At 50.2% G+C, this 128,208-nt stretch overlaps 13 protein-coding genes across 21 annotated transcripts in view; 1 reads left to right on the top strand and 12 right to left on the bottom strand.

Annotated features, from left to right (window-relative positions):
• Nucleotides 1–5,600, bottom strand: part of fer1l4 (fer-1 like family member 4) — a 32,574-nt gene extending 26,974 nt beyond the window's left edge. Inside the window, exons 1-10 of the mRNA XM_060060662.1 lie at nt 5,318–5,600; nt 3,887–3,942; nt 2,886–2,974; nt 2,507–2,606; nt 2,218–2,309; nt 1,991–2,035; nt 1,413–1,562; nt 814–874; nt 411–542; nt 35–97 (exon numbers count right to left, since the gene is read on the bottom strand). Of these exons, the coding sequence (XP_059916645.1) occupies nt 35–97; nt 411–542; nt 814–874; nt 1,413–1,562; nt 1,991–2,035; nt 2,218–2,309; nt 2,507–2,606; nt 2,886–2,974; nt 3,887–3,942; nt 5,318–5,396 (867 nt within the window). The 5' untranslated portion in view covers nt 5,397–5,600. The remainder of the gene's footprint in view (nt 1–34; nt 98–410; nt 543–813; nt 875–1,412; nt 1,563–1,990; nt 2,036–2,217; nt 2,310–2,506; nt 2,607–2,885; nt 2,975–3,886; nt 3,943–5,317) is intronic.
• Nucleotides 5,601–7,924: 2,324 nt separating this feature from the next.
• On the bottom strand, nt 7,925–14,618 carry si:ch211-59o9.10 (uncharacterized protein LOC561841 homolog). 3 transcript variants are annotated; one of them, XM_060060673.1, is made up of 10 exons: nt 14,494–14,618; nt 12,673–12,886; nt 11,761–12,434; nt 10,549–10,643; nt 9,559–9,603; nt 9,098–9,170; nt 8,833–8,936; nt 8,608–8,729; nt 8,362–8,461; nt 7,925–8,070 (listed from the first exon to the last, which is right to left on the bottom strand). In XM_060060673.1, exons 2-10 carry the CDS (start codon nt 12,879–12,881, stop codon nt 8,023–8,025), a joined length of 1,470 nt encoding a protein of 489 aa, XP_059916656.1. In that variant the 5' UTR covers nt 12,882–12,886; nt 14,494–14,618; the 3' UTR covers nt 7,925–8,022. The 3 variants fall into 3 exon arrangements, with proteins under 3 accessions (XP_059916656.1, XP_059916654.1, XP_059916655.1); XM_060060671.1 differs by having other exon boundaries at nt 9,098–9,173; XM_060060672.1 differs by having other exon boundaries at nt 9,098–9,173; nt 14,397–14,542.
• A 4,366-nt stretch (nt 14,619–18,984) lies between these two features.
• sycp3 (synaptonemal complex protein 3) lies at nt 18,985–23,991 on the bottom strand. 2 transcript variants are annotated; one of them, XM_060060676.1, is made up of 9 exons: nt 23,703–23,991; nt 22,248–22,383; nt 22,090–22,168; nt 21,606–21,640; nt 21,353–21,470; nt 21,000–21,099; nt 20,467–20,565; nt 20,159–20,263; nt 18,985–19,291 (listed from the first exon to the last, which is right to left on the bottom strand). In XM_060060676.1, exons 2-9 carry the CDS (start codon nt 22,363–22,365, stop codon nt 19,238–19,240), a joined length of 708 nt encoding a protein of 235 aa, XP_059916659.1. In that variant the 5' UTR covers nt 22,366–22,383; nt 23,703–23,991; the 3' UTR covers nt 18,985–19,237. The 2 variants fall into 2 exon arrangements, with proteins under 2 accessions (XP_059916659.1, XP_059916660.1); XM_060060677.1 differs by lacking the exon at nt 20,467–20,565.
• Nucleotides 23,992–24,123: 132 nt separating this feature from the next.
• On the bottom strand, nt 24,124–30,788 carry actr6 (actin related protein 6). The gene is made up of 11 exons (XM_060060674.1): nt 30,611–30,788; nt 29,792–29,909; nt 29,640–29,708; nt 29,244–29,367; nt 28,006–28,141; nt 27,871–27,927; nt 27,132–27,230; nt 26,956–27,034; nt 25,466–25,637; nt 25,058–25,196; nt 24,124–24,688 (listed from the first exon to the last, which is right to left on the bottom strand). Exons 1-11 carry the CDS (start codon nt 30,676–30,678, stop codon nt 24,559–24,561), a joined length of 1,191 nt encoding a protein of 396 aa, XP_059916657.1. The 5' UTR covers nt 30,679–30,788; the 3' UTR covers nt 24,124–24,558.
• A 458-nt stretch (nt 30,789–31,246) lies between these two features.
• LOC132464346 (protein FAM3C-like) lies at nt 31,247–36,332 on the bottom strand. Its single transcript, XM_060060675.1, has 10 exons — nt 35,973–36,332; nt 35,498–35,533; nt 35,084–35,173; nt 34,488–34,538; nt 33,711–33,816; nt 33,574–33,636; nt 33,064–33,110; nt 32,891–32,975; nt 31,828–31,954; nt 31,247–31,639 (listed from the first exon to the last, which is right to left on the bottom strand). Exons 1-10 carry the CDS (start codon nt 35,989–35,991, stop codon nt 31,550–31,552), a joined length of 714 nt encoding a protein of 237 aa, XP_059916658.1. The 5' UTR covers nt 35,992–36,332; the 3' UTR covers nt 31,247–31,549.
• Nucleotides 36,333–40,510: 4,178 nt separating this feature from the next.
• LOC132464352 (uncharacterized) lies at nt 40,511–53,017 on the bottom strand. 2 transcript variants are annotated; one of them, XM_060060683.1, is made up of 14 exons: nt 52,791–53,017; nt 52,469–52,627; nt 51,982–52,075; nt 51,809–51,896; nt 51,241–51,610; nt 49,133–49,226; nt 48,314–48,401; nt 45,647–45,965; nt 45,021–45,114; nt 44,178–44,265; nt 43,631–43,997; nt 43,161–43,254; nt 42,991–43,078; nt 40,511–42,627 (listed from the first exon to the last, which is right to left on the bottom strand). In XM_060060683.1, exons 2-14 carry the CDS (start codon nt 52,518–52,520, stop codon nt 42,079–42,081), a joined length of 2,385 nt encoding a protein of 794 aa, XP_059916666.1. In that variant the 5' UTR covers nt 52,521–52,627; nt 52,791–53,017; the 3' UTR covers nt 40,511–42,078. The 2 variants fall into 2 exon arrangements, with proteins under 2 accessions (XP_059916666.1, XP_059916667.1); XM_060060684.1 differs by having other exon boundaries at nt 51,241–51,571; nt 52,469–53,017.
• A 144-nt stretch (nt 53,018–53,161) lies between these two features.
• LOC132464355 (uncharacterized) lies at nt 53,162–55,699 on the bottom strand. The gene is made up of 4 exons (XM_060060687.1): nt 55,616–55,699; nt 55,010–55,103; nt 54,764–54,851; nt 53,162–54,223 (listed from the first exon to the last, which is right to left on the bottom strand). Exons 1-4 carry the CDS (start codon nt 55,662–55,664, stop codon nt 53,528–53,530), a joined length of 927 nt encoding a protein of 308 aa, XP_059916670.1. The 5' UTR covers nt 55,665–55,699; the 3' UTR covers nt 53,162–53,527.
• Nucleotides 55,700–56,344: 645 nt separating this feature from the next.
• kcnj11l (potassium inwardly rectifying channel subfamily J member 11, like) lies at nt 56,345–61,351 on the top strand. Its single transcript, XM_060060685.1, has 6 exons — nt 56,345–56,814; nt 57,331–57,490; nt 58,738–58,977; nt 59,481–59,750; nt 59,944–60,151; nt 60,636–61,351. The coding sequence occupies exons 2-6, from the start codon at nt 57,332–57,334 to the stop codon at nt 61,085–61,087; spliced, it is 1,329 nt and encodes a 442-aa protein (XP_059916668.1). The 5' UTR covers nt 56,345–56,814; nt 57,331; the 3' UTR covers nt 61,088–61,351.
• LOC132464357 (CD59 glycoprotein-like) lies at nt 61,349–63,965 on the bottom strand. Its single transcript, XM_060060688.1, has 3 exons — nt 63,560–63,965; nt 62,777–62,878; nt 61,349–61,688 (listed from the first exon to the last, which is right to left on the bottom strand). Exons 1-3 carry the CDS (start codon nt 63,609–63,611, stop codon nt 61,489–61,491), a joined length of 354 nt encoding a protein of 117 aa, XP_059916671.1. The 5' UTR covers nt 63,612–63,965; the 3' UTR covers nt 61,349–61,488.
• A 1,961-nt stretch (nt 63,966–65,926) lies between these two features.
• On the bottom strand, nt 65,927–72,597 carry prdm11 (PR domain containing 11). Of its 2 annotated transcripts, none has more exons than XM_060060681.1 (7): nt 72,425–72,597; nt 71,725–71,828; nt 71,009–71,265; nt 70,363–70,430; nt 70,026–70,213; nt 69,339–69,722; nt 65,927–68,387 (listed from the first exon to the last, which is right to left on the bottom strand). In XM_060060681.1, the coding sequence occupies exons 2-7, from the start codon at nt 71,744–71,746 to the stop codon at nt 66,250–66,252; spliced, it is 3,057 nt and encodes a 1,018-aa protein (XP_059916664.1). In that variant the 5' UTR covers nt 71,747–71,828; nt 72,425–72,597; the 3' UTR covers nt 65,927–66,249. The 2 variants fall into 2 exon arrangements, with proteins under 2 accessions (XP_059916664.1, XP_059916665.1); XM_060060682.1 differs by lacking the exon at nt 72,425–72,597 and adding an exon at nt 72,057–72,378.
• A 118-nt stretch (nt 72,598–72,715) lies between these two features.
• On the bottom strand, nt 72,716–97,771 carry phf21ab (PHD finger protein 21Ab). Its single transcript, XM_060060680.1, is given in 20 exon segments — nt 72,716–77,654; nt 77,844–77,947; nt 78,260–78,335; nt 78,565–78,720; nt 79,587–79,732; nt 79,735–79,836; nt 81,633–81,693; nt 82,413–82,492; nt 82,573–82,624; nt 83,697–83,792; nt 83,914–84,222; nt 85,119–85,214; nt 86,927–87,142; nt 88,257–88,451; nt 88,700–88,765; nt 89,128–89,160; nt 94,787–94,885; nt 95,661–95,674; nt 95,865–95,904; nt 97,682–97,771. Coding segments are annotated over 17 exon segments (3,144 nt in total). The 5' UTR covers nt 94,844–94,885; nt 95,661–95,674; nt 95,865–95,904; nt 97,682–97,771; the 3' UTR covers nt 72,716–76,355.
• Nucleotides 97,772–100,874: 3,103 nt separating this feature from the next.
• On the bottom strand, nt 100,875–105,538 carry LOC132464354 (muscarinic acetylcholine receptor M4-like). The gene is made up of 3 exons (XM_060060686.1): nt 105,470–105,538; nt 101,557–104,393; nt 100,875–101,100 (listed from the first exon to the last, which is right to left on the bottom strand). Exon 2 carries the CDS (start codon nt 104,386–104,388, stop codon nt 103,216–103,218), a length of 1,173 nt encoding a protein of 390 aa, XP_059916669.1. The 5' UTR covers nt 104,389–104,393; nt 105,470–105,538; the 3' UTR covers nt 100,875–101,100; nt 101,557–103,215.
• A 406-nt stretch (nt 105,539–105,944) lies between these two features.
• ambra1b (autophagy/beclin-1 regulator 1b) lies at nt 105,945–125,720 on the bottom strand. Of its 4 annotated transcripts, XR_009527240.1 has the most exons (20): nt 125,168–125,718; nt 123,827–124,018; nt 123,176–123,234; nt 120,645–120,828; nt 120,122–120,294; nt 119,882–119,948; nt 118,060–119,729; nt 117,354–117,440; nt 117,023–117,208; nt 115,397–115,477; nt 114,343–114,443; nt 113,966–114,076; nt 113,463–113,651; nt 113,094–113,248; nt 112,440–112,579; nt 112,030–112,134; nt 111,274–111,479; nt 109,364–109,414; nt 107,762–109,129; nt 105,945–106,203 (listed from the first exon to the last, which is right to left on the bottom strand). XR_009527240.1 is itself a non-coding variant. In XM_060060679.1 (19 exons), exons 2-19 carry the CDS (start codon nt 123,956–123,958, stop codon nt 107,988–107,990), a joined length of 4,839 nt encoding a protein of 1,612 aa, XP_059916662.1. In that variant the 5' UTR covers nt 123,959–124,013; nt 125,168–125,719; the 3' UTR covers nt 106,242–107,987. The 4 variants fall into 4 exon arrangements, 2 of the variants coding, with proteins under 2 accessions (XP_059916662.1, XP_059916661.1); XM_060060679.1 differs by lacking the exon at nt 105,945–106,203 and having other exon boundaries at nt 106,242–109,129; nt 123,827–124,013; nt 125,168–125,719; XM_060060678.1 differs by lacking the exon at nt 105,945–106,203 and having other exon boundaries at nt 106,242–109,129.
• Nucleotides 125,721–128,208: the final 2,488 nt, after the last annotated feature.

Raw genomic sequence — 128,208 nt, forward strand, 5'->3', positions numbered from 1 at the left:
TTGCTTAACTAACTGGGAAAGTGAACAAACAAACCTTCATCTCAATGACTTGATCAAACAAGATGTCTGCCGTCTCCTGGAATTCAAACATGAAGTTCTGGAAGAGAGCAGGAGAGAGGGTAGTTTAGGTTAGGTTAGGTTAGGTTAGGTTAGGTTAGGTTAGGTTAGGTTAGGTTAGGTTAGGTTAGGTTAGGTTAGGTTAGGTTAGGTTAGGTTAGGCTAGTGTTCAGTGTGTTGGTCTCGGACCGGGAGGATGTGCTTCACTAGACTCTACTGTGTCTTCTGCACACAGGTCTGCTCTACTCTTAGTAGAGCAGACCTGTGGGTTTGCCTTGGTGGTTAGTCTATAGTATGTTAGTCTGAGTGGTTAGTGTACATTGGGTTAGTATAGGGTAGGTTAGTCACTCCACCTCGTTGTAGAAGGGGCAGTTGGTGGACTTCTGGGTGGACGTGTGTTTCTTCTGGTTCCCCACCCTGATGAAGACCGCCGGGTTGATATTCACTCCGACCAACTTCTGGGCCTCCAAGATATTAATATTCACCTGAAACCACGCAGAAGAAGACAAACCTGAACTAACCTTTACTAATCCATACTAGCTCGTCCTAACTAACTATCCCTTACACTAACTAATCCTAACTGACCAACCTAAAGTAGTACCTCTAAGTAGTTAATACTCCGTGTCCTGATGCTGTGACCACACCCTGAGGCTGTGACCTCACCTCTGACCTCACCCTGAGGCTGTGACCTCACCTCTGACCTCACCCTGAGGCTGTGACATCACCTCTGACCTCACCCTGAGGCTGTGACCTCACCTGGAAGCTCTGCACCCGGGGGATGGTGGCAAGCACGTGTCGGGACAGCGGTCTGGAACGACTGCACAAACACAGGAGTTGCTGTCATTAGACACTTTAGTCTTTATGATCCATGAGCAACACAACATAATGCACTGGATTATCAAGCCTTCATTAGTGAGACAGACAGAGGGCAGACAGACAGGTACCCCATTAGTGAGACAGACAGAGGACAGACAGACAGGTACCCTGTTAGTGAGACAGACAGAGGGCAGACAGACAGGTACCCCATTAGTGAGACAGACAGAGGGCAGACAGACAGGTACCCCATTAGTGAGACAGACAGAGGGCAGACAGACAGGTACCCTATTAGTGAGACAGACAGAGGGCAGACAGACAGGTACCCCATTAGTGAGACAGACAGAGGGCAGACAGACAGGTACCCCATTAGTGAGACAGACAGAGGGCAGACGGACAGGTACCCTGTTAGTGAGACAGACAGAGGACAGACAGACAGGTACCCTATTAGTGAGATAGACAGACAGTTACCCCATTAGTAAGTGGGCAGACAGACAGGTACCCTTTTGAGTGAGACAAACACAGGGCAGACAGACAGGTACCTTAACAGGGGAGTCAGTGTGATATTGGAGGCTTCAATGTCTGTGATTTCATCGTCTTCATCCTGCTCGTCATCCTCAGTGTCTCCGGTCCGGACCAGCGCTCGACCAATCCTGCGAGTCTCTCTCTCCAACGCCTCCGCATCGGACTGACTGACACAGAACCATGACACCACATCCTGTTACACCACCTGTTACACCACCCACACATCCTGTTACACCACCCGCACATTCTGTTACACCACCTGTTATACCAACAGTAAATCCTGTTACACCACCTGTTACACCAACAAGTACATCCTGATACACCACCTGTTGCACCACCAGTACATCCTGTTACAACACCTGTTTACTATCTGTTACAAAAACAAGTACATCCTGTTACATCACCTGTTACACCACCTGTACATCCTGTTACAACACCTGTTACACCACCCGCACATCCTATTACACCCCGCACATCCTGTTACAACCCCTGTTGCATCACCAGTTATACCATCAATTACACCACCTGTTACACCACCAACACATCCTGTTACACCACCTGTTACACCACCCTTCACACCAGCAGCATCATCTACCTCTCAGGATCATCGTAGCCGAGGTTTCTGATGACCAGACTTGATCTGGAAGAGAGGAGACGGAGAACATAGAAGAGCATCATGACCTCATCACTAACGAGCTCGTTAGTCCCCAGTGACCCCAAGTGACCACCCAGGGCACTGGACTGGGACCCCCCAGGACCCCAGCCCCAAGGGCCCTGGACTGAGACCCCCGGACCCCAAGGGACACCAGGTGTTGAACTTACTGGCTGTCTTGTCTCTTTAAGAAGTCCTGTCCGTCCCACCCCCCAGCTGCGCCCTGCAGAGGGTTATACACCAGCTCCAGCTCCACGTAGATCTATAGAACATAAATCAAATAGATCTAGAGCACATAGATCACAAAGGTCTACAATACATAGATCACAACGATACATACATATATTAAGCTGCTCTTGTGTGTGTGTGTGTGTGTGTGTGTGTGTGTGTGTGTGTGTGTGTGTGTGTGTGTGTGTGTGTGTGCGTGCGTGTGTGTGTGTGTGTGTGTGTGTGTCTTACTTCTGTTAAACTGTAGTTGACGTCTGTGAGTGGTTCCCGTAGTAACAACCGCCCGGTCAGCACAGCGTGTTGAAGACTGACGACCAGTTTACCCAGCAGCCTATCACAATCACACAACGGGTTGTTTCATAAGAACTCAATGATACCTATGCGTGCGTGCGTGCGTGCGTGCGTGCGTGCGTGCGTGCGTGCGTGCGTGCGTGCGTGCGTGCGTGCGTGCGTGCGTGCGTGCGTGCGTGCGTGCGTGCGTGCGTGCGTGCGTGCGTGTGTGTGTGTATGTGTGTGTGTGTGGATGTGGATGTGTGCGTGCGTGTGTGTGTCTGTTTGTGAGTGTGTGTGTGCATGTCCGTGTGTGTGTGTGTGTGTGCGCGTGTGCTACCTGTGGGAGAATACTTTGCTCATGTTGTAAACACTGACGCAGAGGACCTCGTCCTTCATGATGTTCCCGTAGTGTGGCCAGCGGAAGTGCTGCAACACAGGGGAACCATCACGTTAATAACAATATATGAGACCGTTATGGTACCAACCATCACATTAATAGCATAGGGGACAGTTATGATACAAATCATTACATTAATAACAACATAGGAGACAGTTATGATAGAAACCATCACATTAATAACAACATAGGAGACAGTTATGATACAAATCATCACATTAATAACAACATAGGACACAGCTTATGATAGTAACCATCACATTAATAACAAGATAATTATGATTTAAACCATCACCTTAATAACAATATAGAAGACAGTGATGATATAAACCATCACCTTAATAAAAATATATAAGACAGTTATGATCTAAACCATCACATTAATAATTCACATATCATCTTTACTTAAAAATACTAAACATGACACACTACACACACACACACACACACACACACACGTGTCCAGGTAGTTTGCAGTGATTTCAACACACCTTGGTGTATCAGTGTGACCACATGATTGTTGTGTCAATACTGACAGTAGAGCACACACTCTAATGTTGTGACCACGGTTACCAACATCAGAAAGAGTAGAATTTGAATGTTGTAATTGAGCTCTCAAAATAAAGACCTGGTGAGATCCGACTAACCCTCAACCTGGAGAAGCCATGGGTTCAAGTCCCTTTGTGTTGGTCTCTGGAGACTCATATTCATATGGACATCTGAGTCACACACTCTTACACACACACACACACACTGATAATGCAACATGAAACTGTTGCGTTTGTCTAGATTGGAAGGGTTTTAATGAGAGATTATAGATAAGGAGCGATACGCAGCACACCTTCAACACACAGACACGCCCGTTCTGCTCCACTTAGCCAGCCGGACTCACATCATGAGCTAAACCAGCGGCCGCAGCTCAGTGAACTAACGTCTCTCACCTGGTTGAACACGGCCACATTCTCACACTGCAGGACGCGCGTCTTATGGCTGAACCCTGGAGGCACACATTACACATTATACTTTATATACAACACATTATATAGTAATATACAACTATATATATAGTTAGATATATACATATTTATATATAACTATACATATAGTTATAAATAAACATATATATATATTTATAGTTAGACATATCTAACGATATAGTTTTATATATACGTATATACTGGACACACACTGGAGTCCAGTGTATTCCAGTGGAATATACAGGACAGACATTGGACAACACCAATTAATTCACTTGACAACACAAAGGGATACACTAGACAGATCACTGGACAACACAAAGGGATACACTAGACAGATCACTGGACAACACAAAGGGATACACTAGACAGATCACTGGACAACACAAAGGGATACACTAGACAGATCACTGGACAACACAAAGGGATACACTAGACAGATCACTGGACAACACAAAGGGATACACTAGACAGATCACTGGACAACACAAAGGGATACACTAGACAGATCACTGGACAACACAAAGGGATACACTAGACAGATCACTGGACAACACAAAGGGATACACTAGACAGATCACTGGACAACACAAAGGGATACACTAGACAGATCACTGGACAACACAAAGGGATACACTAGACAGATCACTGGACCACACAAAGGGATACACTAGACAGATCACTGGACCACACAAAGGGATACACTAGACAGATCACTGGACAACACAAAGGGATACACTAGACAGATCACTGGACAACACAAAGTGATACACTTGACAGAGGTGGTCAGAAGGTCTGATAATTCCTTTGCTCTCTGACCGCCCTAGCCATTTGTCACCAGAGCGCACTAGTCTCTGTGTGCCTCAAAGCATCTCCGAGCAAACTTCCACAATTCTGTCTAAGCTATTCTTGTCCTTCGCAGAACTTAAACCAACAGATAAATCAAACGTGAGAAGGCTTTCAGAGAGTGACAGATAGAAATGATAGAGATAGTCACAGAGACAGAGGGACAGAGACAGAGACACAGAGCTAGTCACATAGACAGAGTAGCAGAGATATAGAGACAGAGAGAGTCACAGAGACAGAGTCACAGAAACAGTCAGAGACAGCGATAGAGTCACAGAGACACAGCGATAGAGGCACAGAGACAGAGACAATCTCACAGAGAAAGAGTCACAGAGACAGCGATAGTCACAGAGACAGAGACAGCGATAGAGTCACAGAGACCAGGACTGAGGCGCCGGGTTAAGGGAAGTCTCGCTTCGCGACCAGGTTTATCAAATGTGTGTTAAGCCAAACAGAGCTAATACATACGCACGCCTAAGTATATAATAATACCTTTATATGTATAAATATATACATATATATATATATATCTCAATTCCGTTGGATTACCTCTGAAGGTGAGCTCCACCTTGCGGTCCGATCGTCCAGGGAGGTTAGAAATCCTCTTCAGGTTCACTGTGATGGACATGACTCCGACCTGACCTACGACCCTTACTACGACCTGACCCTAACTACGCCCCTTAACCTAGGACCTGACCCTAACTACGACCTGACCCTAGCCTCCTCTCTGTCCGGACATCATGCTCAGAAGGTGAGCTTGTTTCTGCTGTTGCTGTTCTTCTGTCTGCTGAGCAAACGGCCGCAGGCAGGGCGGCTGTGTGCTGACGACAGTGTGTGTGGAAGGACCCGCCTCGCCAGCCATGTACACAGTGTGTGTGTGTGTGTGTGTGTGTGTGTGTGTGTGTACACACACAGTGCATGTTAATGTAGGTGAAGGAAGAGACACACAAACTTCTGCTATCCAAAAGTACTGAAAGCCACAAGGAGACTCTCACTAACACGTTAATATTCCCACAGAGGTCTCCAGCCTGGTGTTCACAGCGGAGGTGGGCTCACCTTCTACACTTACAATACTTAAGGAGTACATCGCAAGCAGGAAGACGGTCAGAGGCCTGTACAGTGGAGAGCACCAAGGCAGTCCTGTAGACATCTACAGACTAGTCGTCTAGAGAGAAGAGTCTGAGTAGAGTCCTCTAGACCAGAGTCCTCTAGAGTAGAGTTCTCTAGAGACAGAGTAGTCTGAATAGCCCTCTTGAGCAGATCTACCCAACAGGGGTCCTGAACCATAGGTGTCCAAACCTAGATTAATTCAGGACCTAACATTCTCTAACCTAATAACTAAACTAACCATCTCTAACCTAATACATGAACCTACTATCCCATCCCAGAAGAAATAAACCCGCCTTCTAAGGTTTTACTGGTTACTATAAAAACAGCTTGCAGACCCCCACAGAGCCCCAGGTACCACCAGGGGGCAGTAAGGACCGGGTCTTGGAGGGGACCACCAGGGGGCACTAGTGGCGCATTTCCACTGCAGGGTGCGGAACGGATCGGATCGCAAAGGTGCGGGTCGGATCGCGTTTCCACCGCCAAAAGTGGGCGTGACCCGGACTTTGCCGTACCCGTTCCGACCCCATTCTAGGGACTCCTCCGTTGCGGTACCCAAAACGAGACCAGACGCCTGAAAGGGTACCCTGGAATTCTAGCTACACCCCCCCTCCGTTGATTGGTCGACAGAATCGTCACTTCCGGGTGACGCGGGGATAAAAACAAACAAACAGTAGCCTCGAGGTATTATTCTTTACAATTAACATGTCGCGTAATGCCGCTTTTCCACTGCATGGTACCAGCTCGACACGACTCGACACGACTCGACTCAGCTCGCATTTTTTGCGTTTCCACCGCGGTACCATGGTATCTGGTACCTGAAGTGGCTGCTTTTTCTAGTACCTACTCGCTCTAGGTTCCAAGCGAGCTGAGCCGATGCTAAAAGGTGACGTCGGCAGACGGCCGGCGACTGATTGGCCAGAGAGTGTCGCTCTCGTGACGAAGTCACGAGAGCGACATGGCAACCATGCTGGTAACATCCATAGCAGCGCCGCAGCCAACATGTTCCACTTCTCCAACTTCTTCAACATGCCAGCTAATAATAGTAATGCGATCGATGTCCTCCATTGTTGTTATGTGGGTTCTGTCCATGTGTGGGTTGCGTATGTGTTGTTTGCGTCGCGTACACAAATACGTCACGGCCCTTTCGCGCAGCCGACCCCGCCCACGTCCAGGAGGTACTATTTGCGGTGGAAAAGCACCCGTGCTGCTACCGTGTCGAGTCGTGTCGTGTCGAGTCGTGTCGAGTCGAGCTACATGTGCGGTGGAAAAGCGGCATAAAAAGCTTGCTTGGGCGAACAAGGAGGTGGAGACGTTCGTCTGCATTCTTGCGGAGGAAGACGTTGTTTACGATGTTTACGTAGCTGCCGCGGCGATTGACATCCGGCCTACCACCAAGGGTACTGTCGGCAGTGGAAACGCGACCTCGGAACTGAGCTGGGCTATACTGCCCCCTCCCTACCGCCCCTTTGCGATCCGATCCGTTCCGCACCCTGCAGTGGAGGGGACCACCAGGGGGCAGTAAGGACCCGATCCGGGAGGAGGTCCGCACTGAGTCCCATGGACCACTAGGGGGCAGTAAGGACCCGGTCCGGGAGGGGACCTGAACCCGAGGGGGCACTAGGGGGCAGTAAGGACCCTGTCCGGGAGGGGACCTGAACCCGAGGGGCCACTAGGGGGCAGTTAGGGCCAATCCTTTAGAATGATTCTCGTCTACCAGGACGGAGCAGGTATGATTCAGCTCAAACCGATACTTTCATATTTACGTTTAATATTTGTTAGCATATTTTCATGAAACCAAAGAACTTGTAACAGTTGGATCTGAACATATTTAGTTTCGTCAGTGAACCGTATTGCCTCATATAGCGTTCAGACCCAGCAGGCCACCCTAGAGAAGGTCTTCATCGGGGTGGGGTCAGGGTCAGGGTGTCAGTGTTATTATCAATTTCGTCAGTTTCACGAGGGAAGAACATGGCTTCCCCCTTTGTAAAATAAAAATCACAGGTCGTGACACGGGTCTTATTGCTGTTTGAGGAGAACAAACAAAAGTTCAAAGGTGTAATATTTATTGATTAAAAAAAGCTGAACTTGTGCACAGGAAATCAAGTGAAGGTTGAGGGGGCGGTGCAGTGCTCTTCTTGGTCCTCTCAGCTCTCCGTCATGTTGGCCCGACAGATGGGACACGTGGCGTTGTCCTGGAAACAGAATCATCATCAAACCCCAGCAGGACAACCTTTAACCTCATCATCAAAACCCAGCAGGTCGACCTTTAACCTAACATCAAAACCCAGCAGGTCGACCTTTAACCCAACATCAAACCCCAGCAGGTCGACCTTTAACCCAACATCAAACTCCAGCAGGTCGACCTTTAAACTTATATTCAAACTCCAGCAGGTCGACCTTGAACCATACATCAAACCCCAGCAGGTCGACCTTTAACCCAACATCACACCCAAGGTAGATGTAGTATAGAATGTGTTTCCTACCTTCAGCCAGCGGTCGATGCATGCTACATGGTAGTCATGGAAACACGACAGTATCCGCAGCTGTTCCCCGTCGGCATAGTCAGAGAAACAGATGTGACACCTGTCAATCAAAGCAAACAGGAAGCAGTCAGATCGGAGAGGAAGCAGCGCTTGTGTGTGTCTGTGTCTGCCTCTTGTGTGCGTCTGTTGTGCTTGGATCTGTCTGTGTCTGTCTGTGTGTCTCTTGTGTATGTCTGTGTGTCTCACTGTGCGGCGGCGGTGTTGGGGGCGGGGCTGAAGCTCTTGGTGGGGAAGCGGTCGATCTGCTGCCGGCTCATCAGCATCCTGTTGACCACAGCCCCCTGCTGCTCCTCGAACTGGAGCAGGGCCTGACACGCGCACACGCACACACACACACACACACACACACATTCAGTTCTTGGTCTGGGATTTACAGGAGACACAACACACGCATACACAACACACACATACCTCATAGTTGTTCCCCTCTAGGTCTGCAGACAGATCTGGCGTCATCCGATTTCGTCGGCCAGCTGCTCGACTCCGCCCCCTTCCCCTGGGCCGACCAATGAGCTCTGTCAGAACATCCCCGGTAGATTTAGAGAAAGAAGAGCCGAGAGTGACTGGGAGCACTGGGAGCCTGCCCCCCAGAGTGAAGGACACCAAATCATCGTCTGTCTCACTGCTCAGACCGGGTCTGACCCCCTGCTGAGACTGGGTGCTTAGAGAGGCCTACCGTCCTGGAAGGCGGCCATGATACCCTGTAGGGAGGAGCTGGCAGGCGTCCATCTTGGCTCCATGTAGGGGTTCTGCTGGACATCAGGACAGACAGAGTTCAGACATTAATGTTGTTACACCATGTTATCGGATTCTACCAATGCTATTGGCTAGAGGTGGCCAATGATTGAGAGGCCAGAGTGCTCGCAGGTAGACGGGTCGGTGGATAGACAGGTAGGCCATTCAATCATTTCATTCAGGCTGAATTGCTGATTGGCTCATTACAGGCTGTTTGCTAATTGGCTCGTAACAGGCTGCGTCGCACACAGATTATTCCCTTTATTTTGTCAGGGCATTTGATGCCAATCATTTAGATTCAACTTGTGACATCCAGAGAAATGGGCAATGAATGGTGATTGGTAGTCATGAAGATAATGAATTTAAAGTGTCTCTGCATGGTTGTGACTGAGGAACACTCACCCCCTGGACTGTGTGGGGTCTCACATCCTCTCGGTCAAACTGATCCTGGAACACACACACACACACACACACAGTTACCACAACAGACTAACTAAAACCAGGGAAGTAGAGCCTAGATTTACTAGAACAAAGACTACCTAGAACCAGACTCCCTGGACCCTAGGGAGTCTGGTTCCATGTGATAGTGGAATCCTATCCAACAGACAATAGTGTTCTACAGCAGCTAGGACACTATCACACTGTGTCCTATGGAGGTGTTTACAGCAGCTAGGACACTACACTGTGTCCTACTGAGGTGTTTACAGCAGCTAGGACACTACACTGTGTCCTACTGAGGTGTTTACAGCAGCTAGGACACTACACTGTGTCCTATGGAGGTGTTTACAGCAGCTAGGACACTACACTGTGTCCTACTGAGGTGTTTACAGCAGCTAGGACACTACACTGTGTCCTACAGAGGTGTTTACAGCAGCTAGGACACTACACTGTGTCCTACGGAGGTGTTTACAGTAGCTAGGACACTACACTGTGTCCTACGGAGGTGTTTACAGTAGCTAGGACACTACACTGTGTCCTACGGAGGTGTTTACAGCAGCTAGGACACTACACTGTGTCCTACGGAGGTGTTTACAGCAGCTAGGACACTACACTGTGTCCTACGGAGGTGTTTACAGTAGCTAGGACACTACACTGTGTCCTACGGAGGTGTTTACAGCAGCTAGGACACTACACTGTGTCCTACGGAGGTGTTTACAGCAGCTAGGACACTACACTGTGTCCTACGGTGGTGTTTACAGCAGCTAGGACTAGGGTTGGGTATCGTTTGGGTTTTATCGGATACCGGTGCCTACCGGTGCCTCCGACGTAACCGTTTACGTCGGAACCGGTTCCCTACTGGAACCGAGTTTCGGTGCTCAACCCTAGCTAGGACACTACACTGTGTCCTACGGAGGTGTTTACAGCAGCTAGGACACTACCGTGGAGTCCTACCTGAAGGCTGCGAGCCGTGGCCTCGTCTTCCTCTAGCTGAAGTGTGCGGACCACAGCCTCCTCTTCATCACTGCCACAGACGTCCACCAGCGGTCCTGTAAAAGACGAGCACCAGTCAAACCATGAGGGACTGGTAGGTCTCCATGGCAACCGGGCAGTATCCGTCCATGCTGGTTTCCATACCAGCCAGGGTTATTAGGAGTATAAAAACAGAATGAAGTTGATGGATGTTTTGCTGGGAGACACTAGGAGGAGACACTAGGAGACACCAGGAGGAGGAGACACTAGGAGGAGGAGACACCAGGAGGAGGAGACACTAGGAGGAGGAGACACTAGGAGACACCAGGAGGAGGAGACACTAGGAGGAGGAGACACTAGGAGACACCAGGAGGAGGAGACACTAGGAGACACCAGGAGGAGGAGACACTAGGAGGAGACACTAGTAGGAGACACCAGGAGTAGGAGACACTAGGAGACACCAGGAGTAGGAGACACTAGGAGACACCAGGAGTAGGAGACACTAGGAGACACCAGGAGTAGGAGACACCAGGAGTAGGAGACACTAGGAGACACCAGGAGGAGGAGACACCAGGAGTAGGAGACACTAGGAGACACTAGGAGACACCAGGAGGAGGAGACACTAGGAGACACCAGGAGGAGGAGACACTAGGAGGAGGAGACACCAGGAGTAGGAGACACTAGGAGTAGGAGACACTAGGAGTAGGAGACACTAGGAGGAGATACTAGGAGACACCAGGAGTAGGAGACACTAGGAGTAGGAGACACCAGGAGGAGGAGACACTAGGAGACACCAGGAGGAGGAGACACTAGGAGGAGACACTAGGAGACACCAGGAGGAGGAGACACTAGGAGACACCAGGAGGAGGAGACACTAGGAGACACCAGGAGGAGGAGACACTAGGAGGAGACACTAGGAGACACCAGGAGGAGGAGACACTAGGAGACACCAGGAGGAGGAGACACCAGGAGTAGGAGACACTAGGAGTAGGAGACACTAGGAGGAGATACTAGGAGACACCAGGAGGAGGAGACACTAGGAGACACCAGGAGGAGGAGACACTAGGAGACACCAGGAGGAGGAGACACTAGGAGGAGACACTAGGAGACACCAGGAGGAGGAGACACTAGGAGGAGACACTAGGAGACACCAGGAGGAGGAGACACCAGGAGGAGGTGATGTGATGTTCTTACCGGCCGCTTCTCCCAGCTGCTCCCCGTTCATCCAGCGCCGCTCCTCCGCCGTGAGGAAGGACAGCGAAGCCTCCCCGGGAGTTGGGGGGGCGGGGGGAGGCTCCCCGGGGGTCGGGGGGGCCGCCCTGGGGGGCCGTGTCCTCCCCCTCTTCCTGCTCTGAGGTGGAGCGGGCCGGCCCGCTGACTCCGGACCCTGGAGCCCCTCCAGTTGACCGGCCTGCCCCCCCCAACCATCAGGAAGGGCCTCAGACAGAGACCCAGAGTCCCGAGGGCCCCCCAGCGTACGGTCCGCCTTGGGGAGCCCGAGCCCCACCCGGCTCTGAGCACGGGTGCAGCGGGCCTCAAACTCAGACACAAGACGAGCCTGGAGGAGGGGCTGCTCCCTCACGGGAAGGGGGCCACTGGAGGACGAGGTAGACGGGGAGGAGGAGGTAGACGAGGAGGAGGAGGTAGACGAGGAGGAGGAGGTAGACGAGGAGGAGGAGCTGGGAAGCGTGCAGGGGGATGGGTGAAGGTTTGGATGGTTGGATGAACTCATCTGCCAGGGCCAGGGAGACGCATCCACCTCCTCCACCAACCGGCGCCGCTTGGACCGGCAGCCCCCCCCCCTGCTAGGCTGACAGCCCACCCCCCTAGTGGGAGGACAGCTCGCCACGCCCGAGGCCCGACACGGACTGGGGAGCACGAAGAAACAACGTTGGTATCATCGGACTGTAAGTATACAGGAGACCCGTTTAATGGGTCAGGCCTGCTTAATGGGTCACCATGAACCTCATGTTGACCCATTAGCCCTTATGTCACAAGGCCTAATGGGTCAACATAATGGATATTTAAAGGGTCAAATAAGGGCCGTTTAATGGGTCAACATAAGGGCCGTTTAATGGGTCAACATAAGAGATTGGTTGAACATACCTGGGCGTTTCTGGAATGACGCTTTCATTAAACTCATCGAAGAGGTAGCGGGCTTCGTTCATCACATCGTAGCTGTCGGGGCCCGAGAGGTACGAGAGGAACGACCTGTCGACCACCTCCTCCTCTTCAGGGTGGTTTCCCCTCTGACCTAACCCCGACAGATACCGGTCGACCAGCTCCTCCTCCGTACCATCTCGACGATCAACCATTCCACCTAACACAGAGAGGTACCCATAGGAACACGGTCAACAAACATCCGAAGATTGAAATTAAATGAAACCACTTTGACCATTGAAACAATTATTGTAACGTCAATCAAAGGGTTGTTTGGTTTAAGAAGCGCCATAAGCCGAACGGCCCTGACTGACCAGAAGGAGCCGAACCACAGGCAGGACTACTGGGAATCATCAGGGACTACTTTACCAGAGTTCGATCACGACACGTAGAGTACTATACTGCACGTAGATCACTACACGTAGAGCACTACAATACACACTACACGTAGATCACTACACGTAGAGCACTACAATACACACTGCACGTAGAACAATACACGTAGAGTACTACAATACACACTGCACGTAGATCACTGCACGTAGAGTCCCTCCAGAAAAACGTGATTATGCAATCACATAATTCAACGCATAATCAGCCAAAGTCTGCATATTCATGCGGGGGCCGCATTTTTTCCAATATGCCGCACTATCAAGGCATAAATTGCAGATTTCCGCGCAAAATATGCGGGGCTTGGATGATTTCATGATCCTCGCATTTTCGTTGCAAAAAAGTCACATATATTTTAGCAGAAAGTTGAAAAATGTTGCATATACTTCAGACAAGAGCAGCCATTTCCCCCTGATGCCATGTGAACGTTATGAAGTGACATCGAAAAGCTGAATCTTTCGCAAGTTCCCGCATTTTCATAGCATAAAATTGCATAAATATGCAGCATATTTCGTCGCATTTTTTAAGAAAACGTGCCGCATAATCAATGATTTTTGGCCGCAACAACCACAAAAACGCCGCATTTTTCTGGAGGGAAATACACACTACACGTAGAGTACTACACTACACACTGAGTAGAACTACACATAGAGTACAATACACACTACAGAGTACTACACTAAACACTACACTTACAGTAGACCACTACACGTAGAGAACTACAATAAACACTAGATGTAGAGTACTACAATACACATTACATGTAACTTCTATAATACACACTAGACGTAGACCACTACAATACACACTACATGTAACTTCTAGAATACACACTACGTAGACTACTACAATACACACTAGACGTAGAATACTACAACACACACTACATGTAACTTCAATAATACACACTACATGCAGACTACTACAATACACACTACATGTAACTTGAATAATAATCACTAGACGTAGACAACTACAATACACACTAGACGTAGACTACTACAATACACACTAGACGTAGACTACTACAATACACACTAGACGTAGACTACTACAATACAGACTAGACGTAGACTACTACAATACACACTAGACGTAGACTACTACAATGCACACTACATGTAACTTCTATAATACACACTAGACGTAGACTACTACAAAACACACTAGACGTAGACTACTACAATACACACTAGACGGAGACTACTACAATACACACTACACGTAGACTACTATAATACACACTAGACGTAGAGTAGAGCACTACACGTAGTTCAAACCTCATGAGACGTCATAACACTGAACCAAACTAGACCGTAGACGTCAATCCTATCAGGATAATGATGTTATTTATCGAATAGTAAATAACTGCTTTACCACCGAGCGACGAGATTCCAACTTCACCGGCTCTGTTCAAGTCAATGGCGCCATGTCGCGCTCCTGTCGACGTCACTTCCGGGAGGTCTTTGAGCGCCTCTTCAAATTAAAGGTTCGTCCCGAGCGCCTCTTCAAAGTAAAAGTTCAGGTTATGTCAAGGGACACCTGGGGCCTCATTTATCAACCGTATTTGTGCGTAAGGAGGGCGTAGGATCATTGCCACCCAAAGTATGGAATTTACCAAAATTTACTTATACGTAGGAATGCGTGTAAATTTAAGCACAGCTCTGGCCATGCTTACGAACAGAATCTAGTGGTAGAATAGCGATATTACAAGCGCAAAGGATTTAAAGGGGTAGTTCGGAATTTTGGACATAGGGCCTGATTCCCAAGTTAGCCTTGGTGTTCTTTATCATTGGAGACAGTTTAACACATTTCATTCAGTCCTTCTCTAGTTGCAGAGTTTGCTCGTGCTAGGCTAGCGCACGGCAACGGGCAATACTAGTAGCCCTTTGCCGTGCGTTAGCCTAGCACGAGCGAACTCTGCAACTAGGACTGAATGGAATGTGTTAAAAACTGTCTCCAATGACAAAGCACACCAAGGCTAACTTGGGAATCAGGCCCTATGTCCAAAATTCCGAACTACCACTTTTAAGAGTGTCAACGTCTTCATTAAGCAATCAACATCCACATAGGCCTATGTCCCGTGTTAACTTTAATAAGAAAACATTCAATTATTCCTTTGTCTAATTTTAATTAGACAAATTAACTAATTGGTGTCAAACCCTATTAAAGACAGCTGTGAGAAATGTTTGAAATCGAGTGCAATGGCTTATCTTGCGTTATTCGAAGACTTACAATTGCAAACCATGCGCTCCGCAGGGAGCGCGTATTCAAAGATTGCGGTGACCTGCTTGGGGAGAGCACAGAGTGGCTTCTTAGTAGGTAGGCCTACTGCTTCCCAAAGAATGTACTGCTGGATTTGTGTCGTGATTTAGGGCCAATGTTGGCTCGAGACACGAGACGCACGAACGCAATCCCTGTGCATATCCAACTCCTTTTCCACCCTGGGATTTTTTAGCTACCGGTGTTACACCGAATTCTGTGACCCACCGAAAAGTGTGACCCAAGGGGGCGCTGTTGCATATTTTTTGCAATATGCACGAGTTTGAAGCGCAGGCATGACTAAAACATAAATAAAACATAAGATCTCCCCCCAACCAATTACCTTTATTATATATTTTTTATTTGATTAGCATTTTACAGACCCATACAATGATAGGGCGTTTAGTACGGTCCTTCACCGTGGATTCTTTACCCTTAAAAAGCTACAGTCAGTGTTAAATTACGCTGATTTACCTGTGTAAAACGCTGTTTAGAATTAATGTTAGTATCAAGAAAAGAAAGACCGACCGGTGGGGGGAGATCTTATGTATTATTTATGTTTTTGTTATAATGCAAACGTGCATGTTGCAGGAAATGTGCAACAGCGGCCCCTGGTGTCACACTTTTCGGTGGGTCGCAGAATTCGGTGCGAATTTTGTTACACCGAATTCTGCGACCCGTCGAAATGTGTGACCCCAGAGGGCGCTGTTGCACATTTTCTGCAACATGCACGAGTTTGAAGCTAGACTCGGAATGGGTACATTCGTTTTGTGACACCGGGCAATGCTTTCCTTCTTGAAAGCGTCTTACTGACTGTAGCGTCTTATGGGGAAAGAAACAACGGTGATTGACCGTAAACACCTTATCCATTCTATGGGTCTGTGAAATGCAAATGAAATCAAATGTAGCCTATTTATTAAGCACATTTTATGTTTTTGTTATAATGCCCACCGTTTTTATTTGTATGCCCACCGTTATTATTATTTTTTACTGCCGTTTATGAAATAAATATGAACTAATGCAACAATTATTCATGTCTGCGATCATCACAGAGTCCACAAGCAACGCAGGTCGCGATCAACAATGCCACAATCAATCTAGCGCACCGTCGAATTCTGCGCCCACACTGTAAATGCAGGAAAAATGAGGCAAACCCCAACCAAATGTTTTCGCAGATTTCAGGTCATTTGTCGTCCTCATATCTGTATGTGTGCACAATTATTCATGCATGCGATCATCACAGAGTCCACAAGCAGCAGGTCGCAATCCACGATGGGTCACTTAACCTACCTGCTTCATCATGTAAACAAGTATGACGTTGGATGTGTCTGATTGGATCCAATTTGAATTCCGTGAATATAAACAGATTGACAACCGTTATCAGAAAGTTAACCACCACAACGTAGACTTTATTAGCAGCAGTTTCAACACTTTATGAGCAGCAGTTTCACACTGAAGGCATAGGTTTGCAGAGAAATATATACAATATGCACACTGAAGGCATGATGCCACCATAGGTTTGCAGAGAACTATATACAATACAACTATATACAATATGCACACTTGAAAGGGGTGGGGTGGTGGTGGGGGTTGTGAGGGCCGCTGAAACCCCAGCATTTACAGTGTGGTCGCAGATTTGACGGTCTGCTGTCATGAATTGTGACCCATCGGGGATTGCGACCTGCTGCTTGTGGACTCTGTGATGATCGCAGACATGAATAATTGTGGGCACATACAGATATGAGGACGACAAATGACCTGAAAACATTTGGTTGGGGTTCGACTCATTTTCCCCGCATTTGTGTGGTCGCAGATTTCGACGGTCTGCTGTCATGAATTGTGACCCATCGGGGATTGCGACCTGCTGCTTGTGGACTCTGTGATGATCGCAGACATGAATAATTGTGGGCACATACAGATATGAGGACGACAAATGACCTGAAAACATTTGGTTGGGGTTTGACTCATTTTCCCCGCATTTGTGTGGTCGCAGATTTCGACGGTCTGCTGTCATGAATTGTGACCCATCGGGGATTGCGACCTGCTGCTTGTGGACTCTGTGATGATCGCAGACATGAATAATTGTGTCCAAATACAGATATGAGGACGACAAATGACCTGAAAACATTTGGTTGGGGTTTGCCTCATTTTTCCTGCATTTACAGTGTGGGCGCAGAATTCGACGGTGCGCTAGATTGATTGTGGCATCGTTGATTGCGAACTGCGTTGCTTGTGGACTCTGTGATGATCGCAGACATGAATAATTGTGGCATTAGTTCATATTTATTAAGTAAACGGCAGTAAAAAATAATAATAACGGTGGGCATACAAATAAAAACGGTGGGCATTACAACAAAAACATAAAATGTGCTTAATAAATAGGCTACATTTGATTTCATTTGCATTTCACAGACCCATAGAATGGATAAGGTGTTTAGTACGGTCAATCACCGTTCTTTCCCCAAGACGCTACAGTCAGTAAGACGCTTTCAAGAAAGAAAGCATTGCCCGGTGTCACAAAACGAATGTACCCATTCCGAGTCTAGCTTCAAACTCGTGCATGTTGCAGAAAATGTGCAACAGCGCCCTCTGGGGTCACACATTTCGACGGGTCGCAGAATTCGGCACCGGTTCCTCCGACTCCTCCAGAACCAGCACCATGGGACTCGCTGTGAAAGAAACAAATTCACATTAATTTAGTTTAGTTTAGTATAGAAATGTTTTTTTACTTCTAAATGTCAACATTTAAATAAACAGAATTCACTGAGGGCAGAATTCCAGTTTGTTTCTTGTACCTTCAATTAGACGGCCCGGCTTGAGCGTCGGTGTCACCGTCCTCCATTAGGCCTATGCCGGACAGAGCTGTGTCGCCGATGATGCTGGCAATTCTGTTGTCCAAAGGGGAAAGTTCCGTGGTGGTCTGTCCTCCTCCAGTTGCTGATGTCTCACGTCTGTGGGCTGTGACACTTTTTTTGGCATCAAGTTTAACGTCAAACCATTTTCTTTACTTCAGATAGTGTTCTCACTTCTGACCCAACTGAATGAACTGCATCAGTCACATTTTCCCATGTGGCAATCTTTCTTTTGTTCGTTATGCCTCGTGCACTAAGTGAGCTAAAGAATATTTTTTGATTTGATGCAACGTAGTTTACAAGGGTTATTTCTGTGTTGGAAGTTTCTTTTCTTTGCCCTCTATGCCATTGTAGCGGTGAGTGGTAAAACACATTCACATGGTTGATAAAGGGATGCGTTGCGACCATATATGGTTAATTGGAGGCGTTTCTGAATGCAAATTGTCAGCGTGAACGAGCATGGTACAGAACAGGTGGGATTTATCAAGATTGACTTACTGATGTGCATAAGATAGGCCTGCGCACGTTTGATAAATACCTATTTTTTTTGTATTTAAGCACATCCTAAATTTCAGTCGTTAGAAAGAATTTAGATCCTTTTCTACGCACGGTTGATAAACGAGGCCACTGGAGCTCAGTGTTTGACTTACAGCCAGATCCTTCAACACAGACCAGAACTCATGAGGCTGCTTTGAAGCAGCCTAAACAAAACACAGAGGGCTTCAATAAGCATTATTAATAATAACACCCAATGCAGCTTTTCAACACTTAATGTTTTATTCTTGTAGAATCACAACGGGAGCAGAAAGGTTACAGAAACCCTGAACATGTAAAGCTCCGTCCTGTAACACTAGCTCCTCTCCTTGTCACACATCATGTCCTCAGACATCCGGTCAGCTATAAACCACAAAGGAAGAACTAAGAGTCATATGTTGAACTAAAACTCAGCAATGCAGGTGAACAAGGTGAACCAGTAGAACAGATGAATGGTCCCAGCACCGCTGGTCCTAGAACAGCATGGAGTGAAGTGACTTGCGGACGGTGGCCATCTCCTGCTGTTGCTGTGGAAACAGAAGCCATGACGGTAAGGCCCCGCCCCCTAAGCTCCTTAGGGAGTCCCACACTGAGGAGCTAGAGAGCGACACGCACTCAGCTGGTCAAACACTAACCCTACTAACCCTATCACTAACCCCAATAACCCTAACTCTGTACATAACCCCTACCCAACACTTACTTCCTATAACTAATCCCCGACCCCACTGAAAAAACTAAAAACCAACACTAACCCTACCAACACTTGACTCAACCCTGATTTTACCGACCCTGATCCCTGACCTTAGTGACACTGACCTTAGTGAGCCTGACCCCTGACCTTAGTGACCCTGACCTTAGTGACCCTGACCTTAGTGAGCCTGACCCCTGACCATAGTGAGCCTGACCCCTGACCTCAGTGACCATGACCTTAGTGACCCTGACCTTAGTGAGCCTGACCCCTGACCATAGTGAGCCTGACCCCTGACCTCAGTGACCCTGACCTTAGTGACCCTGACCTTAGTGAGCCTGACCCCTGACCATAGTGAGCCTGACCCCTGACCTCAGTGACCCTGACCCCTGACTAGGGATGGGCATGGTTAATCGATGATCGATCATTGATTATTAAAGGGGACATATTATACCAGCAGGTGTGAGTGTGATGAGCCATTACAAGCTTTTGAAATGTGCTGCTTCTGACATCACAGGTGGGCTGTCCACCTAGATATGTGCTGGATAGATCAGTCTATCCAGTCTGCCCTCAGTGACCCTAACCCCTGACCTTAGTGACTCTTACTTTAGTTACTCTGGCCCCTGACCTTAGTGACCATGGCCCCTGACCTTAGTGACCATGGCCCCTGACCTTAGTGACAAAGACCTCAGTAACCCTAGCTCACCGTGTCCATCAGGATCTTCTTCTGCAGCGCGGCCATCTCCTTCTTCAGCTCCTGCTGTGCTCCCTGGAGGAACACCTCGTGGCTCTTCTCCATCTCCTCCATGTTCTGGAAACACACACACACACACACACACACACACACACACACACACACACACACACACACACACACACACACACACACACACACACACACACACACACACACACACACACACGTGCTAATGCTGTGCTAGGCTAGGCTACCTTAAGAAGTGCTCATACTGTGGTAGGCTAGCTTGTTAAAGTGCTCATGCTGTGCTAGACTACCTTGATAAAGAGCTCATAAAGCTCCTTGATGTTCTTCAGTTTGCTGCTCTGAGCTACCTTAGCTTGTTGGAAGAGCTTCTGCTGCTGGCGGAACATAACCTGCAGAGAGAAGAACCACACAGAGCACCACCAGGGTCCCGACCTTAGAACCATTCATGGTCCCACTGCTCTAGATTCATTTTCTATAATTATCTTTACTTTATGTTGGAAACCTTCTTCAGAGAGAGACCCTACAGACAAAACAGCCCCATTCAAACCTTCAAAACCTGAGCTGAAACATCAAACCCTGAACCCTTCAAACCCTTGAAGCCCTTCATCCATGAGCTGAAACCTTCAAACCCTAAGCTGAAACATCAATCTCTATCTGAAACCTTCAAACCCTTGAAGCCTTGAGCTGAAACATCAAACCCTTATTTGAAACATCAAACCCTGAGCTGAAACATCAGACCCTTATCTGAGCACTTCAAACTCTGAGCTGAAACATCATACCCTGATACGAAACATCAAACCCTGATACGAAACATCAAACCCACGTTGAGCTTCTCCTCCTGCTCCTCGGCCCTCAGAGCTTCAGCCTCCCACTGCTGGAGGACCGAGGACACCTGCTGGGAGAAGTCCTGGGTCAGCTTCTGCCTGGGAACACAGCGCCACAAGATGGTGAATGTGGCACCATACTGGGAGTACTGGTGACGTTAAGCCTAACTTTGTTTGTACTGGCTGTTGTACTGGTGTAAAGCCTCCCTCTGGTTGTACTGGACGTTGTACTGGTGTCCAGCCTACCTCTGGTTGTACTGGCTGTTGTACTGGGCGTTTGCTACTGGGTGGTCCCTATACCTCCTGTCATACTGGACGTTGTACTGGGTGCTGTAATGGGTGGTACCCCTACCTCTGGTTGTACTGGCTGTTCCACAGCTGCTCCAGCTTGCTGTGGCTTCCCTTCAGCGACGTCTTAGTCAGAACTTCCAGGCGTTTCCTCTTGGCCTGCATCACTTTGCTGATATCAGCTGGAGAAGCGACATTACACCCTCGCTACATTAATATAACCTTATGATACTACACTAATATGAATTTATAGATATTCATATAAAACAGATCAAATAACCATCCCAAAATACTTTGCAGACTATTGAGGTACTCACCACCAAATCGCTCCAACATAGACTGTACTTCATTTCTATAATTGAAAAACGAGAATAAAAATTCTCTATTATGATTCATGAATTTTGTTCTATATTTGTATATTCTTGTGAAAACTAAATTGTATTGGTTATTTCCTGTTGGAAAATTGACATACTATGTTTTATAGATTCATTACATATGAATAGTATATTTTTATATGTAGTGGGATGAATTATTATACTTGAAGGGTGGTAGTATTGGTGTCATGGCTTATGAGTGATCCGATGTTTCATAAAGACCTCCAGAAGGTTGCTCTAGTCTTATGAGTGAGGAGATGTTTCATAAAGACCTCCAGAAGGTTGCTCTAGTCTTATGAGTGAGGAGATGTTTCATAAAGACCTCCAGAATGTTGCTCTAGTCCTAATGAGTGATGAGATGTTTCATAGAGACCTCAAGAAGGATGCTCTAGTCTAGTACTAATGAGGAGTGAGAAGGTCCACCCACCCAACAGCAGCCTCTGGACCTTCAGCAGAGAACTCCAGAGAGCCTCTCTTCTTGCCCGACTTGTCTACCACAGGGGTTTCTGTGAAATAAACAAAATGACAGTTATTTATGTATCACAAATATATGGAGTGAAACATGTATGAGAGTGGCCTTCTCACCATCTCTGGTGTCCTCCTCTGAGCTCAGCTTCTTCTCCTCCAGGTCAAAGTCGAACACCTTGAGGTCCGAGCTTCCCTCTGGGTGCTTGGATTTCTTCTTCAGCTTCCTGGTCGCCATCAGAAACACTCCTGACACCTGGATCAGCAGACCCGTTTACACCTCAGACTCCAACCGGCCCCCAATTCTGGAGTTTAGGCTTGAGTCTTTAGCCTAGTTTAACTGAACAGTAAAGTCTGGTTGAACTGATCTTAAAGTCTGGTCTAACTGAATAGGAAAGTCTGGTCTAAATGAACAGTAAAGTCTGGTCTAACTGAACAGTAAAGCCTGGTTTAACTGAACAATAAAGTCGGGTTTAACTGAACAATAAAGTCGGGTTTAGCTGAACAGTGAAGTCTGGTCTATCTGAACAGAAAAAAGTCTTTAACTGAACAGTAAAGTCTGGTTTAACTGAACGGTAAAACTAAACAGTAAAGTCTGATTTAACTGAACAGGAAGATCTGGCTTAACTGAACGGAAATTCTGGTTTTACTGAACAACAAAGTCTGGTTTAGCTGAACAGTAAAGAATGTTTTGACTGAACAGTAAAGTCTGGTTTAACTGAACAGTAATGTCTGGTTTAACTGAACAGTAATGTCTGGTTTAACCCAACATAAAGTCCGGACTATCTGAACAGAAAAAAGTCTGTTTGACTGAACAGTAAATACTGGTTTGTGATGTAAATTATTTTAGTCTATATGCTATTTCTGATAACATGTTTCGAGCTAACCACAGTTATGAATGGTTTCTTCACCACATAATGGATAACACCATATAAGGTTTTAATGATTTTATAGATAAGGTAAAGACTACAACCATGCCACTTTGCCATTTTCGTTTAAGCCAAGACAGACCAAAGGTTTACTTGGGTAAATTGTAGGCGTGGCCTATTTACCGTTCCGCCCACTCCCAATATAACTTTGTTTACCTGTGTTCGTGAAATGCCTCATGAAACACCTCCAGAACGCGAGATGCTTCATGAACCACGTCCAGAACGCAAGCCCGTTTACCACGTGTTTCTGTTAGAATAAACCACGTTGTTGAACATTTACCACTCTCCGAGTCATACCTAGCACGAGACCACCACACCACAAAGGATCGAATTCGTTTATTCCACATCATTTGACTGAACCGTAAAGTCTGGTTTAACTGAACAGTAAAGAGTTGTTTAACTGAACAGTAAAATCTTGTTTAACTGAACGGGAGACTGGTTTAACTGAACAGTAAAGTCTGGTTTAACTGAAGTGTTCTCACCAGACGTTCAAACTCAGCCATTTACCGCCGAGTTCGAGCGCAGCACGGGACAAGGCGGGAAACGCAATTTGTTTCAAAAGAATATATCTAAATACGATTTCATAAATACAATACATAATCAACGGCAGAACAAGCTGGGTATTAATTTTATATTAAATACTTACTTTCTGTGCTTTCTGTCGTTATGCTGCGCGTAGTTAAAAGATTACCTTCCTTCCTAGAAACCGTCACGTGCTGCCTAACTCCACCGGAAGGCCGTGCGCAAAAACCAAAATATATAATTCCAAACACACGGGAGGGACTAACTTTAAGAGAATAAAATCATAAACAATAAATCACTAAATTTGGATTAATTCAGGTGTTATTTTTTTTTCTGAATCCCATATTCATGGCCGTAGTTTATTCTGGACGACAGAATCGGTTTCCCAGCCAATCAGTTTTTTACTCTTCTCAATACCAATCCGCCCAATCACAGCTCAGGCGACACCCTATTGGCCTGCTCAAAGGCTCACGGTTCGTGATACTTCGTGCCCATGCACGTCAATCAAGTGAGAAAATGCAAATAGAGGTTTGAAAACTGAACACTTTTATAAAAAAAACATTTATTTGGTCACGTTCTGGGTCCTCACACAGTTTTATCCTTCTTCTGGCACATAAAACTGCACCGTTTGGTCAGAAAGTACATGTTGGTTTAACAGTGTTGATCCTAAACCAGAGAAGGCTTACATAAACAACATGCCCAGCAATGAAGACGTTTTACTCAACATGGCTGCAAACACATTTTTATGCCGGTAAATATGAAACATAAAGCTCCCCTAAATCCTCCATACTCTGACCATAACCAAATAAAAACAAACGTAAAACTTTCTACCAAACTTTTTATACAAGCCAATATTCTCGAGTCTTCCAACAAATAAAACAAAAGCCCCCCCCGACAGGCCTTATTCACTAGTTATCACCTAGCATTAAGAACCATGTATTCAGGAGGCATCATGGGAAACAGCCCGTTTAGCCGTTGCATCAAATATCAAACTTTTCTTCACAGATGAAATGGCCGTTCTCTTCGTACTCCTCACGGGTGACCACCATCTCGTCGTAGTCGGGGTCGTCAGCGAGCAGCTTCCCGCCCTCCCAGGCGTAGCCCACCGGACTGAAACACAGACGCCGTCTTTAGAACATCAGAGGAACTCTTACTTTTAAGCCATCCTCTAACACTGCTACATGTTTTAATAGCAACGTCAGAGCTACTCTTACTCTAAAACCATCCTTTAACACTGCTACATGTATTAATAGCAACCTCAGAGGAACTCTTTGAACAACCTTCAACACGGCTTATTGTGTAATAACAACATGAGGAACTCTTACTTTGAAGCCATCCTTTTACAAGGCTCATTTTGTAACAGCAACGTCAGAGGAACTCTTACTTTGAAGTCGGAAACAATCCAATAGTAATAAAACATTGTCTTAAATCCCAGTGCCCCCATTCCCCTCCTGCTTTTACCGCAGTCTCTTAACGTACTTGGGGGGCAGGAGCACCGCCACGGGGAGGTCGGCGGGGGCCAGGGCCCGGACCTCCCGCTGCACCCGCTCCCTGAATCCCGGGAACAGGCAGTTCCCCCCGGTCAGCACCAGGTTCTGGTAGAGGTGGGGCTGCATCTCTGCACACAAACACCTGCCGTCAGGCACTCACTGGTGTGTGTGGGTTTATTGTAGTAGTGTGTATGAGTGTGCATTGGTGTGCGTTACTCTCTGGCATGCTACTGATGTGGGTGTGTATCGGTGTGTGTTAGAGTATATTAGTGTGGGTGCGTTACCCTCTGGCCTGCTGCGGATGGACCTGACCACGGCTTCAGGGATGTGGGTGAGTGTTTGTGTGTTGATGTGTTGTTGTTTGTTGCATGTTGTATGTTGTGTGTTGTTGTGTTACCCGGTGGCATGCTGCTGATGGACCTGACCACCGCCTCGGGGATGCCCATCTCCTGGATGCCGATGTCTGAGGGGTGGAAGAGCGTCTCGGGCACGGCGAAGCGCTCGTTGGTCAGACGCAGGATCTGCTCGCCCGTCTTGTACTTCCCAGAGGAGAGCATGTCCTCCGGGGCCTGAGACCACCAGGAGAGAGGAGAACATCAACAACACCACCACCACCACCAGATCCCCAGGAGGGAGGTGAGAGGAGAACATCAACCACCACTCTGAGAACCAACCAACACGCCCTGAGAACCGACCAACGCGCCCTGAGAACCGACCAACGCGCCCTGAGAACTGACCAACGCGCCCTGAGAACCGACCAACACGCCCTGAGAACCGACCAACGCGCCCTGAGAACCGACCAACGCGCCCTGAGAACCGACCAACGCGCCCTGAGAACCGACCAACGCGCCCTGAGAACCGACCAACACGCCCTGAGAACCGACCAACGCGCCCTGAGAACCGACCAACGCGCCCTGAGAACCGACCAACACGCCCTGAGAACCGACCAACGCGCCCTGAGAACCGACCAACGCGCCCTGAGAACCGACCAACACGCCCTGAGAACCGACCAACACGCCCTGAGAACCGACCAACACGCCCTGAGAACCGACCAACGCGCCCTGAGAACCGACCAACGCGCCCTGAGAACCGACCAACGCGCCCTGAGAACCGACCAACGCGCCCTGAGAACCGACCAACGCGCCCTGAGAACCGACCAACACGCCCTGAGAACCGACCAACGCGCCCTGAGAACCGACCAACGCGCCCTGAGAACCGACCAACGCGCCCTGAGAACCGACCAACACGCCCTGAGAACCGACCAACGCGCCCTGAGAACCGACCAACACGCCCTGAGAACCGACCAACGCGCCCTGAGAACCGACCAACACGCCCTGAGAACCGACCAACGCGCCCTGAGAACCGACCAACGCGCCCTGAGAACCGACCAACGCGCCCTGAGAACCGACCAACACGCCCTGAGAACCGACCAACGCGCCCTGAGAACCGACCAACGCGCCCTGAGAACCGACCAACGCGCCCTGAGAACTGACCAACGCGCCCTGAGAACCGACCAACGCGCCCTGAGAACCGACCAACGCGCCCTGAGAACCGACCAACACGCCCTGAGAACCGACCAACAGGCTGGTTCCGTGCCCTCCCCGACGTCGACCTGAACAGGCTGATAGTCCTTTGAGGGATGGGTTGATATGATGGTGGCATTAATAATACAGACGGCTATCTGAACGGGCCAAAAGCACCACTAGTCTTACAGAAGGCTGCTAGCGCAAACATTTCAGAACGATAATTGACCAGGCTAGTAGCTTTATAAAACACTAATTCAACCTGCTCGTAGCTCTTACCTTACAAAGGTCTATCCGGAGAGGGCTAACTGGATGCTAGCAGCTCTTGCCTTCCAGAAGCTAACTGGATGCTAGCAGCTCTTACCTTACAGAAGCCTTTTCTGATGGAGCTGAAGTCAGGAAGGACGTAGTCCCTCATCACGGTGTTAGCTTCTCCTTTCAGTCTGGAAAAGGAGCAGACATCCCATAATACATCCCATCCTATCCCAGGTTCAGTATGTTCTCAGTATGTTCTCTGTGTCGTGGGGGGGGGGGTCCTACTGCGCGTTCTTCATGTCCTGGTAGAAGTCCTGGGACACGTAGCAGACGTCCTCCTTCACCTGGTTGATCACATGGGTCTCGTCCATCACATGGAGCTGTCTGGGGGTACAAGGAGAAACCAGAGGGCAGGTCAACCAAACAGATATACCAGAGCTACAGCTTCAATATAAAGAGATACCAGAGATACAGCTATAACATGAAGACATACTAGAGCTACAGCTTCAATATAAAGAGATACTAGAGCTACAGCTTCAATATAAAGAGATACCAGAGCTACAGCTATAACATAAAGAGATACCAGAGCTACAGCTATAACATAAAGAGATACAGCTCAACAGAACATAGAGATAAAACTTCAACATCGAGACACCAGAGCTACAGCTTCAACAAAAAGAGATACCAGAGCTACAGCTTCAACAAAGAGATACCAGAGCTACAGCTATAACATAAAAAGATACCAGAGCTAGAGCTTCAATATAAAGAGATATCAGATCTACAGCTTCAACATAGAGAAACCAGAGCTACAGCTATAACATAAAGAGATACCTGAGCTACGGGTATAATATAAAGAGATACCAGAATTACAGCTATAACAAAGAGATACCAGAGCTACAGCTTCAATATAAAGAGATATCAGAGCTATAATATAAAGAGATACCAGAGATACAGCTATACATAAAGAGATACCAGAGATACAGCGCAACCATAAAGAGATACCAGAGCTACAGCTTGCGTTTACCTGTATGATATGATCTCCTTGAGATGGTTAGTGAGCAGCTTCCCCCCGACGTTGAGCCTTCAAAGTAAAATCGACAGGTTGAGAGGGAGGCTGTAGTCAGATGTGGCTGTGGTCAGAGTATGTGCTGCTGCCAACCTGCAGATGCCCTTCTTCATCTTCCTCCCGCGGCAGTAGGGGGTGATGTGGGTGAAGGAGTATCCACTGTCCACTACCAGGCAGCACAGCACCGACGGGTTCGTCTGGATGTAGTGGTGTGCACTCATGGAGCCGGCTGGAGACCAGAGGCACCACAAGACCAGTGTTAAAGAGACACATGTTAACGAGACTGGTGTTAACGAGACACATGTTAACGAGACACATGTTAACAAGACACATTTTACCACAAGACTGGTTTTAACGAGGCACATGTTAACGAGACACATGTTACAACAAGACTGGTGTTAATGAGACACATGTTAACGAGACACATGTTAACAAGACACATTTTACCACAAGACTGGTTTTAACGAGGCACATGTTAACGAGACACATGTTACAACAAGACTGGTGTTAACGAGACACATGTTAACAAGACACATTTTACCACAAGACTGGTTTTAACGAGACACATGTTACCACAAGCCTGTTGTTAACGAGACACATGTTACAACAAGACTGGTGTTAACGAGACACATGTTACAACAAGAGTGGTGTTAACGAGACACATGTTACGAGACACATGTTATCACAAGCCTGTTGTTAACGAGACACATGTTACAACAAGACTGGTGTTAACGAGACACATGTTAACGAGACACATGTTACCAGACACATGTTAACGAGACACATGTTACCACAAGACTGGTGTTAACAAGACACATGTTACCACAAGACTGGTGTTAACAAGAAACATGTTACCACAAGACTGGTGTTAACAAGAAACATGTTCTCCCAAGACTGGTGCTAACGAAATACATGTTATCGAGACACATGTTAACGAGACACATGTTACCACAAGAATGGTGTTAACGAGACACATGTTACCACAAGATTTGTGTTAACAAGACAGATGTTAATGAGACATGTTACCACAAGACTGGTGTTAACAAGACACATGTTACCACAAGACTGGTGTTAACAGACGTTACAAGACAGGCATGACAAAAAGGCAGGCCTTAAAGAGACAGGCCTTAACCAGACAGGCCTTAACCAGACAGGCCTTAACCAGACAGGCCTTAACCAGACAGGCCTTAACCAGACAGGCCTTAACCAGACAGGCCTTAACGAGACAGACAGAATATTACCATTTCCTTATTTGAAGATGCACTGATTGTGTTTTTATGCACCCTGTAAGGGGAGGAGTTTCAAAGTGCATTGTGATCGGGGCGCCTCACCGTTGATCCTGAGCACCGACTGGAACTGGTACTCCTCAAACAGGATCTCGTTCATGGACTCCTGGATGGAGGAGAAGTTGTACAGGGGCTCGCTGACGATCACGCTGGTGTCCGCAAAATCCACCTGGGGGAAGAACCACCGGATCAGCTTCTACAGTCTCCTTCCAAGAGACCTGCAACTAGCCTTGCATTCAGGGTGTTTAGCAGACGCTTTTATCCAAAGCGACTTACAATAAGTCAATTTGTCAGCAAAGTCAAGGTGAACCCGGAACAAGTGAGTCATGAGTCTACCTGCAAGCCCATCGCCCTTCTGCAACCACCCCACCTCTCCCCCTACAGAACCCAGCGACTTGGCAGCCCACAGGGGAGCGGATTGACTGTGATGCAGACGCTCACCTTCATCAGCTCCTTCCCAAACAGGTGGTCCCACACCTTCCGCTGTACATCCCAGTTGACGAGGTAACCCTGGGGACAGAACCAGAGTGTCACACCACACCGCCCTGTACCGTTGACACTGGCAGCCCCCGGACCTTAACCTTTGACCTCACCTTCTGGAAGGGCAGGATGTAGAAGAGCCCCGAAGGGTCTTTGATCTCGTCCAGCTGGTTGGCCGTGAACGTCTTCAGGCGCGACGTCTTGGAACGGAACTGACAGTTCGGGACGACGCTGCGAGGAGCAACTGGCTTCAGGGTTGGCTTATGTGACAGTTTTAAAAGACGGGATAAGTTCTATTTATAAAGACTGTTGGTTAAATATTTTATTCTTTTTTCTCCTGTTCTCATCATAACATAACCTCATCTCACCATCACCTCATCAAAACATAACCTTATCTCAACAACACCTCATCATAACATAACCTCATCTCACCAACCTCATCATAACATAACCTCATCTCAACAACACCTCATCATAACATAACCTCATCTCACCAACCTCATCATAACATAACCTCATCTCACCATCACCTCATCATAACATAACCTCATCTCACCAACACCTCATCATAACATAACCTCATCTCACCATCACCTCATCATAACATAACCTCATCTCACCAACACCTCATCATAACATAACCTCATCTCACCATCACCTCATCATAACATAACCTCATCTCAACATCACCTCATCTCAACATCACCTCATCATAACATAACCTAATCTCACCATCACCTCATCATAACATAACCTCATCTCACCATCACCTCATCATAACATAACCTCATCTCACCATCACCTCATCATAACATAACCTCATCTCACCATCACCTCATCATAACATTTCCTCATCTTCCCATCCCCTCTGACGCCTGAGTAGTTCTTCACAAAGGACCCTGCACGGGGAGGGACCGGAAGAGGTTAGTTACCTGAGGCTCTGGTGGCTGTAGCCGATCTTCGCTGTGTACGCTCCGTTGTCCAACACTAAAGTAGACATAATTAAACAACTAGAAGAGTAAAGTAGAGAACATCAGCTCCATGTCGGCCTGCGGTGCTGCGATTTATGTTTCCGCCATTCGTGTTGGTCACGTGCTGCGATCCGACCAATGAGATGGCAGAGCGATTACTCGGCAAAATGAACCCGTGTGGGAACGAGTCCCGGGACTTCAGTTCCGTCAACTCGGCCAATTCAATTCAATTAATCGGGATTTTTTAACCCGATTCATCAACACTTTCTGGCACTGTCCAGTATTGAGTACCAGTACAAAACCAGGTATTTACCACCATTCTTGGTTTTGAAGGAATGAACAGAAATAATAAGGGGTATTTTTAACATGCAGAAGGCATGTAACCCTACTCTATAAAAAAGCATGATATAGGATCTTTAATGTCATGGCTGGATATGAGGCATAACTCCACTTTGTTGAATGAGGACTCCTCGGATTTAGAGCGAGACAAGAAAATAGCCACGACAAAAAAAAACTTAATTGGAACTTGACTTTTCATTAGCTGAGGGCTGTCAATCAAATTAGACTTTTAATTAACAATGATGCATCAGAGCCAAATATAAACAAATTATTCATATAATCCTTTAGCCTCAAGCACCAATACAAATACATTTTCAATTGAGCCTAGCTCAGTACATATATGAAAAACATTTTACATCCAATAAATACTTGGAATTAAACAAAACATTTTTATCCAATAGGAATTTCCATAAGTAAGCCAACATTGCCCCTTTAATTATCGACTTCAACTATATCCAAAAGCAGACTGATTCACATTCCTCCATACCATAGCTCCCCCCTGACTTAATTTACAGATACTAAACATTGAATAATGTTCTCGTTTCATTGAGAAATGTTCTTCTATTCATGGAACAGAGGAATACAGCCATCCATCTGGAGCATCTCCGGCCAGCCGTCGTACTTATTTGTCTCTTGGTTGTTCTTCATGTGCTGAAAGAGTGGAGCTCTATTAGTACAGGAAGCAGAAAGCTCTATGCCAGACTACAAGTTCTTACAGGAAGTTCTATCCCAGACTACAAGCTCTGACAGGAAGCTCTAACTGAGACTACAAGCTCTAACAGGAAGTTATATTCCAGAACACAAGCTCTAACAGGAAGTGAGGTCATACAAAATCTTACCTTTTCAAATGTACCTTTGGCTACATCTCCTTTTCCTCCAACAAACACCCAGACGTCCCGGAACCCCAGCACCTTGATCGAAGTGCTGCCTAGTCCCTCTATCAAACTCCTGGCCTCGGCTGTTAACCTGCAGAGAGAGGGGAGCGTGTCTATGTTCCCCGGGTCCTATGTTCCCCAGGTCCTATGTTCCCCTCTTTGTATGAAACTGGGGAACATAGGACCCTTTTTAAAAAAAAAGGGTTCTATGTTCCCCAGTCTGTTACTTTTTCCACCATTACTGCCAAATTCCGGCCGAGATAACTACCATAGCCAACTACCATATTATATTATATGCTATTATATAAAGAGCTCCGGGAATCGCAAACGGCAACAATCACTTTATCCTCAATGCTGCAGTTCACCCCGGACTGCACTGCACTGAGTTGGCCGGTTGAACGCTGATTGGCTGTTACGTTACACATGTCAATCAGTGGCCACGCTGTTGAACGCCAATTGGCTGTCATCACGCGAATGTCGCGTCAAAGTTTAAATATTTTTAGAGATTGATAGATTGCAGGGAACATAGGACCCTTTTCCCAGTAAAGGGTCCTATGTTCCCCGCTTTTCCCAAAAAGGATCCTATGCTCCCCGGTATGTATGGCTACAGGGGAACATAGGACCCTTTTTGTGAAAAACGGGGAACATAGGACCTTTTTTTAAAAAAAGGGGAACATAGGGATGACCCCAGAGAGGGACCGACACCTAACTAGTCTGTTGAGGAAGTCACTTCAAATAAGGATCCATGCTGAAAATGAAAGCATAGTTGGCATCAGTACTTGATAACTAGTCATTTACTAGCTTGATAACTAGTCATTTACTAGCTTGATGACTAGTCATACATTAACTTAATAACTACTCCTACACTAGCTTGATTACTAGTGGTTTCCTAGCTTGATAAATAGTGGTTTCCGAGCTTGTTAACTAGTCGTATCCTAGCTTGATAACTAGTCGTTTCCTAGCTTGATAACTAGGCCTTTCTTAGCTTGATATCTAGTCCTTCCCTAGTTTGTTATCTAGACATTACTTGGTGGCTGGTTCGTCGTAGCTGGCCATCAGGACGATGTTCCCCTTCTCGAGCCCCTGGAGGACCTCGATGAGAGGTTGAATGTCTGAGGGAGAGGAGCAGCAGGTCAGGGGGAGGAGGAGGAGGTTCTAGACGGCCTCACCTGCTCTGGAGCAGAGTCTTCATGTACATACCTCCACTATACATGTCATAGTGTCCAAGCTTGACCACCTGCAAAGTCCTCCCTGTTTCAGAAACACAATCATCTTTGAGCTCTTTAACTCGTAGTCACTCCTTCGTGATGCACCACAACATTCACCCATGAAACATAACATGTCCCTCTGACACACAACCATACCAACATTAACCCATGAATCATAACATGTCCCCCTGACACACGACCACACCAACCTTAACACATGAATCATCACATGTCCCCCTGACACGTGACCATACCAACATTAACCCATGAATCATAACATGTCTCCCTGACACACGACCATACCAACATTAACACATGAATCATAAAATTTTTCCCTGACACGCGACCACACCAACATTAACCCATGAATCATCACATGTCTCCCTGACACTCGACCACACCAACGATAACCCATGGTTCATGACATGTTTCCCTTACCCCAACATTAACACATCACTATTAACAAACCCCCGCGGTCCACTGCGGGGTCAGAGCTCATAACCTGCCGTTTAGAACCACCAGGTTGAGCCCCACTCCAGCGTTGTTCTGGACGGAGCCGAGAACCCTGCAGGCAGAGAGCAGAGCGGTCAGGTGTCTGGGCAACCGCAGGATCGACTTCCAGAGTTGGTCTCTGCTCACATTCTGTTCTGGATGCAGATCTTAGGCGCGACGACGTTGGCCGCTCCGCTGGAGATGGAGAAGCTGAAGGTTCCAGCTGGACAGACCTTCAGACCGCAGGACCTCACTGTAGAGAGAGGTCACATGAATAACCTCACTGTAGACACACGTCACATGACTAACCCCACTGCAGACACACGTCACATGACTAACCCCACTGTAGAGAGAGGTCACATGACTAGCCCCACTGTAGAGGTCACATGACTAACCCCACTGTAGACACACGTCACATGACTAACCCCACTGCAGACACACGTCACATGACTAACCCCACTGTAGAGAGAGGTCACATGACTAACCCCACTGTAGAGAGAGGTCACATGACCAACCCCACTGTAGACACACGTCACATGACTAACCCCACTGTAGAGAGTTCACAAGACCAACCCCACTGTAGAGAGTTCATATGACTTACCCCACTGTAGAGACGTCACATGACTAACCCCACTCTAGAGATACACGTCACATGACTAACCCCACTGCAGAGAATTGTCACATGACTAACCCCACTGTAGGCACAGGTCTCATGGCTATAACCCTAATACTGGAGCCCTCAGTCTTATTAATGTTGTTATGATAATGAATCGTCTCAATTAGACAGTATATACTCTCCCGTCTAATCACGACTTTGGTTTAATTTACTTACATTTCTGTACCTTCACTGTGACACCCTGATTTCCCATCTGGGACTGACTAAGTATCCTGTCATCTTAACTGAGTTGATTAGGGTTGACCTACCTTTACTTTGAGATGGTGTAGCCGGAACCTCCTTAGGCTTCAGATAATCACCTATGAACAGGAAAACATGGGGTCAGAGCAGGCCAGCCAATCAGGGACCAGGACAACATGAGGTCAGAGCAGGCCAGCAAAACAGGGACTAGGACAACATGAGGTCAGAGCAGGCCAGCCAATCAGGGGCCAGGACAACATGAGGTCAGAGCAGGCCAGCCAATCAGGGGCCAGGACAACATGAGGTCAGAGCAGACCAGCCAATCAGGGACCAGGACAACATGAGGTCAGAGCAGGCCAGCCAATCAGAGCCCAGGACAACATGAGGTCAGAGCAGGCCAGCCAATCAGAGCCCAGGACAACATGAGGTCCGAGCAGGCCAGCCAATCAGGGACCAGGACAACATGAGGTCAGAGTAGGCCAGCCAATCAGAGCCTAGGACAACATGAGGTCAGAGCAGGCCAGCCAATCAGAGCCCAGGACAACATGAGGTCAGAGCAGGCCAGCTATTCGGGTACCAGGACGACATGGGGTCAGAGCAGGCCAGCCAATCAGGGACCAGGATGCAGGGCGACATGCTGTGGGTCAGAATGTAGGAGTTGTACCGTCTAGCGTGATGCTGTAGGAAGTGTTCTTGAGGATGACGAGGGCAACAAGGAGGAAGACGAGCAGGCCACCGGCATACTGAAGAATCCCTTGAAGCAGAAAGGAGCATCGTTAGCATCGCTAGCGCCGGCTAGCTTCTCATTAGCGCTGGCCCGTGAATAAACACTCGGGTAGCATCACGTCGTACTTTAGGTTTACATGATTTTCAGATGGGTTCTCCAAGGAACGCAGAACGTTAGGACGTAGTGAACAGACTGGTCCATCACAGTGCATCTCTTATCACAAACACACCCACACCCAAACACACACACACACACCCCAGACCCACACACCCACACACACAGACACCCACACACCCACAACCACACATACACCCACACCCAGACACCCCCCCCCCACACCCACACACTTACCTTTCATTGCCTGGCTTGTCTTCAAGTATCGTCCTCCTAAAAGCCAGAGTCAACATTCATTCTTTAATATTGACAGAATGCTACAAGCTGTACCAACCTGTTTCTAGCTCTGCCTACCTGTACTCCACAGGTAGGCAGAGGTAGATGATTAGATGACGGATAGATTGACAAGTAAACACTGTTGTAGGGTACCGTAATCACGCGGTCGATTAGGGTTGAGCAGGCGGGCATGGCAGTGGCATTTTAACATCTTTATTTAAAATGCTTTACCAGATTACCGTCCCACATGAAGATGACCATAGCCAACCGTGTAACAAGCGGGCAGGTGGCTACCCTCTCCTACCATTTCCAATATTGACATAAGCCAGGCTTAGTAACAAACAGAAACCAGCATCCGGGGAGACATCAAATTACAGCCTTCATTCACACATCCTCTTAAACGATAAATGACAAAACAATTAGATAAAGAACTGACCCATTTTAACAGCCGGCATGATGTATCTCTGTGGTAGCGCAGTCGTTAGTCGTTGTAGCCCTCTACGCGTGGAGCTTCCTCAATGCCGGGAAGAGAAAGACTAGCCATCCTTGGCTGCTCCGACTGGTTGAACACGAAGTTCCTGTTATAAAGGACCCGCCTAGAATCAACCTTTGATTGCAGACAAAAATTGGAGCAGCTGGGAAACAAAGCAGTTATTGGAGTTACCGTAGATTAAAAATTAATGATCACACAAGGAAGTGTGGGGTGTGTGTTAAAGCAGCCGTCAGCACACACTCAGAGAGACTGGCAGAACATTACAGCTCCTGCTGTGTGCATTATAAACCCAACCTCATCGTTGAACCCAGAGCCTCTTATGGAGGAGCCACTGGCCGGAGGGGAACAATGGAGTACAGCTCCAGCTTTGTTCTGTGACAGGGAGGTGCTTCAGCAGGGGACTGAGACCAGCATTCATATCACACCACATTCAGCGTTTACAAAGACAGAAACAAAAGACAGAACGTCAGCGAGCATGCCATGCTGAGAAGATCTGCTACCCCACCTCTTCTCACTCTTGTGTATTCAGAGGTGAGAAAGTCAGGGGGCGGTGACGGAACATCATTCACTTAGAGCTGACAGGAGGCTCTAACGTTTCATAACTGACATTATATGCTCTTCAAGAGCTTCTTCTATAACACAGTAGGACTGCTGAATCAGAGGTTCTGCTGTAACACAGTAGGACTGCTGGACCGGAGGACCTGCTGTAACACAGAGTAGGACTGCTGGACCAGAGGTTCTGCTGTAACACAGTAGGACTGCTGGGTCAGAGGTTCTGCTGTAATACAGTAGGTCTGCTGGTCCAGAGGTTACATTAACCATTAGGACTGGTGAATCAGAGGTTCTGCTGTAACACAGTAGGACTGCTGGACAGGAGGTCCTGCTGTAACCAAGTAGGACTGCTGATTCAGAGGTTCTGCTGTAACACAGTAGGACTGCTGGGTCAGAGGTTCTGCTGTAACACAGTAGGACTGCTGGAACAGAGGTTCTGCTGTAACACAGTAGGACTGCTGGAACAGAGGTTCGGCCCAATTTTAACGGTCTGAAACGCAAGTGATAAGCGCCAAACAGAAGTAGCTTTGTGGGCGGGGCTCTGCCGCTATTGCTATTGTACCGGTACACCGAATTCTGCGACCCGTCGAAATGTGTGACCCCAGAGGGCGCTGTTGCACATTTTCTGCAACATGCACGAGTTTGAAGCTAGACTCGGAATGGGTACATTCGTTTTGTCACAAAACGAATGTACCCATTCCGAGTCTAGCTTCAAACTCGTGCATGTTGCAGAAAATGTGCAACAGCGCCCAGGTAGTTCAAAGCCTGTATCGGAGATTCAAATATAAAATAAGGCTTCAAATAGATCAAAAAGTAAAAGTCAATCAAATTAAATTAATAATAATAACACATGAATCACATCAAACAAATGCAAGCAGTTTATGAATGAATGAAGGATTTGGTCTCAACCTCCCAGGCGGTTGTGGATGCAGATCTCTGGCGGGATGAGAGGATCCACTCTGGAGACTGAGAAGCTGAAGGTTCTTGATGGAGACACCTCCACCCTACAGGGCCTCGCTGGCGCAGAGACACCGTCACCTCCACCTAAACACATGACGCTGCACCGTCACCTCCACCTAAACATGACACTACACTGTCACCTCCACCTAAATACATGACCATTAACCGTCACCTAAACACATGACGATACACGTCACTTAAACACATGACGATACACCGTCACTTAAACACATGACGATACACCGTCACCTAAACACATGACGATACACCGTCACCTAAACACATGACGATACACCGTCACCTAAACACATGACGATACACCGTCACTTAAACACATGACGATACACCGTCACCTAAACACATGACGATACACCGTCACCTAAACACATGACGATACACCGTCACCTAAACACATGACGATACACCGTCACCTAAACACATGACGATACACCGTCACTTAAACACATGACGATACACCGTCACCTAAACACATGACGATACACCGTCACCTAAACACATGACGATACACCGTCACCTAAACACATGACGATACACCGTCACCTTAACACATGACGATACACCGTCACCTAAACACATGACGATACACCGTCACCTAAACACATGACGATACACCGTCACTTAAACACATGACGATACACCGTCACCTAAACACATGACGATACACCGTCACCTAAACACATGACGATACACCGTCACCTAAACACATGACGATACACCGTCACCTAAACACATGACGATACACCGTCACCTAAACACATGACGATACACCGTCACCTTAACACATGACGATACACCGTCACCTAAACACATGACATTACACCGTCACCTACACACATGACACTAAACCGTCACCTCCACCTAAACACATGACCTTACCCCGTCACCTCCACCTAAACACATGACGATACAAGTCACCTAAACACATGACACCCTAACACTACTAACCCTACTACCATAACCCTACTAACCCTAACCCTATTAACCCTACCAGCAGAGTGTTTAGAAAGAATACCCCCCATCTTTCCTCTGAGACTAACTAAGTATCTAGTCATCTGAGCTGAGCTGATAAGGGTTAATCCGACCCCTCATCTTATCTTAACTCATTCTGAGCTGATCAGGGTTAAACTCACCTTTTGATTCAGAAGTTGGAGGCGGGATCGTCTACACTTTCTCCCTTAACTACAGGGGGCCAAACTCAACTAGAAATAGGACAACATGGGGTCAGAGCAGGCCAGCCAATCAGGGGCCAGGAAAACATGGGGTCAGAGCAGGCCAGCCAATAAGGGACCAGGATGCACGGCGACATGCTGTGGGTCAGAATGTAGGGGTTGTACCGTCAAGTGGAATGCTGTAGGAAGTGTTCTTGATGATGACGAGGAGGAAGAAGGCCACCGGCGTTCTGAAGAATCCCTGGAAGCAGAGAGGAGCATCGTTAGCGCCTGTTAGCATCTGCTAGCGTCTTGCTAGCAGGCTACAATAAGTTGGATGTTACTATCAGCTAGAGAGGAGCCAGCAGAAGAGGAGCACTTCTGATCACAAACTGAGGATCCAGGGTTTTAAAGCAGAGGGTCTGATGAAGTAACGAGGAAGGTGTTGTGCTGTAAGTCCGGCTGGGATATAAAACCTAAGTCCTGTTGTAGCCCAGCAGTCTGTAGAACCTAAGCCCTATAGCCCAGCAGTAAGAGCCAGCAGTCCACTGAGTCTAACTGCTTTGTCCCTTTAATTAGCATATGAAAAAATAAACATTTAGTGACACTCAGTCGCTTCCACTGTCGTAGAAATGGGATCAATAATGTGCACAATAATTCAGATATAGAAGCAATACTTTGACCTACTTTTGGTTACCTGGCTCCTGCCAGCACATCTCAATCCTAACAGCAGGGGGTGACACTCAGCTGTAAACACTGCTCAATTGGTAGACAGGTCAACAGGTAGAAGGGTAGGTACAGGTAGACAGGTAGGCACAGGTAGACAAGTAGACAGGTAGAAAGGCAGGTACAGGGAGAAACAGGTAGACAGGTGGATACAGGTAGGTAAAGGTACACAGGTAGATAGGTGGATAAAGGTAGACATGTAGACAAGTGGATAATACCAAGGTTGACTGCATGCGTTGACAGGAACACATGAACAGAAACCGGGAGACACAATAGAAACAACCTCCTCAGCCAGGGAACACAAACAAGAAACGACAGTCAGAGACCACAGAACACAGACCAGCGGCCACGAGGCGGAGCGGACTGCCCTACCCGAGTGCAGCGCATTGTGAGCACAAGGGTCTTAGCAGCTCCTCCTGGTCTCCTCCTGGTCTCCTCCAGGTTCTCTTCCAGGTCTCCTCCTGGTCTCCTCCTGGTGTCCTCCTGGTGTCCTCCTGGTGTCCTCCTGGTGTCCTCCTGGTCTCCTCCTGGTGTCCTCCTGGTCTCCTCCTGGTCTCCTCCTGGTGTCCTCCTGGCCGGGGAGCAGGTGAACACAGCCCCTCTGTGGCGGCTGAAACAGAATAACAGGACGGCCCCGCCTCAGGAACCCTCCGGCCCCGGGTCAGAGGAGTCCCGCTGGGCCTGGGGGAGTCATCCTGCTCCTCCGGTTCCTCATAGGTTTGAAAATCCTTATGCTCTGGCTCATATTTGGTCTTCTCATCAATCGGATTTAAGATTAAAATCACAGACTTCTGGATCTGAGATGAGTTAATGATTGATTAAATTTGCCTGATGGGGAATGTGAGGTTGCGTCACGCTGTGCAGCCTCTTGTGAATCAAAACATCAGTCATCACAGTCGCGTTGACTGCCTGGTTTGTATGAAGCTGAATCCACAGGGTACTTTTCTGACGAGGGCGCGAAGCAAGTCGAGTCGATGCTGCGCACCTTTGATCTGATAAACGTTGAATTCTCGTAAAAGGCGTCAGTTTAAGAGTTGTTAAACTAAAATAGTAAAGGCATTCACCAATTAGTAAAAAAAAAAAAGGGTTGACTTTAATTTGCAATCTTTTATCATCTTTTACAAGATGTGGCGCACATTGTGGCTACGTTAATAAATAACCCGTAGTGAACATTTGGTGAAGAGATGGATGGATCGAAGGTTCCGGACCAATAACGCAGTGGCAAGGTGTACTCCTTTGTGCGCCTGCACAACACACCCACTTGTCTTTACAACCGTTGAACACTAGAGGGGGGTAACACCCCCCCCCCCTCCCCATCAATAGCCACCCCTACACGTGTAAAGTAATGAAACTACATTTCAAATGTAGAGCAACGACAACGACAACGACAAGAATCAAAGCGAAGCTATCAGTTGTCCTGATTATCTAGTTTGATTGAGGTGAACCCTGCAGACCCGCTGGTCTGAAGAACACGGAACACTCATAGTCTCCATTTACTGTAGATCTTTTAATCCAGAACCCAACATAAGGCAGACGTCAGCGACTCCATTGATGCTAACAGAAGATATTGGCACTTTTCAACATTACCTTCGGAGAGGGCGGGCCTTACGTCAGGACGTCACGACAAACCCGGCTTTAATTGGTCCGTCAGGATGCTCCTCATCAGGGGGACCAGTGTTCATACGATACGTGTACAAAGTCACATGGGTAGATAATAAACATATATATATATATATCAAAAACTAACGTCAGCGAGCATGCCGAAGCTCCGCCCACAGTTCAGAGGTCAGACGGCCGTTTGCCCAACAGACGCCACGCCCAGGAGAAGCTCTGCCCAGGAGAAGTTCAAAGATCAAAGTTCAAAAGCTTTATTTGTCCCACAGGTTGCCATATTAGAAAATTGTCTTTGAATGAAGGCAGTCTGTTCTCTAATTGTGTGTATGTGGTGCTTGTGTAAGTATGTTGTGTGTGTGTATTGCCTTGGGTATGAAGGATTATGTAGAGATTTTTTGGCTAGAGGCACTCTGTATCTTCTGCCCAATAAGCTCCGCCCAGGAGGAGGAGCCCTGCCATGGAGGAGGAAGCTCCACCCAGGAGGAGAAGCTACGCCCATGAGGAGAAGCTCCACCAAGGAGGAGGAGCCTCCGCCCACAGCCCTTCCTGTTGGTCCTTGAGCTCCGTTGTCATGACGGAAGGCCGTGGTACTGCGCCACTGGTGTCCACGGTAACGCTGGTTGCCGTGGTTACGGACGATACAGAGGAATGTGGATCTTATTGCGTTCATAAAGTTTACAGATTTCTTCTTTTTACAATCGTCCTCCAACATATAAAAGTGGATTCTCCTGTCCCCAGGGTCATGACCCCTGGGGTCAGATAGTCTACCTGCTCAGGGTTAGATAGTCTCAACCTCCGGGGTTAGATACTCTAAACGCCCAGGGTTAGACAGTCTACACGCCCAGGTTTAGACAGTCTACACGCCCAGAGTTAGACAGTCTGCACCTCCAGGGTTAGACTGTCTACACGCCCAGGGATAGACAGTCTCCACCTCCAGGGTTAGACAGTCTCCACCTCCAGGGTTAGATAGTCTGCACCTCTAGGGTTAGACTGTCTACACGCCCAGGGTCAGACAGTCCCAAGGGCCGCTACATGCCCAGGGGGTTGAGGTGTCCCGAGTGGCCCACTGAGCTGAGGATCAGGGCCCTCTGGTTGTCCAGCAGCTCTCTCTCCCGGTCCAGGGCCGCCCTCTCCTGCTCCATCAGGGCCCTCTCCCGCTCCAGCCACTGCCTGTCCGCCTGGACCGCGGCCCGGTCCCTCTCCACCACCCCCCGGTCCTGCTCCAGCCCCGCCCGGTCTCTCTCTAGCCCCGCCCGCTCCGTCTCCACCGCCAGCCTCTCCCGCTCCACCATCTCCCACTCCCTCTCCAGCCCCCCCAGCCGCTCCGCCAGGGCGCGCTCGCAGCCGTCGCCCCCCGGCCCCTCGGGGTACGGGTCGTAGTCGGGGGGGAGGGGCTGGTGGGTGGGCCGCGCCCTGGGGGCGGGGTCGGGGGGCTGGTCGTCATGGGTGATGGGGGTGAGGAGGGGGGCGCTGTCCCCCAGACGGCCCTCCATGGCGTCGTTCATCAGGTGGAACCAGGGCCAGGACGCCGCGCCGTCCGCCGCCGTCTCCATGCCGACGGGGGGGTACTTCAGGTCCTGCAGCAAAAAGCCTGTTAACCCTGACTAGAGAACTAACTAACCAGCTAGCTGGCCACCAGCCTCAAGGTGTGAAGCTACCTAGCTACCAGCCTCAAGGTGTGAAGCTACCTAGCTACCAGCCTCAAGGTGTGAAGCTAACTGGCTTACCAGCCTAAAGTGATGATGATATGAGGAGGTGGAAATGATGTCATGATGATTTCATGATGATGTCATGATGCTATGAGCGGTTGGTCATGATGTCATGATGATATGAGGTGGTGGTGATGATGTCATGATGATTTGAGGTGGTGGTGTCATGATGATGTCATGATGATATGAGGTGGTGATGATGTCACGATGAGGATGTTATGATTCTGCTACCTTGTATCTCCTCTTCAGGTTGTCCCATTTCTTGGACATCTGATAGGTGGAGACCTTCCCCAGCAGGCCCAGCTCCTTCAGGATGGCCCTGCACAAGAACCCAACGTGAGACAAATCATCGAACCCCACGAGGGCTTTTATTGTGAAGGCTGCAGTCGAGGGGGTCTTACTTCCAGGCGGCCTTGGCTGCATTCCTCTTCCCCGTGAAGAGAACCTCGTTAGCGGCTCTCAGCTTAATGAGCCTCCTGGTGTCCTGTTCAGACACTAAAAACCGACACACACACACACACACACACACACACACACACACACACACACACACACACACACACACACACACACACACACACACACACACACACACACACACACAGTTAATATTATAAATATTAAACTAGTTATTGTCTCCACTAGTTGAGATTTTAGTTGAGGTTCTCCACTAGTTCAGGTTCTCAACTAGTTAATGTTCTCCACTATTTAAGGTTCTCCACTAGTTAAGGTTCGCCACTAGTACAGGTTCTCGTTGAGGTTCTCCGCTAGTTGAGGTTCTAGTTGAGGTTCTCCACTAGTTTAGGTTCTAGTTGTGGTTGTAGTTAAAGGTTCTCAACTAGTTGAGCTTCTCCTCCAACGGGTTCCTCACTCTTGTAGGAGAAGTCACTGGGCGTGGAACACTCCTCCCCGCTGGCGTCGATGTACGTGATGCTGCCGTCCGCCTCGGCCGCCGCTTCCATGGCGACCGCGTTGTCCATGGCGACGGCTGCGTCCATGGCGACTGCGTCCATGGCGACGGGGTCCATGGCGTCGGGCCCCTCGTCCAGCTCCGACATGCTGGTGCGGTCCTGAGCGGGCGACGCCCCGAACACGTCCTCGTCGCTGGCCCAGAGCGGCGCCACACGGGGGGCGTGGCCTAGCAGCCGGCCCTCCAGGGCCTCGCTCATCATCTGGTACCAAGGCCAGGAGGAGGGGCTTAGCTGGCCCTCAGCCCCCCGCGGGGGGAACTTCAGGTCCTACACACACACACACACACACACAGACACACAGACACAGACAGACAGACAGACAGACAGACAGACAGACAGACAGACAGACAGACAGACAGACAGACACACACACAGAAAGAAGGAAGCCTTGTGGTTATGGGCGGACAGGAAGTAGGAGGCGCTGGAGAAGCAGGGGGAGGAGCTCACCTTGAACTTGGTCTTCAGGTTGTCCCACTTCTTGGCCACCTGGTCGGGGGTGATCTTCCCTGTGAGCCCCATCTCCTTCACGATGCCCCTGGACACAGACAGGCTGCTGAGGCTAAACCGCTAACACTAACCTACTTTAGCTCCCGGCTAGTGCAGTGGCTAACTCGGATGCTAACCCAGTCCCTTAAACCCAGGCTGGCGGCTAACTCTAAGCTAATGGTGTGTTCCAGATGCCGCGCACACCACCTGCACGAGCTGCAAGTGGGGAAATCTCCCAGATTTCTTGCGGGCTTTCATGGAGTAGCGCCCCCTTATGGTCGGTCCCACTCGGGATTCTGAGAGTCCACAGAGTTCAGTAAGGCTGGCCATATGACTCGACCCTCAAAAATGGCTGCGCCCGTAAAGAGATGCATTTTCTTTGTATTTATACCACGTTAGTTATTTTAATGTCAATTTTAAATGCTCTTACACACTTGGTTACATTGCTACTTTAATTCAGTCACCAATTTATGCATCGCAATTTATGCATAGCACATTGTCTTGCTGTGCGTACAATACAATGTAAAGTTGTTCTGTTTGTTTTCGAGCTGGTTTGCTGAAGAGGCTAATGTAGCTAACAATAACAATGACTAGCCAATGACAAAGAAAAACGGAAACGCTATAAGTGCGACAAGCCAGGACATTACGTCACAAGAACAACTCGTGCGGGTGGTGTACGTTGCATCTGGAACACACCCTAACCCAGTCCTTTACCTCCAGGCTAGCGTAGCGGCTAACCCTGATGCTAACCCAATCCCTTAACTCCAGGCTAGCGTAGCGGCTAACTCTGATGCTAACCCTTACCTCCAGGCTGGCTTGGCTGTGTTCCGTCGGCCGGTGAAGAGCGACTCGTTGGCGGCTCGCAGCTCTATCAGCCTCCTGGTGTCCTCTTCTGTTACTGCAGACACCAGGAAACAGAGCCACATGACTGTCACCCTGATCCTCATCCTGTCTGTCGACCCTCCGTAGTCCACCACACAGCAGGGCCCCGCCCTGGGGCTCTGGCCCAGTGGATCACAGGGAACCAACCACTCTCTATTCATGTCTAGGCTGCCTATAGCATACAGAGTCAGACGCAGTTGATACACAGCAGACGTTCTAAACTCAGCCAGACCTCCTGCTAGCTCCAGGCCTAGCCTCCAGCTAGTTCCAGGGCCTAGCCTCCAGCTAGTTCCAGGCCTAGCCTCCAGCTAGTTCCAGGGCCTAGCCTCCAGCTAGCTCCAGGCCTAGCCTCCAGCTATTTCCAGGCCTAGCCTCCAGCTAGTTCCAGGCCTAGCCTCCAGCTAGCTCCAGGGCCTAGCCTCCAGCTAGCTGCAGTGTGCCTACATTTGTAGGTGAGCTCCATCAGGCGCTCACCTACAAACTAGCTCCAGGCCTCCAGCAAGCTCCAGGCCTAGCCAGTGCCCTGCGCGGCGGCGGCGGCGGCGTACGTTTGTAGGTGAGCTCCGTCAGGCGCTGCAGCTCCCCCAGCGCCGCCGCTCCGCCCTTGTCCTCCGTCTCCACCAGCAGGTCCATCTCCGACTCCGTCAGGAACTCCGACATGCTGCTGCGCCCGGCGCCGCGCCGCGCCCGCTTGCGTGGCAGTGGCGGGGGGGAGGCGGGCTCGCAGTCCTCATCCCCCTCCTCCACCAGCGGCGTGAGCACGGGCGCCGCCGCCGCAAACCGCCCCTCCATGGCGTCACTCATGCGGTAAAACCAGGGCCAGGAGCCGGGGCTGCTCTCCACGCCACGCGCCGGGAACTTCAGCTCCTGGGGGGGAACAGAGGGTGGAGTCAGGAGGGCTGGCCACGCCCCTGGAGCTCAGCAGGGCCTCACCCTGTAGTCTAAGTGGGCGTCGCCCTGTAGTCTAAGTGGGCGTCACCCTGTAGTCTAAGAGGTCGTCGTCCGGTAGTCTAAGTGGGCGTCACCCTGTAGTCTAAGTGGGCATCGCCCTGTAGTCTAAGTGGGCATCGCCCTGTAGTCTAAGTGGGCGTCACCCTGTAGTCTAAGAGGGCGTCACCCTGTAGTTTAAGAGGGTGTCACCCTGTAGTCTAAGAGGGCGTCACCCTGTGGTCTAAGAGGGCGTCGCCCTGTAGTTCAGTCCCTGTATTGAGTTTTCCCCCTAAGATTGCGTTTAGAACCAATATGGCAGCTGGGCGAATCGGGCCGAGAAGTTAAAGTTTAATTAAGAAGTAACGACTGCGGCTGACTCCTGCAGCTACTGATACTCAGCTCTAACCTTGCATCTCCTCAGGTAACTATGTCCTGTTCAACTGATCTCACCTTGTATCTCTTCTGGTAACATCTATCTACTGGTCTCACCTTATACAGGTCCTTCTCAAAAAATTAGCATATTGTGATAAAGTTCATTATTTTCCATAATGTAATGATAAAAATGTAACTTTCAGATATTTTAGATTCATTGCACACCAACTGAAATATTTCAGGTCTTTTATTGTTTTAATTCTGATGATTTTGGCAAACAGCTCATGAAAACCCAAAATTCCTATCTCAAAAAATTAGCATATCATGAAAAGGTTCTCTAAACGAGCTATTAACCTAATCATCTGAATCAACGAATTAACTCTAAACACCTGCAAAAGATTCCTGAGGCTTTTAAAAACTCCCAGCCTGGTTCATTACTCAAAACCGCAATCATGGGTAAGACTGCCAACCTGACTGCTGTCCAGAAGGCCATCATTGACACCCTCAAGCAAGAGGGTAAGACACAGAAAGAAATTTCTGAACGAATAGGCTGTTCCCAGAGTGCCGTATCAAGGCACCTCAGTGGGAAGTCTGTGGGAAGGAAAAAGTGTGGCAGAAAACGCTGCACGACGAGAAGAGGTGACCGGACCCTGAGGAAGATTGTGGAGAAGGGCCGATTCCAGACCTTGGGGGACCTGCGGAAGCAGTGGACTGAGTCTGGAGTAGAAACATCCAGAGCCACCGTGCACAGGCGTGTGCAGGAAATGGGCTACAGGTGCCGCATTCCCCAGGTCAAACCACTTTTGAACCAGAAACAGCGGCAGAAGCGCCTGACCTGGGCTACAGAGAAGCAGCACTGGACTGTTGCTCAGTGGTCCAAAGTACTTTTTTCGGATGAAAGCAAATTTTGCATGTCATTCGGAAATCAAGGTGCCAGAGTCTGGAGGAAGACTGGGGAGAAGGAAATGCCAAAATGCCTGAAGTCCAGTGTCAAATACCCACAGTCAGTGATGGTCTGGGGTGCCATGTCAGCTGCTGGTGTTGGTCCACTGTGTTTTATCAAGGGCAGGGTCAATGCAGCTAGCTACCAGGAGATTTTGGAGCACTTCATGCTTCCATCTGCTGAAAAGCTTTATGGAGATGAAGATTTCATTTTTCAGCACGACCTGGCACCTGCTCACAGTGCCAAAACCACTGGTAAATGGTTTACTGACCATGGTATTACTGTGCTCAATTGGCCTGCCAACTCTCCTGACCTGAACCCCGTAGAGAATCTGTGGGATATTGTGAAGAGAAAGTTGAGAGACGCAAGACCCAACACTCTGGATGAGCTTAAGGCCGCTATCGAAGCATCCTAGGCCTCCATAAGACCTCAGCAGTGCCACAGGCTGATTGCCTCCATGCCACGCCGCATTGTCATTTCTGCAAAAGGATTCCCGACCAAGTATTGAGTGCATAACTGAACATAATTATTTGAAGGTTGACTTTTTTTGTATTAAAAACACTTTTCTTTTATTGGTCGGATGAAATATGCCAATTTTTTGAGACAGGAATTTTGGGTTTTCATGGGCTGTATGCCAAAATCATCAGTATTAAAACAATAAAAGACCTGAAATATTTCAGTTGGTGTGCAATGAATCTAAAATATATGAAAGTTAAATTTTTATCATTACATTATGGAAAAGAATGAACTTTATCACAATATGCTAATTTTTTGAGAAGGACCTGTATCTCCTCTGGTAACATCTAGCTACTGGTCTCACCTTGTATCTCATCTGGTAACATCTAACCACTGGTCTCAGCTTGTATCTCCTCTGGTAACCATACACTGGTCTCACCTTGTATCTCCTCTGCTAACATCTAGCTACTGGTCTCAGCTTATATCTCCTCTGGTAACCATCTACTGGTCTCACCTTGTATCTCCTCTTCAGGTTGTCCCACTTCTTGGCCAGCTGGTCTGTGGTGACCTTCCCCTGTAGGCCCAGCTCAAACAGGATGGCCCTGGAGAACACAGCCAGTGTTTAACACATTGTACCATGCACTATGGTGCATGTTCAACACAATGCCCACTATACAATCAGGACATGTTCAACACTGTATATATCACGTCTGCACTCAACCATAGGAACCACTGTATATCACGTCTTCATGTCATGCAGTACTGCAGGCTGTCAGGACCAATAGTCCCCTGGACCTCCCACCCCCTCACATCCTCCCCCCTCACATCCCCACTCTCCCTCCCTCCTACACCTCCTCTCTGCCTCAAGCCAACCGTACACCGCCGCCCACCTCTCCGTTCCTCCTCCACCTCCTCTCTGCCTCTAGCCAACCATACACCTCCGCCCATCCCTCCTGCCCTCCTCCACCCCCTCTGCTGCGATGGAGCTTGATTTCACTCTGAATCAGTTGGTTCCCTCCTCCTACAGAAGGACCTTTGACCCCGACCCCTCTCGCTTTCATCCAGAGTGACTTCTCACATCAAGCGGCAGGTCATAAAGGAGCAGGTAGGGGTCAGAGGTCCCCGGCTCTAGGAGGCCTTCAGGTAGACTGAGGGCATGGGGGATTGAACCAAGAACCTTTCGGTTAGGGTCAAACACCTAACCACAGGAAGTCCCACATCCCCCTAACCACTACAACTTCCTGTTCCACAGATGATCCCATGCAGGAAGTATGACTCCAACATCCGGTCCCAAGTGATCCAATACAGGAAGTACCCAGCCCGCAGTACGAACCTCCAGGCCGGCTTGGCCGAGTGCTTCCTGCCTGTGAACAGCGACTCGTTGGTGCAGCGCAGCTTGATCATGCTCTCCGTCTCCTGCTCCGACACTGGGACACACACACACACACATGCGTAAAGGAAAACTTCTGAATCTTTCCAATTGGACCTCATTTCCTGATCAGATCTCCCTCTTGTCTTCACCCCCCCCCCCCCCCCCCCCGACTCTCCATTAGGCTGCAGTACGTTACATTGTCTGTTGTCTCAACCATCCCCCCTCTCTTTCGTTCTCCTCCTGCAAAAACCAAACCTGACTCCGGGAGTGAGACAATAACAAACAGACCTGACTGTGTTGAGGCTGTTTCCTCTACTGTCCGGCCCATGTGACGAGGCTGTTCCCTCTACTGTCTGCACAATGTGAGGCTGTTCCCTCTACTGTCTGCACAATGTGAGGCTGTTCCCTCTACTGTCTGCATAATTTGAGGCTGTTCCCTCTACTGTCTGGCCCATGTGATGAGGCTGTTCCCTCTACTGTCTGGCCCATGTGATGAGGCTGTTCCCTCTACTGTCTGGCCCATGTGATGAGGCTGTTCCCTCTACTGTCTGGCCCATGTGATGAGGCTGTTCCCTCTACTGTCTGGCCCATGTGATGAGGCTGTTCCCTCTACTGTCTGGCCCATGTGATGAGGCTGTTCCCTCTACTGTCTGGCCCATGTGATGAGGCTGTTCCCTCTACTGTCTGGCCCATGTGATGAGGCTATTCCCTCTACTGTCTGGCCCATGTGATGAGGCGGTTCCCTCTACTGTCTGGCCCATGTGATGAGGCTGTTCCCTCTACTGTCTGGCCCATGTGATGAAGCTGTTCCCTCTACTGTCTGGCCCATGTGATGAGGCGGTTCCCTCTACTGTCTGGCCCATGTGATGAAGCTGTTCCCTCTACTGTCTGGCCCATGTGATGAGGCGGTTCCCTCTACTGTCTGGCCCATGTGATGAAGCTGTTCCCTCTACTGTCTGGCCCATGTGATGAGGCGGTTCCCTCTACTGTCTGGCCCATGTGATGAAGCTGTTCCCTCTACTGTCTGGCCCATGTGATGAGGCGGTTCCCTCTACTGTCTGGCCCATGTGATGAAGCTGTTCCCTCTACTGTCTGGCCCATGTGATGAGGCGGTTCCCTCTACTGTCTGGCCCATGTGATGAAGCTGTTCCCTCTACTGTCTGGCCCATGTGATGAAGCTGTTCCCTCTACTGTCTGGCCCATGTGATGAGGCGGTTCCCTCTACTGTCTGGCCCATGTGATGAAGCTGTTCCCTCTACTGTCTGGCCCATGTGATGAGGCGGTTCCCTCTACTGTCTGGCCCATGTGATGAAGCTGTTCCCTCTACTGTCTGGCCCATGTGATGAGGCGGTTCCCTCTACTGTCTGGCCCATGTGATGAAGCTGTTCCCTCTACTGTCTGGCCCATGTGATGAGGCGGTTCCCTCTACTGTCTGGCCCATGTGATGAGGCGGTTCCCTCTACTGTCTGGCCCATGTGATGAAGCTGTTCCCTCTACTGTCTGGCCCATGTGATGAAGCTGTTCCCTCTACTGTCTGGCCCATGTGATGAGGCTGTTCCCTCTACTGTCTGGCCCATGTGATGAAGCTGTTCCCTCTACTGTCTGGCCCATGTGATGAGGCGGTTCCCTCTACTGTCTGGCCCATGTGATGAAGCTGTTCCCTCTACTGTCTGGCCCATGTGATGAGGCGGTTCCCTCTACTGTCTGGCCCATGTGATGAAGCTGTTCCCTCTACTGTCTGGCCCATGTGATGAGGCGGTTCCCTCTACTGTCTGGCCCATGTGATGAAGCTGTTCCCTCTACTGTCTGGCCCATGTGATGAGGCGGTTCCCTCTACTGTCTGGCCCATGTGATGAAGCTGTTCCCTCTACTGTCTGGCCCATGTGATGAGGCGGTTCCCTCTACTGTCTGGCCCATGTGATGAAGCTGTTCCCTCTACTGTCTGGCCCATGTGATGAGGCGGTTCCCTCTACTGTCTGGCCCATGTGATGAGGCGGTTCCCTCTACTGTCTGGCCCATGTGCTGCTGCTCGCTCCCCTGTTCTCTTTTGCGTGTGCTCAGGGTCCTACTCTTATAGGTGCACTCCGACAGCCGCCTCCAGCCCATGGGCAAGCCCTCACAGGGCGGGGTCAGCCTGGGGGGGCCGTCACCCGCACCCGAGTCCTCCATCTCTGTCTTGATCAGGAACTCCAGGATGTCGGCGTTATCCGGGTTACGGTTGCCGTGGCGCGAGGCCGATGCCCCCGGGGCCAGTTGGTGCGGGGTGTGGGGCGTGGGGGCGGGGCTAAGGACCAGCGTGCTGTTGTAGAGGCGGCCCTGCATGGCGTCGTCCATGATGTGGAACCAGGGCCACGAGTCCTGGGAGCCGCCCTCCTGGCCCTGATAAGGCTGCTTTAGGTCCTGAGACACAACCAACCAATCAGAACGCTCCTTCAGGTCCTGGAACACAACCAGCCATTCAAAATGCTGCTTCAGGTCCTGAGACACAACCAACCAATCAGAACCAGGTCCTGACCACGGAAAAGTGCTTTTATATATATATTATTTATACATCCTAACCAAATAATCATCCCTCCACACATCATCATATTCGTATACTGATGATTGTTCCAGTAGTGATGGTAGGCCGTCTCTCACCTTGTACTTGGTGCGGAGGTTGTCCCATTTCTTGGCGATCTGGTCAGCACTAAGCTTCCCCTGCAGCCCCAGGCCCTTCAGGATGGTGCTGAGGACAGAAGAGTAGAGCCGTGTGAGGGGGGCCCGGTGAGCCCACTCCTCCCCCACCCCGCCCTTCAGGGTGCATCACTCACTTCCATGCTATCTTCGCCGAGTTCCTCTTCCCGGTGAACAGGGACTCGTTAGATGCCCGGAACTCAATCAGCCGTTTGACGTCCTCCTCGGTCACTGGTCACCATGGAGACATCATCACACACGTCACCATGGGGACAGCATCACACACGTCACAATGGGGACAGCATCACAAACGTCACCATGGAGACAGAATCACACATGTCACAATGGGGACAGCATCACACACGTCACAATGGGGACAGCATCAGAGACGTCACAATGGGGACAGCATCACACACGTCACCATGGGGACAGCATCACACACACGTCACCATGGGGACAGCATCACACACACGTCACCATGGGGACAGCATCACACACGTCACCATGGGGACAGCATCACACACGTCACACGTCACCATGGGGACAGCATTACACAAGTCACCATGAGGACAGCACCACACACGTCACGCACAGCATGACGCAGCACATAGGTCGCCTCCTCACTTTTGTACGAGTTCTCCTGGAGGTGAGACAGCGGGGTCATGTTGGCCTCCATCGGGACCAGAGACCTCCGGGACCGGCAGCGGGGGGCGACCAGGCCCGGGACGGTTCACATGAGTCAGACCGCTCCAGCGGAAGGACTGGAGTGTTCGCAACGAAGTGCTGTCGGTGCCGAGTAAGAGAACCTGCGTTACCCCGTCAGCAGCGCAAGGCACACACGGCTAGCTATCTAGCTAAGCAGGGTAAAAACAACAACAAGCCAGACATGTCACCACTTCCGAGGGCCCCAAAGACTCAAAAGATTCGACCCAGACGAAGCTCAGACCTGCTGTCCAGTAGTGTTTAACGATCAGTAATAAATGGCAGATCGATAAATAGCGGTTCGGTTTCCTCCGCTGCGCTACGAGGGTTCGGGGTGCGATCAGAGCGGCCAGCTACTGCATCCAAGGGTTTGGCCGTACAGTGGGAGGGACTTCTGAGCTACCGACTAATCAGCGAGTGGTTGCAAAGCCAGAAGCATCACCTACTGTACATCTAGCTCAGTGATTGGTTAGTAGAATGGAAAAGGACCACCCACTGTACGTTCGAACCCTGGGATCCTTGCGAATACCTTCGGAGCAGAGGACTCTTCTTCTGTCCCTAAATAACGGGACTAACGTGCCGCTGCTGCCCACGCCGGTTAAAGAAGGAAACGACTTTAAAAACCATCCTTAGACACCACTTTATTGAGATACAAACATGCCTGCTGAAGTTTGTTTTATTGTAGTTACATGTACGTCATATATACATATCCTCAAACATATTTACACAAAACATTAGACACCTGATTAGACAATTGTTATGGTAAAACTGACCCAATCCAACAGCATTGGTCGGCCAACTTTTATTGTAGTTACATGTACGTCATATATACATATCCTCCAAACATATTTACACAAAAGATTAGACACCTGATTAGACAATTGTTGGAGTGAAACGGACCCAATCCAACAACATTGGTCGGCCAACTTGTTTAAACAAAGCTAGCTTGTGGCGCTAGCGGCTAGCGGGGCTTCTTTGCGTCTACATCAGTCTTTCCCAGAGGCAGAGCAGCCTGTCCTTATGCCACGCTCCTCGGCCCCGCCCCTCAGCCAGCTCCTTCCTCTCCCGCTCCAGAATCGCCCGGTCCTGCTCCAGAACCGCCCGCTCCCGCTCCAGAACCGCCCGCTCCCGCTCCAGAACCGCCCGCTCCCGCTCCAGAACCCCGTGCTCGCAGTCTACCCCGGCCGTGTCCTTCTCCAGCACTGCACGCTGCGTCTCCACGGCGACCGCCTCACTGCGCAGCTCCTCCCTCTCTCGGTCCAGCTCCTCCCTCTCTCGGTCCAGCTCCTCCCTCTCCCGGTCCAGCTCCTCCCTCTCCAGCTGTCTGCCTGTCACCCCCCCCTCCCCCCCTCTCTCGGACCACTGTTGGCACTCCGCCATGACCAGGCGGGTGGGGCTTAGGGTAGACCCCTCCCCATTGGCAAGGTGGACGGGGCTTATGACTGACCCCTCTCCTTCCACAAAGGAAACGGAGCTCAAGACAGACCCCTCCCCCTCCACCAGGGGGGCGGGGCTTAGGACAGACTCCTCCCCCTCCACCAGGGGGGCTAGGCCGAGGACAGGCCCCTCCCACTGCCCCAAGCTTCCAGTCATGGCCCGGTCCATCAGGTCGAACCAGCGCCAGTAGCTCTCCTTGGAACAGAGCCCCGTGCCATCAGGGAGGTCAGCCTTCAGCAGCTGGAACCAACAACACCACCTTCTATCACAGTACCATCAACACACCACCTTCTATCACAGTACCATCAACACACCACCTTCTATCACAGTACCATCAACACACCACCTTCTATCACAGTACCATCAACACACCACCTTCTATCACAGTACCATCAACACACCACCTTCTATCACAGTACCATCAACACACCACCTTCTATCACAGTACCATCAACACACTCCCTTCTATCAGTTAACAACATCACCCAGTCACCCATAATGAGGCTCACCTTTATTCAGACCTTGGAGCTAATGTCTGAACACCTTTAACTCCACTCCAATCCAATTAGCATTTTGATGTTTGAGGAAACACAACGCTGTTGTAAGACCTTTAAAAAATTGTGCTGTGATAAGACCTTTAAAACATTGTGCTGTGATAAGACCTTAAAAATCATTGTGCTGTGATAAGACCTTTAAAACATTGTGCTGTGATAAGACCTTTAAAACATATTGCTGTTATGAGACCTTTAAAACATCATGCTGTCGATTTTTAAAACCCACCTTATACTTCATCTTTAAGTTTTCCCACTTCTTGGCAATCTGCTTCGGTGTCGTCTTCCCCTCGAGCCCCAGGTCTCTGATCAGGATCCTACAAACCCAGGGGAGACTAGTTATATCCTACACTAGACTCGTCAGGTCCTAACTAGACTAGTCAGGTCTACACAATGTGTGTTGTATCAAGGTGCTTAAACGTTGTTCATTAAGACATCAAACCCATTCTTCTAACCCCTTCTGACGCGTTCTCACCCCCACAGATGTTTTGCTCTTCCCTTGTGGAGCGTGAAGCGCTTGTCGTTCTGTGAACGAAACACGATGAGCCTCCGCGTCTGCTCCGGAGTCCCTGTCACACGACACATGTTACCGTCATATGAGAGTCCATGACAAATGTAACGGTCATATGTGAGTCCACATCACATCGAACGGTCATGGACGTCCAACATCACATGTAACGGTCATACAAGAGTTCACCTAACAAATAACGGTCAAATGAGAGTCCACATCACATGTAACGGTCATATGAGAGTCGACACATCACATGTAACGGTCATACAAGAGTCCACATCAAATGAAACGGTCATATGAGGGTCCTCATCACATGTAACGGTCATGAGGCCACACAGTGTTGCCAGATTGGGCGGGAAATATCACCGAATCTGGCAACACAGTCCAAACATCACATGTAACGTTACTATAAGTTATGGCCCGGAGTCGGACTCATCCCACGACGAGCTTCCATAGACACCGTGAAAGGTCAACCTTGTCAAAATGCTGTCGTTTTACTGAATTAAACTATGAAAATCCGACCGAGTGAAACATGTTTTATAAACGCGACGCCGGGTCGGAAATGTTTACATTTGGGAAGGTTCCGCGCGTCCATCTTTGAAACGACTCCGAAATGCATCGTGGGGGTGCTGTTTACCTCACGGAGGGCGGGTCCAGGAACAGACTGACGGACCCTTCTGATCGTACGTCTGCGGCGCCGCCATATTGGAGAGGTCAGGACGGGCCTGTGATCCATTCAATGCTCAACCGACTTCAATGAGTAATTTTTATTCAACGTCTTTTTTATATTATATGTAGGGCTTGCTCAAGGTGTTCAAAGAGATGCACTAATTAAATAGTGCTACCTAATTTATTGAATCTAAAATATTCATCATGCTTTTACATTACGCTCATGTAAATCGGTTGAAATGTGAGTAACGGAGTAACCGCAGCTTGCCTCTCCAAGAAGGCGTCGCCGTTGACGTATCGCAGCAGGTGATCGAAGGGGCAATGCAGCGTAAAGCCAGGAAGGGCGGGACGGCAGCGTCCCCTGGTGGGCCGACACGGGACTACTACAGACAGGACGGCCAGGACCACAGCGCACCCTTGAGGGCCGATACGGGACTACTACAGCCAGGACGGGCGGGACGACAGCGCCCCCTAGAGGGCCGACCCGGGACTACTAGTGCAGACATTGTCGAACTGGGAAACCACGTTCCTATAATAAACATCCATGTTCATTGTCTGTCTGTCTGTCTGTCTGTCTGTCTGTCTGTCTGCCTGTCTGTCTGTCTGTCTAGTCTGTCTGTCTGTCTGTCTGTCTGTCTGTCTGTCTGTCTGTCTGTCTGTCTGTCTGTCTGTCTGTCTGTCTGTCTGTCTGTCTGTCTGTCCGTCCGTGTCTGTCTTTATGTGTGTGTGTGTGTGTGTGTGTGTGTGTGTGTGTGTGTGTGTGTGTGTGTGTGTGTGTGTGTGTGTGTGTGTGTGTGTGTGTGTGTGTGTGTGTGTGTGTGCGTGTACGTGTCTGACTGTTTGTCAGCAGTACAACGCATCACGTGACGTCATCCCGTTCTTCCGCCCTCTAGCGGCCGTTGCGGTCCCTGCAGCCCCCGCTGGAGACGGGCTTCAGCGCCGTGTTGTCGGTCGGCGGGCGATCCTCTCGTGGATGCACGACCGCTCACCTCCTCGGCTGGACTGACCACCCCCGACCATCCTTTTTCAGGCTCCATTTGAATCATCAACCCCGACGGGATCGAGCCAAGCTACAGCAGCGCTTGACTATCACCGAAAAGGTGAGGAATGTTATCCTCGGTTAACGGTCAGGGTGTGTGAAGGTCTTTGTTGTTCTCCGTCAGATGTGATGGAGACCGAGAGACGCTGACCTAGAGGCGCTCAGCGGCCTGTTGGCGTTAGATGATCCGTCAAGAACATTACTTTCATCATTCATGGTCATTGATTTATTTATTTTCTCTAGTTGCACATCTAGTTTACATAAGGTATCCACTGAATAATCGGCAAAAAAAACCGGTTATTATCAACGGCTTTCGTCTTATTAACTGTATTATAAATATTCCCAAGCAACACACTAGCAGCGTAGGGGTAAATAATAATAATAATATTGATAATCATCTTCATAATTATTACTTAATTCTTATGTAGATAACTTATATAATTATGAATATTCCCCAGAAACAGTCTGGCTAGCGTAGTGCTACATAATAATAATAATAATAATAATAATAATTCTAATTATAATTGTCTTACTTATAATAAAGATGATTAGAACTATGAGTTCTGAATGTGTGCAGCATGCTGGCCAGGAAGGGCCTGCTCCCGGACGGCTTCCTGTTGACCAGATTGGCCGAGAACTCGGCCAAGCCCTGCCGTGCCCGGCCCCGCCCCCACCGCGCCCGCTTCATCACCAAGAACGGCTCCTGCAACGTGGCCCACAAGAACATCAGAGAGCAGGTAGGCTCCTGACCTCCACCTCCTGACCCTGAACCTAACCCCCCACTGACCCTAACTCTGACCCCTGACCCTGACCCTCCCTGACTCTAACTCTGACCCGTGAACCCCCCAACCCCAGACTCTAGAGACTAGTCTTGAGAGGCTGCAGGGTCCTGGTGGTCCAGACTCTAGAGACTAGTCTTGAGAGGCTGCAGGGTCCCGGTGGTCTGGACTCTAGAGACTAGTCTTGAGAGGCTGCAGGGTCCCGGTGGTCCGGACTCTAGAGACTAGTCTTGAGAGGCTGCAGGGTCCCGGTGGTCCGGACTCTAGAGACTAGTCTTGAGAGGCTGCAGGGTCCCGGGGGTCCGGACTCTAGAGACTAGTCTTGAGAGGCTGCAGGGTCCTGGTGGTCCGGACTCTAGAGACTAGTCTTGAGAGGCTGCAGGGTCCTGGGGGTCTAGGCCGGACTCTAAGGGAGGGACTAATGGACTTATGGACTGATGGACCTTCATCCGCTCAGGCCCGGCAACGGGCCAGTTGCCCCGGTAACGGGCCTCCAGCCTCACATCCTGCTCGGTATTTTATTGAGAAGGCACTTAATGTTCGCACTTATTGTATCTTGTACGTCCTGGTACTTAATGTATGCACTTATTGTGTGTTGTATGGCCTGGCACTTAAAATAGTACTTAGCATTGTGTAGTGTCTTATCCTAGCTATCTCTGTTGTATACAGGGAAAGGGTTAACCTTGATTGTTAGTGCTTGCCACCTGGTTCTATGAACATCCTTACTGTAGCGACAGAGATATATTGTTTCTCTTTCTTCTGACAAATGGACCTATGTGTGTGGCTTTGGATAAAAGCATCTGCTAAACGCCCTGAATGAAACTCACTTAAAGCCTTCTTACAAACAAACTCCTACGCATTATGTTTTATACATCGTGCATTATAGACTATGTATTAAACATTATCACATGGACCGTTTACAATATGGTAAACACAAGACTACCCCCCTATACACACTACTTAGTATCACACAATACATAGGGACAAAAAATATAATAATACAATAAAATACCATCTTATGGTGCGTGGAAAAACAACATGAGCGTCTAGGGTACCTTTACTGTGAAGCCCCCTTCCTGTTCATAAACATGAGCATCAGGGTACCTTTAATGTGAAGCCCTCTTATTGTTTTTGGGTTACCTTTATTGTGAAGCCCTCTTCCTGTTCAAAGGATACCTTTACTGTGAAGCCTTCTCCTCCTCCAGGGCCGCTTCCTGCAGGATGTTTTCACCACCATGGTGGACCTCAAGTGGCAGCACTCGCTGCTGGTCTTCACCTCCTCCTTCCTTTGCTCCTGGATGCTGTTCGCCATGGCCTGGTGGCTCCTGGCCTTTGCCCACGGAGACCTGGAGCCCGTCGGGCCCAACGGGGGGCCCCCCGCCGTGCCCTGTGTCACACAGATCCACTCCTTCACCTCCGCCTTCCTCTTCTCCATCGAGGTCCAGGTCAGAAGACCTACTTCCTGTCAGAGGATGTACTTCCTGTCAGAGGATCTACTTTCTGCTGTCATTAGCTGGCTATAGTACTTTAAGGAGCAGGTAGGGGTTAGACAGTACAGAGACAGGTCATTAAGGCGCAGGTAGGGGTTAGACAGTACAGAGACAGGTCATTAAGGCGCAGGTAGGGGTTAGACAGTACAGAGACAGGTCATTAAGGAGCAGGTAGGGGTTGGACAATGAGATAGTGTCTGGTTGGTCGGTAACCATCAGGTGAGTCTGGGTTACTAGGTAACCACCTTGTCCTGGTTACTAGGTAACCGTTCCATGGGTCTGGTTACTAGGTAACCTTTCCTTGTGTCTGGTTGCTAGGTTACCATTCCGTGTGTCTGGCTGCCATGTGACCTTCGCGTGTGTCCGGTTGCCAGGTTACCGTTGCGTGTGTCTGGTTGCCAGGTGACCGTTGCGTGTGTCTGGTTGCCAGGTGACCGTTGCGTGTGTCTGGTTGCCAGGTAACCATCGGGTTCGGGGGCCGCATGGTGACGGAGGAGTGCCCGCTGGCCATCACGGTGCTCATCGTGCAGAACATCCTGGGGCTGATCATCAACGCCGTGATGCTGGGCTGCGTCTTCATGAAGACGGCGCAGGCCAACCGCCGCGCAGAGACACTCATCTTCTCCCGCAACGCCGTCATCGCCCTGCGCAACGGCCGGCCCACCTTCATGTTCCGCCTGGGCGACCTCAGGAAGAGCATGATCATCTCCGCCACCGTGCAGCTGCAGGTCAACCCCCTGACCCAACACATGACCCTTGACCCCGACCCCTCATCCTTACATCTGACCCTAACCTTAACCCTAACCTTGACTTCTGATCCCAACACCTAAACCTGTCTTCTGACCCCCACACCTGACCCTAACCCCTGACCCCTAACCCCACCCCTCACCCTAACCCCTGACCTCTGACCCCTCCCCTCAGGTGGTCCGTAAGGCGGTGACGTCAGAGGGCGAGGTGATCCCGGTCAGCCAGATGGACATCCAGGTGGAGAACCCGCTGCACAGCAACGGGATCTTCCTTGTGTCGCCGCTGGTCATCAGCCACACCATCCAGCGCGGGAGCCCGCTCTACGAGCTCTCCGCCCAGTCGCTGGCCAGCGAGGACCTGGAGGTCATCGTCATCCTGGAAGGTCGGCCGCCTGATGTACCTCCCCTCATTAGGAATCTACAAATTAACCAATCTGAATCAGATATCTGTTGATCCATTGGTTCAGAATCTTCCCCCACCCACCCCTGCTCCTCTCCTCTCTCCACCCGAGAACGGAGGTGGGGGGCGGTGGGAGCAGGGCCTCAGCTGATTGGCCGCTGTGTGTGATTGACAGGCATGGTGGAGACCACGGCCTCACCTGATTGGCTGCTGTGTGCGATCGACAGGCGTGGTGGAGACCACGGCATCACCTGATTGGCCGCTGTGTATGATTGACAGGCGTGGTGGAGACCACGGCCTCACCTGATTGGCCGCTGTGTATGATTGACAGGTGTGGTGGAGACCACGGCCTCACCTGATTGGCCGCTGTGTGTGATCGACAGACCACTGTGTGTGATTGAGAGGCCACTGTCTGTGATCGACAGTCCACTGTGTGTGATTGACAGGCCGCTGTTTGTGATTGACAGGCGTGGTGGAGACCACAGGGATCACCATGCAGGCCCGCAGCTCGTACACGCCGGACGAGATCCTGTGGGGGCGGCGCTTCGTGTCCATCCTGTCGGAGGAGGACGGCCGCTACTGCGTCGACTACTCCAAGTTCGGCAACACGGTGCCGGTCCGCATGTCGTCGCTGAGCGCCCACGAGCTGGACGCCATGCGGGGGGGCCAGGAGCCTGGGGGCCCGGGGGCCGGGGGACAGACGCAAGGCTGGGGCCTGGTCCGGGCCGGCAGGGGGGGGTTCAGGAGGGGAGCGGGAGGGGGAGGGGAGCGCAGCTGCTACCCTAGCCCCGCCCCTCAGCCCTGGGATGGCCAATCGGAGAAAGGGGAGGAGGAGCCACCGGCGGTGGGGGCGGAGAGGAAAGGACAGAAGAAGACAGTCCAGCTGGAGGTGATTGGCCCTCAGGATGAGGAGCAGTGAGGGGGAGGTGTGGGAGGTGGAGACCAAAGGTTACCTGCTGCTAAGGTGTATTGCGATGTTTTATGATATTTTTAGATATATATCAAATCTATTTTTGTTACTGAGTTGCACCATTCTGGATATCACAGTTAATGGTTTAGATAAATCCTTAATAGTTTGGATATTTAGTGATTCATCATCATTTATAAACTCTTAATGTCATTATTATTGTTATGATTATTAAAAGTATTCCAGACCAATAACACTCACTTCAATCAAATGTCAGTTTGTGGAAACATTTAATGAATTGTGTTTTTCCAGTTATTTGATAAACATCTAAAAATAAACAGACTCAAAGCGCTTCCTGTTGCCTTTAGCGACGATACGAAGAGTCAACGAGTTACGGTCATGAACCGGGCCTTTCACAGCCAGCTCAGCCACACAGCCGTCAGGGAGCCAATCAGAGCCAGCGCTGGCGTTGCCATGGAGACGGGTGTGGCGGCGTTGCACAGGTTGCTGCTGCAGCACCTGTAGGTGAAGCCGGAGAGGGCGGGAAACATCTGGGAGAGGCGCGAGTTGTCACAGTCGGTGTAGCGCAGACAGCGCCGCACCGTCTTACCCCCTGGCAGACAGACAGGGAGACGGGCAGACAGACAGGAAGACAGGGAGACGGGCAGACAGACAGGAAGACAGGGAGACGGGCAGACAGACAGACAGACAGGGAGACGGGCAGACAGACAGGAAGACAGGGAGAGAGCCAGACGGCAGGAAGACAGGGAGACGGGCAGACAGACAGGAAGACAGGGAGAGAGCCAGACAGACAGACAGACAGACAGGGAGACGGGCAGACAGACAGGAAGACAGGGAGAGAGCCAGACGGCAGGCAGGCAGGCAGGCAGGCAGACAGACAGACAGACAGACAGACAGACAGACAGACAGACAGAAAGATTATCACACTACTGTAGAAAACGATTATTGCATTTGTTTGCAAAACAAAATTATGTAATCTGTAGTTCATATTTATTAAACAAGACATGTAATCTATGGTTTAACACGACATTATGTTATCTATGGTTTATATTATATCAACAATTATGTTATCTAAGGTTTAAAATAAATAAAACATTATTAATCTATTTTTTGTATTATATAAAACACAACATGATGATATGTACAATTTATATTACATAAAATAAAACATTCTGTAATCTATGTTTTACATTATATAAAACACCAGATTATGTAATTAGCCAGAAATCAACACAAGTAAGTATATCAACCTGTTTAGTAACAGTATATTACCATGAGTTATTATATTAACGTGATTTAGTAATTTGTATATAAATTCCACTTGTTTTATAGTACATGAACATATATAATGTTTATATAGAGATGTCGGGGGAGGGGTACATTATGTTAATATAGAGTTATAGGGGTCGGGTATATTATGTTAAAATAGAGTTGAAGGGTGCGGGACAATTATGTTAATATAGTTTTAGGGGGCGGCTACATTATAGTTTTATGGGGCTGGTACATTATGTTAAATTAGAGTTGAGGGGGCGGCTACATAATGTTATTATAGTTTTATGGGGCGGGTACATTGTGTTTATTTAGAGTTGTGGGGGGGGGGGCGTACATTATGTTACCATAGAGTTGTAGAGGTCGGGTACATAATGTTAAAATAGAGCTGTAAGGGGCGGGGCTACGGACCTCTCTCACTCAGCGACACGCAGGCGTCCTCGTACGTGCACTCCTGGACGTTCTCACAGCGACCCGTGTAGTCAGAACACTTGTAGCACCGCAGCGCTGCGCCTGCACACACACACACACACACACACACACACACACACACACACACACACACACACACACACACACACACACACACACACACACACACACACGCACGCACGGGCACGCACACACACACACACACACACACACACACACACACAGACAGACAGACAGACAGACAGACAGATAGACACACACACACGATTAATTTATTTGGAGTGACCAATACTACACCATAGCATCCAACATTTTTATAAAGAGCCTATTATGTCTCACACAACACAATCACTGTGCAAGTATTTACAGCCAAGTGAAACAGTAGATACATATAGTTATATAAAGGGTACAGATGAAAGCGCCTTCTTCATATATGCAGACTGCCTATGATTGCTGACACAGAGCAGTATTTGGCTATTTGCTTAAAGTTCTTATTTAGTCCAGCAATTTGCAATTTACACACACACACACACACACGCTTACTGGGTCCAACTAGACTATAAAGGACTAACTAGGCTTAAATGGACTAACAAGACTATAGAGGACTAACTAGACTAAAGTACTAACTAGACTATAGAGGACCAAGTAGACTATAGGGACTAACTAGACTACAGGACTAACTAGGCTAAAGGACTGACTAGACTAAAGGACTAACTAGGCTAAAGGACTAACTAGACCAGCAGACTGAGTAGACTCCCTCACCTCGGTCCGGCAATCCGAAGCCCAGCAGAAGAAGACAGAACCAGCCTTTCATCCTCACACCTGGTCCTCAGACACGACGAGAAGGTAAAGAGGAGGAGGAGGAGAGGAGGAGGAGGTCAACGGAGGAGAAGCTAGAGAGCAGAGCAGCAGACTCCCGGAGACGCGGAGGCAGCAGACAGACTCTCCTCGTCCAGACAGACCAGCTCAGAGTCACAGCAGCTCTTTGTCCACACGTCCACAAAGGCCCTTTCTCCTGCCTCCTCCTCGGTCACACATCTGGAACAATCCCTGGCACCGCTCCTCAGACCGCACCTCCTCCTCTGCAGCGCTCATCTTCATCCTATTGCGCATCCTCATCCTCACAATATACCTCCTCCTCCCCCATCACCTCCTATGGTCACCAGTAACACCAGTAACACCAGTAACACCTCCACCCCCAGCAGCACCTCCTCCTCACCCCTCTCCCCCAGGCTGCTCCTCCCCCCTAAGGACAGTGGTGGCAGTGTGGGCCGCGCCGGGCACCGGCTGGCACCACCGCCTCCAGCCCCCTGGGGATAGAGCCCTCTGTGTGCGCTGGCCACAACACCCTCTATGAAGACATGACCGGCCCCCTACACCCTCTATGAAGACATGACCGGCCCCCTACACCCTCTATGAAGACATGACCGGCCCCCTACACCCTCTATGAAGACATGACCGGCCCCCAACACCCTCTATGAAGACATGACCGGCCCCCAACACCCTCTATGAAGACATGACCGGCCCCCTACACCCTCTATGAAGACATGACCGGCCCCCAACACCCTCTATGAAGACATGACCGGCCCCCTACACCCTCTATGAAGACATGACCGGCCCCCTACACCCTCTATGAAGACATGACCGGCCCCCTACACCCTCTATGAAGACATGACCGGCCCCCTACACCCTCTATGAAGACATGACCGGCCCCCTACACCCTCTATGAAGACATGACCGGCCCCCAACACCCTCTATGAAGACATGACCGGCCCCCTACACCCTCTATGAAGACATGACCGGCCCCCTACACCCTCTATGAAGACATGACCGGCCCCCTACACCCTCTATGAAGACATGACCGGCCCCCTACACCCTCTATGAAGACATGACCGGCCCCCAACACCCTCTATGAAGACATGACCGGCCCCCTACACCCTCTATGAAGACATGACCGGCCCCCAACACCCTCTATGAAGACATGACCGGCCCCCTACACCCTCTATGAAGACATGACCGGCCCCCTACACCCTCTATGAAGACATGACCGGCCCCCAACACCCTCTATGAAGACATGACCGGCCCCCAACACCCTCTATGAAGACATGACCGGCCCCCTACACCCTCTATGAAGACATGACCGGCCCCCTACACCCTCTATGAAGACATGACCGGCCCCCTACACCCTCTATGAAGACATGACCGGCCCCCAACACCCTCTATGAAGACATGACCGGCCCCCAACACCCTCTATGAAGACATGACCGGCCCCCTACACCCTCTATGAAGACATGACCGGCCCCCTACACCCTCTATGAAGACATGACCGGCCCCCAACACCCTCTATGAAGACATGACCGGCCCCCTACACCCTCTATGAAGACATGACCGGCCCCCTACACCCTCTATGAAGACATGACCGGCCCCCAACACCCTCTATGAAGACATGACCGGCCCCCTACACCCTCTATGAAGACATGACCGGCCCCCTACACCCTCTATGAAGACATGACCGGCCCCCTACACCCTCTATGAAGACATGACCGGCCCCCAACACCCTCTATGAAGACATGACCGGCCCCCAACACCCTCTATGAAGACATGACCGGCCCCCAACACCCTCTATGAAGACATGACCGGCCCCCTACACCCTCTATGAAGACATGACCGGCCCCCAACACCCTCTATGAAGACATGACCGGCCCCCAACACCCTCTATGAAGACATGACCGGCCCCCTACACCCTCTATGAAGACATGACCGGCCCCCAACACCCTCTATGAAGACATGACCGGCCCCCTACACCCTCTATGAAGACATGAGATGGACCCCAACACCCTCTATGAAGACATGAGATGGACCAACCATGCCTAGTTTATATAATATGAAGGTATAGTGTTCGCATCACCTAAACACTTGATACTTATTGGAAGGAAACTATTATCCATAATCAACATGCTGCTTAAATTAAATGTGTGGCAATAAGTAACAATTATATTACTTATATTATATTTTCTCTTCAGTAGCTCAGCAAATTGTGAAAGTAAAACGTAAAGATTTAGAGCTTATTGTACCACCAGAATATTTCCTCAGTGTGAAGCCCTTAGTTAAGGAGATACAAACGTTGGACCATCATAGCTTCAGCTCCTTTATTACCTTGTGTACAAACATTCCTTGTGTGCACATTCTCTGATTGTTCCCGTACAACATTCATTATTTCACACGTTTCTTGTACATTCAGATGGAATAAAACGTGTTGAATAGGGGAAAGGTCAGGTATCAGGGTGAAAGGTCAGGTATCTGGGTGAAAGGTCAGGTATCAGGGTCAGAGGTCAGTTTTCAGTGTCAAAGGTCAGGTATCAGGGTAAAAGGTCAGGTATCATGGTGGAAGGTCAGGTATCAGGGTCAAAGGTCAGGATTCAGGGTCAAAGGTCAGGTATCAGGGTCCAAGTTCAGGTATCGGGCAAGATGTCTGTATTAGCGTCGCTGGACTCATGTTGAGATTTCGATATCCTGTTTATGATCTCAGCTGAGAGCAAGGAGGAGCTCCCAGACTTCTCCTCGAACCAGGAGTCCAGAGCTCGCTTCCCGTCAAAGCTGGCGATGGGCGGCCCGTTGATGGCCAGGGTGAGCAGGTCGTTCATCGGGTCCAGACCCAGCCTGGAGCGGCTGTTCTGGTACATCTTCTGCAAGGAGCCTCTGCCTCTCTCACAGCAGACGGTGGACGTGGGCAGCACCTGCACCAGCTGGGCGACCCGACACAAAAGAGGAAAGCGTTGTCTGTGCTTGCAGAGGTGACCTAGAAGCTCTTTGGAGCCGATGCTGCAGAAGTCGGCTTTCAGACTTCTCCACTCCACCAGCAGGTTGCCCTGGGCCTCTGACCTTGCCTGGCCCTCACATGGGACCGATGGAATGGACTCCAGATGGTTGAATATCAAAAGGATCTCCTCATCCCCGTATGAGTGCAGGTCCTCGGTGGTCCGGGGCCAGGAGGAGAAGTCCAGCACCCGGCAGGCTCTGGCCAGAGGACTGCTCAGGGGGTCCAGTCTCTGGGACAAGATGCCCTGGCTCCTCCGGCAGATCTTCTCTCGAATGGCCTGGAACTTGGACTCTGCGACACACAGGTTCTTCAGAGCGACGCCGTTGAAACTTTCACGGAAGTTCTCTTCAAACTCCTGCAGGTACTCCCCAGGACGATCCACAAGCTGCCCGATCTCCACCATCGACTCCTCGATCCGGTCGTTCACCTGCGATACCAGGAGGTAGTCGCCCTGGAAGGTAAACGCCAAACGAGACAGAACAGCGATGACGTCCAGGAGGAAATAGATGAGCTTTACCGACTGGTAGTCCAGCAGGAAGTGGAGGAGTGTGAGGGCGACGGCGGCGGCGGCCGCCGCCTTCTGCGTCTGGCGGCTGACATCCTTCAGATGACCCACCACCTCCAGGTAGTCCTTGATGAGGGCGTTGAGGACGTTCGGCTCCCCGATGATCCAACGAACGGCTCGGATGTCTCCGAGGAACTCCATCTCCTCCGACAGCGTGGGCGCGGTCAGGCGGAGCTCGGCCATCATACGAGGGGAGTAGCGGTAGAAACCCAGGAGCTGCTTCAGGTTGTTCTCCAAGTCCTCCAGGCAGGACAGCTCCTTGCCACTGATGACATCCAACACCTCCAGATGAGGCCGGTGGATCACGACGGGAAGGGAGAGGAGCCAGGGGAGAACCCTCTGCAGGGCGACAAACATACTGCCTCGCATGCCTGTTGACATGGGGGCACCGTCCATCCCCACGCCAACCACCAGCAAGTCCTGGAACCGAAGGCCAAAGACACAGAACGCCCGCTCGATGGCTTGGAGATAGCCATCGGCGCTGGCCTGGCTCAGCTTCTGCAGCGAGAGGAACTCTGTGTTGGGGGAACCGTCGTTCGTAGTGAACTGGACGTAGAAGGCCACCGTGTCTGGAAACAGGTCCTCATTCTGACAGTCCATGAGGACGCTGAGGAACGGAGACAAACGCATCTTCTCTGCGAGGTCTTCCCTCAAGGTGCGGGCGATGTGATGAACGAGGATCTGGCAATCTCCTTCGTTGAGGTACTGCTCCACCACCTTCAGCTCACACCTCCTCAGCAGCTCCGCCAGCGGCCGGAGGTCCGAGAAGGGCCGGCCCTCCACGGCCAGGTGGTAGGCGGCGTTGAAGAGCACCGTCATGCTCCTGCACATCTCCTCCGTCTTCTCGGGGTGCATGCGCAGCTTGTACAGCTGCAGACACTTCTTGTGCAGGTTGCTCTGGCTGTGCAGCTTGATGGTGTGGATCTTGAACTGCTTGGAGCCCATGATGAAGGCCGACGTGCGCGCCGACTGCACCGTGTACTGCCGGCACACGTGGCACCACATCTCGTTGAGCGCCGGCGAGTAGCGCAGGAACCAGAACTTCCTCAGCCACTCCTGCTTGAAGCGGCGGGTGCGGCGGTGCGGCAGTTTGGACGAGTCACCGGCTGAGATGAGCGGGTCGGCGTTGAAGGACTCGTCAGCTGAGTCGAGGTCCTGGTCCTCTTCGTCCAGGACCATCTGGGGGGGGGTCAGCGGGTCCATGTCTAGACGCCATGAGGGGAAAGGTCAGCTAGTTATCCAATGCTACACGCTTATAGTTAGACACACACTAGATAGTTAAAGTTAACTAGTGCCCCTTTTCCAACGACAGTACCAGCTCAACTCGCCTCGACCTGCTTTTTTTCTGCGTTTCGATCTGCAAAATGAGGTACCTGGTACTTTTTAGTCTCACCTCCGTCGAGGTTCCAAGAGAGCTGATCCTATACTTTTGTGTGACGTAAACAGGCTGCTGGCCACTGATTGGCCAGAGAGTGACGTGGTTAAGTACATCACTGCAAATTCGCAGATGCGTGCTATGACGACCCGCCCACGTTGAAGAGGTACTTTATAGATGGAAACACAACGTGCCTGGAAAAAATTGAAGTCGTGGCACGCCAAGTCGTGACAGGTTGAGCTGGTACTGCTGGTGGAACGGGGGCTTAGCTAGTGTTGACCATAGGGTTAGATTAATGGGTTAGGGTAAGATAAATGGGTTAGGGTTAGATGAATGGGTGAGGGTAAGGTTTATATGAATGGGTGAGGGTAAGGTTTAGATGAATGGGTGAGGGTAAGGGTTAGATGAATGGGTGAGGGTAAGGGTTAGATGAATGGCTGAGGGTAATGTTTGGATGAATGGGTGAGGGTAAGGGTTAGATGAATGGGTGAGGTTAAGGGTTAGATGAATGGGTGAGGGTAAGGGTTAGATGAATGGGTGAGGGTAAGGGTTAGATTAATGGGTGAGGGTAAGGGTTAGATGAATGGGTGAGGTTAAGGGTTAGATGAATGGGTGAGGGTAAGGGTTAGATTAATGGGTGAGGGTAAGGGTTAGATGAATGGGTGAGGGTAAGGGTTAGATGAATGGGTAAGGGTAAGGTTTGGATGAATGGGTGAGGGTAAGGGTAAGATGAATGAGGTTCTAGATGGTCTAGAAGATGTTCCAGAAGATCATGACTAACCACGGAGGTCTTCTATTGGTCCTTGCTCCGGGTTCGGGGGCGTAGCTGGGTCCATCTCCTTCCCTCTTAGCAGGTGAAGCTCTGCCTCCAGCTGGAAGATTCTCAGCCTCAGTTTGATGCAGTTGGGACACGAAGAGGTGGAGGACTCCTCCTGCTCCTCCTCCTCCTCCACCTTCACCGGTCGCAGGGCCTCTGCAGACAGACGCCTTCTCTTGCCCAGTCGGCTGGGCGGAGGACCTGAGAGAGGCTTGAGGCCGGGTTGGCTCTCCAGAAAGGCCTGGACTCTTCTGGAGGCGGAGTCAGTCTCCGTCCTGTCAGCAGCAGGAGGAGCCTCCCCGTCGGGGCCCCGCCAACACTGCAGACCCCCCCGTCTCCAGTCAGACCCTGGAACAGAGCAGCAGGTCTGAGGGAAACACCTGGTCCAGCAGGTAGCCTTGGAACAACAACGGTAACCTGGGTAACAACACCCGAAACCTGGGTAACAACACTGGTAACCTCTTTATCAACACCCGTCCCCTTTAATGAGATGCAGGATCAGGTCCTGGTGGTTAAGGAGCAGGTGGGGGATCAGCCTCCTGCTCTAGGAGGTCTACAGGGCGGGATGGAACCCAGAACCTTTCCATCTCTCCCTGCTGTCCTCCCACACACCGACCAACCAGGGGCAGCCGCACACCCCGCAGGGCTCACCTGGGTGGAGGCTGCAGTCGATGCTCTGCTCTGATAGGCTGTGCAGGCGTGTGATGTAGTCGTCTCCGTACCACACCCGCAGCCGGTTGCCAGGCAACAGTGGCCGGCTGGCGCTGAAGTACAGCTGCCCCCCGCGCTGGAACGCTGTCAGGTTCCGCTCCGTGTTCTCCGACGAGATTCGCACGTACCTGTCGGAGGAACAAACGTTCTAAGGTTCCTGAGAGAGGAACGCATGTTATAAACTCCCAGCCCAGGGTCTGCTCTAACCCCTCTGGGAGAGAACTCCTGTCCCCCTGGTTACTGGTTCTCCTGGTTCTCCTTGTTATAAGCTGAATACCTCATCCAGTTGGCTTTGGTTTCGTCGCTCCCATCAATGGAGTGATAAGAGTTGTTGACATCAACGATCTGTAGAGAACAACACAAGGCATGGTGAATCATGTTGTCATTATTACACTCGATATATTAATAGATCATTCTTTAAATATCTACACATTAATCTGATGCTAGAATCCAAAGCAGTTTACAAGATTCAGGACGGGCAGGAATGACTTTACGATCGCTTTGAATCACGTTGGACAAAGAGTCAACTAACGCACCCAACTGAGAGGTCAACTAACCCTACCAACTGAGTAATAATAATAATCCTAAGTATCGACCACATTTACATTTAGGGTGTTTAGCAGATGCTTTTATCCAAAGCGACTTACATAAGTCTATTTATCATAAGAAAGAGAAACAACAATATATCGCTGTCAGTACAGAAAGGATGTTCATAGAAACAAGTGGCAAGCACTAACAATCACTAGGCTAACCCATTCCCCGAATACAACAGAGATAGCTAGGATAAGACACTTCCCAATGCCAAGTACAATTTTTGTGTGCCAGGACGAACAACACACAATAAGTGCGTAGATTAAGCACCAGGACATACGACATACAGTAAGTGTGACAGTAGCAGGCTAACAACGATCCTGGGTACTCACGATCCAGGAGTGTGCGGTGGAGCGGTCCCTGGGGACCAGCTCTCCCTCGTAGGGCCCGAACACGGCCCCCTGGGGGATGCTCTGGGCCCCGCAGCGCACCTCCACCTGACCCCCCTCCGACCCCACCCGCAGGCCAGGGGGGGCGGAGCGCAGTGCCCGGCCGGCGCGGCCCGGGGGGGCGGGGCTGTCCTGGATCAGGAGCGGAGGCCCGTGGGCGGGGCACCGTGATAGGAAGGGCTGCTGGCACTGCGGGCAGACTGGGAGCAGTGGGGGGTCTGACTCAGTCAACGGGGCCGGTATCAGGGGGTCCCGGCAGAACCTCCTCCGGAGATATCAATCTGGTGTTCTGATTGGCAGACGCACTTTGCGTGAATAATCAAAAATCTTCTGCCTAATTGCTTCTGGTTTAGAATTCCAAAAGGAGGTTTTTAACAGGAGCTTGAAGCTGCCTGTTGTTATGTTATGTCCACCTACATGTGTGCTGGATAGATCAGTCTACCAGCCTACCCAGTGGACTGTAGCAAACTTTGCTTATCTATCCGTCACACATCTAGGTGGACACGCCCACCTGTGATGTCATAAGGGGCTGATTTCCAAAACGGCTTGTAAGGCTAATCACACCACACCTGGTGGCATGCCATGGGACCTTTAATACAAGTACTCACATATGAGTCATGACCAAATGAAAATGTTCTGAAAGATAAGTTAAATCTTACCCCAGAAGTCCGGGTCGCTCATAGAGACGCCATCTTGGTCTGAGGGTGCTCGTCTGAGGGAGCGGAGGGGGCTTGGTCTAAGGAGGCTTGGTCCAGAGATAACGCTGCCAGCACAAAATATTCTACTGAATCTCTGCAACATTCATTTTAATATAGAACATTCCTACAACCACGTGACCAAGGGGGAGTGTCCTGATACACCTGGTCATACATGTGACCAAGGGGGCATGTCCTGATACACCTGGTCATACATGTGACCAAGGAGGTGTGTCCTGAAACGGACCCTTTCAGAAATGGTTCTCATATAAATCCAAACTACGACTGCAACGTACCGTCAGCGTTAGACGAACTGATACACGTGATGGTCGCCCGCCCCCCCTGTAATATTGGCCACAGTTAGACTATAAAGGACTGAGGTTATGAACACATGTTTACATGATGTCCGATTTCAAACAGATATCCCATTTAGGTGACGTCGCTGGCCGCAGAGTCGTGAGAATCCGAGGACGTCCCGGCTGATGTGGTTCGAGTCAATATATGGTTTAGGGTCGCGATGTTCCTGTGGTTTGGTTCGGGATACGGTTTAGGGTCGCCTCGATGTGCCTGTGGTTTGGGTCGGGATATGGTTTAGGGTCGCGATGTGCCTGTGGTTTTGGTCTATGCGTATCCACGATGTGCCACATTGGCGGGCGAAACTCACCTATAACAACGCAGCGGGGTCGCGACCCCGCAGCATCCCCGCTCCTCCGGAAGCAACCACCCTTCCTTGGCTTCGACCCGAAGCGGGCAACGGGGATTCCCGGATTAAAACACTGCAATGACTCGGTTGCCTTCCCGATCTTTGACCACCATTTTCCACAGGAAATGACATGGAAAAACGGAAGAAAGAGATCCGTGTGTGTAAAGTGTATGTGTGTGGCCCCAGCCTCTCTGCTCCAGGAGCCTTCAGAAGAACAACATTCTCTCATCAAAGTCCAGACACAGACAACACTTCGCTTTTCACAATTTATTAACAAAATGGTAAAATAAATAAATACAAATTGATCAAATGCTCCTAATATTAAGGTCTTCCCATGTCCCTACAGTATTCCTAAACACTCCCCAGAGGTAATGTCCACCAGACCAGTCACAATGTCAGGCCAACAGAAGACACAAACGAACACATTCCTTTCAAAAGATCATGAAAAAAATACAAACAATTATACAAATATTCATACTGTGTAATTAACAATTTACACATTAGTCAGCACACCACGGTGAACTTCTCTTTATTCGTTTCGCTACAATGCATCTCACCCACCCGAAGATGGAAAAAAAGGATCTGTTTTTGCCCCCCCGACCCCAAGAGGAACCGGAGACGAGAGGAGCCAAGCGACGAGGAGCAGAGAACTGGGGGAGCGGGTTCTAAAGGTTCAGGGGCCGGTTCTAAGGCTGGGGAGGGGACTCAAGTCAGGTGTGAGTCTGTAGTGATGAAGAGTCGAGTTCTAAGGGTTAAGATGGTTCTAAGGCTGAGGAGAGTTCCAAGGATGAGGATTGTTCTAAGGGTTAGGAGGGTCTGAGGGTAAGGAGGAGGGTCTAAGGGTAGGGCAGAGGGTCTAAGGGTAGGGCAGAGGGTCTAAGGGGAAGGAGGAGGGTCTAAGGGGAAGGAGGAGGGTCTAAGGGGAAGGAGGAGGGTCTAAGGGGAAGGAGGAGGGGCTAAGGGTAAAGAGGAGGGGCTAAGGGTAAAGAGGAGGGATATGTCATGTTTAACAATACTAGAAGGCCACAATCATGACTTGGATTATTTCAACTAATAAATGGTGACTTTACAAGATGCTCCAGGAACACGGAATGGGCTCAGGAAGTGGTGTTGAACAATGTCTGTATGCATAAAGATTTGAACTCCCTCTATTCCACGAGCAGTGAGCGCTAGGACCAGGGCTAGCTGCTCTGCGGCGGCTGATATGTAGCGCATACATAGAGGCCTCAACAACCCTGCAGAACTCTTTGGATATATCAGATTCACATCTTGTCTCACTTGTTTCTAGAACTACTTCTGATCTCACTGTGGAATATAGCATTAGCGAAGCCAATGAGTGAAGCTAGGTCCATTCAGACTGGGTGGAATGTAGCGACACTGCTGCGTTAGGGAAGTTAAATTGAGACTGTTGTCACACTACGAAGTCCGACCGTTCATCCTCTTGACAACTTTACAAAACTTTAGAAACAAAGATAAAGCATAATGTATTTTCAACCGCTTCGACAAATGTATAAAAACTTGCATAAGAAGGCATGCGTTCAATCGGACTGAGAATACAGCTGACCTGGTTGGGTTCAAACGCCATCTGCTTATTACAAATGGTTGGCTAACCCAGGGGTACGCTAACCCAGGGGTATGCTAACCCAGGGGTACGCTAACCGCAGTGTTGGGGGGGGCTCTCTGGACTCGTATACAGAGGCAGAATAGAGAAGACATATCTATATATATCTATATATAGATATATACACCTATACATACATACACACATGTATATACACAGAGCCGAATCGGAGACTGTAATACTGGGCAAAGGAAAAGTGCTGCAGTCAGTGAGCGACTCAGAGGACTGGTGACGATAACCAATCAGATGGATGTAAGGCAACAACACTGAGCGGTCGGACTGGTCCAGTGGACTGGTGACGGGGAGGAGCCTAGCCAGGGGGCGTGGTCACAGTGTTTTATCTGCCGTGTGAGGAAGGCACTCCGGGTACCTACTGAGGGAGGAGCAGAGGGGGGAATGTGGTCCAATCTGGCAACCTCCACACCCTGAACATTAGATCCATCTGCCATATTTAGGAATTACTCAGACATCCAAACCCAGGCTGGATAAAAGAAACGTAATGGAATGGATAATGTGCTAACTTCCAGGTAGCATTTCATTGGGGAACGTACTCGTCTTTACAGTGCCAGCAGTGGAGCCCAGAGCAGGAGCAGCAGATATCAAGGCCAGGCTAGTCGAACACTGAGCGCTGCGGTGACATGATATGAAGAACGGGGAGCTGATCAAACAGCCGATAAAAAAAATGGAATTTCTTCTATAGAAAATGAACGGAAATTAAACAAAAATAACCTCATCAAAGTCATGTATGTGGGGGGGGGGGGGGGGAATACCTTGAGGGTGGAAAAAAGTAAATTTGTTTTATGAAACTTAATTTCCCAGAGTGCATTGCATCGCAAGGCACCATCAGTAGAGCGGGAGACTAGTCACAAATCCTACAACCAGTATATACTAGTAATACAACCAGTAGACACCAGTGGTACCAGTAGATGTGATCCGCTCTGCTCACTGATTCTGCCTCCATGATGTCAGTGCTTCTTCGACCACACAGATGATCAAGGGGGGGGGTCTAAATCAACCTAATGATCCTCAGACACGTGTTGGGTGGGGGGGGATTCCCTTCTAGAAAAATATTGGCAATGTGTGTGTGTGGCGGCTGGGGTCACATGACAAAGGGAGGGGCTTACGGCAGCTCCTCAATGTACAAAAGGCTCTCAGCACTGGGTGGAATATGCAGCAAGCTTGTGCTTTAATCTCCAGACGATATGATATACCTATAGACATAGTCATCTCCATATCTATAGACATAGATATATCTATGTATGGGGAGTGATCTCTGGGTTCTCAGACAGTAGACTCCTCTTCCCATAATGCACGAGCTCCTCTCAGTCAGCCCGTCAGCCAATCCCTGCTGGATTTAGATGCATTGGATTTTGGCAGTTGAGAATTTAACAAAAAGGTATGCGAGGACAAAGTTCTCCGCTTGTAAAGAGGATTCCTTCGTATTAACCACGCCGGTCCATCAGGCTCCGGAACAAAAGCACTTATTCTGAAAACTAGGAAGACCTGAATACGTTTTCCTTTAAAAAGAAACACAGCCCAGAAATAGTTTTGTGTTGTCATTGCAATATTGCAATTTCACATTTAGTGCTCACAGTTGACACTTGACTCACAAATGAAACTCAATCACTACACTGGACCAACATCACTGAAAACAACTTGTAGGCTAACACTCACATGGACACACACCGTCCTCAGCCACCCGGCCTCTAGGACCCAGTCCTCAGCAACACAGGCTCTAGGGATCAGGACCTAGGCCTCTAGGACCCGGCCTTGGGGCCCGCCTCGAGGGATCAGGACCCAGCCTCTAGGGATCAGGGCAGAGGCCTCTAGGATACCAGGACCTAGTGGCTGATGTGTTGGGTGGTGGGGAGTCGGTCACATTATTCAGGAGACGGTTGGTTGATGCAGGGTGGTTGGGGCAGAACTAATACTGCTGCTTCAGACCACCGGAGCTCCTCTCTGGCTCCAGGTGTCAGGGTCCAGACCAGATACTACCGACCCTGGTTGGACCCCCATTCCATGGAGCCGTGCCCTGCTGGACCCGGTCTGTCAGAGCAGGCACAGACTGGTGTGGTAAGAGAGTCCATCTCCTCCTCTAATTGGCATGACGACCTCGTCTACCTTCCCAGAGCCCTTTCGTGGGGCTGTATATCTACCATTGACACAGTCTGACAATACGATGCAAACAAACAACATTTATACAGATTGGCAACTTCAGGGCACCCTAAGGTGCAAGCAGAAAGTCTTCTTTTATATATGTCGGGGAACCCGTTACTTCTTAGTGTCCAGAGTACAGAGTGGGTCCAGGAGGGGGGGGCGGCGCGACGCTGAGGTTTTGCTGTTGTTGCCGTCGGTCGCCTCTACCTCTGGCGGCGCCTCTGAGGCCCCGCAGGCCCCCGAGGTGCCCTCCGCCCTGGGGGCCGCGCCGGCCCCGTGAGCGGCGGACTCGGCCGTACCGTTGGTGGTGGCAGCCGCCTCCGAGCCGCCCGGCCCCGCCTTGGTCTCTACAGCGGGCCCCCCGGGCCCCTGGGGGTCGTCCTCCTCAGGGCGCGCCCCGCTGGTCTCTGCGTGTATCTGAGGGATGGGGTCCCGGACCTCTTCCTGCTCCGCTGGTCGGGCCACAGCAGAGGGCCGCGGGGCTGCGACCGCAGCCTCCCCCGACTCCACCGCCACCGCCGGGGGCTCTGCGGGGGGGACACCGGCCTCTGTTTCTACAGGAGGTTGGACCTCCGTGGCGGGGACCTGCGTGGCGGGGACCTCCGCGACGGGGACAAGCCTTGTAGTGACCTCTGCCACAAAGACCTGCGCGGTGGGGACCTGCGCGGTGGGGACCTGCGCGGTGGGGATGGCCTGCTTGACGGGGGCGACCTGCGCGACGGGGACGACCTGCGCGACGGGGACCTGCGAGTTGGGGAACTGCGCTGTTGGGACTAGCACAGTGAGGACCTGCGCGGTAGGGACCTGCGTGGTAGGGACCTGCGCGGTAGGCAGCTGCGTGGTAGGGACCTGCGCGGTAGGCAGCTGCGCGGTAGGCAGCTGCACGCTGGGCAGCTGCGCGCTGGACACCTGCACGGTGGGCAGCGCGCTGGACACCTGCACGGTGGGCAGCACGCTGGACACCTGCACGGTGGGCACCAGCGCGGTGGGCACCAGCGCGGTGGGCACCAGCGCACTGGGCACCAGCACGGTGGGCACCAGCGCACTGGACACCAGCACGGTGGGCACCAGCGCGGTGGGCACCAGCGCGGTGGGGACCTGCGCGGTGGGCACCAGCGCGGTGGGGACCTGCGCGGTGGGCACCAGCGCGGTGGGCACCAGCGCGGTGGGGACCTGCGCGGTGGGGACCTGCGCGGTGGGGACCTGCGCGGTGGGGACCTGCGCGGTGGGGACCTGCATTGCGGGGACCTGCATTGCGGGGACCTGCACCGTGGGGACAATGGGCTCCGTCTCCAGAAGAGCCTTGTTGTAGTTGAAGGCCTGGATGAGACGGACCAGATGTTTGACCTTCTCCAGGGCCTGGCTCATCTCCTTCTGACGGGCCAGCATGTTGTTTTTGTTTTCCATGTATTTCTAATGACAGAAGGAAAGAAACTTTGATTAAATTCAATAAAACAATGACTGTGGTTAACTGTTAGTTACAAGGTGACTACTAGTTTAAGGTACTACGACTAGTGTCTGTAGCATACGACATACAGTAAGTGCTAGCATAATGTAGGTTGCTGCGTTAGTTACAGGGTGACTACTAGTTAAGTTGGTTACTGTTATGGAGTTGTTGAGCTGTTTGACTCGCTGCTCCAGTTGTTCTCGCTCCATCTTTAGCTCAGAACTCCACTTCATCAGCTTCTGTTTCTCTTCCTCTTTAGCTGCAACACATCATCGTAACCATGACAACCACATCATGTGACCATGACAACCACATCATCGTAACCATGACAACTACGTCATTACAACATAGTAACCAGGACAACCACGTCACCTCATTAGTTAGTGACAACATATTACCGGGACTACGACAACGTAATCTTGGGTTGCGATAACTATGACAACCGCTGCAGCGAAACACACATTACGGTAACTATGACAACCAAATCCTCTTGAGCTCCTGTGTAGCACACATTCCTGTAACTATGACAACCACACCATCTGGAGCTGCGGTGCAGCGGGGGATAGGTCACCTTCTTTGTAGGCGATGTAGGAGTGAACGATGGCCAGGGTGCCAGGCCATGGGATGGCCTCTTCTTTCTTTAAGATCTGCAAGGGAAGGTTTTTGTCGTCATGGTGACTGTGAGAGGGAGGTCACCACCCAGAAGAGACAGCAGGAAGGACAGGAAAATGGACTGGATGGATTATGGGATGTCTTATATTTAACAGAATGACATGTGAACATCGAGTGAACCTTACAAAGCAATGAACAGTCCTACAGTGAGCTGCCCTGTTCTCAGCCAGAGGGGCGCTAGGAGCTGCGGCCCGCTGCAGTTACCTGATCTTGACATTTGGGACAGATCCACATGCCTTTAGGAATGGTTTTCAGCGGGGGGTCCAGGCAGTCCAGGTGGTAAACACGCGAACACGTGTCGCACATGAGCAACTGCCCACTGCGCCTGCACACAGTGCAGAAGTCCTCATGGACGTCTCCCTGTGGAACAATCGCACCCATCAGTTCCCCTCGCTACGACAGAGGGGTCGTAACCGCCGGCGCTGTGGGCGAAGTTACCGACGCTGTGGGCGGAGCCGCCGACGCTGTGGGCAGAGCCCCTCACACTGGGCAGGACCAGCAGGTACTCTGGGCGGAGCCACCCGACACCGTGGGCGGTGCCACCCGACACCATGGGCGGGGCAAAGCTACACTGTGGGCGGAGCCACGCTACACTGTGGGCGGAGCCACCCTACACTGGGTTTGGTGATCCAACAATGTGGGAGGAGCCATACCACAGTGAGCGTGCCAGTCCCCGTCTTTGGACACAGCCACACGACATAGTGGGCGAGGAAAATGAGGCTCTATGCTGGCCTAGCTTTCAGGTTAATTTGGTTACACATTGAGACACTAACGGACCTGGGACACATTCTGACTGTTCACTTTGTAAGGTGGAACCAAACTGTAAATCAACTGATGAGAGATGGCTGCTGATGGAGACGACAGATCGAATGGATGTGGTGCGTGGGGAAACTGGGGTGCAGAGGGGTTACCGGCCAATAGGCTCCGTGTGCTAAATGATAGACAGGGTTACCGGCCAATAGGCTCCATGTTCTAAATGATAGACAGGGTTACCGGCCAATAGGTTCCATGTTCTAAATGATAGACAGGGTTACTGGCCAATAGGCTCCGTGTTCTAAATGATAGACAGGGTTACTGGCCAATAGGGCTCTGTGTGCTAAATGATACAGGGTTATTGGCCAATAGGAAGTATGATGGGTTTGAAACCCTCTGATTGGTTAAGATTAGGAGGGGAAAGGGAATCTGTGGCCCGGACTGAGGCCGTCTCCCCCCCAGCGGTTACTTACATCCCCGGAGGCGGGGCTAGGCAGGGGGAGGGTGTGGGCTGGGGGGGCGGGGGAGGGCTGGTCGGGGGCCGTGATGGAGGGGGGAGTCGGGGTGAGGCTGCACAGCTCCGGCACGTTGGTGTGTTTGGGTGGGCGACCTGGGTGAGATGAGACGACACAGACGCAAAAACAAAGAACAAAAGAAAGATGGAGTAGGGGTGAAGCGAGACAGCGTCCGGGGGACGTACCTTGGAAAGGGAGTCTTCGTTGGCTAGCAGGAGAGAGGGGAGCGGTATAGAGCCATGTTAGTCACACACACACACACACACACACACACACACCAGCCCTGGTTAGCCACATGGAACAGCTCTGGGTTAGCTACATGGACCAGCTCTGGGTTAGCTACATGGACCAGCTCTGGGTTAGCTACATGGACCAGCTCTGGGTTAGCTACATGGACCAGCTCTGGGTTAGCTACATGGACCAGCTCTGGGTTAGCTACATGGACCAGCTCTGGGTTAGCTACATGGACCAGCTCTGGGTTAGCTACATGGACCAGCTCTGGGTTAGCTACATGGACCAGCTCTGGGTGAGCTACATGGACCAGTTCTGGGTGAGCTACATGGACCAGCTCTGGGAGAGCTACATGGACCAGCTCTGGGTTAGCTACATGGACCAGCTCTGGGTTAGCTACATGGACCAGCTCTGGGTTAGCTACATGGACCAGCTCTGGGTTAGCTACATGGACCAGCTCTGGGTGAGCTACATGGACCAGCTCTGGGTTAGCTACATGGACCAGCTCTGGGTTTGCTACATAGACTAGATCTGGGTTAGCAATAGCATAGCTCTGGGTCATGAACATGGACCAGCTCTGGGTTAGATACATAGACTAGCTATGGGCTAGCTATATAGACACTAGCTATAGGTCAGCTATGGAGACCAGTTCCACACTAGCATTAGACCTGGACAGTCTGGTGGGCGCTCTGAGACACTGGAGCCTTTTGCCTGTGAAATGAGAATCTGGCTCCTAGCAAGCAGCAAAAGAGCATATAGCTTATTGTAAACCGAGCTGAACACGAACACCACTCCACTAGACACACAACTAAGAGCCCCGGAAACACCAATATGATATTCATTGCCAATTACAGATACTCAAATGCTAATATCAGCCTTTTATCCATATTCCTATGCTAATACAGACCAACACCGATACCTCTATGCAATGATAGACGGATATCGAAATATTACAATATTATAGAAAAATACTGATATTCCTACACTACTATTGACCATTACCGAAATTCCTTCGCTACAATTGACCATTACTGATATTCTTACGTCAGGGCGAGGTTCAGAAACATAACTGGACACCAAATGACCCCAGTAGTGGAAGACTGGTGGACTGTACCACATATTTAGGGCTCCACAGTAGCAGTCAAGCTTGTAAGAATAACCCCTAGAGCTCAGTCCCATAGGAAACAACGTTTGATTTAAAGGACAAAGAATCCCGTTCTCAGGGTCGACCCACAAGCCAAGTTGATATTAACAGTGTTTCTAAACAGACTTCTCACAAACATCGGAAAATACTTCCGTTTTAAGTCGTTAGGATTTCTCACATGAATAGTTAAAAAATAGAACAATCATGCACGGAAAAGGTCTGTTTACAGTCGTCATACTTGCCCAATGATCCATCGGTATGTTGCCAAGACTATCTAGAGAAGTATTTCCTACAAGCTTTTAGAAGTAGTTTTAACTTACAATTTGCAGAACTAGGTTAATCTCTTCCAAAATCGAGCACTGCTTATACTGAACAAGTCTAGCACATGGATACAAGTAGTTATAGTTCTATTAGATCTAGTACTTCTGTACTTTTAGTTTCATTAGATCTAGTACTTCTGTACTTTTAGTTTCATTAGATCTAGTACTTCTGTACTTTTAGTTTCATTAGATCTAGTACTTCTGTACTTTTAGTTTCATTAGATCTAGTACTTCTGTACTTTTAGTTTCATTAGATCTAGTACTTCTGTACTTTTAGTTCTAGTCGGTAGTAAGTAACCCAGTACCGACCTCTTTTCCTGGTCCCTTGATGAAGAGGGCTGTTGAGATAGCTCACTGCACTTCTTTTCCTCTGCATGGGAAAAACCACAACAAGATGAACAAAAGCTCACAGTAGAAAGGAGATCACCGCAAGATGAACGTCAAGAGTAGACCGCCCATAGAACCTCTGCATAGCGGACCGACAGAGAACGCAAATCACAACACTGAGGGGAACAATCCCATTTGATTGACAGAAGGGAGTCGAGGTTCAGACCACCATGTTGTGGTCAACACCCTATGAAGCAGTCCTCTTATACTAGCGCAGTGGTTCTCTAACTGTCTCTACTAGTGTACCCCCTCTAGGATATTCTTTCAGCCGAGTACCCCCTTCACAATAAAATGTATATAAATAATGGATGTGCATTCTATTTGCCAGTGGAAACATGACCATTAAAATCTGTGCAAATACTCACAATTCTGTGAGAAACATGGGCCTCTCTTCTTTTTTGAAAGAAGTACCCCTGCAGTACTCTAAAGTACCCTTAGGGGTAGGCTTACCCATATTTGAGAACCACTGTATGAGAACAGCCCTTAAATGACCCCTAAAGATGTAGTGACACCGCCCCTTTAAGACCCCTAAAGACGAAGTGACACCGCCCCTTTATGACCCCTAAAGACGAAGTGACACCGCCCCTTTATGACCCCTAAAGACGAAGTGACACCACCCCTTTAAGACCCATGAAGACGGAGAGTGACACTGCCCCTGACCCCTACAGACGGAGATCCCCAGCCCAGCGGTCGGTTCTGTACCTCGGGTTCGAACACAGCGCCGCTGTACACCGGGTTGGCTGTGGTTCTGCGTTTCCTCTCCTGCCGCCGGCTCTGTATCTCTGAGAGGAAACATGAGTGAGTAGGGGAGGACCAATGCGAAGGCCCTGGGGACCAAGCAGAAGGCGGAGCGGACACCTACCCTCCAGGTGGTCGTAGGTCACCAGCCCCAGAGACACCATGAAGGCCAGTTTCTGAAGGAAACAAAAGGAGATGTAGATTGTAGACAACGTTGTACAGCTCCAGGAGCAGCCGGTCTACAGGTGATCTGTTAGGGTGAGCCCCTCCAGCCAGCCACCTCATAATGTACACTGTTGGTCCTTACTATTCATCCATCCATCCAACTATCTAACTATCCTATCCTGTGTCTTCCACTGCTGCTGAGCTGTAACACAGGGGATGAATAAGGTTTTATCTATATCGATTCAGCTTTCTGAGACGCTGATTCTGATCCGTCTGCAGAACACCACCAAAAGCTGCAGAAGACCTTTCTGGAAGTGGATGTGATGAACAATCCTCCTCAAATAGTCATTCATAAACTAACTAACCGAAGAATGGAGCAGAAAATAACGAGCTGGCCGTCAGTTACAGACGGCAGCAGTAACAGCGTTAGCATTACACGCTTTACCCTGTGAGAGTTCTGCTCAGTCCAGGTGTGGGGACGAGGAAGCTAACAGTGCTAATGTACCTGTGGAGGCTAGGCGCTAACCGTGCTAATGTACCTGTGAAGGCTAGGCGCCAACAGTGCTAAAGTACCTGTGGAAGCCGGGGGCTCATAGTGCTAATGTACCTGTGGAGGCTGGGGGCTCATAGTGCTAAAGTACCTGTGGAAGCTGGGAGCTCATAGTGCTAATGTACCTGTGGAGGCTAGGCGCTAACAGTGCTAATGTACCTGTGGAGGCTAGGCACTAACAGTGCTAATGTACCTGTGGAGGCTAGGCGCTAACAGTGCTAATGTACCTGTGGAGGCTAGGCGCTAACAGTGCTAATGTACCTGTGGAGGCTAGGCGCTAACAGTGCTAATGTACCTGTGGAGGCTGGGGGCTAACAGTGCTAATGTACCTCTGGAGGCTGGGGGCTAACAGTGCTAATGTACCTGTGGAGGCTGGGGGCTAACAGTGCTAATGTACCTGTGGAGGCTGGGGGCTAACAGTGCTAATGTACCTGTGGAGGCTAGGCGCTAACAGTGCTAATGTACCTGTGGAGGCTGGGGGCTAACAGTGCTAATGTACCTGTGGAGGCTGGGGGCTAACAATGCTAATGTACCTGTGGATTATCCTCCCTCTTTTGTCGGGGAGGCGGGGTTAAAGAGGGGGTGGAGACTACAGTCTTGAGCTCTCGTCCTCCCACCAACTTCACCATCTGAAGAGAGAAGGAGAGCGGGTGGGAGGGAAGGAGGGAGGGAGGGAGGGAGGGAGGGGGTGTAAATACGAGAGCCCAGACCAACAGCATCATGCTTTGTGTCCTCAGTCCTCTTCCCTACCTTGGCCGCGTCCAGGCTGCTGATTGGTTGCGTGGAGCTGGGAGGGGGCGGCGCCGGACTCCCGATTGGCTGTGTGGTGCCGTGGGGGGCGGTGTTTAGCCGGGCGCTGGTGGTGATGACGATGCCCGTCAGGGTGGTGGGTGGGGTCTGGCCATTGAGGATGCGCAGCTGGTGGATGGGGGTGACGGAGGAGGGCCCGATCTTGGCGGCCACCATCACAGGCCTCTGGTGCAGCGCGGGCGCCGCCATCATGGGGGGCGGGGCTGGGGCGATGGCCACGTTGGTGACCGGGACGGACTTGGGGCGGACCTGAACCGGACCACACACAGGGGTCAGAGACTGCACTGGTCCTGCTGGGCTCGGTCTATATACAGGCCACTGGGAACACTGAGATAGGTCTATATACACAGGTCACTGGTAACACTGGGCTGGCTCAATATACAGGTCACTGGGCTGGTCCAACTGGGCTGGGTCAATATACAGGTCCCTGGTAACACTTGGCTAGTCTCACTTGGCTAGGTCTATGTACACAGGTCACTGGTCCCACTGGGCTAGTTTCATCTAGCACTGGCTTCGCCCAGTGGTAACTGGACTGAGATTAGCCTTGCTACTTGGCTGGCAATACCAGTATGGGCGGATATAGCAGTTCATCTCAATGATTAAACATGTCAGACTATCGGTGAATACAAGACGGATTATTATTGAATATGAAAACTTCAAGAGGCTTCAAGCAGCAACATAAAACAACAGTTAAGCTGCAGGCAACACACACACACACACGCACACGCACACGCAGTCAACAATGGGAGTGAGGAGTAGGAGCAGGGGGTGAGGGGTAGGGGAGGAGGAGCAGGGGGTGAGGGGTAGGGGAGGAGGAGCAGGGGGTGAGGGGTAGGGGAGGAGGAGCAGGGGGTGAGGGGTAGGGGAGGAGGAGCAGGGGGTGAGGGGTAGGGGAGGAGGAGCAGGGGGTGAGGGGTAGGGGAGGAGGAGCAGGGGGTGAGGGGTAGGGGTGAGTGGTAGGCAGGGAATAGAAGAATTAAAAACAATAGCAGCAACAAAGGAAGCACACTCAGTGTCTGAGTGCCAGGGTGCAGCCAGCGGTGTTCACTGCCCTCTGCTCGAGAACGCCTGCCTCACAGTGGGGGGCGGGGCACAGAGACTGGTGAGACTGGGTGGGTTTGGGGGCGGGTCTTACAGTGACGCACCTGTGGCTGTAAAGAGGGCCGAGGCGTCAGTCTAGGAGGAGGGACAAACTGAGGAACTTTGATTGGCTGGGCTGAGGAGTTGGCGGTAGCCTGCACCTAAGACAAACCACAGCAGCACATGTGGACGGCTGGCAGCACTGCAGTTACGTCACATGTGTACGGCTGGCAGCACTGCGAGTTACGTCACACATGTGGGCTATGAGACGGCTCCACACAGGATGAGCAGAAATACAGGATGTTAATGGTGATCTCTGGTATGGTCACAGTAACACCCCTACTGTGGGTGTATCGGTACACAAATACCCAAGAACCATACCAGGCCTCTTCTGACTGGGTTCTACAGAACTACGGTATTAGGGTTCGGCTTTAGAGACATTGAAGTGCCCTTGAGTCGTAAACAGTTGGGAACCGTCAACCTAGATGGGATCATGTGTTCGCACCTCGCGACGTTTACCTCGGTAAGATGGTCACCAATCACAGCCAATACACAAGGACTTCATAGTACAGTTGGCCAACCAATCAACTAACTAACCTGCCATAGTAGGGTTAGCTTCCCAATCAACTAACTAACCTACCATAGTAGGGTGAGCTAACCAATCAACTAACTAACCTAACATAGTAGGTTTAGCTAACCAATCAAATAATTAACCTGCCATAGTAGGGTTATCAGGGATACAGTAAAGGCTGATCTTAACAAATTCGCTAACTATATTAAAGTAGGCAGTAGAGGAGGTTCTAAACTAACCAACTAACTATATTAAAGTAGGCAGTAGAGGAGGTTCTGAACTAACCAACTAACTATATTAAAGTAGGCAGTAGAGGAGGTTCTGAACTAGCCAACTAACTATATTAAAGTAGGCAGTAGAGGAGGTTCTGAACTAACCAAATTAAAGTACGCAGTAGAGGTTCTGAACTAACCAACTAACTATATTAAAGTAGGCAGTAGAGGAGGTTCTGAACTAGCCAACTAACTATATTAATGTAGGCAGTAGAGGAGGTTCTGAGCTAACAAAATGACTATATTACAGTTGGCAGTTCTGAACTAATCAACTAACTATATTAAAGTAGGCAGTAGAGGGGGTTCTGAGCTAACCAACCAACTATATTACTGTTGAAAGTAGGGGAGGTTCTGAACTAACCAACCAACTATATTACTGTTGAAATTAGAGGAGGTTCTGAACTAGCCAACCAACTATATTACTGTTGAAAGTAGAGGAGGTTCAGAACTAGCTGACTATAGTAGTTAGTAGCAGGCCCACAGAACCCAGAAGGTATCCGGACCTTCCCTTTCTCTTAAGAGTTGTCCCCCATTAAGTTAACAGAGTTAGGGCTAGGGTAGGCCACGACGAGGCAGTAAGGGTCAAACCCCCGCTGCAGTCTGAAGGTAGAGCGGCGATAGGGGAAAGAACCAAACACACAGGAGGCTGCAGCAGGGCGCAGTAAAACGCTTCACAACAGATCATCATCTGTTTATTTTATTTATTTTTCCACAATGTCTTGTTTTTTAAAAAATGTATGATGACTATATGCTCTGTAAGGTGACCTTGGGTGTCTTGAAAGGCGCCTCTAAATGAATTGTATTATTATTATTATTATTATCTGTAGGTTAGCCGCGGCATAGGCTGTTATATCAAGCCAACTAGCCAGAGAGATAATTAGCTCAATAAGTATCTGGCCACCTAGATAACCAGCTAGCTAACTTACTGACTAACTAGCTAGGTAATTAAAGTAAGGTGCAAACGACAGGACAGGCTGTTCGTAACCTACCAACTAGCCAACCCTAAGAACATTCCTTCAGGAGGACTTACCACGAGGCGCACCGGCTCAGAGATCTGATTGGTCGGTTTGCCGGTGACCTGGAGGTTTATTGGGGCATTCATGGAGTCCGATTTGCTGATGGCTGTGGTTACCATAGCAACGGCAGGGGTACGTTGTGGCAGGACTGCGGCCGGTAGGGTGGGTGTGGCTGCAGCTTTAAGGACCAGAGGTATCGTCTTCGTGAGGACCGGGGTGACGGTCAGAGTCTTTAGAGAAACACACACACAGTTAGTGTTTAACTGAGGACCAGGGGGACGGTCAGAGTCTGTAGAGAAACACACACACTGTTAGAGTCTATCTGAGGACCAGGGTGACGGTCAGAGTCTTTAGAGAAACACACACACAGTTAGTGTCTATCTGAGGACCAGGGTGACAGTCAGAGTCTGTAGAGAAACACACAGTTAGTGGCTTAGTGTGGACCGGGGTGACAAGAGTCTAAAGAAATACACACACAGTTAATGCCTTAGTGAGGACCGGGTTGATGGGTAGTCTGTAGATAACAACACACAGTTAATGTTTTAGTGAGGACCAGGGTGACAGGAGTCTAAAGAAACAAACACACAGTTAATGTCTTAGTGAGGACCAGGGTGACAGGAGTCAAACACAGTTAATGTCTTAGTGAGGACCGGGTTGATTGTCAGAGTTTGCAGAAAAACACACACACAGTTAGTGTCTTAGTGAGGACCGGGGTACCAAGAGTCTGTAAAGAAACACACACAGTTAGTGTCTTAGTGAGGACTGGGGTTACAAGAGTCTGTACAGAAACACACAGTTAGTGTCTTAGTGGGGAACAGGGTGATGGTCAGAGTCTGTAAAGAAACACACAGTTAATGTCTTAGTGAGGACTGGGGTGAGAGTCAAAGTCTGTAAAGAAACACACAGTTAGTGTCTTACTGAGGACCAGGGTGACAGTCAGAGTCTGTTGAAAAACACACACAGTTAGTGTCTTACTGGAGACCGGGGTGATGGCACATTAGGGATGTTACGTTGCGTGTGTGTATATGTGTGAATGTGTACACGAGTGTGGATGAGTGTATGTAAAGAGTGGATGCATATGAGTGGTTGTGTGAACAGAGTGTGTGCATGAGTGTGTAAGGCCAGACTACGGAGTGCGTATGAGTGAAGTGAGTACAGAGTGTGTGTGTGTGTATGAGTGTGTGAAAACAGAGTGTGTGTGTGCGTTTGTGCATGCATGAGTGTGTGTGCGCAGAGTGTGTTGACAGTGTGTGAATACTGAGTGTGTGTGTGTGTGTACTGCGTGTGTGAATGTACAGTGTGTGTGCGGGTGTGTGTGTGTGTGTGTCTCTCTAAGTGGGTGACCTGCTGCAGTTGTCCAGTGGGCAGGCCAGGCTGAACGGGGGGACTCACTAGAAGGCCAGCCTGTTTGTTGTCACCCCCCATTGGCTGGCTTCCCAGCTTGTGGTCGCCCCCTCCTGGTGGGCCGTGGACTGGCAGCTTGCTCTCCGGGTCCTGCTTCACCAGAATCTCCTTCCTCAGCTGCTCCACCACCTTTTTCTGCAGAAGACAACAGAAGCCAGAGTTTGGGTTACTGCATGTCCCCCGTGCTGCGTGGTGCATCCCACCCCACCTAAGAGGTGGCTACTCAGCCATTAGGCGTTGAAAGGGATAAAACCCAGTGGATGATGAGGTTCTGTTGCTGGTCCTGTGCTGGTCTACAGACCAGGGACGCTGGTCATGTGCTGTTCTACAGACCAGGGACGCTGGTCCTCTGCTGGTCTAAAGACCAGGGAGGCTGGTCTCACCTGTTTTTCACTGAGCGCTGTGATTTTGGCTTGGAGTTCATGGAGCTGTTTCTTCAGATCAGCATTCTGAAAGTAAACCACAAGGTGAAAGCAAGGTCAACGCAAGGATATTCCAAGGTCATTTTTCCCACCAAGCTCCCCAAATATAAACATTGCTAGTATGAAAGTAACTAACCAATATAGAGTACTATGAAGCCAAGCAAAAACAAGACAGACGGACAGAAAGGCAGAGCCTCCACAAGAATACAACGGTATTCAACAGGATGTGTGCATTTCAGACAAACACGAATGCCAAGTGGCCCTCATGGTTGCACATTAATTAAAAAACCTTTGGGATGGGTTAGGATTAACTAATAAAGTGAGGTCATATAACAGATGGAGAGCAAGCACAAAGCGAGACGTGAGAAGAGGGGCAGCGGATCACCTACCTCTGTGTCCTGCTTCATCTGAGCCACCAGTTTCTGAGGAGGGAACGGAAATGTTTAGTATGTGGCGCCCCCCAGTGGACAAAGCAGGCAATGCCACAGGCCCACTGGACCTGTAGCAGCATAAACAACCTTGTCTCCTTATATTAATACACTTCCAACGCCGTTCATATGATCAGTGAAGCCTATTGTCTTTTACAGCAACAAGGAAATAAAACAATAATTATTTCAGGAGCACAAATATTACTGATCAATTACATTCAGGGCGTTTAGCAGATGCTTTTATCCAAAGCGACTTACAATAAGTTCATTTGTCAGAAGAAAGAAACAATATACCGCTGTTGGTACAGTAAGGATGTTCATAGAAGCAAGTGCCAAGCACTAACAATCACTAGGTTAACCTTTTCCCCATACACGCAGATATTGCTAGGATACGATGCTACACTACAAGTACTGTTTTTAAGTGCAAGGACGTACGATTTACAATAAGTGCGTAAGAGGGGTGTCGGCGTGTATAATAGTGAAGATGGTGCTGAGGGGGAAGAGAGGACATTTCAGCGTCTGAGTGCTGGGAGCATTGCAGAGAGACAAGTTGCAGCTTGTAGCTGAATTCTTTCAGAAGAGCGCTACACACACTCTGGTGCAGCTCGAGCATGAAAGCATCTCTCAGCCTCTTGTCTAATTAAAAGCTAATGAATAGTTTGTTAAAAGTTACAGTAAAAAGATAAGTGTAGTGCTTTGGAAACATTTCCCAAAGTGATGACACTGAAGACCTCCGTGCCCTGGCTTCCTAACATGGTCAACAGCTCCCCCTGGGGTTCAGAAGATTGGCAAACACGTCAACATGTATTAATCGAGCAGGGACTGGAACCCGTTCTGGAGTTCCCAGATGGTAGTGGTAACACCATATTCACGGATATATGTACTGTTATGGCAACTAGGTTAGTTAGGAGTAGGGTTGGGTATCGTTTGGGTTGTATCCGATACCGGTGCCTACTCTGTACTTTTCAAACGGTTCCGGTGCTAAAACGGTTCTCGAACCGGTACTTAAAAAAACGAAACCGCACACACTTGCATACATGCACGACTTGTTATGGGTTTCACATTAAGCAGAAAGTCAGCGGACACTGAGTTGAATGGCAACGGTGTTTGCTAGCCTACTTGATATGCAAGATTTACGGTTGGCATTAAATTACTCGACTTACCCGAAGAGGCTGCTGAAGTGTTGGGAACGTTACTTTAAAAAAGTAATTAGTTAGTTACTCACTACTTGTTCCAAAAAGTAACTGAGTTAGTAACTGAATTACTCTATAATAAAAGTAATTAGTTACCAGGGAAAGTAACTATTTGCGTTACTTAAAAAAAAAACTTGGCCTGTTAAATGGTTGAACTTAGGGCTGGGCTAAAAACACTGGCTCAGATTGGCTGCCATGAAACATGACTCTGCCTTAACCAATCATAATCGCTTATCTCGTTGTTAATCCTACCGGTCTCCTCACTAGCAGTTTGTGTTAGGAGCCAGGGGTGCGTTCGGATTACGCAGTTTATTCAATCAATTCATAGTAACGCACTGCATTTTTCGTACAGTAACGGTAACGGCGTTGTAACGTCGGAAATAGTAATTAATAAGATAAGCGTTACGTAACGCCGTTCTCTTAAACGGCGTTATTACCAACACTGGCTGTGACTGATAAATATCTTTTTAAAAAATAATTACAAATAATATAAATTACTCGCTGAAAGCAGGCAGGCACGCATCATGGCGCAACATTACTGCCAAAGTCATATTAAGTAATATAACTCAGGTGCGCAAGGCAGCCGCAGGAGACGCCAACATTGTTTTCAACCGCTCGGTACCGCGGTTTTTGATTTGTTTATTTGGTTTTGAAAAGAAAGTTTTGGATAAATGCATCGGCTTTGAGTTTGTTTGTTTGCTACTTTAAAATTACATTCACTCGCCACACACACACACACACACACACACACACACACACACACACACACACACACACACACACACACACACACACACACACACACACACACACACACACGATCTTCAATCAAAACAACATCAAGTAAGCGATGCCACAGCGCGTTGACAAGTCCGTCCTGCGTCTCGAGGCGCCCATAGGCTTTATGGTTTATATATTTAAAACCCGTGACACACTCTTTTACCAGTTGGCCTGAAATACCACGCCTCGCAGTCATGGACCTATCAAGAAAGTCGTAGTCGTACCATGCATGTTTAGCGCAACATTGAAAAGGGTCCCGTCTGAAACAGTGTCACGCATCGCTGCGTTCCGAACGTTGTGTAATCAAATTCACCGGTATGGCGGTATATATAAAAAAATCAGATCCTAACGAAAATACACACCGTTATTCAGTGTGAACCGGTATAGCGCCCAGCACTAACGCAACGCAAGTTGACGCCGCAACACCATGGGGGCGGGGCAGGGGGCGTTAAAAAGCGGCAGGCACCGTATGAGGCACCGAAATGTGCGTTCTTATTCGATCTCATTACAACCGTTTACGTCGGAACCGGTTCCCTACTGGAACCGAGTTTCGGTGCTCAACCCTAGTTAGGAGCTAATCTCAAAGATAGAGTTACTGCTATGTGTGTCTTGTTAGTCAGACTTGGTTACCCAATGCTTTCAGCTTATTGACCGATACATACATCTCTTTAGGGTTAGAGACGTTTTCTACTTTACCCCAGTGCAGTGGCCACTCTACCCTACCCCAGGGCAGTAGCCAGTCTACCCTACCCCAGGGCAGTAGCCAGTCTACCCTACCCCAGGGCTGTAGCCAGTCTACCCTACCCCAGGGCAGTAGCCAGTCTACCCTACCCCAGGGCAGTAGCCAGTCTACCCTACCCCAGGGCTGTAGCCAGTCTACCCTACCCCAGGGCTGTAGCCAGTCTACCCTACCCCAGGGCTGTAGCCAGTCTACCCTACCCCAGGGCAGTAGCCAGTCTACCCTACCCCAGGGCAGTAGCCAGTCTACCCTACCCCAGGGCAGTAGCCAGTCTACCCTACCCCAGGGCAGTAGCCAGTCTACCCTACCCCAGGGCTGTAGCCAGTCTACCCTACCCCAGGGCAGTAGCCAGTCTACCCTACCCCAGGGCTGTAGCCAGTCTACCGTACCCCAGTATGCAAGAAATACCCATAAATAATAAATCGCACATAAAACTGACCTTAGATTGGAACTCATTTAGCACACTGTTTATTATGGTTTCATTCTATGATTATTATTACTTTCCACTAATTCCCCATTTCCAGGGTCAGTTAGAACCAGTATTTTGGACATCTCATATGCGTTAGCCCCACCACCGCTCATAAACTGCAGCGTGTCCCTGCTGTAGAGCTGGAGGGACACACTTCAACAGAAAGTAGAAGGTTCTGTCCATTGAACTGTTGTAATGTTACGTATCCAGTTGAATTGCATTCTAGTTAGGCTATGGTTTAGGGCGGGGTATTTTGTAATGAGCTCATGGTGTGAGATATTGACAGAGCACCGGCTCTGTAGAGAGGAGTGTTTCTGCCTGTCTCCTGGGCAGGTCAACACTGCTAGGTAATGATGAACAATGTACATTCCAATCCAAAACTGAAAAAAAAATAACAAAGTAGTGCATGCTTTATTCAGAATAGGAAAATCCAGGCTGGCACCTCTGAAACAAAAGACGACACTCAGAATGGAGCTTACAGCTGCAGTCGTAGCGGTCAAGAGGTGACACTGAGGAGAACCACACTTTGACAGGATAGATCCATCTTCTGGAGCCAAAAATCAACAGTGCTGAGGTCCATCAACTCCCAAACCACACGCTTCCAACATTTGGAGCAAACCGGACCTCTTTAGTAAAGAGACCACTGATGAATAACAATGGAGATCTGTTAGCCCAAGAAAATACCAAGCAAATGAAGCCGCGAGAAGTCGTAGGGCGGACAGCTTCTAAAGCTGGAGGAGAGGAAATTTTCTGGAAGCCAGACAGAATAGCCAAAACTCCCTTGGAATCTGCAATCTGCTAATGATCCAGAAATCCAACAAGACATCCCATTGAACATCAGTGAAACCCCACACACAAGATCCACCATTCCTCCTCATGGTGGAGGCTGCAGGCTTCAACTACAGACAACACTCTGAGGAAGGACCTTCAGACCTGCGAATGAAAGGTTGAGAAGGCCATTCAAGTCTTTAAAGCCACACTACGCGACCATGTCCTGAACACCTGGTCAAAGTCCTTTCATATTCAAGTTAGACCCATCAGTGCTAGAGCGAGTTGGAGCAGCGACGCCTGAAGAGGCCAAACAGGGACAACTCAACCTTCACGTATCCACACTATTGTTACAATATATCCAGGAACTAAGCTTGTGAAAATAGTTATCATACCCATAAATAACTATTCCAGACCCAATTCCGTTGTCCTTGTGTACCACTGCATCAACCACAAGACACCTCAGGGGACATATTATACCACCAGGTTTGACTGTGATTAGCCATTACAAGCCGTTTTGAAAATGTGCAGCTTCTGACATCACAGGTGGGCGTGTCCACCTAGATGTGTGCTGGATAGATCAGTCTACCAGCCTACCCAGTGGACTGTACCAAACGTTGCTTATCTATCCGTCATACATCTAGGTGGACACACCCACCTGTGATGTCAGAAGCTGCACATTTTCAAAGCGGCTTGTAATGGCTAATCACACTCACACCTGGTAGTATAATAAGTCCCCTTTAACCAATTAACTTGCACATAACACAGCACGTATCTTTTTACTTTCACTAAGTTATATCAAAATAATAGTTATATTTCATAACTTGGCCACCATGTATGCAACCATTAACTGTCAAATTTGACAAAGTTTGGAAACTATTAAAAGCTAAACACATATTTAGCTTTTAATAAATAAATTCAATTGTTTGGGTCGGATCAGTACCTTGCATCGGCACCTGGCATTCTTATGTGGCCGCAGTGAAACCAAAAGAGATTTAAAACTTGGACTAGTGACCAGAGGATTAAGACTTGACTTGGACCAGTGACCAGAGGATTAAGACATGACTTAGACTAGTGACCAGAGGATTAAAACATGACTTCGACTAGTGACCAGAGGATTAAGGCTCGACTTTGACTAATGACCAGAGGATTAAGACATGACCTGGACCAGTGACCAGAGTCTGTAGACCTGGACTAGTGACCAGAGGATTAAGAATTGACTTAGACCAGTGACCAGAGTCTTTAGTCTTGACTTGGACTGTCTGGTTGTCCTCGAGATGCACTTGATGGAGTTCTGAAATTTGCAACTGCATTTGTGGATTTATATCGATGTGATGGCAACATAGTGACAATCAGTGCTCCGACTGCATCCATGGTGGTAAAATACTCCATAGCCCTCAGAGTATGGCTCCCTGATATGGAACTGATTCTTCATCTCAGTGATGTTTACTTGCACTGCGGTATGTTGTTATAGAGTGCGTTTGCCAACACAATGGTGTGCAGTTTCGTCAATAGTTTAGTTTTGGACACCAACTTTCACAGAAGAGTGATGGCCTACTTTTAGTTATCGACCAGGGAAACAACCTCGAAAACTAACGTCTCCACAAACTATTGCTGCATGAGGAGCATGACGGTCAGGATACCAGTGCCCCTCGTGAGATCACAGCCTACCTGATGGACCTGGATCTCCACCTTCAGAGCCTCCTGTAAGATCTGGAGCTCCATCATGGGTCCACTCAGTCTCACAGCTGGGTCAGGGCAAAGTTCAGCCTACACACACACACACACACACACACACACACACACACACACACACACACACACACACACACACACACACACACACACACACACACACACACACACACACACACACACACACACACACACACACACACACACACACACACACACACACGCACGCTTAGGGATGCTTTACTTTTAAAAGTGCAGAATACATTCTAAACAATATTCGAGGGATGACAGCAGGGTACTTCTACGAAGTGGTCATGATTGGGGTTATCCTCCCAGCTTCGCTGTATCTCAGCCTTTGTTCTAATGGATAAAGTCCAGCCCACAAGGGCAGAGTAAGGTATCAGGAGCTGTGGTTCATCTGGGAATTAATCGGGAAAAGGGAGAAGGTCCTCGTCTTCCCTGGTGTTTCTACATGACCCTACTGCTGGGACCTCCTCTTCCTCAGAAGAGGATAGAAGGTTTAGCAGGGAGCCAACCCATACTGGATTCTAGAAGGCCGATATTAGGACATCAGCTGTCATTTGAATGACATATTGTGGTGCCCTGGAGTGGAGCAGCCCCTTGATTGGCCACAGTAGAGGATGTATTTGTATACAATTACGTTTGTAAATCGACACCATTTCTAAATTCTTCATATCGCAAACATATACGTCGATACCGATATATCTGTGATTGGCCGATATCTGCCAATAAAATCAGCCAACCGATATATGGGTCGGGCTCTAATCTACTATAGTTGGAATTATTTTTGTATTTTGCAATCCCATTACACTTTGATTGAAAATCTTACCTTACCACCCGCTCCTGTTGGAAGACCATCCAATTGAAGCATCAAAGAAGCGCTGAGGAGAGGAGACGAGATATTAGGAGAGATGTTAGGAGACGAGAGGATGGAGCTGAACCAGAGGTGGTGTGGCGCTGGACTCACCACGTGTTCAGGGGAAGGGCTCTCCTCTCTCAGAGAGGAACTCCTCTGGCTATTAGCACCACTTACCAGTTTGCTTTCAACTGGGTGCCACTGCAGCACTGCTGGCCTGTTGGAAACAACAGAAACATCCTCTCTTTAGATCACTAGTGGAGACCAGAGGACTGTTTCTTGGTAATTTAAATATAATAATATAATGTTCGGTGCCTTAAACAACAATTTCTCTTGGTATATAATTATTTAAAAACATAAACATTTGATTGTATAAATCAAAACATTGTACTTGGCCTGGTGTATACGGAATACAATTCAGTTAACGTCCTACAGTTCATCTTAGTATAATACATATTTTTTCGTTGTAACATAATCTCATGTATTAGAATTATAATATGGAGCAAGGAGTATAACAGCAACTCAGCCTGCTTGAAAACTCCTAGTTTCCAAGCAACACACACACCAAGGAGTAACACACGAACACCAAGGAGTAACACACACACGAACACCAAGGAGTAACACACACACGAACACCAAGGAGTAACACACGCACACACCAAGGAGTAACACACACGAACACCAAGGAGTAACACACACATACACACCAAGGAGTAACACACACATACACACCAAGGAGTAACACACACATACACACCAAGGAGCAACAAACACACACACAACCACCGAGTAACACACACACAACCACCGAGTAACACACACACACACACACACCAAGGAGCAACACACACACACACACCAAGTAGCAACAAACACACACACCAAGGAGCAACAACATACACACCAAGTAGCACTAGAAACACAACACACGGAGCGAAGAACAGCAGAAGGCAACGGAAACTCGAGGCTCCATCTAACAGGTGATTAAAGTGATGAGTCTCTCACTACCAGCCTCACAACAGAGCCGCGGTGGCTCGCAGGTTCTACAGCGGGACTGTTTACACTAGAAATTAGGACCAGGTCCCTGTGTGTGTCTCCTCGGTCCCATTCCGCCATAAGAGGACCTGTTAATGGACCCCAAGTTATCTCAATAACTTAAAAAAAAGACACAGACGGAGACACGGATCGGAGCAAAATGGAGGTTTTTGGAGAAAACCAGTCCGAAAGTGATACTGATGTGAAGGACCGACCTGGAGATGTTTTATAACCTCCATTACATCTCACTATGGCCCTCAGCTCAACAACTGAACACTTACTGGGGGTTTAACACCGTGAGACCCTGCTGTCAGGATTACTGGACATTTCACACCTCCTTAAAATGCATTTTGGTGTTTTAAACTGCGGGTTTATCCTTCCTCCACAAAGCTGCACCTCCGGATCCTCCCGGAGGAGAACAAGTGCCGCTACGCTAGCAAGTAGCTAGCTAGCCTCGCCGGCTATCAGTAGCGGAGTAGCCAGAGGAGTGGAAGTGAATGGGTATATTAGCCGAAATAGCTACTGCTATGAGCCACAACGATAACCCATCCGTTATCATAACTTATGCTCCGGAACTCAACAACCGTGGACTTGAAAATTAACACAAACATTAAAACAATGTCCCGTCGACGAGTGTTAACGTCTAAACGAGGGGTTTGTGGGGCTGGGGTGACAGTTGGAGTGGCGGCGGTAGAAGTTGAGCGTCGGCCGCTCCGCGCTACGGCGGCGCTCCGCCAATAGGAGGGCGCCTCAACTCTCTCCATGTCCTCACACGCAGCACCGCACACACACACACACACGTTCACACACACACGCACGCACGCACACACGTACACACATTCACTCACACACACACTCACACCGTTCAGACAGAGTGGGGCGAAAAGAGCGAAAATGAAAGTTATGCGATAAAAAGAAAAGCAGCCCAGCGTGCACTACTTCCTCTCCTCTGGACTCACAGAGCAGCGGCGGTCCTCTTCTCCTCCTCTCACAATTAATTAAATAATTATTAAAAACAACCCAATAACCACTCCGCCGCGTCCGCAGCGTGGCCTTAGCGCCGACAGAGGCTCCCCGGGTCTCTGGGGGAGAGAGGAGAGCAGATCCGGACGGGTTTCGAACTAGTTTAAATAGAACGGGTCCAAAAAAGAGGAGAAACTGAGGTACAAAACAAGAACTCTTCTTCAGTCTCATTCACCACGGCCTGAGCACTCACAGCGATCACTGCGCCGGAGAGGAGGGAGAAGAAGAGGGGGGGTGCACAAACTAGTTCAAACGCGGAGCTAGTGAACACTTTCCAGTGCGAAACTGTTTCGATTTGTTGATTTATCTACGGTTAAAGTCATTCAATAGAGCGGATCGAGCGATGCACGTGAAAAGAAAATGTGTTGGAAAAGAGAACTATTTTTTTTATCGATGTGGCGAATTTATTTCACTTTGCCTAAGGAACAGCGGTGATGCGGCTCCATTGCCTAGGGAGAAAGGCCCGGATGTGAACTCGGTGAAACTCACTTTTATACCTTTTTATACTTCATATCGCACTTGTTTTGCCTTTCTCTCTTATTTACATTTGTATTTTTATCTTATATTTAAAGGTGTATGTTTTCCAATTTGACGTCGCTATATTTCCTTTGTCTGATTTTTAAACTGCGTTGGAAATGTACGCCTACTACATGTTTATGTTGTGGGCCAATAAAGCTCTTTCGATTTGAAGAGAGGAAGAGGGGCCCTCACTAAGATCAACACTCATCCACACGGGATGCTTTATTCAGGAGGAAAGATATCGTGTGTCTGCTCTCAAGATAGATAGTAGTAAACAAAAAATAAAAGAACAAAAAAGTAGACGAAATATAATTAGAATAATCGAAATATTAATATAGAGATGCAAATCAAATATCAAAAGATGGGAACGAAGCCATGAAATAACTGCACAACAATGTTGGTTGTGTTGATCAAGTGGAAATGTAGGCTACCATCAGCCATAAGCCCCATTAACCCAATCATCACGATCAGGAGATGGGTAAAGTGGAAATGAAGGTGTAATATTATGCGTTTTTTTTATACTAAAACCTCTTCACTGTAGGCCTACATATCTATATCTAAAATCTATTTACAACTCTTTTTCCTAAAACGTCTTCACTGATTCATAACTATATAATACATCTTTAATAAGACATAACTATATACTAACACATATTGACTCATACACAACTATGGTAAAACATATTGGACATACAAGTATCTCAAATATTGTTGTTAATACAGCCATTTGAAGATGTATTGATAAGCATGCACTGAAAGTTTAGAATATCTAGGTTGAACAATGTATTACTCACCGGTAACACTCAGACTCACCACCAGGGGGCTAACATTCAGACTCACCACCAACGGGCTACCGCTTAGATCACCACCACTCAGACACCAGGTAACACTCACCACCAGGTAACACTCAGACTAACCACCAGATACAACTCAGACTCACCATCAGATAACACTCAGACTCACCAGATAACACTCAGACTCACCATCAGATAACACTCAGACTCACCATCAGATAACACTCAGACTCAACACCAGGTAACACTCAGACTCACCACCAGGTAACACTGAGACTCACCAGCAGATAACACTCAGACTTACCCCCAGGTAACACTCAAGACTCACCACTAGAGGCCTCAACCAGGTAACACTCAGACTCACCACCAGAGGTCAGTTTCGGCGCGCAGGCGACACTTTGGTGGCATAACGACTACTGAATTTATTTTCTGCCTGTTTTTCCGGTCTTTAGTTTCGGTTGTTTTAAAAGACCACCCACATTCATTAAGTATAATAATAAAATATAAAATAATAAATCATTTATTATTATTAATAAAGTTATATTTGACCTTATCATAGATAAACTCTTACATAGCAACAGATACTTGGCCAATCAATTGGTTGAAATTAGTCTTAAAAAAAGACTAATGTCAGAGTCTGAAATAAGAAAATATCCCAAAAACCAGCAATTACAATGAATCCACGGGGAAAATAGTTTCTAAAAGTAGTTAGATAACATTGAGTGAGTGACGAACGTTACTTTTAACGGTCACGAGTGGCTACCGCTAGGCTACAACAGCGGTGGTCAACGTTGGATACTAGTACTTCCAGACCAACCCCCCCTAGATCCACCAGGTACCTCCTGGAACCAACAGGTAGGCTACTAGTACCCGCTGGATCCAACATGTACTAGTAGACTAGACTACCACCTGGATCCAACAGGTAATAGTGCCCCCTAAAGGTTTTCCCCTTCGGAAAGTTAAGAACCGACACATTAAATAATATTTTTGAAAGCAAAAATATGTTAGATATCGGGTGGGACCAACCTGCCGTGTTAAGGTCTCTGATACCGAGCAGATCATTCACTGACTCAACCAACGTAATTGATGAGTTAACTCACGGTGAATCGCATTTTTTAAAAATCTTATTTTAAAGGGGAAATATGCCACTTTGCCCACTTATTCGCAGTTTTCTTGGTTTGCGCTCTTATTGAGCTCACCCTACAGCTTTGGAGGCGCTACAACACTGTCGTAACAACTCGTTGACGACCCTTCCCCATCCACTTCTACGCTTGCCATGTGTGCATTTGTTTTCAAAGAAGCCGGCGAATGCGTGGAGCAATGTCCGAAGTAGATGTTCATAAAGAGTAGACATGGTTATACATTTTGAAAGGGTGTATGTTTTACAATAAACCCATCCTTTTTTTAGTTGACGGGGAGATGTTATATCCTAGATTAGAATTGGTTTATCTTTGGTTGTTGAACAGAACGATCAGTATTGGAGTGTTGGCCAACATAATACATAACGATATCATGACCAATTTGCGCAGCAATCGTACATTTATGTATCTGTTCAAGTACGTCACTTGTGTACGGAATTACAGGGAAATAGTTTCAGAGATGAGACGGCCTGCTGTCGCTCGTCCCCGCAGGAGAGTTCTCAGGCAGATGCTGTGTCTGGAAGAATAGGGACGCATTTATTTTTACGTGTAAATGCTTGCAAATAAACATTGTTAATAAATATTATTGTATATGGTTTTAAAATGTTTCAATTTTTTTGAAATAACAGATGTTTGCACCACCTTTCTTTCATTCATTGGTTCAATAATAAACACTGTTTAGAAAAATATTTATTTTGGACATTGAAAGAAATGCATTAAAGTGACAGTTTGTTTCTTGCCTTACGGCTATTGTGTAACATCTTCTTGAGGGTTCTCTAGATTTCCTTGTCACATTTGTACCCGCACAAGTTCAGATTTGGGTGTTGGCTGTACCGGGGCAGGCAGGCCGAGCCGTCTTGGGTCATCAAGCGTCATAGCAATGCTGTTTGCCAACGCTTGTAACTAAGAAAAAAATACAAAGCAATCTTTTTACAGACATGGTTACAAGCGGGGAGCTACGCAAAAGGTATAACATGGCTAAAGCTATAATGGAGGTTCACGTATCGTAACAGTTCTGTTACCGACGAAGTGCCAACTAGCAGCTCTCGTGCAGGTTACTGCATTATATGGCCAGCCGGACATATCACGATATAGGCTATATAGTACACCCTTAGAAAATCGAAGGCATTCGAATAGCGGTCTAGTGATCTAAATAAACAAGAACCTGGATTCGGGGATTTAGCCTTTATCTGGGGGACGAGACAGACGAACAGCAAAACAACCATGGAAACGAAGGTGTTGGTAGCGAGTACACGAACACCCCAGCAAGCAAGCTAGAAACATACAGGGCAAACACATTTTTACAGACACTATCAACATCAAGAAGCCACAATACAAAGTTCACCCAAGGGTACTTACAATTTCAAGAGCAACACAGCCATGTCAAGTCGGCATCCGATTTGCAGTCTTTTTCTTTCAGAGAGGCCAGAGTGTCTGTCGGTCAGTCTCCCTTTTCTCTTGTGGTTTCTCCGACATTGGGATTTTCTGTCTCTTTTTAGTCGGCTGATCCATGATGAATGTAACAATCCCTTCACTACTACTTACGTTTATATCGATCCGGTTCCGTGTTGGGTCTGTACTAGCAGCGTTAAGCAATTCGGTACTTCGCGAGACCCGAGACTCTCGCGAGAGTGGGCGGCGGGTCGCCGGCAGAAACTTGCATATTCCCTTTTTCCGCCAAGATGCGCTAGGTGGAGTCGAAACAGCGACCAATCGACTCAAAGGGTTATAGAAGCATCACAATGACTCTTAACCTGTGATATTAAAGCAAATTAAACCAAAACAGTTTTATAGTTCTCCTTTAAATCCATTCTGAGTTAAATGAGATTATCAAACGGAATGACACGTAATCATTCATACCAAATGTACATAATAAGCAAAAACTAGACCAAGTGATATTGATGGAGTTTTATTGACTCGTTCAGAGTGGGTTGAATATGAATCTTACGAAACACCACAGATTTGGGAATTGTAAACATTTAAAACAAGATTGGGTTAACGCATTATTATTGCGCTAATTCTAACATAGAATTAGCTAATTCTAATTCTCTCTCTGACTCTCTCGTCAGTGAGCCGTGATACTGGGGTCCTGATAGGAGGGGGGGGGGGGTCCTGCAGAGGGCCAGTATTCTGACACTCGGGTCTGAAGTACGCCTCCTAGTGTCATTTAGCTGAATAAGAATTTAATAATTCAAATAGCAAAGAATTGAAATACTAAAATAACCACTATATTGGTCCTTTATTTGGCCTCACAATGTTGTACGGTCGGCACATAACGGAAACAGAAGGTCTGTCTGGAGGCACACCATCACAGTAAAGTCAGACGAGGTTCAGGATCCACACTGAAACAACCCAGACAGGAGGAGGCGGCTGAGGGCTCCACCAATCAGAAGGCTTGGGACACGCTGAGCCCTTCTGATAGGATGAGAGTTAGTGCATGACAGGTGAGTGTTGTTTTATTAGTTAATTCAATCATAATCCAATATCCTTTCTAAATCCAATCCTATTAGCGGTATATCATTTAATTAAACCACAACACCATGACCTTTGACCTGTGCCTCAGTTTTCCATCATGGATCTTTCCTGCAGTGCCCTATTCTCTGCCCCAACGAACAGTGAACACCAGAGGACGGGTTAGGTGGTCATGGAGGTCAGGCCCTTGACCACAGCTCCCCTTTAAATAAGGCTTTATTTCACTGGACTCAATTTAAATAGATAATATAAACAATAAACTAAACTAACTGAGGAGGCAGACGTGCACGTTAGTTAGCTAGCAGTTCGTTAGCATGCTAGCGCATGTTTTAGCTGCATGTGCAAACTTGCTTTGGCCTCAAACCGTGAAGTCACCAGCACTCAGAACTAAACATTCACCTCCCAAACTAATGAATGATTCAGACTTCCTCCTCAGGCGGTAGCTCCTCCTCCTCAGGATGGAGCTCCTCCTCCTCAGGCGGTAGCTCCTCCTCCTCCTCCTCATGGAGCTCCTCCTCCTCAGGCGGTAGGTCCTCCTCCTCCTCCTCAGGGTGGCGCGCGGCTGCAGCGCAGCAGGTGGAGGAAGCTGCTCCTGAAGGCTCCGTTGAACAGGGCATAGAGGGCAGGGTTAATGGCGCTGTTGACGTAGCAGAGCCAGTAGCCGGCGGCCCAGAGGGCATCGGGGACACACACCCGGCAGAGGGAGCCCACCACAGCCAGCACGTTGTAGGGCAGCCAGGTGGCGATGAACACCAGCAGGACGGCCAGCACCGCGTGGGTCACCCTCCGCTCACAGCTCCTCCCCCGCCAGCGTGCCAGCGTCGAGCAGCTCCGGGACAGGCCTCGCCTCCAGGGAGGGGTGTCAGAGCCCGGGTCCCTCGGGGGCCGGCGTAGAGAGGAGGAGCTTCCGTCCTCCTGGGGTCTCCAGTCCGCGTGGCTCGGTCCCTCCGAGGGGGTCTTGGTCTGGGAGACCCCCGAGGCCATGCCCCCCTGGAGGTGAGGGCCCGGCCGGGCGGCGGCCCGGGGGCGGGGCCTCACAGGGAGGCGGCTGCGGCTGGCGGCGGCGATGCGGCCGTACAGCGTCGCCATGACGACGGCGGGCAGGTAGAAGGAGAGCAGCGCGGTGCCCAGGGTGAGCGGGGCGCTGGCCAGCACCTGGATGTAGCAGCGGCCAGCCGGGACGGGCCGCCGTGCCGCCAGCGTCTGCCAGCACAGGATGGGCGGAGCCCACAGCAGGAGGGACAGCATCCAGGCGCCGGCCACCATCAGGCTGGCCCCGGCCCCGCTGCGCCGGGCGGGGTAGCTGAGTGGGCGCGTCACGCAGAAGTAGCGGTCCAGGCAGATGAGCAGCAGGCTGAGCACCGAGGCGTTGCTCGCCACGTAGTCCAGCAGCAGCCACAGGTCGCACAGCAGGGGGCCCAGCGGCCAGTGGCCCCCCACCAGGTACACGCCGGCCAACGGCACCGAGGCCACGCCCACCATCAGGTCTGCTGCCGCCAGGCTGAGCACCAGGTAGTTGTGGACGGTCCGCAGGCGGTGGTGGAGGGCGACGGAGAGCAGCACCAGGGCGTTGCCCAGCACCGTCAGCAGGCTGAGGGAGGCGGTCGCCGTGACGATGGAGGCCGTCTGGGTGGTGCTGTAGGAGCAGGGGCACGAGCTGTTGGAGCAGGAGCAGGCCAGGGTGGAGGTGTTGATGTCGTTCTCTGGCGCCGACCACATGATTCCTGTCCAAGGAAGAGCGTTTTCCTCAGTGACCAGCGCCTCCACCCTAAGCCCCCCCCAGAGCTACGCCCTAACGCCTCCACCCTAACCCCCCAGAGCTACGCCCTAACGCCTCCACCCTAAGCCCCCCCCAGAGCTACGCCCTAACGCCTCCACCCTAACCCCCCAGAGCTACGCCCTAACGCCTCCACCCTAACCCCCCCCCAGAGCTACGCCCTAACGCCTCCACCCTAACCACCCCAGAGCTACGCCCTAACGCCTCCACCCTAACCCCCCAGAGCTACGCCCTAACGCCTCCACCCTAACCCCCCCCAGAGCTACGCCCTAACGCCTCCACCCTAACCACCCGAGAGCTACGCCCTAACGCCTCCACCCTACCCCCCAGAGCTACGCCCTAACGCCTCCACCCTAACCCCCCCCAGAGCTACGCCCTAACGCCTCCACCCTAACCACCCCAGAGCTACGCCCTAACGCCTCCACCCTAACCCCCCCAGAGCTACGCCCTAACGCCTCCACCCTAACCCCCCCCCCAGAGCTACGCCCTAACGCCTCCACCCTAACCACCCCAGAGCTACGCCCTAACGCCTCCACCCTAACCACCCCAGAGCTACGCCCTAACGCCTCCACCCTAACCACCCCAGAGCTACGCCCTAACGCCTCCACCCTAACCCCCCCCCCAGAGCTACGCCCTAACGCCTCCACCCTACCCCCCCAGAGCTACGCCTTAATGCCTCTCCACAGACCTCATTGCACAGTCCCATGAGCTGGCAGACTGGTCTGTTCCCAGGCTCTTACTGGTCTAGCACCATTACATAGAAAGTGAACGTGCTCAATGGCAAGGACTAAGATACTGAAAGCCTTCATTCAGAGGGTCAACAACTGTTTACAGAAATCCATAAATACAGAATAAAAATATACAATTCAATTCAAACAATACAATTATAGAGAAATCTGATGGACATTTGTGTCTATCAGTGTTAAAATACCAAAAGTACAGAGTAGAACAGCGTGACAAAGACCCGGTGTCTACAGCAGCAGTCTGAGGTCTCAGTGGTCCGTAGTAGAAGGAGTCACCTACCGTACCACCGCCCGCGTCTCCTGCTGAGAGCTGCTGAGAGCTGCTGAGAGCTGCTGAGAGCTGCTGAGAGCTGCTGAGAGCTGCTGAGAGCTGCTGAGAGCTGCTGAGAGCTGCTGAGAGCTGCTGAGAGCTGCTGAGAGCTGCTCCTCTACAGCCTCCTCCTCCTCAGGCTCCTCCCCTCTACAGCCGCCTCCTCCTCAGGCTCCTCCCCTTCTACAGCCTCCTCCTCCTCCTATACAGGCTCCTTCTCCTCAGCCGCCTCCTCCGGCTCCTCCCCTTCTACAGCCTCCTCCTATACAGCCTCCTTCTCCTCAGGCTCCTCCTCTATAGCCTCCTCCACTACAGCCTCCTCCTCAGGCTCCTCCTCCACTACAGCCTCCTCCTCCTCAGGCTCCTCCTCCCACGGGGCGGGACCGCTCTGGAGCTGGAGCAGATCCTCTGTCAACCTGAAGGTCTCTGGTTCAAACCCAGATACCCCTGAGCAAGGCAGCTCACCCTCACTGCTCCCGACCGGCTGGCTGTTACCCTGCGTGGCCGACACCATTGTCGCTGTGCATGCCTGTGTTAATGTATTTATGAATGGGTGAATCAGTGTGGAGCGGCCATAGGGCAGAAGAACGCTTACTAAATGCAGTCCATAAAGCACGTTCCAGATCAGGTCCTGGACCAGGTCTGTAGAAAGGTCTCAGGAAGGACACTTGGTGGTGCAGGATGAAGACCTAGAGGGTTCCGATCTGATGAACCACGGAGACAGAAGAGGGCGAGGTCAGCAGACTGTCAAAGCTCTTTAATCAGATCACAGAAAACGGGCAATTGAAGCATTTCAAAGTGACATTTGACATAATCAAAATATATCGGTTGGGCAGGCGGGGCTGCCCCGTAAAGGTGGTGCTGATGGTGTTACTGTACCATACACAGGTGGAGCTCTGACAGAAAGGCTTTTTAAAAGGTTCATTGGTCAAGTAATCAGGAAGAGCTCCCCCTCGCTGCAGGTCGACATTAAGAGCTTTTCTCAAACAGCTGCTGACCAAACGGAAAGTTCAAACTAAAATAAAGTCCAACATCATGGCTCCAACAAGGCGTGTCAACGACGCCTCACTCTGATAGGTCCTTTATACAAACACACGCGCGCACACACACACCCCTCAGCACCCACCCCCCTTAGCCTCGCAGAAACCAATCACAGACGACAAGCGCGTGTTCCTCCAGTGAGTCCAACTGACAGAAGACGGACCAGGTGGTCCGGGTCTCTTTGACCTCTGACCTCTCGCTCCCGACCACTCAACACACTTATTTACATACACACACTTAAAACACACAACCTATCTCTCTTAATATTTTAGTTACACACAACTACGACACGCAGAGCCCGGGAGTTCTAGAGGCTGTGATTCGCTGCTCTGTCCGGCCTTAAATAAACATGGTTGTATGGTTAGAGCGTCAGCCCAATAAAAGAAGAACACACACACACGCACACACAAGCACACACTGGGCCCCTGGCGGTGTGTATGTGTGTGGAGTAGGGCTTTGACTTTTGCCCAAAAATCGTATTCGAAGTTTGTTTGATTATTAATATTAATATTCAAATATATTCGAACATTTATTATTGATATTTTGACCATTAAATCCCTTCAGTAAGACCTGGATTGGGCTTCGCAAGGTTTGTTTACTGGTGTTGCTATGGTAACCGGTCTTGCGCGTTCCAACGGTTATTAAGTTTCTAATAAATCGCTGTCTAATCAATACTTCATTCACTGCCTCTTCCGTGGTCATTACATTATTATGAATAGACTGCGTCGGGTCCCCCGAAATCTCTCCCTCTTGGCCTGCCCATAACAGGTACGAGTATTAAGGGCTGCCTAATATTCGTTCGAATTTTGATTTATTTTTCTGATATTCAAATTAAATTCGAATAACGAAGTTCGGAGTCAAAGCCCTAGTGTGGAGCGCAGCACACACACGGGGCCCTCGGCGTTGAGGGGGCCCCTGGCGGGGGGGGGTGTGTGTGTGTGTGTGTGTGTGTGTGTGTGTGTGTGTGTGTGTGTGTGTGTGTGTGTGTGTGTGTGTGTGTGTGTGTGTGTGTGTGTGTGTGTGTGTGTGTGTGTGTGTGTGTGTGTGTGTGTGTGTGTGTGTGTGTGTGTGTGTGTGTGGAGCAGCAGAATGATTGAGTTCCACAATAAAAGTCCCTTTAACCCCCGTGACCCCAGAGCGTCACATGATTGACTCTGGGCATTCACAACCACCACAAGGCCTCTCTCAGAACCCCCCAGCACTGACCGCCCCAGCACTGACCGCTGTTGGACCAGTGCACAGACTGCAGCACAGGCCGTCCAGGTCTCTGGCCCCTGGTGCAGGGAGGGACCAGAGAGAGCAGGACTCCATCCAGGTAGAAGATGTTTAATGTGGAATGCGTCGTCAGGCCGGGCGGTCCCGGGGGGATGGGGATGGGGGGAAAATCAAAGCAGCAACAGTCTTCTAGGAAGTAAGGCTTGGAGTGGCGAGGCGGCACCCAGATCCACTACCTGCCGTAGGGGTCTCCATGGGGGAACCCTCCACTAGCAAGGCTGCTCCCAGGGGTCTGGGGGGCCCCCACCCTGGGGGGGTCCACTCTGGGGGGCTCTACCCTGGGGGGGTCCACTCTGTACCCCCCACTGAGGTCTGCCCTGGGGGGGTCTACCCTGTAGTCCACTCTGGGGGGGTCCACCCTGGGGAGGACGGGGCTGTGGAAGGAGGAGGTCTCTGAAGAGAAGAGCAGAGAAGACGAAGGTGGAGCTGCCAGAGAGGAGTCTTCTACCGGCTCACCGAGGAACACACGGTCCACGTCTCCAGGGAGAGGGGTCCGTCCTGCTGCTGAAGACCCAGGCTGAGGGGTCCGTCCTGCGGTGGAGGGGCCCGGGGCCTCTAGGGGGGGGCTCTGTCCTACGGTGGAGGGGCCCGGGGCCTCTGGGTGGGGGGTCTGTCCTGCGGTGGAGGGGCCCGGGGCCTCGGGGTGGGGGGTCTGTCCTGCGGTGGAGGGGCCCGGGGCCTCTGGGTGGGGGGTCTGTCCTGCGGTGGAGCGGCCCGGGGCCTCTGGGTGGGGGGTCTGTCCTGCGGTGGAGGGGCCCGGGGCCTCTGGGTGGGGGGTCTGTCCTGCGGTGGAGGGGCCCGGGGCCTCGGGGTGGGGGGTCTGTCCTGCGGTGGAGGGGCCCGGGGCCTCTGGGTGGGGGGTCTGTCCTGCGGTGGAGGGGCCCGGGGCCTCTGGGTGGGGGGTCTGTCCTGCGGTGGAGGGGCCCGGGGCCTCTGGGTGGGGGCTCTGTCCTGCGGTGGAGGGGCCCGGGGCCTCTGGGTGGGGGGTCTGTCCTGCGGTGGAGCGGCCCGGGGCCTCTGGGTGGGGGGTCTGTCCTGCGGTGGAGGGGCCCGGGGCCTCTGGGTGGGGGGTCTGTCCTGCGGTGGAGGGGCCCGGGGCCTCAGGGTGGGCGCTGGGTCTGGCCCCGGCAGCGGTCTGGGACCCCCGGTGGATGCGGTGGCTGACGATGATGTTGTTCCCGAAGCCCCCCATGGAGGCCATGGTTGTGCTCTGCTCGCGCTGGACCACCGCCGTCATGCCCCCCTCCGCGATCAGCCGGCGGATCCGGGCCAGAGCGTCCTCCCCCGAGCCCGTCTCGGAGCCCTCGGGGCCCGCTGGAACAGAGGATCACACACACATGATATACACAAACACACACACACACACACACACACACATATACACACTTAAACAGACACACTTAAACAGACACACACACACACACACACTCACAATACATACATACACCCACTAAGAGACTAGTTACAAGGAGAGCAGAAACTAGTTACTAATGGTACCAGGAGAGCAGAGACTAGTTCGCAGGAGAGCAGACTAGTTAGCAGTAGTACCATTGAGGGTGTCAGTAGCTCCGCTGGTGCCTGCAGGTCCAGACCCTTCACCTGCAGGGAGAAGAAAACTATTTTACAAACTGTTCTACCGTCCTCAGCTTCTACATGTACTAAAAGTACCCGTCCTCAGGTTCTAGGGTACCTGCCGACCCAGTAAGTGTTTCTTGGTTCCGTCCAAGAGATGTTTCCCATATTCACCATCTCTACTGTTAAAACAGTCATACTGTACCTCATAGCAGAGGTGGGAAAACACATTGATATGCTCGCTCTCTCCCCAACACACTGATGTGCTCTCTCTCCCTCTCCCCAACACACTGATGTGCTCTCTCTCCCTCTCCCCAACACACTGATGTGCTCTCTCTCCCTCTCCCCAACACACTGATGTGCTCTCTCTCCCCAACACACTGATGTGCTCTCTCTCCCTCTCCCCAACACACTGATGTGCTCTCTCTCCCTCTCCCCAACACACTGATGTGCTCTCTCTCCCTCTCCCCAACACATTGATGTGCTCTCTCTCCCTCTCCCCAACACATTGATGTGCTCTCTCTCCCCAACACACTGATGTGCTCTCTCTCCCTCTCCCCAACACATTGATGTGCTCTCTCTCCCTCTCCCCAACACATTGATGTGCTCTCTCTCCCTCTCCCCAACACATTGATGTGCTCTCTCTCCCTCTCCCCAACAAAAAACACACACACACACACACACACACACACACACACACACACAGGAATGCGCGATATAAACGATATAAACGATAAAAAATGGCCTACGATAGAGATTTTGGAGGAACTGGTGATTGCGCACATTTCATGTTCATTTCAAAATGATATGCGTTCATTTTGCACTTGTTGTATGTTTTAATAGCAAGTATCTGTGCACACACTTGGAAGATTTTTCTTTATTTAAAATAGCCATGCCTAACACTGGACGTATTTCCCTAATTCACAGTATCCGTTTCTTTATTAACAAGACCCCACCAGTTTTAATTTCATTAAGAGAAGTACACACACACACACACACACACACACACACACACACACACACACACACACACACACACACACACACACACACACACACACACACACACACACACACACACACACACACACACACACACACACACACTAGGGCTTTGACTTTTGCCCAAAAATCATATTCGCAGTGTTTATTAATATTCGAATATATTCAAATATTTATTAATAATATTTTGAACATTAAATGCCTTCAGTAAGACCTGGATTGGGCTTCGCGAGGTTTGTTTACCGCGTTGATTTGGCAACCGGTCTTGCGTGTTCCAACGGTTTATAAGGTTTCTAAAAAAATCGCTGTTTAATCAATCCTTCATTCACTGCCTCTTCCGTGGACATTACAATATTATCAATAGACTGCGTCGGGTGTTCCGACATCTCTCCCTTTTGGCCGGCCCATATCAGGTTCGAATATTAAGGGCTGCCTAATATTCATTCGAATTTTGATTTATTTTTTGATATTCTAATTATATTCGATTCACGAAGTTCGGAGTCAAAGCCCTAACACACACACAAACACACGTTTAACCTTCATTATATACAGTCTATGTTAAGTCACTCTAAGTTAAGTCGGTCTTTGTTAAGTCTATGTTAGGTCGTCTATGTTAAGTCGGCCTGTGTTAAGTCTATGTTAAGTCGGTCTATGTTAAGTCTGTCTGTCTTAAGTCTATGTTAAGTCTGTCTGTCTTAAGTCTATGTTAGGTCGGTCTATGTTAGATCGGGCTGTGTTAGGTCACTGTGTTATGTCGCTCTGTGTTATGTCGCTCTGTGTTATGTCGCTCTGTGTTATGTCGCTCTGTGTTATGTCGCTCTGTGTTATGTCGCTCTGTGTTATGTCGCTCTGTGTTATGTCTATGTTCAGTGTATTCCACTCACCTGTGGGTTCCCCCTGGGTGGAGGCGGTGGTGCTGAGCTGGGGTTCTGATAGGTTGACCTCGGTCTGGGTCTCTGCGTTCTGCTGCTGGACCACTGGAGTCTGGGTTCCCTGTGATGTAACCGAGGGGGCGGGGTTTCTGGGCTGTAGACCAATGGCGTTCATCAGACCCATGTCCCGGTCCAATCTCCAGCCAGAACGGTTGGGCCTGGAAGACGAGCAGAACTTTAACGCGGAGCAGGGAGGACCCCACCCAGAGGAGGACACTACCCAGAGAAGGACACCACCCAGTGTCTCCATCAGAGGACACCACCCAGAGGAGGACACCCAGAGGACATGGATGGAGGACATGGGTGGAGAAGGGCAACCATCAAGAATTAGAGCCATTTAGATAATCCCATCCAACCTTTACCTCGGCGCCCTCGCCCATCCAACGTAAAGGCCCGCCCAGCCAACGTTTATCCCCGCCCATCCAACAGTTCGCCGCGTCCATTCAAGGTTTAATCCCCGCCCATCCAAGCTTTAGGCCCGCCTATCCAACATTCATTCCTGCCCATCCAACCTTTAGCCCGGCCCATCCAACCTTTAGCCCGGCCCATCCAACAATTAGCCCGGCCCACCCAACAATTAACCCCGCCCACCCAACAATTAACCCCGCCCACCCAACAATTAACCCCGCCCATCCAACCTTTACCCCCGCCCATCCAACATGGCCGCTGGGTGAATGGGGGTCCCCTAAACCCCTCTGAGGTCATTACCCAGGTCTGTCGGCGCTGCGGGGGCGCCCAGACCCCCCGTTGTTGACGGAGAACAGCGGCTCGCTGCTCATCTCCCCCGGACTCTCCCCATCGCTGCGGTAGAAGCTGGGGACCCAAACGCATCAATACCAATAACAGATCACACACATCAATACCAATAACAGGAAACACCACAGGTCCATGCCCTCGTTAAAAGTGCTAACGACCCAAAAGGCTTCCTGTCTACAACGACCATTAAGGGAATGCGCCAATCTTGGCTCTAAGCTTTAGACGTCATCGGTCTGATTAGATCAGTTTTACCCTTTGAAGTCAGTGGGTTTCCATTGGTTAAGTCACCAGTAATACTCAGTAATATGTTTTATTTTTTAGCGGCTCTTTAGAGAACAGCGGCTGTAGCAGCAGACACTCACACAGGCCGGCAGATGACCAGGTCCCCCTTGTTGGTCCCGTAGGCCAGGCCCAGGCCGGGGTCCGGCAGCCAGCGTGCCGAGTTGATGCTGACGTGGCGCCGCTGGTCCGGGGCCATGGGGTACACCACGTTGAAGACCATCTGAACACAGGACCACACGTTAGTCATGGGATTCACATCGCTGACACAGGACCACACGTTAGTCATGGGCTACACCACGTTGAACACAGGGCCACAGCACGTTGAACACAGGGCCACAGCGTTAGTCATGGGCCACACCACGTTGAACACAGGGCCACAGCGTTAGTCATGGGCTACACCACGTTGAACACAGGGCCACAGCATTAGTCATGGGCTACACCACGTTGAACACAGGGCCACAGCGTTAGTCATGGGGTACACCACGTCGTCAAGGACCACATCGTCCACTGGGCGGGGCGCTGCCTGCAATGGATGGGCAGTCCTTTGTGGAGTTGGGCTAATCTAATGGACTCCGGTAAACATTATGAATGGATGCTTGAAGGGCTGTCAGCTCCATCAGGGTGATTACGTTTGTCAGGAGTCGTTGGAAGCTGTGTGTGTGTGTGTGTATGTGTGTGTGTCTGTGTGCGTGTTTAGAGGTACACCCAGGTGCTCCAGGGTTGGGGGTACTCACCCGGACAGAGGTCTCCCCCCCATGGGGCTGCTGCAGGCGGAATACCTGGGCCACCATGTGGTCGGTGGAGGGGTGCAGCAGGATCCTGCGGGAGGCCAGCCCCACCATGACGTAGCAGCCCATGGGGGACAGGCTGACCGAGATGGCGTTGGGACCTGGAGGAGGAGACACAGTCGTTAGTCAAGGCACATCTTCATCGAGACATAGATCCACCTTCTGGAACCACCTTCATGGATATATAGACACAACTTCATAGATCCACCTTCATAGATCCACCTTCATAGATCCACCTTCATACTACCATGTATTCTCAAAACTAATAAAAGGAGCTAGAGAGTAAGGTAGTGACTATCTGGAGGAGCAGCGTACCGAATCTCTTGGAGTAGAGCATCTCCCCCAGGTTGTGAGGAGCCAGGGAGTAGACGGCCAGGATGCCCTCGTCGGGGAAGCCCCGCTGGCTGCTGGGGATGAAGACCGCCAGCAGCTGGCCGTCCGCCGAGATGTCGCAGCTCGCGTCGTTGTAGATCTTACAGTTTGGCACCAGGACGTTGACCGTGGCTAGAGGGACGGACACAGGGTGAGCGTTAGCTAGAGGGGCTGCACACAGCCCCCAGAGGGGCTGCATTCACCCCCCAGAGGGGCTCATACCTAGGTTCTACTGGTCCGGTCTAGGTAAACCCCATGCAGCGCCTCATCCCTAGGTTCTACTGGTCCGGTCTAGGTAAACCCCATGCAGCGCCTCATCCCTAGGTTCTACTGGTCCGGTCTAGGTAAACCCCATGCAGCGCCTCATCCCTAGGTTCTACTGGTCCGGTCTAGGTAAACCCCATGCAGCGCCTCATCCCTAGGTTCTACTGGTCCGGTCTAGGTACCGTTGCTGATCTCCGGGAGGTCGAACTTGGTGAAGTCCCACCACTGCAGTCGGTACGTGGTGTTGGCGATGTTGCTGGCCACCGCAGACTGCCCGTCTCCGATGGAGGCCCCTGGGAAAAGGGTTAGGGTTAGGGTAAGAGCCCTGCAGTAAGAGACCAGACACAAGACCCCAGGAGAACCAGGGGCCCCCCAGGAGAACCAGGGGCCCCCCAGGAGAACCAGGGGCCCCCCAGGAGAACCAGGGGCCCCCCAGGAGAACCAGGGGCCCCCCAGGAGAACCAGGGGCCCCCAGGAGAACCAGGGACCCCCAGGAGAGCCAGGGACCCCCAGGAGAGCCAGGGACCCCAGGAGAAGGGCTTGCTCTGGCTGAACTTGCCTGCTAACACTCTGTTGACGGAGGAGTGGGTTGCCAGGCCGGGCTGACCCCTCTCGTGGAAGATCCCGGCGTAGGGGAGGTACTCCGGCAAGAGGAACCGCCTGCAACACACCGAGGAACACGTCAAGGAACAACCGTCCAAAGACTGCTGAGCTGAATCCAACCCAGGAGCCGCTCTGCACTGGGGCTCCCTGAGGGGGGAGGGATGGGGGGTTATGGGGGGCGTGTGTGGTGATGGTTAAAGGTGAAGTGTGTGGTGATGGGGGGGGGGGGGAGTTAAGGGGGGCTTGTGTAGTGACGGGGGAGGTTAAGGGGGGCGTGGTTAAGGGGGGGGGGGTTAAAGGTCAAGTGTGTGGTGACGGGGGGGATGGGGGGGTGGTTAAGGGGGGCGTGTTTAGTGACAGGAGGGGTTAAGGGGGCCGTGGTTAAGGGGGGGGTTAAAGGTGAAGTATTTAGTGACAGGGGGGGGTTAAGGGGGCCGTGGTTAAGGGGGGGGTTAAAGGTGAAGTGTGTGGTGATGGGGGGGTTAAAGGTGAAGTGTGTGGTGATGGGGGGGTTAAAGGTGAAGTGTGTGGTGATGGGGGGGTTAAAGGTGAAGTGTGTGGTGATGGGGGGGTTAAAGGTGAAGTGTGTGGTGATGGGGGGGTTAAAGGTGAAGTGTGTGGTGATGGGGGGATTGGGGGGTGGTTAAGGGGGGCGTGTTTAGTGACGGGGAGGGTTAAGGGGGGCGTGTTTAGTGACGGGGAGGGTTAAGGGGGGCGTGGTTAAGGGGGGGTTAAAGGTGAAGTGTGTGGTGATGGGGGGGGTTAAGGGGGGCGTGGTGATGGGGGGGTTAAAGGTGAAGTGTGTGGTGATGGGGGGCTTAAGGGGGGCGTGGTGTTGGGGGGGTTAAAGGTGAAGTGTGTGGTGATGGGGGGCTTAAGGGGGGCGTGGTGTTGGGGGGGTTAAAGGTGAAGTGTGTGGTGATGGGGGGGTTAAAGGTGAAGTGTGTGGTGATGGGGGGGTTAAGGGTGGTGATTGGGTGCCTGGGAGAGGTGAGGACCTGAGGACCCACCTGGGGACGAAGCGGCCCAGAGAGGGGGCAGACATGCGGGCGTTGCGGGGGGTCCGGTGTCTGGCCCGCTCGCTGTTATCACTGGAGACAACACAACATACTTAGGACTAGACACACGACACACTGTAGGACTACAAACTACAAGACTACACACCACACACTACACGCTTCAGGACTCATTTATAACAGGACTACTGTAAACCACAACAGGCTTCAGGACTAATGTACAACAGGCTTCAGACTACTGTAAAACACAATTGATTAGGCCTAGACCGACATATACAGTATAGCTAAGAACTAATCAGTCCTAATCGTGAATGCACGGTGCGTAATTTTTTTCACAGCATTTTCCCTCCTGAAATAATTCCATATTACAAAAATCTAAAATAGCTTGTGTGACAACTACATTAATGTTAATGTGCTGATTTTTCTGAAACATGCTTAATCATAGACTACTGTTAGATTTAAAACAGCAAGACAGAGACATGTTAGAAGTCAACAACAACATAATGTATTGCAGCAATTTATATTCCAAAAATACATGCGCAGCCGAAATGTACCGATCAGACGCCACGTCACAAGGCAACACTCTCACAAGGCATATAATAAAATCTAATGATTCCATTGCTCTTGTGTGGGAGGTCGCTTTCGAGCTGCACTTGCCGTCTCCCCTATGATTTTAATTCAACCATTGTGGTTAAAATGTCCTCATATTGATCAATGACAGAAGACATGAATCATTCTGAGACCAGCAAGTTTTGGAGAATTTCTGCAGGAGTTTTTTTGTTGCGATTGTTTGCCATAAAGCACAGTAGGCACTTCGGTGAGGCTGTGATGGAGTTCATTAATTATTGGACTGTGTCTAGACAGTTACAAACATCCCTGACAGTGCACAATGGCAAAGTTGAGAGTGTGGTTTCTGCAGTGAACGTAGACTGCAGCGGGAAACTGTGCTGCGATGCGTGCCTGAACGCCGCCCGCTTCTTTACTCAGTGAGTTCAGGATTAGGACTGCATGTTGGCCTAGGCCTAATCAATTGTGTTTTAATATCTTTAGCATTCAAATTATTGCAGTCTATTCTTTTCATAGGCTACTCTGCTGTTGGCCGTGATGGAGTTATTTTAACCCTTTGTAACCCCATTTTCCTGCGACATTCCTGCGTCTCCCCCTCCTACAGAACCCATTTCAGCACCGTGTCAGTAGACAGTGCTGAAACACGTATCATGAGAATGATCGTACGAGCGTGGATCCATCATTATCGGGAAACGGGGCCCAGGTCTACTGTAAAGTACAACAGCTTCAGGACTACTGTCAAACACAACAGGCTTCAGGAGTAATGTAAAACAGGATCAGAACTAATGCAAAACACAACAGGCTTCAGGACTAATGTATAACAGGCTCAGGACTAATGTATAACACAACAGGCTTCAGGACTAATGTAAAACAGGATCAGAACTAATGCAAAACACAACAGGCTTCAGGACTAATGTAAAACAGGCTCAGGACTAATGTATAACACAACAGGCTTTAGGACTAATGTAAAACAGGCTTCAGGACTAATGTATAACACAACAGGCTTTAGGACTACTGTAAGTTGGCGTTTGTAGTAAGTGAACCACCACTCACTCCAGCTCCTCAAAGTCCACGTCGCTGTTGTCCATGGCGGCGGCGGGCGTGGTGACGGGGCTGTCCGACGAGGAGGACAGGGTGCGCAGGCGGTTGGGAGGGTAGCGCAGCGAGCGCTGGCGGATGCTGTCCCTCCTGGACAGGTACTGGATCATCCTCTGGGCGTAGTAGGCTGCAGGGGAGAGTCTGAGCACAGCGGCACACCGGGTCAGAGGCACTCAAACACGCATGGCAGAAAGAGTTCAGAGTATTGGAACGAGGGATAGCAGGTGAAACGGTCTAGAGGTGTAGCGGTGCAGGAGGTGTAGCGGTGCAGGAGGTGGAGCGGTACCTTGCTGGGTCGGGGTAGATGGGGTGGTCTCGGGACCCGGCCATATCGTAGCGGGAAAGGGACAGCCAGGAGGACTCCAGCAGCCTCCTGTATTCAACACAAACCAACACTCAGTAATCCCTCCAGTCAGAGGAGGGGGAGGGGAGGCAGACGGGGGACCCTACTAGGGGTGTGAATGGTTACAAAAAAAAAAAAATTGGAAATGGTTACACAACCCCTTTTTTTTCCCTGTGTACACGGTTAACCGTTTTTTTTATTAATGATTTTTCTTTTCTTTTTTTAAAGTGGACAGCAGCCGCGCTATAGTGGGATTATTGGTTTATCAACAAGGCGGATGCGCGAGCAGAATGACGCAAAAAGAAAATTTGTTTGACCGGTTGCCATGGTTATCTCCGTGTGGTTCATTTGCAGTTGCGGTGTTAATTAGGATGTTGTCAGCTTACTGTTACATTAAACTGTAATCAGAAAACGCGGTTATACGCTAGACCCTAGAGTATCTGTGGTATAAAGGCTGGGACGAATTTCGAATTATAAATATGTAAACTTCTTGTTGAAAGTATGGACCGTCGCGAATCCCATTGAAACAATGGCGCCTTGATTATTTTTATTTTTTTTGGTTTTCGTTTACAGATTTTTCCTAAACGGTTATGATTTACTAACCGGTCACACGTGTACACGTGTACCCGTGCACATCCCTAGTCCCTACCTCCGCAGGGAGTCCTCGTCGGGGGGCTCCACCGGCATCTCCTGGGTCATGGGGTCGGGCTGCTCGGGGGGGCGCCGCGCCCCCGCCTGCCGGTACACGCGATCCCAGCCCAGGCTCTCCTGGTTGTACACCAGGTTGACCTCCGGGCTACTGGGGGCGGGACTCCCGGGGTAAGCCACGCCCACGCCTCCCCCGGCTCCTCCGGAGGGCAGGGGCTCGTTACCCAGGGCGGGGCCCCTCCTGTCGTGGGCCGGCTCCTCCGGCCCCCTCTGGCCCTCCTCGTGGGACCAAAGGGGGGCGGCGGCGGGCGGGGGGTCCCCGGCGGCGGTGGAGGAGGTCTGGGCGGTGCGCTCCCAGCGCTGGGAGTCCTGGTTGAAGGTCAGCAGGTTGTGGCACGCCCGGCAGCGGTTCAGGTGGGCGCGGGACCCCGAGGGCCGCCCCCCCGAGGGCCCGGGGGGGTGGAGGTGGGTGCGGGCGGGGGGGCGCGTCCCGGAGAGGGGCGGGGGGTGGAGGTGTGTGCGTGCGGAGGGCCGGCTGCCTGAGGCGCCGGGGGGGAGGAGGCAGCCCTCGGGGGTGGGGGCGGAGGACGGGGGCGGGGTCGGGGGCTGGTAGTGGATGATAGTGGGGTGGGCGGGGGCCCCGGACGTCCCCGCCCGGTCCGGCTCCATGTTGTTGTTGAGCAGCTCCTGGCCGGGCTCCTGGGGGCCGGGGGCTCCGCCCACCCCGGGGGCTTCGGGGTCCTGGCCGCGGTCGAACTCCATAAAGTAGCGGCTCAGGTTGCACTGCAGCACGTTGCGGAACGCCGCCGAGTTGCCCCGCCCCCCGTCCCAGAAGGGGTGGTGCCCCCCGCTGGTCCCGGCCCCGCCCCCCCGGCCCAGGGAGGCCCCGGGGCCTGGCTCCGACCCGCGGGCCTGGGAGCCCCGCCCCTCGGTGGCGGAGGTGTAGACGGGCGCCTGGGAGGAGGAGTCCTGCTGCCGGACCACCGACACCGGGGAGGAGAGGGAGGAGTCGTGCTGACGGAGCACCGACAGCAGGCTGACGGAGGAGGAGCAGCTGGTGCGGGGGGGCAGCATGCCCGCGGACAGCCCCCCCGCGCCGCTCAGGGGGCGGGGCCAGCCGGCAAGCCGGGCGGAGGGGTGGGGCTCCAGCAGCTGGCTGGCGGGGGGGCTGGGGGGCGGGGCGTGCTGCAGGGAGGCGGGGTTATAGTAGACGGAGGTGAAGGCGGAGGGGCGCTCCGACGGGGGGCGGGGCTCCGTGCGGGCGGAGGAGAAGGAGGAGGCGGGGAGGGGGGGGTCCGCCACCAGGCGAGGGTCAGAGGGGATCCCGGGGGGGATGTCCGGTCCAAGGGAGGAGCTATGATTGGCCGAGCAACGGGAGCATAGACAGACCATGCCAAGGTGCTGGGTGCAGCCCGGGTAGGCCTGGCCATGGAGGGGGTCCGGGAACTGCATCCCGGGGGGCACGCCCGGGGGGTCCCCCAGGGAGGGCCCGGGGTCCCCCCCGCCCCGTGGCGCCTCGCCCCCCTGGCCCGGCGAGGTGCGGGACGACAGGATGTGGAGGAAGTTGTGCAGGATGGGGGTCCGGCGCACGGGCTGGGAGGGCAGGAAGGAGCGCTGGCGGAACAGCGGCATCTCCACGCTGTCCATCGGGACCTCTGCGTCCTCCTCGCTCTGACACAGGGAACACACACACACACACACACACACCGTTATACACCACACACACACACACACTCCAACGGGACCTCTTCGCTCTGACACAGGGAACACAACGTTACACGTGCACACGCACGCCTTCTCTACTGGCCCCTGGGGGTCCTCACCTGCTGGTTGGAGGGGTTCACGATGGCCGTCAGCAGGTTGTGTCCCAGGGGGTCGAACCTCACCAGCCTGGAACAGAGACACGGGTTATCACGGCCTCTCACATCAGCTCACTGATGTTGATCCATCCAGAGACCCCAGCCTGTCGGGGTGTGGACCCTCCCACTGTTTAGAGGGGGGTGGGTCCACACTGAGGACCCCCCCAGCAGCGCCTCCTCCCTTGTGTCTGCTAATGGTCCCACCTGACTCTCTCTGTGTCGCTGGCGGTCTTGACCACGGCGAAGGGTTCCGGCCGGCTCCAGTCCCAGAAGTGCAGCTCGTTGTTGGTGGCGATGAGCAGCAGCTGGGCGGTGGGATGGAAGGCCAGCGAGGCGATGGCCACGTTGCTGTCCGTGAACCAGCTCTCACTGCCGCCCTGCAGGTACAAAGCGCCACGTCATATGGCCACGCCCGAACAACGCTGAGGCTACAGTGCTAGCCGCTGATACACTTCACTATGAAGGCTGATGCTACTTCAATAGCCTCAGTACAATACCACAACCATGTAGGCTAATGTGAGCCACGTAGAACGAGGAGTAGGGCAGGGTTACCATAGTAGCCCATGCAAAATAACATAAATATACAAATACCGAACTTCTAGACAGCAATGTCAGCAGGTGCTCACAGTACTCACATGGAGGTCCTAGTACTCACATGGAGGTCCTAGTACTCACATGGAGGTCCCAGTACTACAGTAATGCGGCAGCAGCAGGTACTAGTACTCACATGCAGGTCCCAGATGCGTACTTCCCCGTCCAGACAGCCCGAGGCCACCAGGCCGGGGATGGAGGGGTGAAAGGTCACGCACCAGGGGGTCCGGCGGTGCCCAACAAGCGAGTGGAGGCACTTCCCCGTCTTCACCTCCGTGATGTAGATGTTGTGGTTGACATGGGTGGAGGCCATGAGGGTGCTGGGGGACAACAGCTGTTAGACCCGACTAGAGGAGCCCAGCACTAGACTAGACTAGAGGAGCCCAGCACTAGAGGAGCCCAGCACTAGACTAGAGGAGCCTCAGCCCAGCACTAGACTAGAGGAGCTCAGCACTAGACTAGAGGAGCTCAGCACTAGACTAGAGGAGCTCAGCACTAGACTAGAGGAGCCCAGCACTAGACTAGAGGAGCCCAGCACTAGACTAGAGGAGCCTCAGCCCAGCACTAGACTAGAGGAGCCCAGCACTAGACTAGAGGAGCCCAGCACTAGACTAGAGGAGCCCAGCACTAGACTAGAGGAGCCCAGCACTAGACTAGAGGATCCAAGCACTAGACCAGACTAGAGGAGCCAAGCACTAGACCAGACTAGACGAGCCCAGCGCTAGACTAGAGGAGCCCAGCACTAGACCAGACTAGACGAGCCCAGCGCTAGACTAGAGGAGCCCAGCACTAGACTAGACTAAAGGCCCAGCACTAGAGGAGCTCAGCATTAGACTAGAGGAGCTCAGCACTAGACTAGAGGAGCCAAGCACCAGACTAGAGGAGCCCAACACTAGACTATACTAGAGGAGCCCAGCACTAGACTAGAGGAGCCCAGCATTAGACTAGACTAGAGGAGCCCAGCATTAGACTAGACTAGAGGAGCCCAGCACTAGACTAGACTAGAGGAGCCCAGCACTAGACTAGAGGAGCCCAGCACTAGACTAGAGGAGCCCAGCACTAGACTAGAGGAGCCCAGCACTAGACTAGAGAAGCCCAGCACTAGACTAGAGGAGCCCAGCACTAGACTAGAGGAGCCCAGCACTAGACTAGAGGAGCCCAGCACTAGACTAGAGGAGCCCAGCACTAGACTAGAGGAGCCCAGCACTAGACTAGAGGAGCCCAGCACTAGACTAGAGGAGCCCAGCACTAGACTAGAGGAGCCCAGCACTAGACTAGAGGAGCCCAGCACTAGACTAGAGGAGCCCAACACTAGACTAGAGGAGCCCAGCACTAGACTAGAGGAGCCCAGCACTAGACTAGAGGAGCCCAACACTAGACTAGAGGAGCCCAACACTAGACTAGAGGAGCCCAGCACACATCGACACTGGTATTAGAAATACCATCGGGTTCAATTACACATTTAAATAAACAACAATAGAGCGTAATAGTGACCGCTCCCTTTTTTAACAGCTCTGGTTCCGGAAGTAAATTTCCCATTAATTTTCCCCATTGGCTTTTCGGAAATTCGTATATAAAAGAGTTTTAGGCCTGGAACCAAGTCAATCGTTCGTCTTGGTAGTCGTGACTATAAAACATTTGATTCTGGGCACAAAAAAAAAAGGAAAACTGAAGAAAAGGCAAGGGTAGAAAACTTTGTACATTACGTTTGTGAACGAGTGGAGGAACTACTCATCCCATGAACCATTGCGGAGTGCGGACCTTTTCGCAATGGTTCCAACACAATAGCTTAGCGCGTTTCTTGCCTCTTATAACCTTTGTCATCATTATATTGTATATTGTTAATACAAGTTGTGTCATATATTCTGTGTGTGTGGGTATGTATAGTGTTTCGTATAGTGCATAGCGTTGTCATCGACATGGTACGTCTCTTCGTTGCTTACTGCAGTCACCGTGTAATAACGTTGATCGTTTTTAATACATGTGAATTCAGTGTCGTATTTCAGTTACTTATTCATTCAACATTATGTATTACTACGCTTTTATAGTACCAATATTACTAAAAAAGCACTGCTAGTGCTACATCATATATTATTTTATTTTATTTTTATCATATATTCTATGTCAACATATTTTTCAACATGTATACTATACAAAAAAAAAAGTTGACATAGAATATATGAGGAAATTAGCTATAATAGCTTATTTCCTCTCCAACTCTAACCACAACTCTTTTCCTTAATCTAAATCATGATAGAGTTTAGTAGAAGTTGCAGTCCTCCACAACTTGACGAGTGCGGGTAAATGTTTCCATGGTAACAGCGAGCTCCACCAATCAAAGACGTTGTGTCACAGGATTAAGTATAGTTGTTACAATGACATTGCGAATAAATAGTGTTTCCTAAAAGCTAAATGCTGCCCATTTAACTTGTGGTTTTTGCAGGAGCATAAACCATAGATTCACAATATATCGTCGTGTGGTAGGAACATTACGGCTTTTAATCAAAACCTATGTGGGAGAAAATGTATGTGATTTTTACTTCCGGATCTATACTGTTACGCTCTGTTTAGACGTACATGATACGCATATTATTTGTATTGAGAAATGCTGATGCAACGTAGAGCTCACAGACGTAGAGTTAAAGCGGTAGAACCGTAGAGCCTCACCGGTCGGGGCTGAAGGCCAACAGGAACGTTGATCGAGGGCTGTCTGGCAGCTCCACTTTCTGTTATACAAAAACACAAAAAACGTCTGTTAACACACACACACATACACACACAACCTTCCAGTTAACACACACACACACACATACACACACAACCTTCCAGTTAACACACACACACACACACACACACAACCTTCCAGTTAACACACACACACACACACACACACACACACACACACAACCTTCCAGGGAATACAGACACACAACCTTCCAGTTACACAAGGTCTTTCTGAGTGAGCGTTTCCTACTGGTTCTATCCCTAGTGACCGTTGCCTCCTGGTTCTGTTACCTCCTGGTTCTGTTACCTCCTGGTTCTGTTACCTCCTGGTTCTGTTACCTCCTGGTTCTCTCCCTAGTGAGCGTTACCTCCTGGTTCTGTTCCCTACTGGTCCTGTTGCCTACTGGTCCTGTTGCCTACTGGTCCTGTTGCCTACTGGTCCTGTTGCCTACTGGTCCTGTTGCCTACTGGTCGCCCCCTAGTGAGTGTTACCTACTGGTCTGTTACCGACTTGTTCTCTCCCTAGTGAGCGTTACCTACTGTTCTGTTACCCACTGGTCTGGTACCGACTGGTTCTCTCCCAGTGAGCGTTACCTGGCTCTGCCATTTCATCCAGCGCAGCTTCTCCTCCACCAGCTGCTGAAGGAGGCGCTGGGAGCTGAGGTTGGAGGAGCCGCGCTCCCGGCTGGACAGGATGCGGACCGAGTTCCTGTGGTAGGACGCCATTCTACAGTGGGCTGGGGAACCACCTCAGAGCGCCCTCACTGCTGCCAGGCAACACCTAGACTGGGAGGAGGAGCAGGGAGATCAGAACCCCATCAACCCCAGATCACCTGGAGACGTCACACCAGTGGGCTGGACTGGTTCCCCTCATGACCTCCCTCCAGGCCCCTGGATTCTACCGATACAATATGACAAGGCAATACCTCCAGATCTGTGAGTCTGGATGTTCAAGAAAGGAGCAATTCTGAACAATTTTGCAGTACCAATCTCTCTCCTCTGCGAATGTCATCATCTTGTCCTGTACCGTTATATAGAATTTAATAATTGACATTTCACAGTTTAACTAATATAACTAATCCAATAAAGAACATCCTTCTCGTTTTAAATATTGGCCATACAAGGTGTAACCAACTTCATGTCTCCACTATAAGCCAGACTGCAGAGTGTGTCAAAGTCTATTTTAAGAAGAAGTGATTAGACCCAGCAAGCCTGGCCTTTATCAAACATTAGAAAGACACACAACATCTAAAGCATCTTAGGGGGGAGCTTGGTGCAATATAAACCTTGTATGGGGGTTTTAACTCCCAGTATAACATGCATCCCTCAGATCAGAATCAAACCAGTCCAGCATTAGTGTGAAGTTGCAGATAAGAGTTCATTAAGATCAGACCCGCTGCTTTACACCACATCCATTTTAGAACACTTATACCAGTATACAAATATCCAGTATAAACCTTACACCAGTACTCACATCCCAGTATAACCTTTACACCAGCACACACATCCCAGTATAACCCTTATACCAGTACACATATCCCAGTATAACCCTTACACCAGTACAAACATCCCAGTATAGCCCTTACACCAGTACACCCATCCCTAGTATAACCCTTACACCAGTACACCCATCCTAGTATAACCCTTACACCAGTACACACATCAGTGTATAACCCTTACACCATGACATACATCCCAGTATAACCCTTACACAAGTACATGTATCCCAGTATAACCCTTACACCATGACATACATCCCAGTATAACCCTACACCAACGTTAAACGCAGCGTCGGCCCACTAGCCTCAACTGGAACCCCGAGAAGAACTTCATTAAAACACAACACACACCCCACGGCTACACAGACTACACACAACCTACACGTAGGGTACCCATGACGTCCGTCGGGCGGACGGTCACATCGCGCGGTGTTACCTTTCTTTCGCCCGTCTTTTAACGATCATTTCCATCCCAGGAACGGATCCACCCAGCAGCGGTTAGCGGTAGCCTTGCTAGCTATAGCTAGGCTAGCTGTAGCTGTTAGCTCCAGCTCTGCTTCGTCCAAACGAAGGAAATGGAGCTTCAATCAAATCATAAAACCCGAGCATCGACGTCGGTAGTGTGTGTCTCAGCTACTGCCCGCCGGTCAACATCCCGATAGTATCCTTCGTGCCTCTCAATGCGCTGGAAAGAAAATATCGCCGAGTGCTACGAGGCTAATGGCTAGCGTGTGTAGCCGTGAGAGGAAACACTGGAGACAGGCAAGCTAGCGGAGCGCAGAGCCATTTGAGACAGGAGAGATAGAGGAGGGCAGAGCCACTGGAGATAAAGGACAGAGCTACTGGAGACAGGCAAGGTAGAGGAGCGCAGAGCCACTGGAGACAGGCGAGATCGAGGAGGTAAGAGCCACTGGAGATAAAGGACAGAGCCACTGGAGATAGGCAAGATAGAGGAGGGCAGAGCCACTGGAGACAGAGCCACTGGAGACAGGCAAGATAGAGGAGGGCAGAGCCACTGGAGACAGGCGAGTTAGAGAAGCAAGGCGCCGCCAATCCTAGAGCGGCTGCTGTCACATCTTGGACATTATACTCAGGGCCGTTTCAAGGAATTTGGGGGGCCCAAGCAAAACGGACATGGAAGGCCGGTGTTACACCGAATTCTGCGACCCGTCGAAATGTGTGACCCCAGAGGGCGCTGTTGCACATTTTCTGCAACATGCATAACATGCAACATGCATTATAATGCCCACCGTTTTTATTTGTATGCCCACCGTTATTATTCTTTTTTACTGCCGTTTATGAAATAAATATGAACTAATGCCACAATTATTCGTGTCTGCGATCATCACAGAGTCCACAAGCAACGCAGGTCGCAATCAACGATGCCACAATCAATCTAGCGCACCGTCGAATTCTGCGCCCACACTGTAAATGCGGGGAAAATGAGTCAAACCCCAACCAAGTGTTTTCAGGTCATTTGTCGTCCTCATATCTGTATGTGCACACAATTATTCATGTTTGCGATCATCACAGAGTCCACAAGCAGCAGGTCGCAATCCCCGATGGGTCACAATTCATGACAGCAGACCGTCGAAATCTGCGACCACACTGTAAATGCGGGGAAAATGAGTCAAACCCCAACCAAATGTTTTCAGGTCATTTGTCGTCCTCATATCTGTATTTGGACACAATTATTCATGCCTGCGATCATCACAGAGTCCACAAGCAGCAGGTCGCAATCCCCGATGGGTCACAATTCATGACAGCAGACCGTCGAAATCTGCGACCACACTGTAAATGCGGGGAAAATGAGTCAAACCCCAACCAAATGTTTTCAGGTCATTTGTCGTCCTCATATCTGTATTTGGACACAATTATTCATGCATGCGATCATCACATAGTCCACAAGCAGCAGGTCGCAATCCCCGATGGGTCACAATTCATGACAGCAGACCGTCGAAATCTGCGACCACACTGTGTAAATGCGGGGAAAATGAGTCAAACCCCAACCAAATGTTTTCAGGTCATTTGTAGTCCTCATATCTGTATGTGCACACAATTATTCATGTTTGCGATCATCACAGAGTCCACAAGCAGCAGGTCGCAATCCCCGATGGGTCACAATTCATGACAGCAGACCGTCAAAATCTGCGACCACACTGTAAATGCGGGGAAAATGAGTCAAACCCCAACCAAGTGTTTTCAGGTCATTTGTCGTCCTCATATCTGTATGTGCACACAATTATTCATGTTTGCGATCATCACAGAGTCCACAAGCAGCAGGTCGCATTCCCCGATGGGTCACAATTCATGACAGCAGACCGTCGAAATCTGCGACCACACTGTAAATGCGGGGAAAATGAGTCAAAAACGGTGGGCATTATAACAAAAACATAAAATGTGCTTAATAAATAGGCTACATTTGATTTCATTTGCATTTCACAGACCCATAGAATGGATAAGGTGTTTAGTACGGTCAATCACCGTTGCTTGTCAGTAAGACGCTTTCAAGAAAGAAAGCATGGCCCGGTGTCACAAAACGAATGTACCCATTCCGAGTCTAGCTTCAAACTCGTGCATGTTGCAGAAAATGTGCAACAGCGCCCTCTGGGGTCACACATTTCGACGGGTCGCAGAATTCGGTGTAACACCTGTTACCCCTCAGGAACCACAGCATAGCCATACAGTCTAAGTTCACCCACACTTTATATGAATAAAAAATGTTTGGCATCCCAAACCAATGTTATACATTGACCTACTTGTAGCTTAACATGGCATTTAAACATTCTGCTTTTTGAGAATTAGACAGACGCACCTGGCGTGCATGAATACAACTTGACATGAATATTCCTGTCTGCTTTGATGGACGGAAATTATCGTGTGGTTTTCCTAACACCCATTTGGTAAATAGATTATCACGGTGGAATAGTTAGTATAGCAGAGATACTATGCCACTTTCATCAAAACCTAGGCTATTACAAAGCTATAGCAATGTCATGTCATTAAATACGATAAATAGTGATTCTGGAAGAGATCGGCGTCTTCCTTATAACGTTAATAAACGTATGTAACCATATTCCATCCGTTCGAAAAAAAAGTTGCACTATTTGAACTGTTCTAGTTTGTTACACGCAGCATTGGCCGTCAGTCAGGTAGCTATGCTAACATAATTCTTTTTTTGCTAGCCTACCTGCTGACAAGTTGAGCTATTTTATCCAGTGTAATTTATCACTTACCACTATCTGTTTTTTTCTTATCTTCCTCTTCCTTCTTTTATGACTTCCTGATTCATAATTCCGCTTCATGACTGCCGAGGTTTTGTATTTTGCCGGCAGCAGAGATCACAAACCTGGCTGGCTGGCTTCTGTCAGCGACTGAGAGGGGCCCCCTCGAGGGGGATCCCGATAACAGTGTCATTGCACTTTACTGCATTGACTATCAAAGGGGCGCTCAGTTTGTCGTTGTATTTTGGTCATA

This window comes from Gadus macrocephalus, chromosome 9, assembly GCF_031168955.1.
Source record: "Gadus macrocephalus chromosome 9, ASM3116895v1".
Lineage (NCBI taxonomy): Eukaryota > Metazoa > Chordata > Actinopteri > Gadiformes > Gadidae > Gadus > Gadus macrocephalus.

Bases quoted from the DNA above. Each gene is read 5' to 3' on its own strand.
- LOC132464355 (XM_060060687.1), bottom strand. From the start codon at position 55,664: ATGCATTTCGGAGTCGTTTCAAAGATGGACGCGCGGAACCTTCCCAAA. The intron at 55,104-55,615 runs GTAAACATTTCC...GTCGTGTGACAG, and splicing joins CGCGCGGAACCTTCCCAAAT to GGACTCCGGAGCAGACGCGG. The intron at 54,224-54,763 runs GTGGGTTTTAAA...TGTTGGTTCCAG, and splicing joins ACTTAAAGATGAAGTATAAG to CTGCTGAAGGCTGACCTCCC.
- ambra1b (XM_060060679.1), bottom strand. From the start codon at position 123,958: ATGGCGTCCTACCACAGGAACTCGGTCCGCATCCTGTCCAGCCGGGAG. The intron at 117,441-118,059 runs GTAGGGACTAGG...TGTTGAATACAG, and splicing joins GACGAGGACTCCCTGCGGAG to GAGGCTGCTGGAGTCCTCCT. The intron at 113,249-113,462 runs GTACGCTGCTCC...CTCCTCCTCCAG, and splicing joins GCTCTACTCCAAGAGATTCG to GTCCCAACGCCATCTCGGTC.
- kcnj11l (XM_060060685.1), top strand. From the start codon at position 57,332: ATGCTGGCCAGGAAGGGCCTGCTCCCGGACGGCTTCCTGTTGACCAGA. The intron at 57,491-58,737 runs GTAGGCTCCTGA...CTCCTCCTCCAG, and splicing joins ACAAGAACATCAGAGAGCAG to GGCCGCTTCCTGCAGGATGT. The intron at 59,751-59,943 runs GTCAACCCCCTG...CCCTCCCCTCAG, and splicing joins CCGCCACCGTGCAGCTGCAG to GTGGTCCGTAAGGCGGTGAC.
- sycp3 (XM_060060676.1), bottom strand. From the start codon at position 22,365: ATGGCGACCAGGAAGCTGAAGAAGAAATCCAAGCACCCAGAGGGAAGC. The intron at 21,100-21,352 runs GTAGGGGTACCA...CTGTGTTCCCAG, and splicing joins AACAGCCAGTACAACCAGAG to GCAGAAGCTGACCCAGGACT. The intron at 20,566-20,999 runs GTGGGTTTGATG...TTCTCTCTGCAG, and splicing joins AGCAGGAGGAGAAGCTCAAC to GTTATGTTCCGCCAGCAGCA.
- LOC132464357 (XM_060060688.1), bottom strand. From the start codon at position 63,611: ATGAAAGGCTGGTTCTGTCTTCTTCTGCTGGGCTTCGGATTGCCGGAC. The intron at 62,879-63,559 runs GTGAGGGAGTCT...GTGTGTGTGCAG, and splicing joins CTTCGGATTGCCGGACCGAG to GCGCAGCGCTGCGGTGCTAC. The intron at 61,689-62,776 runs GTCCGTAGCCCC...TCTGTCTGCCAG, and splicing joins CGTGTCGCTGAGTGAGAGAG to GGGGTAAGACGGTGCGGCGC.
- prdm11 (XM_060060681.1), bottom strand. From the start codon at position 71,746: ATGAGCGACCCGGACTTCTGGG. The intron at 70,214-70,362 runs GTATTCAGCTTA...TTCCTCCGACAG, and splicing joins ACCAAAGCCAACTGGATGAG to GTACGTGCGAATCTCGTCGG. The intron at 68,388-69,338 runs GTTAGTCATGAT...CATGGCGTCTAG, and splicing joins ACCAATAGAAGACCTCCGTG to ACATGGACCCGCTGACCCCC.
- si:ch211-59o9.10 (XM_060060671.1), bottom strand. From the start codon at position 12,881: ATGGTTGATCGTCGAGATGGTACGGAGGAGGAGCTGGTCGACCGGTAT. The intron at 12,435-12,672 runs GTATGTTCAACC...CGTGCTCCCCAG, and splicing joins GTCATTCCAGAAACGCCCAG to TCCGTGTCGGGCCTCGGGCG. The intron at 8,071-8,361 runs GTAGGAAACACA...TTCTGTTTCCAG, and splicing joins GCATCGACCGCTGGCTGAAG to GACAACGCCACGTGTCCCAT.
- actr6 (XM_060060674.1), bottom strand. From the start codon at position 30,678: ATGTCTACTTTAGTGTTGGACAACGGAGCGTACACAGCGAAGATCGGC. The intron at 25,638-26,955 runs GTAAGAGCTGCT...TGGTGGTCTCAG, and splicing joins TCAGAAAAGGCTTCTGTAAG to GCCCCGGAGGACATGCTCTC. The intron at 24,689-25,057 runs GTACGTTAAGAG...TCTGTGTTTCAG, and splicing joins GCGGTGCTCCTGCCCCCCAA to TCCGGTGGGCTACGCCTGGG.
- LOC132464346 (XM_060060675.1), bottom strand. The intron at 33,817-34,487 runs GTAGGTCAACCC...CTCTCTCTACAG, and splicing joins TACACCATCTCAAAGTAAAG to TGAGGTCCTGCGGTCTGAAG. The intron at 33,637-33,710 runs GTGAGCAGAGAC...CTCTGCCTGCAG, and splicing joins ATCTGCATCCAGAACAGAAT to GGTTCTCGGCTCCGTCCAGA.
- LOC132464354 (XM_060060686.1), bottom strand. From the start codon at position 104,388: ATGTGGTCGGCGCCAGAGAACGACATCAACACCTCCACCCTGGCCTGC.
- LOC132464352 (XM_060060683.1), bottom strand. From the start codon at position 52,520: ATGGAGGCCAACATGACCCCGCTGTCTCACCTCCAGGAGAACTCGTAC. The intron at 49,227-51,240 runs GTAGGACCCTGA...TGTGTGTCCCAG, and splicing joins GTCGGAGTGCACCTATAAGA to TGTCGGAGCAGGAGACGGAG. The intron at 45,115-45,646 runs GTACGCCGCCGC...TGGTGTCTGCAG, and splicing joins GACGGAGCTCACCTACAAAC to TAACAGAAGAGGACACCAGG.